At 35.4% G+C, this 121,773-nt stretch overlaps 13 protein-coding genes and 1 long non-coding RNA gene across 15 annotated transcripts; 9 read left to right on the top strand and 5 right to left on the bottom strand.

Moving 5' to 3' along the window:
- Window positions 1-10,887: 10,887 nt before the first annotated feature.
- LOC108209490 (splicing factor-like protein 1) lies at window positions 10,888-15,744 on the bottom strand. 2 transcript variants are annotated; one of them, XM_064086481.1, is made up of 3 exons: window positions 15,441-15,579; window positions 13,521-15,349; window positions 10,888-12,877 (listed from the first exon to the last, which is right to left on the bottom strand). In XM_064086481.1, the coding sequence occupies exon 2, from the start codon at window positions 15,301-15,303 to the stop codon at window positions 13,561-13,563; it is 1,743 nt and encodes a 580-aa protein (XP_063942551.1). In that variant the 5' UTR covers window positions 15,304-15,349; window positions 15,441-15,579; the 3' UTR covers window positions 10,888-12,877; window positions 13,521-13,560. The 2 variants fall into 2 exon arrangements, with proteins under 2 accessions (XP_063942551.1, XP_017235908.1); XM_017380419.2 differs by having other exon boundaries at window positions 13,521-15,744.
- Window positions 15,745-19,064: 3,320 nt separating this feature from the next.
- Window positions 19,065-19,448, bottom strand: LOC135150364 (disease resistance RPP8-like protein 3). Its single transcript, XM_064086634.1, has one exon. The coding sequence runs from the start codon at window positions 19,446-19,448 to the stop codon at window positions 19,065-19,067; it is 384 nt and encodes a 127-aa protein (XP_063942704.1).
- LOC108207093 (probable disease resistance RPP8-like protein 2) lies at window positions 19,447-22,683 on the bottom strand. The gene is made up of 2 exons (XM_064086482.1): window positions 21,162-22,683; window positions 19,447-20,927 (listed from the first exon to the last, which is right to left on the bottom strand). Exons 1-2 carry the CDS (start codon window positions 22,153-22,155, stop codon window positions 19,579-19,581), a joined length of 2,343 nt encoding a protein of 780 aa, XP_063942552.1. The 5' UTR covers window positions 22,156-22,683; the 3' UTR covers window positions 19,447-19,578.
- Window positions 22,684-29,505: 6,822 nt separating this feature from the next.
- LOC108206201 (protein RECOGNITION OF PERONOSPORA PARASITICA 7) lies at window positions 29,506-33,703 on the top strand. Its single transcript, XM_064086483.1, has 2 exons — window positions 29,506-30,838; window positions 31,726-33,703. The coding sequence occupies exons 1-2, from the start codon at window positions 29,845-29,847 to the stop codon at window positions 33,600-33,602; spliced, it is 2,871 nt and encodes a 956-aa protein (XP_063942553.1). The 5' UTR covers window positions 29,506-29,844; the 3' UTR covers window positions 33,603-33,703.
- Window positions 33,704-35,013: 1,310 nt separating this feature from the next.
- Window positions 35,014-35,850, top strand: LOC135150365 (probable disease resistance protein At1g59620). The gene has a single exon (XM_064086635.1). It carries the CDS (start codon window positions 35,014-35,016, stop codon window positions 35,848-35,850), a length of 837 nt encoding a protein of 278 aa, XP_063942705.1.
- Window positions 35,851-36,413: 563 nt separating this feature from the next.
- Window positions 36,414-38,213, top strand: LOC108207094 (probable disease resistance protein RF9). The gene has a single exon (XM_017377560.2). It carries the CDS (start codon window positions 36,414-36,416, stop codon window positions 38,196-38,198), a length of 1,785 nt encoding a protein of 594 aa, XP_017233049.2. The 3' UTR covers window positions 38,199-38,213.
- Window positions 38,214-40,537: 2,324 nt separating this feature from the next.
- Window positions 40,538-41,129, bottom strand: LOC135150366 (secreted RxLR effector protein 161-like). Its single transcript, XM_064086636.1, has 2 exons — window positions 40,883-41,129; window positions 40,538-40,680 (listed from the first exon to the last, which is right to left on the bottom strand). The coding sequence occupies exons 1-2, from the start codon at window positions 41,127-41,129 to the stop codon at window positions 40,538-40,540; spliced, it is 390 nt and encodes a 129-aa protein (XP_063942706.1).
- A 10,696-nt stretch (window positions 41,130-51,825) lies between these two features.
- Window positions 51,826-54,856, top strand: LOC108207095 (probable disease resistance RPP8-like protein 2). Its single transcript, XM_064086638.1, has 2 exons — window positions 51,826-52,495; window positions 53,703-54,856. The coding sequence occupies exons 1-2, from the start codon at window positions 51,826-51,828 to the stop codon at window positions 54,854-54,856; spliced, it is 1,824 nt and encodes a 607-aa protein (XP_063942708.1).
- A 2,471-nt stretch (window positions 54,857-57,327) lies between these two features.
- On the top strand, window positions 57,328-58,374 carry LOC135150268 (uncharacterized). Its single transcript, XR_010288583.1, has 2 exons — window positions 57,328-58,220; window positions 58,298-58,374. It is a non-coding gene; the product is annotated as an uncharacterized LOC135150268 (long non-coding RNA).
- A 4,871-nt stretch (window positions 58,375-63,245) lies between these two features.
- LOC108207097 (uncharacterized mitochondrial protein AtMg00810-like) lies at window positions 63,246-64,100 on the top strand. Its single transcript, XM_017377563.1, has one exon. It carries the CDS (start codon window positions 63,246-63,248, stop codon window positions 64,098-64,100), a length of 855 nt encoding a protein of 284 aa, XP_017233052.1.
- A 4,457-nt stretch (window positions 64,101-68,557) lies between these two features.
- LOC108207098 (probable disease resistance protein At1g59620) lies at window positions 68,558-73,232 on the top strand. The gene is made up of 3 exons (XM_017377564.2): window positions 68,558-69,551; window positions 69,930-71,774; window positions 72,130-73,232. Exons 1-3 carry the CDS (start codon window positions 68,558-68,560, stop codon window positions 73,230-73,232), a joined length of 3,942 nt encoding a protein of 1,313 aa, XP_017233053.2.
- Window positions 73,233-86,119: 12,887 nt separating this feature from the next.
- On the top strand, window positions 86,120-89,714 carry LOC108208587 (probable disease resistance protein RF45). The gene is made up of 2 exons (XM_017379119.2): window positions 86,120-87,280; window positions 87,759-89,714. Exons 1-2 carry the CDS (start codon window positions 86,287-86,289, stop codon window positions 89,603-89,605), a joined length of 2,841 nt encoding a protein of 946 aa, XP_017234608.2. The 5' UTR covers window positions 86,120-86,286; the 3' UTR covers window positions 89,606-89,714.
- A 968-nt stretch (window positions 89,715-90,682) lies between these two features.
- LOC108207100 (hypothetical protein) lies at window positions 90,683-92,375 on the bottom strand. Its single transcript, XM_064086639.1, has 4 exons — window positions 92,352-92,375; window positions 91,875-92,021; window positions 91,656-91,772; window positions 90,683-91,522 (listed from the first exon to the last, which is right to left on the bottom strand). Exons 1-4 carry the CDS (start codon window positions 92,373-92,375, stop codon window positions 90,917-90,919), a joined length of 894 nt encoding a protein of 297 aa, XP_063942709.1. The 3' UTR covers window positions 90,683-90,916.
- An 893-nt stretch (window positions 92,376-93,268) lies between these two features.
- LOC108208588 (protein RECOGNITION OF PERONOSPORA PARASITICA 7) lies at window positions 93,269-113,683 on the top strand. The gene is made up of 3 exons (XM_064086640.1): window positions 93,269-93,411; window positions 93,686-94,679; window positions 111,801-113,683. Exons 2-3 carry the CDS (start codon window positions 93,701-93,703, stop codon window positions 113,681-113,683), a joined length of 2,862 nt encoding a protein of 953 aa, XP_063942710.1. The 5' UTR covers window positions 93,269-93,411; window positions 93,686-93,700.
- Window positions 113,684-121,773: the final 8,090 nt, after the last annotated feature.

The raw sequence follows: 121,773 nt of genomic DNA on the forward strand, positions 1-121,773 counted from the left end.
GTTCCGGGTTAGTTTATGCTTCAGTTTGTTGATTATAAATAACCAACCAAGATATATAGAAATATCTTGCTTCAGGGGTTGCACTGAAATCTTTCGAGTACTTAAACAACATCTTCATTGCTTCCACAATCTTGAATACTTCAATCTTTATTCTTCACTGAGGCATGAACATATTAATGAACTTCTTCCAGTGAACTTATTCCTTCAAGACTGTAGATGGCTTCTTCAACCTTTGTCTTCGTATCTTCCGATTCCGGTGCAGGCGTAGTGTTATTTACTTGTCCTGTTCTATTGTTGAGTTATTATCCCTATGTAACAGATAGGGTTGTCTTTACATTTAGACTTACAATGTGCATTACTTCTGCCATACTAATTTGATAGTGCATGAAAAAAATGTGAGTAACATAGGTGGGGACAAGGACAACTTGTGTGGTACTCAGATGATTATTGAAAGGATATCTTCGATATTGATTTATTTTGGTATTTATAAAATAAATGTAAAATTTAAATCACCTAGATTCTCCCAATAGGACATTTAATTTAAATGATTACTTCTAAGTGAAAGGTTAATTTTAGCAAGTGATTTGAAAAATGATTTCCATGTCAAAAAAAAATATTTTCAGAGATTTCTTGTGCACTAGACATGCTGAGGAATATCGCCATTCTACGATTTTCTCTTTCTTACTATTGCAAAATCAAATTGACATGAAGATGAGAAAAAATATTTTTCACGTGTTGATATTCTTTAAAAACTTCATGTAACATTAATTTTCAAAATCTAGTATTTAAAGTGATTTATTCCCTATATTGTCAATTTCTTATTTTAAGGGATAAATTAACTTTAACTACTCAAAAAATAAATCTTTCTTTCCAAAACATCATTTTCTATCCAAAAGAAAGATTTACTCCTACATCTCATTAATATTTGGACTTACAAATATTAATATCAGTTTTTATAACCATATGAAATATTTTCTCTTCGGTCTCTCAAATTATTCATTTTTCGGAGAAAAATATTTTAATACTTAGGATGCTTTCCAAAATTATCAAAATCATGATTTATCATGATTCTCAATATTCTAAGTATTTTGGTTTCAAAAATTAGTCAAGGGTCTACTCGTTTTGACCAAATACTAATTTTTCCGGTTTTCATATATTTCCTTATTTATCGAAGGAAATTAATTTAAATACTCAAATATACTTCCCAACACTCCAAACTATTTTATCTTTGAGAGAATATATTTATAGTATTTATTCAAGTCAAATTTTTGTCCTAATCCTTTTACAAATCGTCGAAAGAATTTTCGTATTTTATCGTATCTCGAAAAGCGGTTTTTATCGTTTTAATTCCGGATAAAATACTTCCACTTGCTAGAATGACTTGAAACTTTGGGGATGTCATTTTTATATGTATATCCATGTTAGGTAAAAGTTTCGTAATTTTTCGAGAACTTTTGTCGGGGTGTGTTTTTCTGAGCCGTTGACCCGAACTTCGAGTGAGCGTTTGACCTAGCAAACTTTGACCATAAATCACCAAACTTGGCAGGATGCCATTTTCCAATATTTAGAGATTTATCATATTTTTGGTTGAATTTATTGAAGACTTTCGGAAATTTGTCATATTTATTAAACGATACGTGATACGCATTTAATTGCAAAACCGAAGCGTTTCTATTGTTTAATATATATTCAAATCTGATGAGAATAGTGGCACATGCTTAAATTCCCCACCATTCATCAAATTTGGCTCACATTTGGCCACATCACTCTCAATCTCACCATACACTTACATTTAATCTTAACCCTTCATTCTACCTAACCCCTCTTATAAATGAACCCCCACCCCCACCCATTTTTCTCAAGCTAAAAGCCATAGAAGTGCTGAGATTTTTGAAGTATACACTCTCTCTTTCATCTACAAACACTCTCTACAAATACTTCTTCTCTAAAACCTCCATTCGTATATATATATATATATATATATATATATATATATATATATATATATAGACACACACACATATATACACAAGGTTTTAGTTATACACGCTTTGTTCATCCAACCAAGCTTTGTCTCACCACTTTAGCTCATCAACCACTACTATCTTGCCTCTCAAAGGGCTTCCCAAATTCGTCCGTGTGCTTATAGTCCTACCGAACCTCCGGCGAACTTTCCAATCGTTCTCGTAAGTGGTTATATTTTTAGCTTCATTAATCCGTGTCTTAACCGACCATTTTATTTATACAAGAGCTCCTTATTATCATCGATCTACTCTCTACAAAAGCTCTTCATCTTATATCTCTAATAAAAGAGATTTCTTATTTCGAACAAATTAAATACACGAACTAAAGATTCGTGATATTCGAAATATACTAAGACGAACTAAAGTTTCGTGAAATATTCTAACGAACTAAAGATTCGTTATATTTGAGTTTTATTATACAAGAACAACATTTATATCATACGATCTAATATTCTCAAATATATATTATACAAACGAACATCGATTCTTATTATTTTATATACGAACTAAAAGTCGTATATATCTCAAAAAAAGATTTATATTTGACAACGGTCAAATCAATTACATAAAGCTTGATCAAATTCCCTACTAGCACCTTGTGTTCCGTTGGGAAGAAAACGATCTAAACGCTATTTATTTTCTTTAACGTTTATTTAGCACCTTAACTTGCCTAATCTAACTTTCCGCGATTAACTTGTTTCGTTATTTTTCTTACTTGGTTTAAGTCCCGCTAGTACCATTCGAGCTTCGTGGGATTAATAACCGAATAAGCCTACTATACGTATTTATATACTATTTGCACTTTATAGTTGTTACCATTATAAGTGTATAAATATTGTATTGTTGGATTTGCGGAATTTATATTGGCTTGTGTTAAAGTTAAAGAAACTCTCGACTCTCTCTTTACGAACTTCATTGATTTAATTTAGTCTCAAAAGACTACATAAAAGAGAAGATTTATATTAAAAAGAAGCAAGGACTTCTCGATTATATTACTTCAAAAATAGACGTATTTTCATTTAAAGAAGTAATCATATAAGTCTTGTGCCATCGAGCCTAAATAGACTTAAAACTTCGAATATAATTTATTCGATCTACACGGAGTTTATATTACATGTATTCTTTGATTCTTCAAGATCGTATATTTATCAAAGAAAGAATACTTTTACTGCACACATATATTATCTTTTATTTGGAGTAAGATATAACATATACTTCGATTTAATATTTATCACTCGAAAAGTATACAAGTTATAAATATTCTTTGTTGAATATTTTTACACTCGGCCTAGACATTTCTAGTCCAAAACTCTTTTTATAAACCCAAGTTATCTGTCGTAGATATTGTTTTCTGAATTTTGTATTGAGGAAAAGTGAAGTGAGGTGATCTTCGTTTCAAGACCCAAGTCCTAGATGTGCTAACGGGGAGTTCGTCGTCTTTGCACCGTGAGGAAGAGGAAAGACCCAAGATCTAAGACCTTTGTCCAAGACCCGCAAAAGTTTAGAAGTTCAAAGATTACACCCAGGGTACAACGACTTTTGAGGAGGTGGGGAGTTACGCTCCAAGACGAGTCTTGTAAGTTTACATTTATAGTGAGGAGGTAACGTGAAGTTACGCACCAAGATATATATTTGTAAAGGCTTCTCCGCCTACTGTAAAGGAGTATCTTTATAGTAGAGAAAATCTCGAGTTTGGGGAGGAGCTCGGGGACTGGAGTAGGGGTGAGTGGACTCCTTAGGTTGAGTTAGCCACCGCGAACCAGGATAAATCCTTGTGTGTGGTACTTTACTTTTTTGTTCTTTGCTTCCGCACATATATACTGCTCATACTCTCGATACAGGTTTTAAAAAAGGGATAAACTTTTTATTACAACACATAAATTTTTAAATTGATGATTAAGCTATTCAACCCCCCCTTTAGCTTAATTAACCTCATATCGGACCTAACAATTATAGATGGAAAGAATTTAAGTGCAGAAGATGGTGGGGACAACTTGCATGGTACCCTGATGATTGTAGATGAAAGAAATTTATGCGCGAAAGATGGCAAGGAAAAATTTTGTAATACTTAGATGATCGTACATGTAAGGAATTTAGGCGTTGAGTATAACTTATGTGGTACTTAAATGATAGAAGACGAAAATAATTCAAGAATCACAGTGCTAAAAATGCTCAAGTAACAAAGATAATATTGTATTTGCTGATAATGGTAAGGAGGATTTGATTTTTTAAGAGGAAGAGGTGAAAGAATGTTGAGAAAAGAACAGTAACTTTGAAAACATTAGACATGACTACAAAATTAACCACCCTCTGAATTGCCTCAAAACTTGCGAGATTACATTATTAGGTCGAACTTGGAGTCGCCATTGTTGTTTGTTGCACAAAAGGTCTTGCATCCCAGTGAATTTCGTCATAGCCAAAACCGTCTATCTTAGCCGGCAAAACCGTCATAGCTTCATTTTCGATAATTGATGACCTTGTCCATTGCATGAATGAATAAGATTTAGTATATCCATCAGTGTATTTAATTTACTTAAATTCATATGTATACGTATTAAAAAAATTTATTTTATTTTAAGTATTCAATAGATGAAATCATAATATATAATTATAATTCTAAGAATCGTATATATTTTAGAATTTTATATAATACATCTTCATAAATTAGTAAATTATAAAAAAATTATCGATATATTAATATTTCAATTAAGAGTTAATTACACTTTGTAACCCCTAAATTTGCTACAAACGCAATTTAGTACCTGGACTTTAAAATGTGACAATATACACCATATACATAAAATTCCCGTGCAAGTTGTAACCCCGTCACTATTCTGTCTAAATTTGCCGTTAACTTTAACTGTTTGAGAGCTAATAGTGTGTATATTAGTTTATAACAGCTACTTTACACCCCTCAAAATTTATGTATTATATTTTGAAATTATTTCTGAACACACACAACGATGAAAAAAATTTTAATTTTTTTAAAAATATGTATTTAGATTTAGAATCTGAATTTTTTTTAACATAAACGATGTAACTTATTTTAAAATTTTTAAAGTTTTCTGGTTCTTTGAATTCGAACCTTGCGGTGGACGGCACGGGGTACTTTGAGCAGTACTTTTTGATGCCGCGACAAAAGAGGACACAACATTTTCCTTCATACATACATTTGCATAAAAGTAGACAACGTGATCAAGAAATACCCCCACATTACTTCTGAGATGTGTGTTAAGGAGGAAAGATACCTTTGCTTAAAGGAACTCTTGTATTTCTAGAAGACGACAAAATAAAAGGTTGAATGTTCCCCTTGGAACAAACATCTGGCCATAGTTACATATATACGTGGTTTAGTATATTTGTAAAATCGATTCATCGAAACTTTAAAAGCTGTCCAATGACAATGATATATAAAAATTTTGGAAAAAGAAAAACATAAGGACCACCTGAAACAGTATGTAACCCAAAATTCTTGGACTTCAACACAGTTTTGTCTTGCATCATTCCAACTTCGTAGTTAACTAATATAACAAAGGGACGTAGTAGAAGAGTGAGCATGTGAACTGCTTTGTTAAGAAATATTAGAGGCCAAACTTTACATTTACTCACAATACGGAAGACAACAAACATTGTTCCACTTTACTCCTCTTCTGTGGAGAGCAAGGTTTTCTGACATTATCAAAATCATAAAAATATGTAAAAACTCAACAATAACTGCTGACTGAAGTACAGTCAATACATTTTAAATGACCAAAACTTAAATGGAACAACAATTTCAATCACTCACAAATATCCTCTCTTTTCTTAAAATATCACCATATTTCAAAGCTGTAAATTGAATTGAATAAAATAATTAGGCAGCAAATAAATATCGAAGAAATCATTGCGAGAATAATATGGAACAAACTCACGGCTTGTTATACGGTTTGAATTAGTATCAGAAGTTTGCATTTCATCCGCATCTAAATTATATATAGCAAAACTGAGGAAATTACTAGAGCACAGTGCATGAAATAAATACATCTATCTTTCGACGAAGCCAGGACTTAGAGAAAATTACCCAAGTTGGCTGAATAATGAGGCGGCGGCCATCTGAAAGCTGATTTTTCCCGAGAATCCATCTCTAATGTTCAAACCTGCAAGAAAAAGAAGACAGATACAGTGAAGACGGCGAGTTTCAATTGAAATGTAATCTGGAAAAAGTTTGAAGGAGATGAAGTTTAACCTAGATTTGTTGTAATTACTTTTCAAAATCTCGGCTTATAGACAATATGGGAGGGAGTGAACACAGAAATTTCGCCGATGAGCAACACGTGTACTGGCAGATGGTAAGAACGAGTTTGATGTACACGGGCGTATGTGTAGCTTATTTATACGGTGATTATTTTGAAATAAAAAAGAATACGCGAGGGTGTAATGGTCATTTGAAGAGTAAAAAAAGCAACAGACTTTATATGGCCTAAATTCTGTGGAGACCTTTTTTTTCTTGGAGTATTGGAGTCTCCATCCTGACCCTCCAATCTACTTTAATCCTACGGTTGGTGTTTTTTCTTTTTATAACTCTAAAAACCTGTAGTAATATACATTTATATCTCAAAAGATTTTTACGCCGTATAAGATCGCCCTATTCTGTTGTTCACTGAAATTGTTTTCCTCTTTTTCCAATTTGTCCATTTGCTACTACCTTCTAGGTTAGTTCTCTTCTTCTTGTTTTCGAAATGACTATTCTAGAAAAATAGTTTGGTATGTGTTTGTTCTCTTGTTCTTCAGTTTAATTTGTTACTATGTGTCCAGTGAGTCCGAGTTTAGCATTGTGTATCTCCACGAACTGTCACCCTGTTTTGTTGTTCACTGAATTTGTTTTTCTATTTTTCCAATTTGTCCATATGCTACTACCTTCTCGGATAGTTCTCATCTTCTTGTTTTTGAAATGACTATTCTAGAAGAAAAGTTTGGTATGTGTTTGTGTTCTTCAGTTTAATTTGTTAGTATGTGTTGTTCCGTACTCAATTCACGGTGTTGTTGTCATCCAGAAAAATATTGGATTTTGATTTTGGGGTGGGGGAGGGGGGGAGTTAATGAAGGCACTTGGTTGTAACTATCAAGGCACTTGGTTGTAACTATCAAGTGACAGGCTTGCAATCCATTCAAAGACTCCAAATTACGTGGTCTTTGCAGAGCCCATAGATAGATGAAGTAAATATCGGCTTAGTTTTTTGGGACTTGTAATGAAATCATTATGAAATTATACCCAAGGAATAATGGGAATAGAAGGAACACTTAATCACAGCCATCGAGCAAAGCAAAATTTAAGGTTTGTAAACTAGAAATAAAAACCTGAATTTTTTGAATACTAATACGAAGATACACATATATAATAAAATCTGAATCGAAAATTAAAACTGATTAACATTGTTATATGATAAAATAATATTAAAAATTTATAATACACTAAACAAATTAATAACATAAATTTTGTTCATTAATATGTTTTTTCATTTTAAGCACATGCATTATATAAAATTATATAACATAAATATGATATAAAATTATATAATATAAATATGATATACTGATATCTTATATCAAGAAATATCATATTTTGTAAATCTCTTTAAAAAGAAAATATTAAATTGATTCTCTATTTAAAAAATCATCTAATTTAATATAAATCAAGAGTCTATTTAAAATCCAAATATTATTTAGTATATTAGATTTCGATATCATTTTTAGATATTTCCGAATCTAATTTCTAATAATGTTTCCAAAATTATCACTTATAATTTATAAAAATGTTTCATTTTTAGATATTTCTGAATCTAATTTCTAATAATTTTTTCCAAAATTATCACTTATAATTTATAAAAATGTTTTTCTTAAATTTATATTCAAATAACACAAATCCGTTTATAATATCCTTTCACCTTTCTACACTTGCAACATTTAAAATTTATATAATTCTAAAATTATAACAAAAACAAATGATCGATAAAGGGGAAAGTAAAATAAATACCAAAAAAAATTGAGCTCAAAAAATACAAACGTTCATGAAGTTTTTCTATTACAAGTAGGATTTTATATAAGTCTTGTATTAATCCTATAATTTTTCTATTTTTTTTTCTTTCTCTGCTATGACTAGGATATTATAAACCAGAGAGTTCTGCCTATATAATATAGTATGACACATTACCCATTCGGTCATTGTTAGTGATTCTGCAATATAGCCACCGAACAAAGCAAAATTAAGGTTTGTAAATTTAATATCTCTTGTATTTTGTTTAACTTGTTTATTTCATAAATCTGCATGGTCACTTATTGAAATCGCTAAGCAATCTTCTTCTTCACTTAACTCATGCTGATGCCAAGTACACATAACGCAGACAGAGCTACATTCTGTGTCTCGAATACTCCGAATTGAAACTAGTCTTGTACTCACTTTCTTCTATATTTTCTATTTGGAATAGGATTTCAAAAATTAGATTTTCTTCTTGTTTACACCCCACAAAATCTTCTTGTATTATGCATTCAATTTAATAATTCTTTCTGAATTTCACAAAGCGAAGAAACCATTTTAAAAGGTCGAATTTTCTTTACCCACATGAGTTTTTTAATCTCTGTGTATATGCTCTTGCTACTGTATGTATAATTCTGTGATAATATTTATACCCATCTTCTTTAAGTTTGAAGAGTTTTATGTAGTTCGAATTTTGATATTACATGCAACAACAATAGTAACGAAATCCTGGTGGGACCCTTGTCTCAAACTGGGCCCCACTTTTGCTTATAATTTTGGCCTTTTGGGGTTTATGTTTTGCTTTTTTTTTGTCACATTGTTTTTGATTAATGTCTTGAATTAGTAGTCATCTTCATGTTTGCGAATGTTTTCGTAATTTTAGATAATTTGGTTGTGATTATGATGCGGTGTGTGCATGCAGATGGGGTCTATGGACGGGATGATGTTCAAGTTCACTAGGCCTGACACGTGTACAAACTCAAATTCTGCAAATGATGATGATAAACTTAAAGATCATGCTGAATATGTTGCTGAGGCTGATGATGAGAAGAATGTGAATGAAGAGCGTTCAGTAAATCAGTTTGCAAGAGTGACCGATTTGAAACAAGTGTGTAGCTCTATTCATTGCCCGGTGCCAACAAGGCCAAGAACTCCTCGAATTTGTATTGGGATAATCACCACTGATTCTGAGGGTGTTGAGTACTATCGCGGTGCTGGTGAGGTGATCGCGGATGAGAATGGTTTGAGAAAGTCCAGGAAAAGGCCTCGTGATGAGAATTGCGATGATCAGGTGATTGCAGATGGAAATTATTCAAGAAAATCCAGGAAACGGTCTAGTGATGAAAGTTCTGGTGTTTGTGATGATGGTTTTGAGGAGCAGAGCTTAAAGAAGAAAATGCAGCAAGATTGTAGTGTCTCTCAGGAGGAGAAGAGTTCTAAGATGAAGCAGCAAGATTGTGTGGTCTCTGGGGAGAGTTCAAAGAAGAAGCCGCGAGAATATGTTCTCTCTGAGGTAGAGCAAGATCATTTGGGCTCTGATGAAGATTACAGGGAGGAGAATTCTAGGAAGAGAAAGCAGAAGAGGGTGGAGCAAAAGAGAACAAATCCGAGAAAAGTAGTTCAAGTGTATAATTTACAGACTGATTTGCCTCAGAGCTTGAAAGAGTACATTGAAGGGTTGGACTTGGAGGCGCCGCCCTTGTTTGTTGCACAGAAGGTCTTGACTGCCACGGATGTCGACCCTCACCAGAGCCGCCTTCTACTGCCAAAAAGTCTGATCAAGGCTGAATTTTTCAGTCATTTTCTGACAGAAGCCGAGAAGGAAATGCTGACGATGGAGGCTGTGGAAGTGAATGTGGTGGATGACAAGCTGAGGGAGTCTTATGGTCTGCGCTTGGCAAAATGGAAGATGACCTCTTCTCTAGAGTACGCGCTGAGAAGGGGCTGGAACATGGTGGTGGAACAAAATAATCTGGAACCACTCAAGTTATCGGAGGATACTACAGACAGAATTGTGGGGATGAAAGATGGGGAGCTGTGGAAGACTGATGTGGTGGTTCTGGCATGGTGTTTCCGGAGGGAATCAGAAATCTGGTTGGCACTTCATACACAAGCCATGGTCGAACTTGATATACTTGGCGTCGGAGAAAACAGCGAAGGCAAGCGTTATATTACTGGCTAGGCCACAGAATTTTCAGATGGTTAAAATGGTAGTGTTAAGCAGCAATGTAGTTCAGTTGTGATCAAACATTAATTTTCTGTGTATAAATCAGATAGCCTTTTGTGAAGCATTATTCGTTGAGTATACTTGATTCATATGGTCTTAATATATGCATCAAAGCGTTATTCTACTCCTAAAACATAATTTCCTCGATCCACTGAAAATTAAAATGAAGGGTTCATACGAATTTCAGCTACATTGGATCACCACAACAATTTCCGGTAATATACAGATGACGAGAAAGAAAATCACGATCCCACAAGAATTTAGGGAAAACAGCCAACCACTAATTGATGCACAAGATATCTTCAGAGAAACTAGGCAACAAGAAAAAAAGGGCCAAACACACCAGAAAAAAAAAAAAGAAGCTCGATGATGGAACACAAGTGGTCAAGTCATTAACAACTCGCAACACGAACTAAAAAGCTGCTGAAATACACACTGAGCCGGATAAATTAGGTTTCTTGATATATAATAAACAGGCAATATTGTAAAGCAGCACACTACTACTCTGGCAGCACAATGGTATAGAAACAATAGAAACCAATATTGTCTGCAAAAAACCAATTATCATACTATAGGAAAGTCTATTATCCACACCATGCCAACAGGTAACTAGAACACTGGACTAATGACGAGAGCTTATCCTTCAAGAGGAGAAGAGTCCAATATATTTAAAAAGTATATACACCAGATAGGATATGGGAACATTCACAAATAAGATACAAGTGCTGCTACTATTTAGCTACCACAATGAAGAGCAAAGCTGCCTCCTAATTTCCTTCCTACTTCCAAACAGCAAGTGGGAGGTATACGACCAATCTGGCTTGAACTCATCCTTGAGGACCTTGACTGCTAGCTTTACTTCCAAAAATGGGTTGCACAGTCCTTTAATGACTGCTAAAGATTGTATCACTTACCGATCTGATGCCATCTAAAGTTCAAACTAACTGAAATGACCACAATGTAACCTTAAACTGCAGGAAAATACAGGTCATATGTTTTTGGCCAAAAAAATCGGTTACCTACCACAAAATACAGCATGTCAGTAGTGAAAACGCTTCATTACTTTTCAGGCTGTAACTGGCAATAATTAAAAGACTAATGTGAAGGCATGTTTTCACTTCTCAAGTGGGTGAACTATTTTTCGGACAGGTCAAGCCGTCTAAGCATATCAATAAATCCAAATCCTCTGCAATAACTTCTGAAACAGATTCCTAACACCAACCTGCATCTATGCCATGGGACAAAAGAAGCTTCATGGACAGCTCTAGTGGGATGGATTAAAATTTTTAAGTTTCCAAATCTTGTAAAAATCATCTAGGCAGATAAAAGGAATATCCTTCCTATAGATTTAGTAGATGAAGATACTTTTGTTGTCTCCTTTAGCAATTAGTCAAGCATTTGGCAACTAGCAGCATATGTCTATAAACCAACTCAGATTAATTTGATCTAAAATAATCAAAATGACTGTTTTAAAATTCAATACATGTGAAGAGAGAAGAGGGAAGAAGAAATTACAGCACAAAAAGACAAAAATGCCACCCGAACTAAATCTGTTTAAGTGTCTTGAGCTAATAAGCTAGCCCGTTATTATATATAATATTAATCAAGCAATTTATTTATTACGTGTCTACCTTCTTACAAATGATTATTCAATCATAATGTAGATCTTCTACAGGTTGTCAGTGGCATTACCATAACTGGTGACTTGCTGGATAATTTCAAGTCAAATTATAATCTATTAAAGTAATAATTTGACGGGTACAATATGCCATAAAATTGGTATAACACGTTATGCTCTACTTGTCAACTATCAGATTTAGCTTAGTTAGACTTAGGACAACCCTGCAGTTCCATGTTCAGATATTTGACAAATGGAAGTACAAACTTAATTCACAAACCTAATTTTTGTAGCTTCAAACTCTACTATTTCATCAAGGAGATAGAGATTGATTCCTACTAAAAGAACGGTAAGTTCTTTTTAGTTGTCAAAATAAAAAGAAGTCTTCTACTTACCAGAGTTACCAGCTGCGAAATAGTATTTGGGATCTCAACACCCTTGGGAGGCAGATGAGATTCAACACCCTCACAAGGCAGATGAGATGCAACAAAATGATCAATAACTGTACTACCTTGAATGTACATCCACCCCAAAGTGAGGTTCACACTGAATCCTTGCCAAGTATAGCAGTACAAAAAAAGAAACACAGAGAAGAACCAATTTATGTCTTGCGTTAAAAGAAACAAATAAAAGTTTACAAACCAAGATTATTATGAATTGAACAAAACATTTAAAAGCAGTAATCAACGGTTATATCAAAATAAAACAGACAGAAATGTTAGCATCTGTTCCCTGAAATTGAAATATAAGTCTCAAAATAATTCAATGGAGGCAACTGTCAATGAGAAATATTAGCATTTAGCACCATTCAGACTTGAAAAGCCCTCAAAAGACTTCCAGCTGGAGCAAGAAATCAACCGGATTGACTTAAAGATTTCTGCAATAGTAACAATAGCACAGCAAGAGTAAAGATGTGAGTCTGAAACTTCCAACAAGTTGAAGTGAAATGCAACACGAAAGTAATAAGGCTGACAAGAGCTCCAAGAAACCACACCCTGCCAAAGATTACGACCATGAACAAGACAAATAACTTAGATAAAGCAAGAGAACTCCAGAATCACAGTACAAGAGGTGGAAATCATGGATATATAAAGCTCAAAACTCAGACCTGTTTTATATACCAAACGCGCTAGTAGCTCATACTGAAAATTGATAGGGTATTTATTAGCACATACAATCACATATCTTACCACCCAAATTCCTGTTAACTCTTTAAACATATAAAATGAAGTTATTTGTAATACTTCAATCACTATTTCTTGTACAAGAAAAAAGTAAATATATTATTAACTTTTGAGCACTCATTTGTTGAACAGCACTGACCAACTATTACTGAAGAATTAAATTAAAATATAATTGCACAAAACATTCCATAAAAATGTTAACATGTATTAGTTACATATTCACTTTTCAGACAATTTGCATCTTCAATAATCTATTTTCTTTATTTGAACAAAAACCAGAAGCTGAAAGTAATAACAAGCGAATATTGTTTCGTAACAGATCAATTGAGCTGGGTACACCAAAAATTTTACAAGAATACAGATGCCGATAAAAAATTTGTGTAAAATATGGTCCTCAAGAAGATCCCAGCTTCAGAGACTCCATAATATTTACAAAAATAATGTGCATACTTACATTTGAGTTATGATCCATTGATCCTTGCCAACATACTGTTTCATTTCATCTCAGCCATGAACTTCTCGTACTCCGGGTCCGCTCCATATGTAGTCTGCTGATTTTGATCTGCAGATGGGACTGATGGAGGCAATGGCGGATTCACAGCCCATGGAGCACTTGCAAAACTCTGTTGTTCAGCTGAAGATTGCGGTACAGCCGGAGGTGGGGGATTTACTCCATAATAAGAAGCATAACCCCCTGAAGATGGAGGATAAGTTGGTTGCGAGTTTGGGGCCATTCCTGCTGCCGAGTTGCCATATATATTGTTAGATGCAGATGTGTTACTTTGAGATTGCATTCCAGCAGAATAAATTTGCTGTGGTTCAGCATTTGCCAAGTTCTGATCCGGTGTGGCTGTTTGTCCCGGTGGGGGATATTGCATGGCATAAGGGGGCATGGATTGACCCTGGTAAGGGCCATACATGTTTGACCCCGGAGGAGGGGGAGGAGGGTAACCTCCATAAGGAGGTGGTGGAGGCCTCCAAGGAGGAGGAGGACCCATGTAGCTACCTGGTGGTGCAATCCCAAGAGAACCACCTGACTGCATCTGTTGAGATGGGTATCCACCATACCCGTGGTTGGGACCAGGGTACATAGGCGCAGGTGGAGCAGGAGGTCCAGGGGGGACAACAGGCTGGGGTTGTATCCCTGCAACTCGTACTGCAATTGCTCTTCCATTCAGTCGATGACCATTCATGCTAGCAGTTGCCTGATTGGCTTGCTCAACATCCGAAAACTTAACGAAACCATAACCTTTAGTCTGTCCAGTCATTCTATCTTTGATAACCTTGGCCATTACGATATCTCCAAAAGGCTGAAACAATCTTATTAGTTCATCATCTTCCATAGTAGGAGGCAAGTAACCAATATACAAATTTGTATGATCAATTTCTTTTCCAATCTTGGGTACAATACTTCCAAGACCTGGATGTAAACTGCTACCATTACTTCCAGCAGTACTATTATTTGCCCAAGGAGAAGGATTACTTCCAGAATTCTCAGACCCCATAATAGCTAACGGCGTGCTATGCTTAGTATTAGATTCCGGAACACTCCCACCTAATTCTGCCAGAAAGTTCTGATACTCATCATCCATCTTCTTCCCCGCCGTCCCTTTCAGAGGACAATCAATAGTCGGATGCCCCCCATCGCCACAATTCTTACACAACACCTCACTCTTAAAAGTCGACAACCTCGACGGACACGCATACTGCCTATGCCCCGCCTCACCACACAACCTACAAAACTCATCATCCCTAATCGTCCCATTCAATGCCGCCAGCTCCTTCAACTGCTGCCTCTTATGCTCATTCAACCCTTCATCAACCGGCCTCAACAACTTCTCCACCATCCCCGCTGCCGCATCCAGCGACTCCTGATTATCCGCCTCAACCAAAACATGCAAATCCTCATTATCCGACGAATCAAACTTCAAATCCCTCTTCTGCCCAAACCTACCTTCCTTCACACTCCCCTTCCCCCTAATCACAATCTTCGCCCCAGTCTCCTTCTCCATCCTCTTCTGCGTATTCCCTCTCGGCCCAATTATCAACCCTATAAAATTATACCCCGGAAACTCCCTCATCGGGATCCCCAACTTCTTATACAACTTAGGTGGCCTATAATCCGCAGGCGGCTTAAAAGCAGGATTCCTCTTAATAATCAACGCAATTATCTCCTGTCTCTCCCTATTAAGCCTCTCCCTAGCACGAAACTCTCGCGTATTAATCCTAATTCCCATATTATCATACAATGGCTCAGGTGAAGGTGATCTAGCATTATCAGGCCTATCATCTAACTGAACATTAGCTTGTAAAATCTGACTAATTTCGAGTAATCGAGAATTGAGAGCTTGCACAGCAGGGTCAGTGTCCATACCTTGAGTGAAGTCCTTCATGAAGTCAGGCAGCTGGAATGCTTGCTTTGGCTCCTCCTCTGACCACCTTGACTTTTTCTTCTTCTCTGGGTTGTTGGGTTCTGTTACTGGGTCCCATCGGCTCTTTCGTCGTGTTCGTGTCGTGTTTTCGTGTTCTGCAAGAGTGGTGTTGGGGTTGGTGTCTGGTGAGGTGGGAATTGGGGGAGGAATTAGGGTTTCAGTGGAGTCCATGAGAAATGAGATTTAGGGTTTTGGAAAGAGGGGTCAGACAAGAGCTAATGAAGTTTAAGATTAGGATTTTGTGTCTGGATGAAAACGGAGACAACTTTATTTTCTTACCGCCAAATTTCAACCGTCACGGTAATAACAGGAAGTAAGGTTTGGATAAAATCAGATAAAATCATACGCCAATAAAATTCGTTAATATTAGTGTTTGGTGATTACCGGATTGGAATCAGGTTTGCATTCAAAAAGTTAATTCTGAAAAAATATATTTTGAAGAGTTTTTTGGGCTAAAGCTTTTGCTTTGTGTCAAAAAAAACCTTATCATTGAGCTACTTATCAAAGAGTTTTACTCAATGCTGATTAAAATATCTAATTTAACCATGAGCTAGGCAGAACATCTCACTCAATTCACTGACATCTAATCACTAACACCCGATTTCCAAATACGGTCATAATATTAATATTTACTCCCATATGACAGTTATCTATAACTTTTAAAGATTTTTCTTTTGGATTTTTATGTAATCGACTCTTTTTTATCACCGTCTTCACTTAATTTGCTTTTATATATAACATGTGTTAATCAAATATTAAAAAATTAATTTCATGCTATAAAACACATATTATATTTGTTTTCTTTTTACAAAAGAAGATCAATAATCTATAACGTAAAAAAGTTATTCACCTCTTATTAATTTAATGGTTTAAGCAATATTTCGACTTTAATTGACTTATTACACATGGTATACTTTCTTTAATTTAACGTTGAAAATAATTAGATTTTAGTTTTGACTTAAAATTAAAAATGACTTCACATCTATAATTTTAATTCTCGATCAAACAAGTTCTTCTATATAGTAATCTTGGGTGGAAAAATCAATCTAGCGTATTTTAAACATCTTATACTACTTGCTTGGTTAAAATTGTGCGTATCCATCTTGAATCTTTATATTTTGTATTCAACTCCTCATTTTTTTTATATTAACATGAATTAATATTCTTATTACAACCAACTATTATTTCACTAATATATCATGATATCATAAATTTATAACTATTCAATTATTTAAGTTTATTGTTTAATTTATATTATGAGTACATATTCAACACAAAAATACAATACTATGATAATATTTTTGTTTTATGTACAATTATTCATAAATTTATATATATAGTCAACTCATTTAAATTTATATATTAATATATAAAGTTGATCTGCTATAATTACATTAATACATAATTTAAAATATTTATTACTAATTAAAATAAATTTTCACTTGAACGCAGATATTATTTATATATCAAGGAAAAATAGATTTTTTGGCCACTTAATTTACTGTGTTTTTAGAAACTTGCCACCCAGCTAATGTTTTTTCCCTTTGAGTCACTAATGTTAGGTTTGGATTTTGTTTTAGCCACCAACTTAGTTTCAGATAGCATTATGATAATTTCTTTGTAGTAACATTTATACATAGTGATAGCACATATAATATTTTGATGATTTTATGTTTATATCTTTATATATAGAAATAATAATATAAAATGAGCCGATGAAAAATTAAAATTTGGAAAATCATAATTAAAATTCTAAACATTCAATAAATCATGAATATGAAATCAATGATTTCAAATAATTCACGCCCTGATAAGATAAAGTGTAATTCAGTGATATGATGCATCATCTTTCACTATTAAAGTTTCAATCAACTAGCTTATTCTAAGATCTGTCTTAAATTTATCTTCATAAATTTTAATAACTTTATCTTATTACAATTTTCAAGATAAATAAATAGAGATGAAAACTTAGTTTTCGATGATTATCCTCTATAATGCATCATTTTATGTTATTATTACTCTCTGTGTCCCTCTCATTAGTTTACAGTTTTTTCAACTGCTTAGCACGTATATTAATACTATTATAAAACATAGTTTCGTAAATTATTTTTGTGATTTTTTTGTGTATGTAAAAATTCAAATGCTGAAATTTTATTCAGAAGAAAAAAAGTAAAATTATCTATGAACTACATCTTTTAAAAGTCATAATATGCGTGTAAAATTCTTATCACCCAAGGTAAACGACCTTGGGAATATAAAAAGTACTATATATAAAGATATAAAAATATATCAAATCATCGAAATATTACAGACTACCACTATATTTTAATAATGTTACACAAAATTAATGTAATGTTAATAATCAAATCTGAACTTAACTTTAGTGACAAAAAAACTGAAACTAACATTAGTGGGTAAAATAAATAAATAAATATAGTTGAGTGGTTAGTTTCTAAAGACACAATAAGTTTAGTGACAAAAAAATTTATCATAATGCTAGTAATCAAACCAAACCTAAGTTGGCGGCTAAAAAAAAATCCAAACCTAACATTAGTGAGTAAAAGGAAAAAAAGTTTAGTTGAGTGGCAAGTTTCTAAAAACACAATAAGTTAAGTGGCAAAAAAATCTATTTTCCCATATATCAATAGTTAAAGTACTAATTTTATAAAAAATAAATTAATCATATAAAATTAATGATGGAAAATGAAATGTTACATTATAAATTTTTGAAGGCATAAATTAGACTTGTTTTTTTTTTACAAACAAATGATTTTATTAAGACGAAACGCTTAACAAGACCGATACTGAAATTCACCCGGGACAAACCCCCGAACTGTCAACTACAATCTAATTGTGAAACAAAGAACGAACTAAACAAATAATCACTTGGTTTTCAGATCGCTTAACACATAGAATATTCATATTCTTTGATCTAAAAAGTATTACAATGATTTCCCGAGCAATCCAACCTACATCTGTTATGAAACTTGTAGCATCATAATTGACCTTCACATAAGTATCATCTATAGCCCAATGTTCAGAACTATCAGTCAATTCAACCGATCCTGGAGCATCAAACGTCCCTAAAACACATGAACAATTTTTTGTTGTGAAAGATGAGCTCTTGCGATATCCACCATCGTCTCAAAATCGATGCGAGTCTTGCAGATCTCCCAAAATACTGTATAACTACTTTTCAGAATGATAACCGAAAGACATACCAAGACACATAAGAAGAACAAAATATAACATACTGACATCCGAACCGATAGGCACACACTGATATTCTAAAAAGATGGGTCCGACTAAAAACCTTGATAACAAGGTACTCAACAAGATCTAAACAAAAAAAATTAGATTTGGGTTTTATTGAAAAAATGGTAAAATAATAGAGGAGATGAGAGAGCGAAGGAGGTAATGGTGAGGAGATGAAGATCAAGATCGGGGGCGGAGAAGTAACGGCTGAAACCTGATACAGAAGTCGAGTCTCAAAGCTTTTGAAACCCTACCCTAAAACAATCTGTTTTTCATGACCAAACAAAAAACTTTACAACTTACAAGAACATTCAATAGTATTGCTCGCCGTCGATACCAACTCTAGGGACGTGAGAAATTTTGTGAAAGTCAGGTCCTTCTTCACCATCTTCGCTTATAATCCTATCATTGAAATCTTGAGGCATTCCTTTTATGTCTAGTCCTCGAAGTGAATTGAGGAACATTAGACCTTCCGGAAGCTCCTCTAACTTCTCACATCTTTCAATAAACAACTTTGAAAGGACGGGCATGCTTCCTTTCTCCACCCTCCATCTTTCAAGGTTTTCGAGCTTGTCCAAAGAAAGAGAGACGAGTTTAGGAAAACCAGTTGCGGAACACACCATCTCCTTTCCCACAAATGTATCCCTTAACAGATAGAGAAACCCCAACATTGGAAGCATTTCAAGTATTGGCATTGGGTCTTCTTCCAGGTGTGATCTCGATAAAGTTAATTTTGTAATACGAATTGTAGATACATGCAGCGGAAATATTAGACCCACCTCTGGGATGCGCCCATATATTTTCAATTCCTGAAGGTTCAAATTTTCAGCATATATATACCAATTGTTTCAAGATAGTAAGACCATTAATGTTGAGCTCGATATCACAATAACTAATAGTAACACCCAAGTACCTCAGACATGAAGATGTTGAGGAGGCTATATCACCCAAGTTTTTCATCATTTCTTCCAGAATATCAAAGCCATCTGCAACTGTCAGCCTTAGTTTCCGAAGATTGATTAGTTCACGTAGATCCTTAACCTCACACCAACTAGTGTCAAAGTTCTCCAGGGTCTCTAACTTGCTCAACCCATTAAACCGGAATTTCGACTCACTCCCCAAAAACTGAACTTTAAATTTTGGCAAATACAGATGCCGCAAACAATCCAGCTTGACTAGAACATCTCTTGACAGCCATGGTAAAACATATATCTCCTTGTATGTATCCAAGTTGAGGGTTTGTAGTAGCACCAAATTTTTTAGAGATGGGAAAACCAACAAATTAGTGTCCCTTAGACTAAGATATCGCAAGTAAACAAGGGCCCCTAATGCTCTTCCAAAATTAATATGAGTAAACAAACCACAAAAATTGGTATAGTTCTCCAAAGAAAACACTTTTAGGAACCTAAAATTTGCATTATGTGACCCCAGTGCACGTGGCAAACTTTCCGGACCAAAGTCACCCAAGAATAACATTGATCGATAGCGTTTTTTATTACCTTTCTTAGAAAAGTAGGAATTAGCTTTTTTGCTAGAATATTCCTCATCCAAATGAATCACAAGTCGAGTGTAAGCTGACCTTGACTCTGCAGTAGATTTGAGATGAAACTCATTTCCACTTTGGAAATGTGTATCATCAAAAAAATCTTCTGCTTTTGCTTGTATTAAAGACATGTCTCTCATAAGGTCGTGCAGAGAACAAGCTTTAAACTTTGTAAGCGCTGATTCCACATCGTTAAATCTCTCTTGAACCATACTCCTGTGGACTAGTTCTCCCATGTATGATTCAGCCACTTGAATCATAGTTTCTCCTTCCCTTTTGTCACTCGAGAGTACCAGTCCTTCAGCGATCCATAGATGATACAAAGTCTCTGATTTTATCCAATTATCTTCACCAAACTTAGATAAATATAGAAAGCATGGCTTCAGCTGAGAGGGTAAATCATTGTAGCTCCAAACTAAAAAACTTAATATTTCCCTTTGATAGGCTTCTCCCAGTCCTTTCCCCGCCTTCAGGGATGATTTACCATCACGATATACCTTCTCCCACTCTATCAAGGATGGTTTTGTTACAAGAATTCCACCCAAAATGATTATAGCAAGTGGAAGACCGGCACAATACTCAACCATTTCCCTTCCTATTTCTTCCATCCTTTCAACATCTCTAGTATTGTCTACAAAACACACAAGAAATATATTGACTACAAGAAATATATTGACCATAACGAAATGGCATACTGACAAGGTAACTACTAATTGTACTCATCTTCGGTTTAAACTAAACAAAAATTTAATACCAGAGAAATAATAATGATAGAAGTAATATATTGTGTTTTTTTTAATTGCCATACCTTCATAATTTTGCACTAAATTTCTATGAACTATAATAATGCAAGTCAATTGTGTACCTAGACAATCTCCGGTGCGGAGGGCTTTCAACTTGAGTAGCTCCCAACTTTGTTCTGCACTTAGACATTCTGGCTGGTGAATGAATCCTTCTGGATTAACATGCTCAGCAACCTTAACATTACGGCTCGTAAGCATTAATTTGCTTACGGACTTTTCGGATGTAAAAGCCGCTTTTAATGAATCCCAAGCATCAGTTGACCATATGTCATCAAGGACTATCAAGCATTTTTTCCTTTCCTGGATTTGTAGCATATACTCCACTAGCTCGTCAGTGTCCATATCTAGTATAGAATTTCTGTTCTCAGGGGCGAGACATATAAGAATTCTCTGCAACACACGATCTGTTTGCCACTTTTGCGAGATTGATACCCATGCTAAACCAGCAAAGTGAGTCTTGATGGCGGAGTGATTGTATATCTTTTGAGCTAGAGTGGTCTTTCCCAGACCCCCCATTCCACAAATAGATATAAGTGGGTAAGAATCATCAGCTTCATTCACCAAATGTCGCACCAAACACTCAACATCTTCATGAAATCCAACAAATATCTGTGGTTCAGGAGTAGTGAAAGAGTGAAATCGCTTTAGTTTTCCCGATTCTCTGTTGGAGGAAGTTGATGATTCAGGAGTTGGTCTGATGTTATAATCAGAAAATAAATTGAAGAGGATGGACATCTTTTTCTGTATATCTTTCATCTTTCGTGAGAACTTGGCTCTGTTCATCCACTGGAATGGTTTTTTAGTGGATGAGGCTTTAATAACAAAACTTTCGACAGCATGTTCAGCATCATAGGCAAGCTCTCGTACATCCCGGAGCAAAATACTGATTCTTTCTACATCGATTCTTGAATCAGCATCTGGTAAGAATGTCTTCATTCGCATGAGCTCGGTCACAACTCGTTGAATTTCATCTCTCACTTCATGAAGGATTTGAGCTTTTTCAATCAATAAATCAACGAGCCTGCCCACAACAATCGACACAATTGCTTCAGCCATATAAATTTGTTTTACGTATTCTTCTGCAGAAATCAGATAAGTCTAATATGAAGTAGTAGTTAAAAATGGGATGGGGAGTGATAAATTTGATAAGGCTTAAATGTATGGTGTCATCAGCACATTGGATTCTCTAATCCATTTCTAGTGAAAGTTAAATTCCATGTTACTGTACAGTAGCATATATTGTTCTTCATGTGGCTTAACATTTATTGTTCTTCATGTTCGCACTCAATTTTTGTAGCCTTGAGGTTCGGAAACTGTCTGTATATCTAGAGAATGCTATGCGGAAAGTACAGTTGTTCTTCATGTGCCTCAGCATTTGTTGTTCTTCTTACTCGAAGACTTAACGTGCTTAGATTTAGCAAAAAAAAAAAAAAAACTTGACGTGCTTAGAGGCACTCCATTTCTGTAGCCTTGAGGTTCGGAAACTGGCTGTATATCCATGTTACTGTATAGAGAATTTGTTTATGATGTTGCTATGGGTTCTGTGGCACATGGCCATGGGGAGGTCGGTCGAAGATTAGGGAAGTCAGTAGATTTTCTATGTGTTGATATTTTTTTTTTTTTGCTAAATTCTATGTAATGTTATTAAATGAGAGATTATGGGGCCGTTTGGGTTAGCTTAAAAGAAGTGACTTCTTGCTTATAGTAAAGAAGTGGAGTAGAAGTGAGAAGTAAATAAGTTAATAAAGTGTTTGGAAAAGAAGCAGAAGCTGTGAGAGAGAAGCTAGTATTCTCGGCTTCTTAAAAGTGCTTCTACTTCTTTACACAAACGGGTCAAGAGAAGCATTCTGCTTCTCTCAACCAAACAGGCCCTATAACTGCTGCCCCTTTTCTCTTTATTTTAAAAAGAAAAGGGTAGTCGGAAAGTTAGAAGTGATATGTACTTGTTTGTTGCAAAAGTCGCCTGTACTCATTACACAAGTCTCCCACATTAGTTGAGTTCGGAAAAATGTTCTGATATAGGCAAAACTTGAGTTCAGACTTGAAACATAACATATTGAATCTTAACTTCAAATTCCATGACCTTGCAATGTGAAGCTGGTCTTATTTTGTTGTTTTTGTATTTGTTTTCGGTCTTCTATCAGTGTTTTTTGTTGTTGCAATGTGAAGTTGGTTATGTTTCTGTTAAAGAGCATTTGCGTTTGTTCTATTATTGATCTTACAGATTCTAACTGTTATTAACTGAATAAACTTGTGTTAAAAGATTTTGGCTTAGGCCTAGAGTATACTTATGATACATTTAACTAAACTAGTTGAGAAGCCGCGCGTTGCGGCGGCCTATAAAAATTATATTAATGATTCAAAATTAATATTTGTAGAATAAAATCAATTTGCGGCGATTTATAAAAATTATATTAATGATTCAAAATTAATATTTGTAGAATAAAATAAATTTTATATTATAAACATCTCGATGCAATATCAATATTAATATTTAAAATTGCAAAATTGGACTATAATTCAAGAGTGAAAAAATGATAATAAATTTCTACATGTAATTAACGATTTAAAGTACAACAAATCTTAATTTTAATTGTGTTTTTTTAAAAATAATCATGTTCTTGACTAACATTATCATTAACTTTTCTAAACACTACTTTTTAGACATATACACCACTCCCGGCTTATAAAAAGCATACGGCTTTTTAACAGACTGATTGATGACATCTTACCATATACATCGATCGCCCAATAAAACAGACAATAAACTTGCAAACAACAACTAATACGTCCGATGAACAAAAAAATTATTATAAAAAAATAACCAATAAACATATATTAATATTATAAGATCTCGATGCAATATCAATATTAATATTTAAAATTACAGAATTGGACTATAATTCATGAGTGAAAAAATGATAATAAATTTCTACATGTAATTAACGATTTAAAGCATGACGAATCTTAATTTTAATTGTGTGTTTTTTTTTTGAAAAGTAATCATGTTCTTGACTAACATTGTCATTAACTTTTCCAAACATCACTTCTTAGACATATACACCACTCCCTGCATATAAAAAGCATACGGCTCTTTAACAGAACTGATTGATCACATCTAGCCATATACATCGATCACCCTATAAAACAGACAGTAAACTTGCAAATAACAACAAATACGTCTGACGACCAAAACATATATCACTATGATTAGGGGTGTGCATTTGGTTAACCTGCACCGAATATTTAAGTTCACAATCCAAGTTAATAAAAAAATCTTCAGCTAGAAGCTAATAGCTAGTCCTCTGTTCATGCACATGATATCTTCATTTGATAATGTCACCTGCACCTGATATTTTTTTATAAAGTAAATAAAACTTCGATTAACCGTTCGGTTTTCGGTTAACCGCGGTTAAAAAATCGAATAATCGAAAAATGAAAATTTCGTTATCAAAAACTGAACTGAAATATAAATTTCGATTAACCGGACCAAAATTATTTTGGTTATTCGGTTCGTTTTCGGTTAACCGAGCCGAATACCCACCCCTAACTGTGATATTGAGAGAGAGTGTAGGTTATGTTTACATGATTCAAGACCCTACAACCTATAGGGGTATTTATAGGTGCAGAGAGACTTGTGTGCTACTCTTTTCCATAATTAAATAATCTGAAATAGAATCAGATTAAAAAACTTGTGAGCTCCTATATTCCATAAATAATCTGAAACAGAATCAGATTAATACTTGCAATTTATTATATTCCATAAATAATCTGAAACAGAATCAGATTAATTTATGCCAAAATATATACCATATCAATTAATCTGAAACAAATTTTTTTTTGATATCTTTCATCCAAAAATTCCAAAAAATTAGAAAAATAGAACGGAGCTATCTGAGAGGCGCTACCTACACGCCCCTCGCATCTCCTTTATATAAGTATATTGATTGACTTGGTGCAGAGTTTGTAAAAAATGAAATTGATGGTAACTTGGCCAAAACAAAACTATTATCCTTAAGTTCCCTTAGCCCCTTGAAAAAGGGACACGCAACTTCAACTCTGGAAATATCAGACCAGTTGAAGTTTGTCCAAAGCATGGAGCACTACACGTCCAAAACAGCATTAACACATCTGATTACCACAACCCAGCTGGTTTACCAATATGGCAACATTCTAATTCATACTCTCTAGGTCCCCTGACTTGTATATATAATATACTGGGGGACGGGGATACGGCAGACACTTTAATGCTCCGTAAAGGCTTAAAATTTATTTTTAAAATTTTCATTTTTTCAATAAAAATATAATATTTAAATTTTAATTTAGAAAAATAAAATTTTCAAATTAGTTATAGAACTGTACTTTATAGAAACATTAAATTGCGTTGCGAGCAGTAAGTTAAATGTATAAAAATGAGTGGGACGAAGAGAGTAGTGTAGAAGTCGTTATCAAATATTCAAATCCAGTTTACATTAGCAAAAATTATCAAAGTAATAAATTTACTGATTAGGACAAACTATATCAAAGAATGTTAAGCACATCAACTCGAGAGGGTTTAAGTTAACTAATCTTAAGTAAGCTTAAGCACAGACGCATGTAAACATTGTCTCTTAGAAATTGTATTTAGTTTGAAAGGCGGTACTCTCAAAACTGGATGCAAGATGTAATGAATTAATTGCAACACAGAATCAAATTTGTTTAGCTATCCTATGTTAGTTTTATTGTTTGATTGTTTTCAGTTGTTTATATAATTTGTTTTGTCATTGTGAGTGATTGTTTGTGATACAGAATGCACACACTAAAGCTTAGTGGCGACATATATGCATCCATTTTGTTAAATTTATACTTGTGTAATTTGGTAACAAGATTGTAGAATTACTCTATGCTGGAGATCCTAAAGGATAAGGTGACGAGGTTGTCGTTGATTAGCAAAGTGATATATAGAGCTCTCCTTATGCGAGCTATTTTATTGGATTAAAAGGAATATAAAATGTTCTCCTAATGTGACGGGTTGTTAAAGTTGGAGAAGCTTCCAGAAGGTCAGGTGTTCCTCAAGTCGATCCCTTCAAGTATTAAGAATACACCAAATGCCTCAAGATTTTAATTATAGGATTAAAAGGGATGATGGTGAAGAGGGACTCGACTTTCATAAAATTTCTCATGTCGATAGACTTATTATCGACGATCAGGAATACAATTGAATGTTCCCTCTTTTTTTCTGCTAAATCAGTTGTTTGTAAGTAGTATTTAGAGGTAAGATGATTATGTGACTTATCTGCAATTTGTTAAATTGTTGGATTCTGTTACTTAGCGGACCCCTTTTTTTGTATCTCATTTTTATTTTTTAGGCCATTATTTTTGTGTTTTTGCAACTTTTTGATGCCTGTATTTTTTTTTTCCATTCAGCATTTCAAGCTCTTGCTTGCTTCGAACAGATCCTGAAATTCTGATAGCTTTGCTGGAAACTCTCTCATCATTGGTGAAAATTTCTTCAAACTGCATTTAAGTGGAAAATTGGTAGGATTGGGTTCGATAAACTCTTGTTTGCTATCACGAGCACAGGGGTGTGGAAGTAAAGAAGAGGGTTTGGGTCTATATGCATGTGTCATGTAAAATGAGACAACCCAAGAGGGAGGACTAAACTTTTTTCTTCCGGATTTACAAAATGAAACTGACAGATCACAGTACCGGGTAGGATCCACCCTTTATTTTGGATTGCATGGTGTCGATTCTCAAAATGTTAAAGGTTCAAGTGTTATAACATCCCTGATCTCCATTTGCGGATGGAAGATGATCTCTCACTTATTGAACTGTGTATTAAGCAGTACAAAGTTCCTCCTGAGCGCAGAATTTTGTTGTTAGCCAGAATTTGATATGCCCATTCCTCGCGGTACTAGAATATGCTGGCTGTACACCAGGATCTGCCCTTCTTGCCTTTGGTGTGCTTGTCCGGGCAAGTGATTCACACAATGAACTATTGACTATTGTTACTTCTTGCTAATGAGCCTGAATACACAAATGAACTAATCAGGATTTTGAAATCCGCAGATATCTCTACGAATATTAGAACACTGGCAATTTATGCCTTGGCATCTCAGTTAGCTGTATATTCATCATCTCATGAAAGGGCAGCTATTTTGAGCGGATCAAGCATCACTTTTACTGGGGGTAATCGCATGACTCTTCTAACCGTTCTACAGGGAGCTATTTTATCACTGAATAGCTCTAATGACCCATCATCAATTGCTTTTATGAAGCTCTTCTACAATTTTTTTGATTCATCTCATATCTATGTCAAGTTCACGAGTGTCTGTCGTGGGGCAGGACTAGTGCCACATTTTTGCCTCTGTTAAAAGATTCTGATATGTCGCTTATGCACCTCGTGTTTTAGGCCGTGAAGAATCTACAAAAGCTCATGGATTACAGCAATTCTGCATGAGTCTCTTTAAAGACTTAGGGGAGTTGAGCTTCTGATAAACAGATTGTGGACGGCAGTAGACAGAGTGATAGATGCAACTGCAACTTGTGATAAGTGGATGAACAATGTTGAGTCCTCAAGGCATTATTTTGACATGATATATTTACAGAGGAGTCATATGATCAGGATACTGAAAGCACTACGATCTGCTACCTTTGCACCAGCAAACACTTTAAGATCTCAGAACAGTGTCTGTTTACCTTTCGCCCTTTCCCTCATTTCTGAGAATTCAGAAACTTTTGGGGAAGATATATATTCCTCATATGTGGCAGTTATGAGTGAAATTATTCATAAAGACCCAACTTGTTTTCCAGTTCTGGATTATTTGGGTCTTCCTGATGCTTTTCTGTCATCAGTTGTAGTGGGAATACTTCCTTCGTCGGAGGCTCTTATGTTTGTTCCAAAGTGTCTAGAGGACATTAAGCAAAAAATACGCATTTACGTACTTTTCTTCCTGAAATAAGTAATTTATTTCAAATATACAAAATAAGTTAAACACGCAAGATGTCTGGATCAGTGAATTATGCAAGTATTTAAGAATGAGAAATCATGGCATATGTTAGTTATAATACTTAAGTGTTTGTTACACTCAACAATTTCCGAAAAAAGGTTAATTAAATATTTGCAAGAGAATTAATAGCAAAAAACGGAGCAAATGTGTTCCAAATTTTAATTACAATAACGCAAGTAATGCTATTGTATTAGTTCTGGAAACTAAAAGTAATTTTTTCATGATGCAGATGCAGCGAACCAGTGATTCCTAGTGTCTGTTAGCAGAAGGGGAGAGTGAAGAAGAATAGAGAGTATGAAGTGATTTGGTTTGCTATGAGGAGGTCATTCAGGAAGCGGAACCAAGAGCGGTGATGTTTGCAGAAACACAAGAGAAAGACTTCAAATGGCATCTTGAAAAGGAATGAGAGCTGGCAATTGCAGCAAACACAGCATTACAGCAACGACAACAAAAGTAATCAAGGAAGATCAGTAGGATAGTCTTGTGAAACTGAGCTCCTGAATTTCTGTTCTGCTTAGGATTTTCGACATAATAGAGTTATGAATAGTAATTACAAAATTGAAAAAGTTGAACCATAATATCTAACACAGAAGGGAAAAAAATGGTTTTAATATGAACACTAATCGGCTCAATCAATTTGATTACTAAATTGACTAAGTGCTGCTTTAAACGGGTGCCCAAGACATTAGTGATGAAAAAGATTAAAGTCAATAATTAGTGATGAAAAAGATATAAAGAACTTGCTTGGCCAGTACTTAAAGTCCTGGACATTATAATCAAGTGGTGTAATCACATGGTTTAATGAATTATTGTTGAATTTGCAACCAAAGAATCATGAAAATGGTTAAAGACTGTCTCAGAGTCATATACAGTGGCTCCATTATAGTTTAATTAATATACTTTGGCAAAGGGCAATACTGGACAGCAATAGAGAATATAAAGTGATCACTCCTCACTTCCCTATTCTTTGACTGACCTCCAAATTACACTTTGTTATACAAATTTGTCCACTAATTTCACAATGATCGTATCAGGAACGAGTTCAAGTATATCAGAAGTATATTCTAGGTCTAAGCAAAAATCTTTTAACACAAGTTTGTTCAATTAACAACAGTCATAAGCTGTAAGATCAATAATAGACTGAATGCAAATGCTATTTAACAAAAACGTTACCAACATCGCATTGCAACAACAAATAACACCGATAAAAGACCGAAAACAAACACAATCCACCAAAATATGACCAGCTTCGCATCGCAAGGTCATGGAATTTGAACTTAAGATTCTATATGTTATGTTTTAAGTCTGAACTCAAGTTTTGCCTATATCAGATCATATTCCAAACTCAACTAATGTGGGAGACTTGTGTAATGAGTGCAACTGACCTTTTGCAACAAACAAGCACATCACTTCAAACTCTCCGACTAGCTTTTTCTTTTTAAAATAAAAAGAAAACAGCAACAGTTATAATCTCTCCAATAAAGATGACAAGTTCTGCAACTTTCGAAATTATTTAATAACATCACATAGAAAATCTACTCACTTCCCTATTCTTCGACCGACTTCCCCATGTGCCACAGAACCCATAGCAACATCATAAACAAATGCAACTGTACAGTAACATGGAGAATCCAATGTGCTGAAGACACCAATACATTTGAGCCTTATCAAATTTATTACTCCCTCATCCCATTTTTAACTGTACTTTATATAGACTTGTTTGGTTTCTGCTGAAAAAAAAGTTAAACGAATTAATATGGCTGAAGCAATTGTGTCGATTGTTATGGGAAGGCTCGCTGATTTATTGATTGAAAAACCTCAAATCCTTAATGAAGTGAGCGATGAAATTCAACTAGCTGTGACCGAGCTCATGCGGATAAAGACATTCTTACCTGATGCTGACTCAAGGATTGATGTAGAAAGAATCTGCATTTTGGTCCGGGAGGTACGAGAGCTTGCCTATGATGCTGAGCATGCTGTCGAAAGTTTTGTCATTAAAGCCTCATCCACTAAAAAACCATTTCAGTGGATGAACAGAGTCAAGTTTTCAGGAAAGATGAAAGATATACAAAAAAAGATGTCCCTCCTCTTCAATCTATTTTCTGATTATAATATCAGACCAATTTCAGAATCATCAACTTCCTCCAACAGAGGACCGGGAAAGCTAAAGCGATTTTACTCTTTCACTACTCCTGAACCAGAGATATTTGTTGGATTTCACGAGGACGTTGAATGCTTGGTGCGACATTTGGTGAATGAAGCTGATGATTCTTACCCACTGATATCTATTTGTGGAATGGGGGGTCTGGGAAAGACCACTCTAGCTCAAAAGATATACAATCACTCTGCCATCAAGACTCACTTTGCTGGTTTAGCATGGGTATCAATCTCCCGAAAGTGGCAAACAGATCGTGTGTTGCAGAGAATTCTCATATGTCTCGTCCCTGAGAACAAAGATTCTATCCTTAATATGGACACTGACAAGCTAGTGGAGTATATGCTACAAATCCAGGAAAGGAAGAAATGTTTGATAGTTCTCGATGATATATGGTCAACTGATGCTTGGGATGCATTAAAAGGTGCGTTTCCAGCCGGGAAGTCCATAAGCAAATTAATGCTTACAAGCCGTAATGCTGAGGTTGCTGAGCATGTAAATTTAAACGGACTCATTCACCAGCCAGAATGTCTAAGTCCAGAACAAAGTTGGGAGCTACTCAAGTTGAAAGCACTTCACACAGGAAACTGCCTAGGTACATAAGTTTATTGCGTTAATTAGAGTTCATGTATTTTTTTAACCATATGTTTTGATCGGCAACCTTAACGAACAACATTTTTTGTTACTTAGTGTGATAAGTTTGGTTAGAAATTTGTCAGTAACCTTAAAGAACATTGTTATGTTCAATAACATTTTGTTCGTGTTCGCACGTTTGAATTCAGCTCATTTACAAACCTATGTATTAGAATTGTAAACGAATCTTACAGTTCATTAACTGCGGTCTTGAGGTTGAGTTAATGAGGTCGAGTTCGAACCATATATATTTTGTTTAATAACCTTAACGAACTGTATGGGGTTCAATAATTTTTATTTTCTACTAAATTTCGGTTCAGTAAATTTTTCTTGTGTTGACTCGAAGTTTATCCGAGTTAAGTTCGTTTAGGGCTCTAACTTGAACTTGTCTTTTTAACATAGTAGTTTATTTATATATAATTAAAATATATAAATGTTGACATCCATACGGTTGGATCGATGAAAAATATTTTTAAAATTAAATGAGGACTAAATACTAGTTAGTGGTACTAATCAAACTAATGCTTGACTAATAAAATAAAAAACCAAATAAAATTATTTTTTCGTAACTTTGGTTACACCATATTTAGTTAATATTCTCTTTATCGATTTGATATATTATATGTAGAATTTTTGGTTCAACAACATGTATATATTATAAAAAATCTGAAAATATTACATTGTTTGGAGTTATAACGAGCCGAACTCGAGCCGAACGAGTTCGGACTCGGTTGGCTCGAGTTCTTAACGAATCGAGCCAAACCGAGCTTTTATCGAGCCGAGCTCGAGCTTGTTCGTGAACAGCCCTATGTATGTACACTTATGATTCCAGTTTCTTGTGTATTGCAGACATTACCAGAGATGTAAATAGGATGGAAGAACTGGGAAGGGAAATGGTTGAATACTGTGCCGGTCTTCCGCTAGCTATAGTCATTTTGGGTGGAATTCTTGTAACAAAACCGTCGCTGATAGAGTGGGAGAAGGTATATCGTGATAGTAAATCATCCCTGAAGGCGGGGAAAGGATTGGGAGAAGCCTATCAAAGGGAAATATTAAGCTTTTTGGTTTGGAGCTACAATGATTTACCCCCTCAACTGAAGCCATGCTTTCTATATTTATCTAAGTTTGGTGAAGATAAATGTATAAAAGTAAGAACTTTGTATCAGCTATGGATCGCTGAAGGCATGGTACTCTCAAGTGACAAAAGAAAGGGAGAAACAATGACACAAGTGGCCGAATCATACATGGGAGAATTGGTCCAAAGGAGTATGGTTCAAGTGACATTTAACAATGTGGAATCATCACTTACAAAGTTTAAAGATTGTTCTCTGCACGACCTTATGAGAGACATGTCTTTAATACAAGCAAAAGCAGAAGATTTTTTTGAAGTAATACATTTCCAAAGTGGAAATGAGTTTCATCTCAAATCTGCAGATTCAAGGTCAGCTTACACTCGACTTGTGATTCATTTGGATGAGGAATATTCTAGCAAAAAAGCTAATTACTACTTTTCTAAGAAAGGCAATCAAAAAATCTATCGATCAATGTTATTCATTGGAGACTTTGGTCGAAGAAGTTTGCCACGGGCATTGGGGTCACATGTTGGCAATTTTAGGTTCCTGAAAGTGTTCTCTGTGGAGAATTATACCAAATTTTCTGGTGCATCTTCTCATATTAATTTTGGAAGAGCATTAGGGGGCCTTGTTTACTTGCGATATCTTAGTGTAAGGGGCAGTAATTTGTTGGTTTTTCCATCTCTACAAAAGTTAGTGCTATTACAAACTCTCAAATTTGATATGTTGAACAAGATATATGTTTTACCATGGTTGTCAAGAGATGTTTTGCTCAAGCTGGATTGTTTGCGGCATCTGTATTTGCCTAAATTTCAAGTTGACGTTATGGGAAGGAAATCAAAATTTCGGTTTAATGGGTTGAGCAAGTTAGAGACACTTGAGAACTTTCACACTAGTTGGTGTGAGGTTAAGGATCTACGTGAACTGATCCATCTTCGGAAACTAATGCTAACAGTGAGAGGTAGCTTTGATATTCTGGAGGAAATGATGAAAAACTTGGTTTATATAGCCTCCTCACCATCTTCATGTCTGAGGTATTTGGGTGTTTGTATTGTTGATTGTGATATCGAGCTGAACAATGGTCTTACTATCTTGAAACAGTTGGTATATGCTGAAAATTTGAACCTTCGGGAATTGATAATATATGGGAGTATCCCGGAGGTGGGTCTAATATTTCCGCTGCGATATGTTGGGGATAATAATGCTCATGTATCTACAGTTCATATTATAAGTTTAAATTTATGGGAATCATATCTGGAAGAAGACCCAATGCCAATACTGGAAATGCTTCCAATGTTGGGTGCTCTCCGTATATTTACGCATGCATATGTGGGGAAGGAGATGGTATGCTCCGCAACCGGTTTTCCTAAACTCGTCACTCTTATTTTGGACAGCTTCCCGAACCTTGAGAAATGGAGGGTGGAGAAAGGAAGCATGCCCATCCTTTCATGGTTGCGTATTGAAAGATGCAACAAGTTGGAAGAGCTCCCAGAAGGCCTAGTGTTCCTCGAGTCCCTTGAAGTACTAAAAATATTCCGAATGTCTCAAGATTTCAATGTTAGGCTTATAAGAGATGATGGTGAACAAGGACCCGACTTTCACAAGATCTCTCACGTCCCTACAATCATTATCGACGATCAGGAATACAATTGAATGTTTTTGTAGTTTGTAACTTTTTTGTTTTTGTCCTCAAGAACAGATTTTCTTGATATTTGTCACATAAAATATATAAGATATGAGATCATTTTGTGTTCCTCTCTATCTAACAAAACAGCTCATAGAGCTTGAGTGACTCTTATATGGCTATACCACAAGAAGCCTATCACAAGAACTCTGCATCCCATTCTTAATGAGTTGTTTGATATTTAACACTTAGAAAAAATTTCAGTTGAACTGCATGGAGCCAGCTGATTAATACAACTATTAATTCATTATTTAATTCCTAAATAAATAACAATCATCTATCTGTCTACTTATATATTTAAATGATAATCAGGACGACAAAAAGAGTCAGAAATTAGTTCCGGCTAGCTCCAGTAAACTTGGCTCAACTTATCTATTGTGCTAGGAATGCAAACTCAGATCTATAACTAATACTAACTAAAATTACTGCAAGTATAAGCTTTGCTTTGGCAAAGGGGAATAATAATAGTGAACAATTATAGAGAATCTGATGATGTGCAGAAGAAACATGTATAAGCTGCTCGATCTCTTATTCTACTGATATTTTAATACGCAAGTAGAGTTATTAATTGATAATGTTTTGCTTATGCCGAGTCATTTCATGATTGTTTAGTAATTAGTTGTACAACTATGAGCTGGTCGGTTGTCTGCATTATAAGCTTTCATGGAGGCAGGTTGATCCGGGAGACTTGTGCGATGAGAACAGAGGGAACTATCTTATTACACTTTCATTGATCGTATCAGGAAAGAGTTCAAGTATACCAGAAGTATATTCTACGTCTAAGCAAAAATCTTTCAACACAAGTTTATTCAATTAACAACAGTCATAAGCTGTAAGATCAATGATAGACCGCAAGCAAATGCTTTTTAACAAAAACGTTACCAACATCGCATTGCAACAATAAATAACAATGATAGAAGCGACCGAAAGCAAATACAATCCAACAAAATAACATCAGCTTCGCATTGCAAGGTTATGCAATTTGAACTTAAGATCTCTCCATTAAATAACAAGCTCTGTACCTTTTGAAATCATTTAATAATATCACATAGAAAATCTGTAACTTCCCTATTCTTTGACCGACCTCACCATGTGTCACAGAACCCATAGCAACATCATAAACAAATGCTGCTGTACAGTAACATGGAATTTAACTATGACCAGAGAAGCAACAGAGAATCCAATGTGCTGAAGACACATTTAAGCCTATTCAAATTTATATAAACTTGTTTGGTTTCTGCAGAAGAATAAGTTAAACAAATTAATAAGACCGAAGCAATTGTGTCGATTGTTGTGGGAAGGCTCACTGATTTGTTGATTGAAAAAGCTCAAATCCTTCATGTAGTGAGAGATGAAAGTCAACTAGCCGTGACTGAGCTTATGCGGATAAAGACATTCTTACCAGATGCTGACTCAAGGATTGATGTAGAAACAATCCGCATTTTGGTCCGGGAGGTACGAGAGCTTGCCTATGATGCTGAACATGCTGTCGAAAGTTTTGTTATTAAAGCCTCATCCACTAAAAAACCATTTCAGTGGATGAACAGAGTCAAGTTTTCAAGGAAGATGAAAGATATACAAAAAAAGATGTCCATCTTCTTCGATTTATTTTCTGATTATAATATCAGACCAACTTCTGAATCATCAACTTCCTCCAACAGAGAATCGGGAAAACTAAAGCGATTTCACTCTTTCACTACTCCTGAACCAGAGATATTTGTTGGATTTCATGAAGACGTTGAATGCTTGGTGCGGCATTTGCTGAATGAAACTCATAATTCTTACCCACTTCTATCTATTTGTGGAATGGGGGGTCTGGGAAAGACCACTCTAGCTCAAAAGATATACAATCACTCTGCCATCAAGACTCACTTTGCTGGTTTAGCATGGGTATCAATCTCCCGAAAGTGGCAAACAGATCGTGTGTTGCAGAGAATTCTTATATGTCTCGTCCCTGAGAACAGAAACTCTATCCTTAATATGGACACTGACAAGCTAGTGGAGTATATGCTACAAATCCAAGAAAGGAAAAAATGTTTGATAGTTCTCGATGATATATGGTCAAGTCAAGCTTGGGATGCATTAAAAGCTGCATTTCCAGCCGGGAAGTCCATAAGCAAATTAATGCTTACAAGCCGTAATGCTGAGGTTGCTGAGCATGTAAATTTAAACGGATTCATTCACCAGCCAGAATGTCTAGGTCCAGAACAAAGTTGAGAGCTACTAAAGTTGAAAGCACTTCACACAGGGAATTGTCTAGGTAAATAATTTTACTTATGGTTCATATACTTTTTTTTTTATAATATGTTTTGTCCGACAACCTTATAAACAATAGAACCATATTTTTTGTTAATTGAGTTCGATAAGTGTGATTATAGATCTGTCTGACAACCTTAAAGAACACTGTTCTGTTCAATAACATTTTGTTCATGTTCGTTTGAATTCGATAGTTTGTTTACAAACCTATGAAGTAGAATTGTAAACGAATCTAATTAGGTGCCCTCTTGAGGTTGATTTAACGAACTCGAGTTTGAAACCACATATTTTGTTTAACAACCTTAACGAAATTTATGGGGTTCAGTAATTTTTGGTCGTGTTGGCTCAAAGTTTATCTGAGTTAAGTTCTTTTAGGGCTCTAACTTGAACGTGTCGTTTAAACATTTGCATTAGTTGAACGACTAAATTGAATATTATCTTGGCTTATGTGTGTGTGTCTATATATACACACATATGATTCCCGTTTCTTGTGTGTTGCAGACATTACCAGAGATGTAAAAAGGATGGAAGAACTGGGAAGGGAAATGGTTGAACATTGTGCCGGTCTTCCGCTGGCTATAGTCGTTTTGGGTGGAGTTCTTGTAACAAAACCGTCGTTGATAGAGTGGGAGAAAGTTTATCGTGATAGTAAATCATCCCTGAAGGCAGGGAAAGGACCGGGAGAAGCCTATCAAAGAGAAATATTAAGTTTTTTAGTTTGGAGCTACAATGATTTACCCCCTCAACTGAAGCCATGCTTTTTATATTTATCAAAGTTTGGTGAAGATAAATGGATAAAATTGGAGACTTTGTATCAGCTATGGATCGCTGAAGGAATGATACTCTCGAGTGACAAGGGGGAAGGAGAAACAATGATACAAGTGGCTGAATCATACATGGGAGAACTAGTCCACAGGAATATGGTTCAAGTGAGATTTAACGATGTAGAATCATCGCTTACAAAGTTTGAATCTTGTTCTCTGCACGATCTTATGAGAGACATGTCTTTAATACAAGCAAAAGCAGAAGATTTTTTTGAAGTAATACATTTCCAAAGTGGAAATGAGTTTCATCTCAAATCTACTACAGAGTCAAGGTCAGCTTCCACTCGAGTTGTGATTCGTTTGGATGAGGAATATTCTAGCAAAGAAGCTAATTACTACTTTACCAAGAAACGCAATGAAGAATGCTATCGATCAATTTTACTCCTGGGTAAGTTTGGAGCAAGAAGTTTGCCACAGGCGCTGGGTTCACATGTTGCCAATTTTAGGTTCCTAAAAGTCTTTTCTGTGGAGCACTATACCAATTTTTCTGGAGCATTTTCTCATATTAATTTTGGAAGAGCAGTAGGGTCCCTTGTTTACTTGCGATATCTCAGTGTAAGGGACACTAATTTGTTGATTTTTCCATCTCTACAAAAGTTGGTGCTATTACAAACTCTAAAATTGGATACCGACAAGATATATGTTTTACCATGGCTGTCAAGAGATGTTCTGGTGAAGATGGATTGTTTGCGGCATTTGTATTTGCCGAAATTTAAAGTTGACGTTTTGGGAAGGAAATCGAAATTACGGTTTAATGGGTTGAGCAAGTTAGAGACCCTGGAGAACTTTGACACTAGTTGGTGTGAGGTTAAGGATCTACGTGAGCTAATCAATCTTCGGAAACTAACGGTAACAGTGAGGGGTAGCTGTGATATTCTGGAAGAAATGATGAAAAACTTGGATGATGTAGCCTCCTCACCATCTTCATGTCTGAGGTTCTTGGGTGTCACTATTGTTGATTGTGATATTGAGCTGAACAATGATCTTACGATCTTAAAACAATTGGTATATGCTGAAAATTTGAACCTTCGGGATTTGAAAATATATGACCTTATCCCAGAGGTGGGTCTAATATTTCCGCTGCATGTATCCACAATTTGTATTACAACTTTATATTTAAGGGAATCATACCTGGCAGAAGACCCAATGCCAATATTAGAAATGCTTCCAGTGTTGAGTGTTCTCCAAATGCGTGAGGATACATATGTGGGGAAGGAGATGGTGTGCTCCGCAACCGGTTTTCCTAAACTCACCGTTCTTATTTTGTACAAGTTCACAAAACTTGAAAATTGGAGGGTGGAGGAAGGAAGCATGCCCATCCTTTCATACTTGATTATTGGAAGATGTAACAAGTTGGAGGAGCTTCCCGAAGGCCTTGTGTTCCTCAAGTCCCTTCATATAGCTCAAATGCCTCAAGATTTCAATGATAGGCTTAAAAGGCAAGATGGTGAACAACGACCCGACTTTATGCAAATATGGAGTTAGCCAGAAATTTTCTTGTTTTATGCAAATCCAGAAATTTGCTCTCTACTTTTATTCAGTTTATGAAATGAACAGTTTACAAGCTCCGAAAGGTATATCTAGTGATTTTGTCCGCACGTTCTCGACCACTTGCAGACCGTCAAAATCAATACCAGGCCACATTTATTATTTTCACACTAACTTTTAAGTTGTGGAGGGTCGAGAAATCAAAATGCATGTAACCAGGATAAGCCAACAAGGATGCTGTCAACTGTTTTGTTGCAGGACCAGACTCACAACTATTTGTCGGTGTTAACTGGCCACACTGGACCAGTCAAGTGTATTCCATTTCAAGGGTCTTCTGCTCACCAGTGTAGTGTTTACGATATGAAAGTAGACCTGCAAGCATAAAAGCAAGCAAATGCCAGCCTTCCTAGCAAATAATAACTTACATTTTGCAATGACTGTTTCCTAACTTTGTGAGCTCAACTGCATAGTGACTAAGAAAAAATCAAAGAAATCAGTTGATTACAGGTTCTGTTTCACTGGAGTCCATAATTAAGCATAGCTGGTTGATCTGAGGCATTAATCACCATCCCCTGAAATGCATTTTCTTACTGCTCTGTTGGTAATTTATTTTAGTAGCATTTAATACTCGGATTCCTGTTGATTATGGTTGCTACCCCTACAACTATTGTATAATGTTAATGGACATAGAGCATCTCCAATGAGATTTTTAAACAAGTTCTTAACTCTAAATTTATAGAGTAAGTTAAGAATTATTGCTCCAATGAGCTCTAAGAAGCTCTTTAAAAATTTAAGAGCCTACTATCTCCTCACTTTTAAAGAGCATGCAGTAGCTCTTATCTTTTTATTTGTGAATATAATATTAATTTCCCTCCAATCTTCTCTCTCTTTTAATTAACTTTTCTCTCTCATTTATACAAAATAAATATAAAATATGAATAAAGAGCTACGTATAAACAGTAGCATTAAAGTTATCATGTTTTTCAATGTATTAAGTCACTAGGAGCCATAATTTATATTATTGTTGAAGAAATGATTTAGTAGCACCATTGGAGATGTTCTTACTCCTTGTGAACATAGAATAAATTATTTTTTTTGTGCCAATTCAGTTACGTAAAGATTTGTCAGAAACATTTTGTTACTCCACACTATAAATTGTCGTGGACGAATTTTGACCCATGACAAGTTTTCTCTTCATAACATTATCACTTGGAAAGGTCCTTCAGCAAATGACAGGATGTCACCAATTGCCAAATTCATTGCAATTGCGAACTCTTAAAGTTTTGTTAATTCATGTTGGAGTGCATATAAGCCTGAACTGCTATAGCTTTAATATACATGATTTCCCGACCTGAACTGCTATGAGTGTTTCCTAGATTTGATGGTGATCAGTATGTTCATGGACGGGGCATCGCCGTCTCAGAGGAGAAGCGGAAGAGGATGCGACAATAAGATTTATGTGTGTATTGTATACTCCCTCCGTCTCATTCATTTGTATACAGTTTCTTTTTCTGGACATCCCACCAATTGTATACATTCCAAAAATAGTAAACTTTTATAATATAAAACACCATTACACCAACTATTTTCCTCCACTATCTCCATTCTATAATAATATAAACACTATTACACTCATTACTTTCCTCCACTATCTCAAATCTATTATTAAATATAAATGGTCCCACCACTATACCTACTTTTCATCTAACTTTACTCATTTTTTACATTTTTTCTTGGTCTTCGTATCCCAACCAAATGTATACAAATGGTTGGGACGAAGGGAACTAGAGCACACGTGATAGTCATCAATCCAGTCATTTTAATTTGTTCCCCAAGCTTGGGTGGTGTGGATGTTAATATAGTCTGAGAACCATTCATGTTTGAGCAAAGAGTTGTGTGTTAATATTGTCTAAGAACCATTCGTGTTTGAGCAAAGAGTCATTTGAGTAAATACGAATGATCTCCCCTGTAGATGTAGAAACCATTGAAGTTATATAAAACTCAAGCAAATCACAAATGCACACACAGATGAGACAAGCTCGTTTTATTAATCCGATAAATTGCTGCTTACAAAATGAAAGAAACACACTCTGATAAACTCAAGTTCAGAGTGTTGGAAAAAAAGTCCTACTTAAACAACTAGCTAAGATGGTAAGGATAAACAAGAACTGCTGCCTATCGTTAATCCACTCCTACATGCACTCATGAAAAACAGCTACAGCTACGGCCTAATCTTGTGTGCACACTGATCACATAGCAACTTATTTAAAATAACTAAATTAAATAAAAAGCAACTGAAGTATATCAGAATTTAGATCAAACTCCAACAAGCTCCCCTAATCTAAACTCGATTGCAGGTTCTTCACACCCAATAGCTCACACATTCCCTCAAACTTAGCCCTTGACAATGCCTTGGTCAATACATCAGCTCTCTGTTCATTTGTGTTGACATGTACTTTGAGTATAATTTCACCACATTCTACACATTCCCATATAAAGTGGTAGCGAATATCTATGTGTTTACTCCTTCATGAAACACTGGATTCTTTGCCAAATCTATTGCCCACTTGTTATCAATATACAGCACCACAGGACCAGCCTTTATATTCGTCATCCGTCTGAGAAGTTTATAAAGCCATATGCCTTGACACACAGCTGCATTGTTTTTGACATTGCCATACCTCTAGTAGACCTCTTGTCATCCACATTTCCAACTAGGTCGCTGTTTGAATATCCTGAGAGCAAGTAGTTTCCATCCCGTTTAGAATAAACCAACCCATAATCAAGAGTTCCATTCACATAACGAAAAATTCGTTTTGCTGCAGCTAGGTGCATGACTATGGGTCTCTCCATGAACCTGCTTACTATGCCAACTGAATAAGCTATATCAGGTCTTGTAAATACAAGATGCCTGAGTCCTCCAACCATACTTTTAAGGCTTAATGACCTTTTAGCCCTCGAAGTATGAATGGAAGTTCCGATGCGGTCTTGAAGTTTAAAAACGTACAATTCGACCCTCAAAGTATTTTTGTCGTACCTTTTAGCCCTTTTTAAAAATACCGGCATAAATCGGGGGATAACTTGAAAAATAGGCAAGAGCATAACCCATCAGCACACCAAGAATTCCTACTAATTCTCATTTTAAGCCGACCCTTGAACATATATAAACCATGTAGGCAAGTATTCCTTAATTAAAGAATGAATAAAACTTTCTCCATCTGTTATCTAAACTATTGAAGCCACCAGCGAAGTTGCAACCTTGACATGTGCCATTGCTGCAGCAAAAGAAACCTGATTATATCGCATTCCGTATTTTACTTTTTTCAGCTTCTCTAGTTATTCTGTAGGCAATCCCTTAGTTGCAATTTCGCTAACAGTATCCAGCAGCTGGGTAACTATTTCTTTTGAGATGAATATAACATTCCCGACAGATCGGTGGACACGTAGGTAAAGTATTCCATTCATTATTGTTTTTCCATGTCAGACATACCAATCATTGCCATCTGTCAGCAAGGTGGATGTTGTTGAGGTTAAATTTTTCAACTTAACGTTTGCTGTTAGTTTTTTCTAAAAAAGCTAATAGAATGATATATAACTAGGGGTGTAAATGAGTCGGGCCGAGCCGAACTCTAGAGTGCTCGTGTATCGTTTGTTAAAAAATTAGCGAACTCGAACTCGAGCTCGTACTTAGATCGAGCCAAAAATATTGTTTGAGGATCGACTCATTAAGGAATAACTCTGTTCACGAACGGCTCGTGAACTGCTCACAAACATGTCTCACGAGCTTTTGCTCACGAACTGCTCATTAACTTATGCTCACGAACATGTCTCATGAATTTTTGCTCACAACCGCTCATTAATTTTGTTCACGAGCTTGTTTAATAAACTTTGCTAACAAGCTAGCTTATGCTTATAAATTTTTATGAGCTTGTTTGTTATTTAACTTAATTAAAATAAATAAATTAAAATTCTAACAATATTTTAATTTATGCTCTAAGGAAACATAAATTCATAATAAATCATGTTTACGAGCTAGTTCACGAACTACGCTCACGAGCCAAATTCACAAACCATGTTTACGAACTCATTATTCGAACTTGTTCACGAACTATCGAGTCGAACTCTACAGTGCTCAAGTTCAGCTCGTTTATATAACGAAACCTAAAATTGTGCTCAGGATCGACTCGTTTATGAATCGAACCGAGTTCGAACCGAGTTTTTTTCGAACCGAACACCGAGCGGTTATCGAGCGTATCAACTCATTTACAGCCCTTAATATAACAGTATTTTAGTGGGTTATATGAGTCGCCGTGGAGATCGGGTAGCTACTTGATATATTTTGCTGAGTTCGGTGGGCAATCTGATATAAAACCCAAAACCAAACCAAATTAATACTAAATTTGATATTTGATATAATATATGATTTTGGTTCATAAACCCGTCCAAATCCATATTAATCAACTAAAATTGGTCCAAAACCTGAGAGGTCTACTTACTCTCTCGACACAATTGGTATATGATGAAAATTTGAACCTTCGGGAATTGAAAATATATGGGCATATACCAGAGGTGGATCTAATATTTCCGCTGCAATATGTTGGGGATAGTAATGCTCATGTATCTAAAGTTCATATTACAAGATTATATTTATCGATTTCATACCTGGAAGAAGACCCAATGCCAATACAATACTGGAAATGCTTCCAATGTTGGGTGTTCTCTGTTTGTTTACCGATACATATATGGGGAAGGAGATGGTGAGCTCTGCAACCGGTTTTCCTAAACTCACCCACCTTTTTCTGGACAGCTTACCGAATCTTGATAAATGGAGGGTGGAGAAAGGAAGCATGCCCATCCTTTCATACTTGCGTATTCAAAGATGTAACAAGTTGGAGGAGCTTCCAGAAGGCCTGGTGTTCCTCAAGTCTACGGGTGTGCACGGGTCGGTTCGGCTCGGTTTCTACCTAAAACCGTTACCGAACCGTGTATTTCGGTTCGGTTCGGTTTTTGGGTAGAAACCGTAACCGAACCGTTTCAAACGGTTTTTTTCGGTTCGGTTAACCGTGGTCGGTTTCGGTTATAATATTTGTTATTTTATCATATATTCATATATAGTTTTAATTTAATTAATTTTATCGTAAAAATAAAATTATGATAGAATAATGTGGTTAAATAAATTTTTATTTAACAGTTGAATAAATTCTTAATACTTATGACTAATTAAAAATTAGGTCGAACATATATTTTGATGAGAATGTTAAATATATTTATTTACATGTTATAATTTAAGGAGATCTATAAGCCCATATATAAATCAACAACCTCATAATATTTCGTTAGTAATAATTAAAAATATAGTATAAAACATATTAGAAGTCAAAGAGACGCGTAATCCCAAATATCGATCCATTACCTAATTTTTAATGTTTTGATTCGATAGATAATAATAAAATATTATAACATATTATAAATTAATGAGGTCCGTGGGTTGAATACCAATGGTCTCACCAAACTCGATTGATCGACCGACCAACTAACCAATTGAACTTTTCATTTTTCGGCTTTTGGCTTTAACAGTATAATAATATATAGTATAGTATAAATTTATAATATCACTTTTAATGTGAGACCGTTAGAGTATTTAAATATAATGTTAATTAATTTTGGTTGAAAAATATCACCTGTTATTTATTAATAAATATATATAATAATATTATGTTTTTATACATATGTCGCCTGTGTTAATTGTAGAAAAACGATTTTTTAGTTTGAAAAAAATATTTATCTTGAACTTTAAATCTTTAAAATTAAAAAAAAAACATTTTTTTCAACGGAGAAGTTGTGTTTGTTGAATTACATTTAGTTTCAAATTGCAAAAATACTTTCTTAAAAATTTTAAAAAGATTGTATATTATTGAAAAAGAACTCTAAACATGTGTTATATCCTTAAATTCTATACTCTCTGGCGCAGAAAAATAAATTATATTCGAAACAGATTATTAATTTGAACTTAAAGTAGCAGAGAGGTGTTTCGGTGAAAACCCCCGCTTAGTGCACAATAAAATAAATACACAGTGTGTGATATAATAAGAATATAATATCTTAGCCATGTCCTTCTTCACACAGTACTTACCTAAACAGTTCCTAATGCATCTGTGAAGTGAGGACTTACCTAAACAGTTCCTATTATCACGAATGCATCATGAACTGAGCTAACCCTTCCCTTAAAACATAATGCAACGAACCTCGCAATGTCTGTAAGCCACGAGACCTGGTCTCAACTATTCTAATAAGTCGTCCCCAATCATTCTTATCTAATGTCATATCACCCGTTCCCGATCATTCTTATCTAATGTCATATCATCCGTGAGATTCAAGGCTCTCATGTCCAAACTTAATTGATCAGCCCATGTCCGACGAGACTCACTTCTCTTTCTCTAGTCATTCATTATTCTTGAGGTGAACAACATTTAAAAAAATTCAGAGCCGAGGTATTCTTACACAGCAAAATATCGATTTATGATAATGTTGGACAGCAGAAAATGAAAAGGAAGTAATATTTCACTAACCATATGTGATATCCAATCCCAACATTGAAAATTGCTCACTCGAGAGAGACTGTTTTAGTATCTCATTAATTATTCTCGAAATGGACAAGTGTTAAAGGAATCCCGGAGCCACAAATATAACCACCTAACGACAGAATATTAATTTATGATAGTACTGGACAGCAGAAAATCAGAGGAAGTAATTTTTCACTAGCCAATATGTGATATATTTTCATGCCGCCAACACAACAGAGTACATTGTTGCCCAAAGGTTGCAACAACACACAAAACTAGGAAACTTCAAAATCTTGACTCCTGCCCATTGTTCAAACTTTTTCTTTGTGATCTTTTTTTATAATGAAACACTTTTGTTTTTTTTCCTTTATAGTTAAAACTACAATATATACAGCGTTTAGGACTGGGAAACTGCTTTCTTCAAGACGCTGAAGGTGACAAGCATAAGCAGTGATATCATGATCTTCTTTGAAGCAAGTATCCGCAAGTTCACCTTCATGCCATGGTAACTCATGAGCTTCAGTGTTGCTCTAATTACTGACATAAGCCAAGATACAACGGACAAGAACACCACTTTCATTGTGTCTGCAGGTCCATTCACACTTCTTGTGCCTCCCGACACCTCGACACAGGACCAAGCAGCGCCTTGATTATCGGTGGTTCCACTATGATTGAGGCCAAGTTTCTCGTTCAACCAACATGATAAAGTCACAAGCAGCTTTGCAAGCCATGCAATCTCATCACTGGAGACTGGTCGCATCAACCAGTCACCCCTGTATTTCTTACCAGTTTGCTTCTTGTTTCGTATCAAACTGTTAGTATTTTACAGACTCTAAGATGTAATGTCTGAAGAGTTTTCTAGATCCATTTTGAGGATCATACATCTGTACTATAAAAGAAAGATCATGTAATGCATTTCATAAGATGAAATCAGTTCAATAAAATCTTTTTTAGTAATCATATACTTTCAATTACAACAGGTGGTATCAAGAGCACAAGTCTATCCATTTCGGCACAAACATTCTCTACACTATGACAACATTCAGCACTATCTCTGCAGAGTCATAAAAAATATCAAATAGATACTTTCTAATATCTTTTCGAGAAGTAAACTTTGTTTTTCATTGAGTTTCACACATTTTTCTTGGCTGTTAGTATAATCAACTAAAAGGCTATGAATTCTAGTATTTTTTTATAATATATTCAGATTTTAAGAAATTTATTTACTATTTATTTTTAATTTTACAACTATTTTGTTTCATTTATATCAAATAAATAATAAATAAATTTCTTAAAATCTAAATATATTATCATAAATACTACTCCCTCCGTCCCTCCCATTTCTTTACACTTTCCCTTTTGGGATGTCCCATCCATTTCTTTACATTTCAAAACTTATCCAAAATAGTCAATTGGTCCCACCACTTCTTCACTTTTCTTTCCTTTTCACACTACTTTTACTCCACTATCTTCTTTTTATACATTAAAAATCAATGGGTCCCACCACTTCACCCACTTTTCTTTCTCTTTTCCACTACTTTATACATATTTCTTAACCTCCGTGCCCAACCCAAACAATAAGAAATGGGAGGGACGGGAGGAGTATAATTCATAGCCTTTCATTTGATTATACTAACAGCCAAGAAAAATGTGTGGAACTCAATGGAGAATAAAGTTTACTTTTTGAACGGATATTAGAAGTATCTATTTGATATTTCTTATGACTTTAATGATTCAAATGAGACCAAAAATTTCCAAGTGATCCACCTGATATTTTCTAGTGCAAAAAGTGACCTAGTTGATAATTAACCCAAATGAAAACTGCCTTACGAGCTTATGACTTGTGGGATCTTGTCGAGAATGAGTTCCAAAATCTGCAGATCCTCAAGCTTCCCCACAATCATCCAGGTCATCGACAATTTCAGTGAATGAATCGCTCAAAAGGAACGCAGATGCACTAGCAAAAACAACAAGCCGTTGCTGATTATATTTTTCCCAGAATCATGAATACTACTTCTGCAAAACAAGCTTGGGAGACATTACAAGATGAATAAATTCCAAGGCACTGCAAAAGTTTGAACAATCAAACTTCAAAGCCTGCGAAGAGAATTTGAGAATATCCGAATGAAAGACACGAGTTATTGGAGTTGTGAATCAGATGGAAGACCTTTGGCGACAACATTTCAGATCAAAGAGTCATTAAAAAATTGTTAATTTCTCTCACAAATAAGTATGATTCTATTGTTGAAATTATAGGAGAATCAAAAGACATCTCTATACTTTCTATCACTGAACTTGTTGGTTCATTACAAGTAACAAGCTCATGAATAACAAATCTCTCGGCGAATGTCGAAGGTGCTTTACAGTCACAACCTAGGAAGCATGAGTGCAGGTGCGGGTACTGGGGTGCACAATACGGGGATACGGGAATTCGGCAAATTTAAAAATATGGGGATTCGGGTGCGGGGGATTCGGCAATTATTAATATATTAAAAATATATTTTATACATGTATTTGAAGAGTTATATTCATATTTAAACTAAATAAATGAATAAATAAGTTCAATATCCTTAACAATATACAATATAATTATTTAATAACACAATTATTGCATTATAATGTAGTTAAGTGATAGAGTATTCAATTAATCACAGAATTAATCATTAAAAAGAATCCCTAAGAATCACCGAATATCGAAGAATCCCAAAAATCGAGTGTGCGGTGCGGCGAGTGAGTGAAGTATCCCTGCTTTTTAGGTCACAACACAAAAACTGGCCTCCATCCAAAGGTTGAAAATTTAGTAAAGGAAAAAATGTTAGCAACAGCTTCAAGGAAGATGCAAGGAAATCTAAATTCTACTGCAAATTGTACAAGACTGTCGTAGTGCTAGTTAATCCAAAGGCAAAACACCTTAGATCTAGGAAGTACCGGAAGTACGGTACGCAAATACGGGGATTCGGGAAAATGAGGATACAGGTATGGGGATACGACATACATAAAAAATATTTGTATTATATATATTATATATTTATTTATATATAGCAAAACTAAAACTAACATTCAAATTAAATCAAAGTACATAAAAATCAGCCACCAAGTCACCAACTATATACACATAACCTCACACATAAATATTATCTATATTTTAACCATAAACTCATAATTAAGAAAATTATGAGTCAAAGCAGGGAAGAACTTACCAAAGACGTAAAGAGGATGGAAGAACTGGGAAGGGAAATGGTTGAACATTGTGCCGGTCTTCCGCTAGCTATAGTCGTTTTGGGTGGAATTCTTGTAACAAAACCGTCGTTGATAGAGTGGGAGAAGGTATATCGTGATAGTAAATCATCCCTCAAGGCGGGGAGAGGATTGGAAGAAGCCTATCAAAGGGAAATATTAAGTTTTTTAGTTTGGAGCTACAATGATTTACCCCCTCAGTTGAAGCCATGCTTTTTATATTTATCTAAGTTTGGTGATAATAAATATATAGAAGTGGGGACTTTGTATCAGCTGTGGATCGCCGAAGGAATGATACTCTCGAGTGACAAAAGGGAAGGAGAAACAATGATTCAAGTGGCTGAATCATACATGGGAGAACTAGTCCACAGGAGTATGGTTCAAGTGAGATTTAACAATGTGAAATCATCACCTACAAAGTTTGAAGATTGTTCTCTGCATGACCTTATGCGAGATATGTCTTTAATACAAGCAAAAGCAGAAGATTTTTTTGAAGATATACATTCCAAAGTGCAAATGAGTTTCATCTCAAATCTACTGCAGATTCAAGAAACACAACTCGACTTGTGATTAATTTGGATGAGGAATATTCTAGGAAAAAAGTTAATTACTACTTCTCCAAGAAACGCGATAAAAAATGCTATCGATCAATTTTACTCCTCGGTCAGTTTGGAGCGAGAAGTTTGCCACGGTCGCTCGGGTCACATGTTGCCAATTTTAGGTTCCTAAAAGTGTTTTCAGTGGAGAAATATACCAATTTTTCTGGTGCATTTTCCCATATTAATTTTGGAAGAGCATTAGGGGCCCTTGTTTACTTGCGATATCTTAGTGTAAGGGGCACTAATTTGTTGGTTTTTCCTTCTATACAAAAGTTGGTACTGTTACAAACTCTTAGATTGCATACATGCGATGATATGTATGCTTTACCATGGTTGTCAAGAGATGTTCTGGTGAAGCTCGATTGTTTGCGGCACCTGTATTTGCCTAAATTTAAAGTTGACGTTTTGGTAAGGAAATCGAAATTACGGTTTAATGGGTTGAGCAAGTTAGAGACCCTGGAGAACTTTGACACTACTTGGTGTGAGGTTAAGGATCTACGTGAACTAATCAATCTTCGGAAACTAATGGTAACAGTGAGAGGTAGCTGTGATATTCTGGAAGAAATGATGAAAAACTTGGATGATATAGCCTCCTCACCATCTTCATGTCTGAGCTACTTGGGTGTTGCTATTAGTAATTGTCATCTCGAGCTGAACAATGGTCTTACTATCTTAAAACAATTGGTATATGCTGAAAATTTGAACCTTCGGGATTTGAAAATATATGGGCGTATCCCAGAGGTGGGTCTAATATTTCCGCTTCAATATGTATCTACAATTGGTATTACAAGTTTAACTTTAGCGAGTTCATGCCTAGAAGAAGACCCGATGCCAATACTGGAAATGCTTCCAATGTTGGGTGTTCTCTGTTTGTTTAAGGATACATATGTGGGGAAGGAGATGGTGTGCTCCGCAACCTGTTTTCCTAAACTCACCTCTCTTTATTTGCAAGAGTTCCCAAACCTTGAAAAATGGAGGGTGGAGAAAGGAAGCATGCCCATGCTTTCATACTTGCGTATTGAAAGATGTAACAAGTTGGAGGAGCTTCCCGAAGGCCTAGTGTTCCTCAAGTCCCTTCAAGTACTAGATATATTTCATATGCTTCAAGATTTTAATGATAGGCTTAAAAGGCATGATGGTGAAGAGGGACCCGACTTTCACAAAATTTCTCATGTCGATAGACTCATTATTGACGATCAGGAGTTAAATTGAATGTTCTTGCAAGCTTATTATTCCACAAAATTATTAGTTCACTTATAAGGCTATAAGCCATATTTGTCAAAAAAAACAAAAAAAAACTACTCCTTTAGAAAACGGCTCAGCGTTCTCAGGTTCATATTCACACCATATTCTCTTGTTTTCACTTGTAAAGCTATAAGCTATATTTGTCAAAAAAAAAAACTATTCCTTTAGAAAACGGCTCAGCATCCTCAGGTTCATATTCACACCATATTCTCTTGTGAACTAGGGGCACAATTTTCATCATTTTCTTTGTCTTACAAGCATGCAATCTAGTCATTTGAAATTGATCACTTTAAAGACCATCCTTGTGTCTCGTTCATTTTCCTTGAGGTGAACAAGAGTTGAACATATTCGGAAGCAATAAATATAACAGTCTTATAACAGAATATCGATTTATGATAATGTTAGACTGCAGAAAATGAGAGGAAGTAATTTTTCACTGACCAATATGTAATATGTTTTCATGCTATTGCGGCCAACACAACAGAGTACATTGTTTCCCACATGTTGCAACAAAACACCAAAACTAGGAGACTTCTAACTCTTGACTCCACCCATTGTTCAAACTTTTTCTTTGTGATCTTTTTTTATAATGAAACACTTTTGTATTTTTTTCCTTTATAGTTAAAACTACGATATATACAGCGTTTAGGACTGGGAAACTGCTTTCTTCAAGACGCTGAAGGCAACGAGCATAAGCAGTGATATCATGATCTTCTTTGAAGCAAGTATCCGCAAGTTCACCTTCATGCCATGGTCTCTCATGAGCTTTAGTGTTGCCCTAATCACTGACATAAGCCAAGATACAATGGACAAGAACACCACTTTCATTGTGTCTGCAGGTCCACTCACACTTCTTGTGCCTCCCGACACCTCAACGTAGGACCAAGCAGCGCCTTGATTATCGGTGGTTCCACTATGATTGAGGCCAAGTTTCTTGTTCAACCAACATGATAAAGTCACAAGCAGCTTTGCAAGCCATGCAATCTCATCACTGGAGACTGGTCGCTTCAACCAGTCACCCCTGTATTTCGTACCGGTTTGCTTCTTGTTTCGTATCATTCTAGGACTAAATATCTCATCACGTGGATGCTGATTTTCTCTTGTCTCGGGGACTACTTGTGTGTTCCTTGGAGTAGAGTTACCAAATAAGCACCCCATCTGGGCTTTGATAGAATCTAAACAAGCCATATTGTGAGCATGATTATCTCCCAAGACGGTCTGCAGCTCCGACTCAGCACGCAGCACAAAGAGCTGCAATTACAATGTGAGTAGTGAGTGAGACTTGAGATTTAGAATGATGTCAATATGCTTAAGACCTGCACAAGAAATACAAGAAACATATACAAAATAAGTAAACGGAAACTATAACGAATTGATCCTGGGATAAAAATATATACTAATTATAAAAGAAAATTTCCCCACTGTTACCCTGACTCTTCATTTTGCCTCAAGTACACGTGTCGGACACTCAACACTTGAACATCGGACACTCAACACTTGAACATAGGTACAGACACTACAGAACTTATTTTAGGCCAAAAACATGTAAATTTTCAGAATACTACCGAGACACACTCGGACAGGTAACCATGTTGGACACTTTTAGCTGACTCCAGGTAATATAGATTCTTCATATGTAAGCTTACCAGAAGTATCCCATCAGTGCCCATAAATGAAAAGAAGCCGAAAGAAACTATAAAAGAGGAATATAGCAGATTATTATTAATTAGTAGCCTTGCATCAGTTTCCTCTATAATTCAACACAAGTAGCTCACGCGGATAAAGACATTCTTACCAGATGCTGACGCAAGGATTGATGTAGAAAGAATCCGGATTTTGCTCCGGGATGTACGAGAGCTTGCCTATGATGCTGAACATGTTGTCGAAACTTTTGTTATTAAAGCCTCATCCACTAAAAAACCATTTCAGCGGATGAACAGAGTCAAGTTTTCAAGAAAGATGAAAAATATACAGAAAAAGATGTCCCTCCTCTTCAATTTATTTTCTGATTATAATATCATACCAACTTCTGAATCAACTTTCTCAAACAGGGAATCGGGAAAACTTAAGCGATTTCACTCTTTCACTACTCCTGAACCAGAGTTATTTGTTGGATTTCATGAAGACGTTGAATGCTTGGTGCGACATTTGGTGGATGAAACTCGTGATTCTTACCCACTTATATCTATTTGTGGAATGGGGGGCCTGGGAAAGACTACTCTCGCTCAAAAGATATACAATCACTCTGCCATCAAGACTCACTTTGCTGGTTTAGCATGGGTATCAATTTCGCGAAAGTGGCAGACAGATCGTGTGTTGCAGAGAATTCTCATATGTCTCGTACCTGAGAACAAAGAATCTATCCTTAATATGGACAGCAACAAGCTAGTGGAGTATATGCTACATATTAAGGAACGGAAAAAATGCTTGATAGTCCTCGATGACATATGGTCAACTGATGCTTGGGATGCATTAAAAGCTGCATTCCCAGCCGGGAAGTCCATAAGCAAATTAATGCTTACAAGCCGTAATGTTGAGGTTGCTAAGCATGTAAATTTGAACGGATTCATTCACAAGCCAGAATGTCTAAATCCAGAACAAAGTTGGGAGCTACTCAAGTTGAAAGCACTTCACACAGGAAATTGTCTAGGTACATAATTTTACTTGCGTTAATTATAGTTCATATACTTTTTCCGCACCCTATCTTTGGTACGACAGCCTTAATGAGCCATATTTTCTGTTACTTGAGTTGGATAAGTTTGGTTAGAGATCTGCCCAGACAACCTTAAATAACATTGTTCTGTTCAAGTAACATTTTTTTCGTGTTTGTTTGAATTCGTTAGTCGTTTACAAACGTATGTATTAGAATTGTAAACGAATGTAACAGTTCATTAAGTGCCCTCTTGAGGTTGAGTTAACGAACTCGAATTCAAACCACATATTTTGTTTGAGAACCTTAACAAACTTTATGGGGTTCAGTAATTTTTGCTGGTGTTGACTCGAAGTTTATCGGAGTTAAGTTCATTAACCATTTCCCTTCCCAGTTCTTCCATCCTTTTTACATCTCTGGTAATGTCTGCAACACACAAGAAACGGGAATCATATGTGTGTATATATAGACACACAAACGCAAGCCAAGATAATTTCTAATTTAGTCATTTGACTGGTGCAAATATTTAAAAGACACGTTCAAGTTATAGCCCTAATTGAACATTGTGCCGGTCTTCCGCTGGCTATAGTCATTCTGGGTGGAATTCTTGTAACAAAACCGTCGTTAATAGAGTGGGAGAAGGTATATCGTGACAGTAAATCATCCCTGAAGGCGGGGAAAGGACTTGGAGAAGCCTATCAAAGGGAAATATTAAGTTTTTTAGTTTGGAGCTACAATGATTTACCCCCTCAGCTCAAGCCATGCTTTTTATATTTATCTAAGTTTGGTGAAGATAAATGGATCAAATTAGAGACTTTGTATCAGCTATGGATCGCTGAAGGAATGATACTCTCGAATGACAAAAGGAAAGGAGAAACAATGATACAAGTGGCTGAATCATACATGGGAGAACTATTGCATAGGAGTATGGTTCAAGTCAGATTTAACAATGTGGAATCATCACTTACAAAGTTTAAAGATTGTTCTCTGCACGACCTTATGAGAGACATGTCTTTAATACAAGCAAAAGGCGAAGATTTTTTTGAAGAAATACATTTACAAAGTGGACATGAGTTTCATCTCAAATCTACTTCAGATTAAAGGCCAGCTTACACTCGACTTGTGATTCATTTGGATGAGGAATATTCTAGCAAAAAAGCTAATTACTACTTCTCTAAGAAAGGCAATGAAAAATGCTATCGATCAGTGTTATTCTTTGGCGTCTTCGGTCCGAGAAGTTTGCCACGGGCATTGGGGTCACATGTTGCCAATTTTAGGTTCCTAAAAGTGTTTTCTGTGGAAAAATACACAAATTTTTCTGGTGCGTTTTCTCATATTAACTTTGGAAGAGCATTAGGGTCCCTTGTTTACCTGCGATATCTTAGTGTAAGGGGCAGTAATTTGTTGGTTTTTCCATCTATGCAAAAGTTGGTGTTGTTACAAACTCTTAACTTAGATACATTCGAGGGTATGTATGTTTTACCATGGTTGTCAAGAGATGTTCTGGTGAAACTGGATTGTTTGCGGCATCTGTATTTGCCGATATTTAAAGTTAACGTTTTGGGAAGGAAATCAAATTTTCGGTTTAATGGGTTGAGCAAGTTAGAGACCCTGGAGAACTTTGACAGTAGTTGGTGTGAGATTAAGGATCTACGTGAACTAATCAATCTTCGAAAACTAACGGTAACAGTGAGAGGTAGCTGTAATATTCTGGAAGAAATGATGAAAAACTTGGTTGAAATAGCCTCCTCACCATCTTTTTGTTTGAGGTACTTGGGTGTTTGTGTTCTTTATTGTCATCTTCGGCTGAAAAACGGTCTTACTATCTTGAAACAATTGGTGTGTGCTGAAAAATTGAACCTTCGACATTTGAGAATACATGGGCGTATCCCAGAGGTGGGTCTAATATTTCCAGTGCGATATGTTGGGGATAATTATGCACATGTATCTACAATTCATATTACAAGTTTAAATTTATCGAGATCATACTTGGAAGAGGACCCGATGCCAATACTTGAAATGCTTCCAATGTTGGGTGATCTCTTTATGTTTACAGATACATTTGTGGGGAGGAAGATGATGTGCTCCGCAACCGGTTTTCCTAAACTCACCAATCTTTGTTTGTACGAGTTCCCCAATCTTGAAAAATGGAGGGTGGAGAAAGGAAGTATGCCTATCCTTTCATACTTGCTTATTGAAAGTTGTAACAAGTTGAAGGAGCTTCCAAAAGGCCTGGTGTTCCTCAACTCCCTTCAAGTATTAAGAATATACCAAATGCCTCAAGATTTCAATGATAGGCTTACAAGGAATGATGGTGACGAGGGACCTGACTTTCACAAAATATCTCATGTCGATCCGTAGAGTCCGTATAGATAATGATCAGGAATACAACTGAACGTTCTTGTAAGTTCCTAAGTTGTAACGTTTTTGTTTTGGTCTTGAAGAACAGATTGTTTGAGAAACAAATCAGAGATATTATTATAATATATAGTAATAATTTTTTGATGAGAATAAAGGAGGTGAGATCAACCTTATTTAAACTGATTGCTTCCTAAGGTTAAATGACACACATGCATATGCTCGTTAGGTATTGTGTAATCTCTCTATTTTTATTAATAAAATACCTCTATTTACCTGATAATATCTTCACTCCATCTACATACATCAAAAGTAATTCATTTTTTTTGTCTTATGTTGATTCTGGGCCTTGGAATGGAATAACAAACACACGCAGATGAGTATAATTCAAAGTAATCTTCTTTTGAATGTAGTTTATAATTCACTTTAATTTTTTTAGGAAATGAGCAATAATATTGAAGATTGTCAAATTCTGGAAGATTCGCCATCTGAGGATTCATTGTCTACCAATTTACAAGATACCTACACTGCTGAATTGGATATAGAGGATGGTACACGAGCATTTTTCATGTCTCATGAAGATATGTTATTTCAATCACAAGAAGAAGCATATAATTTTTATAACAGCTTTGGTTTGACTAAAGGATGTGCAATAGGTAATTTTTATATATACAAGTCTTATGGTGAGAAGAACGTTTGTATCTGATAGAGAAGGTTTCAAAAACAAAATAAGAGGATGATAGTGAGGACAACATAAAACGACGTCGAGAAACTAGATGTGGTTGCAAAGGTTCAATGGAAATTATCCTAAAGAAATTAGGGACATGGAAAATGAAAAAAAAATTAATAATATCCATTCACATGACTTGCTCAAGAGTCCGAATAAGAAAAGAAAATTAAGGTCTCAGAACAAGTTTCATTAAGATGCAACTTATAAGAAATTGATTGATAAATTTAGTAGTTGCGGAGTTGGGCCAACAAAAATATCAGGCATTATAAATACTGCAAGTGGTAGTGTTACAGATGTCATGACACCCCAACAATATTCTGAAGAGTTAAGAATTAAGAGAAGATATTCAGAATCAAGAGAAAAAATAACATCGGCAAGGAGTGTATAATTAATGTAGTGCAGATTATTTTTAGAGAGGAAAGCAAGATATTCTGAATTTTAGTATGCCATTCAACTTGACGAACATGGCTGTACGTAGAAGTATTTTCTGGTGTTATGCCAGAGCGAGAAAAATTTTATAAGAAAATTTCTAATGTGATAGTATTAATCGGGACTAATACAATTTATTGTAGGAATGGAGTCTTCTCAAAGAAGTGAAAGTACGAATTCGTTTTTTGATGGTTATGTCAATAGCAATACTCCTTTGTCTATATATATTGACACGTATGAAAAAGAAATTACTGGCCATCGTGATAGAAAAGAGATAGCGGATTGGATTAATTAGAACACTGGCAATGCATGCCTTGGCATCTCAGTTAGCTGTATATTCATCATCTCATCACGAAAGGGCAGCTATTTTGAGCGGATGCGGATCAAGCAATATTAGTTTTACTGGGGGTAATCGCATGACTCTCCTAGCCGTTCCACAGGGAGCTATTTTATCACTGAATAGCTCTAATGACCCATCACCAATAGCTTTTGTTTAAGCTCTTCTACCTTTTTTTCTGATTCATCCCATATCTATGTCAAGTTCACGTAGCATCACTCATGGGGCGCACTACAATTCCTTGTTGAAATATTCACGAACAGGAAGTATGTATTAATAGCAATGAGTGATGCTATTGTTCCTCTGGCAAGTGGTATAGAAGAGCTTTTGCGCCATGTTTCTTCACTGAAGAGTTTTGGTGTTCATTTAATAATCAAAATTGTCAATAAGATTTCCTTAATAGGGGACTCTAGGCTTACTGTGCCCTCAGAAAAAGTCGATGGGAGTACTTCAATGAAGAACGCACCTGGTATGCTTGAAAGCTAAAGTTTATAATCTATTATGTCTTATTCTTCATTACAATTAATAAATCATCGATCTTTCATACGCAAGTATGGTAATTTATGGGGGTTCTACTGTATTAGACTATTAGGTGTTGTATTAGATGCTGAATTTCTTATCTCAGTTATTATTTAATAAGCATGTAGGATAAATTATTGTCGATGAAGGTGATGCAAAAAAGATGTATACCGGGTCATTTTATAATTGTTTAGTAATTTACCCTAGAAGTCCACGAGCTACTCGGTTGTTAATTAAACTTTGTTTTTACATGCTCATCGTTTAGTAATTTACCCTAGAAGTCCATGAGCTAATCAGTTTGTTAATTAAACTTTGTTTTTACATGCTCATCGTTTAGTACTTGATGATTGTCATTTATTTGGGAATTGAATAATGAATTAATATTTATATACACAAATAGGTTCATATCTATTAATCGGCTCTAGTTTAACTATCAGGTTTTATAATTGTAAACACTACGCCATAAAAGGCCTATCGCAACGCGACCTTTGTAAATGTTGCTAAAAAATGTTACCTTAGCTACACTACTTTCACCCTTCCGCAACATAATATTTTTCATGTTAGCTTAGCCAAAAAGGGGATGTTGCCTTTGTTAGAAAGTGTTTAAGGGTGCAACATGGAGACAAATATGTTAGCTTAAGCTATTAAAATGTGAAAATAATATTTTAACTTAAAATTAAAGAAAAAAGTAATTACTTGTATTAAAAATAAAAATAGAAGTTATGTAATAATATAAACTAAAAATATAAAAAATTATATAAAATATTAAATAATTTAATAGGTGAATGATTTTATTTTAAATAATAAATATATGTTTATTTATTTAAAAAGTAAAATAAAATGTAAACAAAAAAATAAAATATAAACTAAATATATGTATATATGTTTATTTGAACAAGCGGGCGTGGTTCCCGGTGAAATCAGACAAGCAGCGGGACTTTGTTTCACTAACACCCCGCCCCATTTTTTCACTTCCTTTTCCACTCACACTCAGTCATCTCTCATTTTCCACACAGTCCTCTCTCGCTCTTCACCCCCACATCTCGTCTCTCTCTCTCTCTTTTCACCCCCACAGTCGCCTCTCTCTCTTTTCACCGTGTCTCTCTCGTCGCTCTGGTCTCTCTGGTCTCTCATCAGCACATCTCTCTCATCTCAGGTTTGGATTTCAAGTTAGGGCATGGTTTGAGGGCTCGATGCTTTGATACTCCTAACTAGGGGTTTCTCTCTTTAAATCAGGGCTTCATTTCTTTATTTTCTTCCATTTACAGGTCTTTCTTCTTTTAAACTACATCTAATCGTACTTTATCTTTGATTTCAGGTATTTTCAGCGGAGGCTTTGCATTTGGAATTAGGTATGGTGGCTTTGATTTAATTTTTTTCATTTGTATATAGTGGGGGCTGTTAATCTAACTTTATTTTCTATTTTCAGGGCTTCTTCGGTTGATTTTAAGGATTTCATTTAAAGGATTTAAAATTAGGGTTTCAGTTTAAAGATTTTGCTACAGGTATCTCCCTCTCTGCTTCAACATTTTTGAGTTTTTGGGTTTGTTTTTGTTGTTATTTGTTTTTATTAGGGAAGTTATCTGATTTTTGTTTTTATTAGGGGTTTGGAATTGCATTTTATGAATCTTTGTTGTTTTCATTTTGTGGCATTTGTTATTTGTTGCATTTTGTAGTTAATATTTGTTACTAGTTAACATTTGATTTATATTTTGTGGTAAGTGTATGTGTCCAGGACTTGTTATTAAATATTTATGCTTGAAATAGGTTGTTCTGGTGACCAGTTATGACTCTGTTTTGTGGTTTCTATATGTATGCTCTGTTTATAACTTAAAAAATTTGACAATTAAGAGTAGCTGGTGTTGATTCTCTGTTGAACATTTGTATATTTTTGTGCTCTGCTGCCATACATGTAAGATTCCATTGTAGATATTGTGAGCTAGTTGGTTAGATGCCATAACATATTATCTTGGCTCATAAACTCTATGTATACTCTATATATAACTTAAGGGAATTGCGATAAATTTCTATGTATGACTTACCTGATTAAAAGAATATTGTTGTTAATGATTTGTATGATTAATAATATGCATGTGTTTGGTCTTATATTTGAAAGTGAAACTATAAATTATGACATATATGTAGAATTAAAAGTAGAATTGCAAATTTTTTTGGATAAAATGTTGCAGTAGCCTATTTAAATGTTGCAAAACTTGTATTTCAAAACTGTTGCAGTATAGGAAAAATATGTTGCCAATTTAGCTGCTGCCACCTGGCAACTTGATGGCCCCCACGTGGGCCCCACAGTGGCCCCCACGTGGGCCCCACAATGGCCCCCACGTGGGCCCCACTTTTTTAAAAAAATAAAATTACTCTAAGGTAACATAATTTTTTGTTGGAGTAGGAGAATAAAATGTTAGATTAAACACTCTTTGCTAACATATCTCGGTTGTTGCTGTAGGCAAACGATATGTTGCCTTAGACCCCCTAAGGCAACGGCAAAAATCCTATCATAAAATAAATGTTGCCTTAGCCCTTTTATGGGCCTTTAGCAACATATTGACCCCATTCTGCAACAATTTTTTTATGTTAGATAAGGCCTTTTATGGTGTAGTGAAACTCGATGCGGCTAGCTTGAGTAAACTCGACGCGGCTAGATTAGTAAATTCGACTTGACTTACACAAGAAGTGAGCGGGAGTCGAATAATATATATATTCGAGAAAACAAAGGATAAACACATAACTTGGATTATCTAATAACGCTTAACTCGACTCACACTTATTTATTGTGCTAGCAATGCAAACTTGGACTCTAACTAATAGGGTTAGTTATCACTAGGTCACTTTTTACACCAGATAATATCAAGTGATCACTCGAAAATTTTTGGGCTCATTTCAATCACTAAAGTTATAAAAAATATTAAATATTTACCTCTAATATATTTTCGAGAAGTAAACTTTATTTTTCACTGAATTCCATACATTTTTCTTGTATGTTAGTATAGTCAAATGAAAGGTTATGAATTTCAGTATTTATGATAATATATTCAGATTTTAAAAAATTTATTTTCTATTTATTTTTAATTTTACAATTTTTTTTGTTTAACTTAAATCAAATAAATAAGTACCCCATCCGTGCTTTTACATATAATCAAGCTCTCATGGACCACAGATGGGTTGATGCCATGAATAAAGAGCTTCATGCTCTAGAAACAAACAATACCTGGCAAGTAGTTTCACCTCCCCCAAATAAAAAGGTCGTTGGTTGTAAGTGGGATTATAAGGTAAAATACTTGTTAGATGGCTCTTTAGACAAATTCAAGGCATGCCTCGTTGCTAAGAGATACACATAGATTGAAGGGCAGGATTATCATAATACCTTATCACCTGTAGCTAAGATGGCTACAGTTCAGACTGTCCTGGCATTAGCCACTGTCAAACATTGGGACATACACCAGTTGGAGGTCAATAATGCGTTCCATCATGGTGAATTATCTGAAGAAGTTTATATGGAACTTCCTCAAGGTCACCCTGTTCATGGTTCTGGTCTTGTTTGCCGCTTAATCAAGTCTATATATAGTTTGAAGGAAGCATCACAGTTATGGTTTGAGAAACTTGCTTCAGTTTTGCTTGACCTTGGGTTCACTCAAAATAGTTGCATAATACTTTTTATTTGTCAACAAAACAGATGTTGTTTTTATAGTTGCCCTACTTTATGTCGGTGACACATATACTTCTCACTGGTAACAGTAGTGAGTTTATTTCTCATGTCAAATCTGTTTACCATTCTACTTTCACCATCAAAGATTTGGGCTTAGCCAAGTACTATCTTGGTCATGAGATACACAGAACTACAGAAGGTCTGTATTTTCACCAGCACAAGTTCGTACATGATATTCTTCTCGAAGCAGGTTTGGAACATTGTAATCCCTTGTCTTTGCCTGTTGATCACACCATTAAACTTTCACCCACTGATGGTGAACTTTTATCTGAACCCACCATTTATCAAAAGTTTGTGGGGAAGTTGCTTTACCTAACCGTTCAAGGCCTGACATTACATATGTTGTACATCATTTGAGCCACTTTTTGCAAAATCCTCGTGTACCTCATATGTTGGCAATGCAATGTGTTTTACGTTACTTAAAAGGTACACCCTACCAAGGCTTGTTCTACTCTGCAAATACTACCCTCAAACTTCAGGCGTATTGTGACAGTGACTGGGGGTCTACATTGGATTCTTCTGGTATGCTGACAAGCATCACTAGCATGTGTTTTACTTTGGGATCTTCTTTTGTTAACTGGCTTTCCACCAAGCAGAAGGTCGTTTCTCGATCCACAGCTGTGATTGAACTCGGGGCTGTTGTAGATACTGCATGTGAGGTTTCTTGGTTCAATCTGCTGTAAGGTGAACTCCAAGTACCTCAGTCTTTGCATGTTGTAATTCATAGTGATAACCAGGCCGCATTAGATATTGCTGCCAACCCGGTTTTTCATCCTCGTTATCTTCCTCGTGCATCTCAGCTGGCTAATATTTTCACAAAATGCTTGGGGCGATCAGCTCATTGGCATGTATTATCTAGATTGAATGTTTCACATCCACCTTCAATCTGAGGGGGCTACTACACTGCTTATCACCAGAACTCCACTATCTCTTATCAAGGCTACTTATCATAACCGTTTTATAACAGAATTCTGTATATAGTGCGGATAGCTTGTAGTTGTTTCTCCAATCTTCTCTATAACAAACATTTTTCTCTCTTCAATAATGTGAATATGTTAAAGTCAATACTAGTCCCAAGTAACCCCAAAGTCTAAGATAGAGCTACCAATTTTTTGGTTTCTAGTTATGTAGTCCAGCAGTATAATAAAGGCAACTACAAGTTTCTGGTTGTATAGTTTATGGTTGAACTATTATATGATTATACAATTCAACGGCTTAGATTATGTCTGGTATATATATTGTAAGGTGTATTTGGGCCTGTTAAACAGCCATCAATCGGCGGAATGCGATATATGGTTACATTTATTGTTAAAGCAATGTTTGCTTTAAAGATTTAATCGAAGGAGAGTCGACCCACAAAATCAAGTGCTTACGTATAGACAATGGAGGAGAGTATAGCTCAAAGGAGTTTAGTCAATATCTACGAGCTAATAAAATCCGTCATCAATTTACATGTGCAAACACACCCCAGCAAAACGGTGTTGCAGAGAGGAAAAATCGACATCTTGCTGAAATATGTCGAAGTATGTTACATGCTAATAACGTGCCTGGAAAATATAGGGCTGAAGCTATAACTACGGCATCTCTTGTCATTAACAAGCTTCCTCAACCAAGGCTGGATTTCGTCACGCCTTTTGAAAAATTATGGACAAAGAAACCTGCTGTAAGTTATCTTCGGGTGTTTGGTTGTGTTTGCTATGTATTTGTTCTTGATCATTTACGTAGCAAGATTGATAGGAAAGCAGTCAGATGTATCTTTGTGAAATACGACAATCAACGAAAAGGATGGAAGTGTTGTGATCCAACAACCGGAAGATGTTACACATCACGTAATGTGGTTTTTGATGAAGCATCTTCGTGGTGGACTTCAGAGAAAGAAATAGCGCCTATCACTGAAGAATTTGAGAAAAAGATGGAACAAAAGATGAGTGAGCATATTGTTCAAATTTTTCCAAGTTCAGATGGAGATATACGTAATGATGATGAGCCAAACGTCACAAAAAATCCTTGTAAATCTGGTATGTATTAACAACCAGATGAAAGCTATAATTCTGGTGAAGAATCAGCTCCATAACGAAGGTCAACAACAACTCGGAGGGCAAATGTTAGATATGCTAATGCAGCAATAATCGAAGAAATAGAACCTGAGACGTTCGAAGAAGCATCACAAAAATCAAAATGGATAACATCTATGAAAGATGAGATCAATTCCCTTCAAGAGAATCAAACTTGGGAATTAGTGTCAAAGCCACACGATGTGAAACCTATATTCTGCAAATAGGTTAACAAAATAAAGCGCCGTCCAGATGGGTCGGTTGAGAGACATAAGGCTCGACTAGTAGCTTGTGGCTTCTCTCAGCAGTACGGACTAGACTACGATGAAACGTTTAGTCCGGTGGCAAAACTCACAACTGTAAGAGTCTTGCTTGCATTGGCGGCTAACAAAAATTGGAAGTTGTGGCAAATGGATGTGAAGAATCCCTTTTTAAATGGAGAGTTGGACCGAGTGATTTACATGAATCAACCAAGTGGTTTCGAAAGTGTAACTCATCCTAATTTTGTTTGCAAACTCAGAAAAGCGCTTTACGGATTAAAGTAGGCACCATGTGCGTGGTACGGGAAGATAGATGAGTTTTTAAGCCTACGTGGTTATGTGATGACACAGTCAGATTCTAGTTTATTTGTTAAAATAAGAGAAGGGAAGTTGGCAGTGTTGTTGGTATACGTAGATGATTTAATCATTACAGGAGATGACATCAAAGAAATTTTTCAAATAAAGAAAAATTTATCAGTCCATTTTCAGATGAAAAAACTAGGAGAGCTCAAGCACTTCTTGAGATTAGAGGTTGATCATACTGAAAATGGGTTGTTTCTTTGTCAACAAAAGTATGCTACAGACTTACTAAAAAGGTTTGGCATGCTTGAATGTAAGCCAATATCAACACCCATGGAACCAAATGCGAAATTATGTGCTAATGAAGGAAAAGATTTGCAAGATTCATCAATGTATCGACAAATAGTAGGTAGTCTAATCTACTTGACTATAACCCGACCTGATATATCATATTCAGTTGGTGTGATAAGTCGATACATGCAAAATCGAATGAAGTCTCACTTAGAAGCTGTTCGAAGAGTACTCAGATATATAAAAGGTACTGTAAGTTATGGTCTGATGTACAGGAAGGGTGAAGATTGTAGTGTGCTTGGATATTGTGATGCTGACTACGCAGGAGATCATGATACTTGTAGGTCAACTACAGGGTATATGTTTATGCTTGAATCTAGGGCAGTTTCTTGGTGTAGTAAGAGACAACCAACAGTGTCTCTGTCAACAACAGATGCCGAATATCGGGCAGCTGCAATGGCATCTCAAGAGAGCACATGGCTGATCCAACTAATGCAAGATTTGCATCAGCCAGTAGACGCGGAAATTCCACTCCTTTGTGATAATCAATCAGCAATTCGTTTGGCTGAAAATCCAATGTTTCATGCAAGGACAAAAACATGTTAAAGTACATTATCATTTTCTTCGAGAAGAAGTTTTGCAAGGAGAGATTGCAATGAGACATATTGCGACACGTGAACAAGTTGCAGATATGTTTACCAAAAGCTTAAGTCCAGGAAAGTATGAGAAGTTTCGCTGCCAACTGGGAGTTGTTCAGAGAATGGGAACTAAAACATTGATGGAGAGTGTTAAAGTCAATACTAGTCCCAAGTAACCCAAAAGTCTAAGTTACAGCTACCAATTTTTTGTTTTTTAGTTATGTAGTCCAGCAGTATAATAAAGGCAACTACTAGTTTCTGGTCGGATAGTTTCTGATTGAATTAGTATATGATTATACAATTCAATGGCTTAGATTATGTCTGGTATATATATTGTAAGGTGTAGATGATTTGCTGGAACCTATAAATATCCTTTGTATCTGAGTTTATTAATATAACAAGTAACAGTTTGTTTCTTAAGTCTAGAGAGAAAAGATCAGTTCATACTTGTTAGTGTAACTAGTGCGTTCTTATTCTAAAGAGAGAAGAGTGAATGCAGAGAGTGTTTTCTACAGAATATACCTGTGTTGTGTTAGTGTACTGAAGCTCAGTTTCAAGCTTTAATGGCGTTTATAACAACTTAAGAGTGATAGAATCTAAACAAGCCATTTTATGAGCATGATTATCTCCCAAGACAGTCCGCAGTTGTGATTTAGCACGCAACACAAAGAGATGCAATAACAATATGACTAGTGAGTGAGACTTGAGATTTAGACCTGCAATATCACTTTATACCCAAAGTTGAGACTCATGTCTAACACTAAAATTTTCTGTAAACATATTAATTATTTTGATATAGGGGTTATTAGATTTTAATATTGGTCCCTACTTGATACCCAAATATCTTATGAATTACTCCCTCAATCTCATATTATGTGTCCAATTTTGACTATTAGATGATCAATTTAACTAAACTTTGACCATTAACTAAACAAAATTTATTAATTATTTTAAAATTTTAAAAATTGGATTTTGAAGGGGATTAGATATATTTTTTAATAAAGTAAGTTTTCAATCTTTTGAAGTCGGATAATATCTGTAATTTGTGTTCAAAGTATAGTCAATTTGACTCTTCAATAGTCAAAACAAAACACATAATATGAGATGGAGGGAGTAAAAAAATTTATCACCTTAGAGAATATTAATTTATAGGATTTCACTATATTAGATGTTGAATTTCTTATTTTAGTTATTACTCCCGATGTCCAAGAGAGTCGCTTTAACTCTTTACACGTAATATGAGATGTAAGAAGACATATTTTTCATATTATTTTTCAAAAAAATTTTTTGTGAATAAAAATATAGATGTTAAATTTTTATTTAGAAAATGAAACTTTGAAAAATAATATATAGATATATGATGTGTTTTTTACACCTATGGGATCGATGGAATATTTAGTAAGCAAGTAGGGTTAATAATCGTCGTCGAAGGTGGTGCAAACAATTATGAATGCCGAGTCATTTTGTATTTGTTTAGTAATTTATGGTAGAAGTCCACGGGCTAAGGGGTTGTTAAACTTTAATTTTACATGCTCATCTTTTAGTATACAACTAGTGAAAAAAGCCGCGCTTCACGGCGGCGTGATAAATTTTGATATGAATCCGTATTATAATATTATAAATATTATTTTGAGTCATCTTCCCGTTAAACATATCACAAATAAAAAATGTTATAATTGACGTAAAAATTTGTTTAAGTGGTCATCCTATCAAACATAATACTAATAATAAAATTAGTTCGAACCCCCTTCCGTCAAAGACAATATTAATCCATAATTATTATTTATATGATAAAATTAAATATTATAATTTAGATCGAAATTAGTTTGAGCTTCTCTCTTATCAAACACAATACTAATAACAAAACTTTATAATTTAAATATTAGTTAGAGTCTCTTTACTGTCAAACACAATACTAATAAAAATTATTCTAATTATAATAAAATTAAAGATTATAATTGGATAAAAAATATTTTGAACTGTGACAAAAAAAATATTATAACATAGATAAAAAATTATTTTAGCCACTTTCCCGTCAAAAATAATACTATTAGAAAAAATTATTATTATTTAGATAAAAATTAGTATGGGCCGCCTCCCGTGCCCGTCAAATACAATACTAATCGAGAATCATTTTATATTATCATAAAATCAATATATGATTCCTATTTTTTATATCCTATTTTTCTTTATTTGTTATTTTTATTTTATGATTTCTATTTATTTGTTAAAAATATTATTCGTTTATGGTTCTTTTTTTTTTTTGCTATTAGTTTTTTTTATGATTATTATCTTTATAATCTTTTATTTCTATTCAGAAATTTAAGAAAATCCGCGATCTGAGGGGAAATTGAAAGTGATAATTAATGAAAATGATGAAATTAGACGCATGGAGGTTGTTAATTACATGTTCGTACCTCGCTTCGACATCTTGATCGATCCGTTATCTCTCTCGGGATCTCTCCCTGAGGCGCCGTTGATGAGGGGAGGAGGGGTTTATATGGAGATCGGGCTTGTGTAGGTTTTAAGTGAATATTACTTCGTCAATAAAACGACATCGTCAGGTTCACTTTTTTGGGAGGGAATTTGGTCGCCGCCGGTGCTCAATAAATAAATTAAATTATAAATTTTTTTATTTGAAATTTAAGAAAATTATTAGAATAAATCGGAAATATAAATAGTATTTATTCTATGATTGTTAGTTTGAATGAATATAATCCTATTAATTCCTTTTAGGATACCTAAATAAGAAAAAAACTGAATTATAAATAAATATTCGATAGAGATGAGAAGATTGCAATCACTACTTTTTGAAAAAAAATTACAAAAAAATTATAAATTTATAACTTTTGAGAATAAGAATCGTACTTTTTTAATAATTTTTATATTAATATATAATTAACAATAAGAATTGTATTATCCTTATGATTCCTGAATTGGAAAAAGAATTGTATTACATTTGGAACTCAATAAGAAAAGAATTGTATGACCTTTAGAATTCTTAAACATGATTTTTTGAATTATAACTATATTTTTCTCCGAAATTTAAGAAAAATCAGAAGACTGAATCGAGCTATTTTAGAGACGCCCGCATTCTCCTTTATATACTTTAGAATTCAATACGAAATACTAAATAAGAAAAGAATTGTATCATCTTTAGAATTCAATATGAAAAGAATTGTATTACTTTTAGAATTCTTGAACATGATTTTTTGAATTATAATTAATCAGAAGACTGAATCGAGCTATTTTAGAGACGCCCGCATTCTCCTTTATATACTTTAGAATTCAATACGAAATACTAAATAAGAAAAGAATTGTATCATCTTTAGAATTCAATATGAAAAGAATTGTATTACTTTTAGAATTCTTGAACATGATTTTTTGAATTATAATTATAGTTTCTATCCGAAATTTAAGAAAAATTAGAAGACTGAATCGAGCAATTCTAGAGACGCCTGCATCCTCCTTTATATATATATATTGATGATCGTCATTCATTTGAAAATTATATAATAAATTAATATTTATATACACAAGTAGGCTAGTAGTACTTGTATTAATCTGCTGGCTCCATCAGTTCAGCTATCATTTTCTTAATTGTACGTCAAAGGGGAATAACAGTTAACAATTATAGAGAATCTGATGTGCAAATACGCAAGTCACTTCATCATTATTTAGTACTTAGTTGTACAACTATGAGCTGATTAGGGCTGTTCACGAACCGAGCCGAGTCGAGTTTTGACCGAGTCGAGCCGAGCTTTAAATTTTTTCTTATCGAACCGAGCCCACCCGAGCTTTCTTATCGAACAAAAAAGTGTGTTCGAGCTCGAGCTCGATAACTAACGAGCCGAACACGAGGTTGTTCACGAACAAATACGAGCCGAGTCGAGCCGAGCCGAGTCGAGCTAGAGAAAAATAAGGCCAAACCGCTACTTTACTCTTAAAATAGCAAGCCAAATAAAATTTTTAGTATGTTTTGATGGTACCATATTATAGTTGATATTCTCATGATCGATTTGATATATTATATGTTGAATTCGGCGTTCAATAACATATATATATTACGAAATTATTATGAAAATATTCTTTTTTTTCGAGCTTTAACGAGCCGAGCTCGAGCCGAACATACTAAAAGCTCGGCTTGAGCTCGTTTTCTTAACGAACAATTTTTTGTGTTCGAGCTCGAGCTCGTTAACTTAACGAGCCGAGCCGAACGAGCTCTTAACAAGCCGAGCTCGAGCTTGTTCGCGAACAGCTCGGTTCGTTAAACAGCTCTAGAGCTGATCGGTTGTTGAACTTTGTTTTCACATGCTCCTAAATTAACATATAATGATTGTCATTGTTTAGTAATCTGCAGGCTTCATGCAGCTCAACTCCTTTATGAAGAGTTGTTTGCTTTCTGCAGAAGAGTAACAAATTTCAATGGCTGAAGCAATTGTGTCTATTGTTGTGGGAAGGCTCACTGATTTGTTGATTGAAAAAGCTCATATCCTTCATGAAGTGAGAGATGAAATTGAAGTCGCCGTAGCTGGGCTCATGCGGATGAAAACATTCTTACCAGATGCTGATTCAAGGATCGATGTAGAAAGAATCCGGATTTTGCTCCGCGATGTACGAGAGCTTGCCTATGATGCTGAACATGCTGTCGAAAGTTTTGTTATCAAAGCCTCATCTACTAAAAAATCATTTCAGTGGATGAACAGAGGCATGTTTTCAAGAAAGATAAAAAATTTACAAAAAAAGATGTCCATCTTCTTCGATTTATTTTCTGATTATAATATCAGACCAACTTCTGAATCATCAACTTCCTCCAACAGAGAATCGGGAAAACTAAAGCGATTTCACTCTTTCACTACTCCTGAACCAGAGATATTTGTTGGATATCATAAAGACGTTGAACGCTTGGTGCGACGTTTGGTGAATGAAGCTGATGATTCTTACCCACTTATATCTATTTGTGGAATGGGGGGTCTGGGAAAGACCACTCTCGCTCAAAAGATATACAATCACTCTGCCATCAAGACTCACTTTGCTGGTTTAGCATGGGTAACAATCTCGCAAAAGTGGCAAACAGATCGTGTGTTGCAAAGAATTCTCATATGTCTCGTCCCTGAGAACAAAGAGTCTATCCTTAATATGGACACTGACAAGCTAGTGGAGTATATGCTACAAATCCAGGAAAGGAAGAAATGTTTGATAGTTCTCGATGATATATGGTCAACTCATGCTTGGGATGCATTAAAAGCTGCATTTCCAGCCGGGAAGTCCATGAGCAAATTAATGCTTACAAGCCGTAATGCTGAGGTTGCTGAGCATGTAAATTTAAACGGATTCATTCACAAACCAAAAATTTTAAGTCCGGAACAAAGTTGGGAGCTACTCAAGTTGAAAGCACTTCACACAGGAAACTATCTAGGTTCATATACTTCTTTTGATCATATACTGTTTTTTACCATATGTTTTGTCCGGGAACCTTAACCAACCATATTTTTTGTTACTTGAGTTCGATAAGTTTGGTTAGAGATCTGTCCAAAAATCTTAAAGAACATTGTTCTCTCAAACATTTTGTTCGTGTTCGTTTGAATTCGGCTCGTTTACAAATCTATGTATAAGAATTGTAAACGAATCTAACGGTTCATTAAGCGTGCTCTTGAGGTTGAGTTAGCAAACTCGAGTTCAAACCAAATATTTTAAACATATTAGTTAAACGACTAAATTATAAATTATCTTGGCTTGTCTGTGTGGGTCTATATATATACACACACATATGATTCATGTTTCTTGTGTGCTGCAGACATTACCAGAGATGTAAAAAGGATGGAAGAACTGGGAAGGGAAATGGTTGAACATTGTGCCGGTCTTCCGCTAGCTATAGTCATTTTGGGTGGAATTTTGGTAACAAAACCGTCGTTGATAGAGTGGGAGAAGGTATATCGTGATAGTAAATCATCCCTAAAGGCGGGGAAAGGACTGGGAGAAGCCTATCAAAGGGGAATAGTAAGTGTTTTAGTTTGGAGTTACAATGATTTACCCCCTCAGCTGAAGCCATGCTTTATGTATTTATCTAAGTTTGGTGAAGATAAATGGATAGAATCACAGACTTTGTATCAGCTATGGATCGCTGAAGGAATGGTACTCTCGAGTGACAAAAGAGAAGGAGAAACAATGATTCAAGTTGCCGAATCATACATGGGAGAACTAGTCCACAGGAGTATGGTTCAAGTAAGATTTAACAACGTGGAATCATCTCTTACAAAGTTTGAAGATTTTTCTCTGCACGACCTTATGAGAGACATGTCTTTAATACAAGCAAAAGCAGAAGATTTTATTGAAGATATACATTTCCAAAGTGGAAATGAGCTTCATCTCAAATCTACTGCAGATTCAAGGTCAGCTTCCACTCGACTTGTGATTCATTTGGATGAGGAATATTCTAGCAAAAAAGCTAATTACTACTTTTCTAAGAAAGGCAATGAAAAATGCTATCGATCAATGTTATTCTTTGGTGACTTTGGTCCGAGAAGTCTGCCACGGGCATTAATGGGGTCACAAGTTGCCAATTTTAGGTTCCTAAAAGTGCTTTCTGTGGAGAATTATACCAATTTTTCTGGTGTGTTTTATCATATTAATTTTGGAAGAGCATTAGGGTCCCTTGTTTACTTGCGATATCTTAGTGTAAGAGGCAGTAATTTGTTGGTTCTTCCATCCGTACAAAGGTTGGTGCTGTTACAAACTCTTAAATTAAATACCCATGAGGGTATATATGTTTTACCATGGTTGTCAAGAGATGTTCTGGTGAAGCTGGATTGTTTGCGGCATCTGTTTTTGCCTAAATTTAAAGTTGACGTTTTGAGAAGGAAATCGAAATTTCGGTTGAATGGGTTGTGCAAGTTAGAGACACTGGAGAACTTTGACACAGCTTGGTGCGAGGTTAATGATCTACGTGAACTAATCAATCTTCGGAAACTAAGGCTAACAGTGGCAGGTAGCTGTGATATTCTGGAAGAAGTGATGAAAAACTTGGGTGATATAGCCTCCTCACCATCTTCATGTTTGAGGTACTTGGGTGTTTGTATTGCTTATTGTGATATCGAGCTGAACAATGGTCTTACTATCTTGAAACAATTGGTATATGGTGAAAATTTGAATCTTAGAGAATTGAAAATATATGGTCGTATCCAAGAGGTGGGTCTAATATTTCCGCTGCATGTATCTACATCAATTTGTATTACAAGATTAGATTTATCGAGATCAAACCTGGAAGAAGACCCAATGCCAATACTGGAAATGCTGCCAATGTTGGGTTTTCTCTATATGTTTACGAATACATTTATGGGGAAGGAGATGGTGTGCTCCGCAACCGGTTTTCCTAAACTGACCGATCTTTATTTGGACAGCTTCCCTAACCTTGAAAAATGGAGGGTGGAGAAAGGAAGCATGCCCATTCTTTCATGGTTGCTTATTCAAAGATGTAACAATTTGGAGGAACTTCCACAAGGCCTGGTGTTCATCAAGTCCCTTCAACTGCTACAAATAATCAAAATGCCTCAAGATTTCAATGATAGGCTTATAAGAGATGATGGTGAAGAGGGACCCGATTTTCACAAAATTTCTCATGTCCGTAGACTCAATATCGACGGTCAGGAATACAATTGAATGTTCTTGTGTAAGTTTGTTAGTCATAGAACTTTTTGTTTTGGTCCGGGAGAACATATTGCTTCATAAGCAAATGACCAAAAAAGTCTTGTCCATATTTTAAAAAGTTAATAAAACTTTTAACTTTTTCATTTTAAATCAGTAATTTAATATGATTGATTTATTTTTATCAAAATTAATACTTTAACTATTGTTAAATAATTAATATATGAATTCAAGTGAAATTATATTTTATTTAGTAATCAATTTTATAAACTAGTATGCTAATCTAATTATAACAGAGAATCGGGAAAGCTAAAGCGATTTCCTAAAAGTTGCCAATTTTAGTTTCCTAAAAGTGTTTTCTGTGGAGAATTACAGAAATTTTTCTGGTGCGTTTTCTCTTATTAATTTTGGAAGAGCATTAGGGGCCCTTGTTTACTTGCGATATCTCAGTGTAAGAGAGACTAATTTGTTGGTTTTTCCATTTCTAAGAAAGTTGGTGCTGCTGCAAACTCTTAAATTGGATATTTTCAACGTGAACTATGTTTTACCATGGCTGTCAAGAGATGTTCTGGTGAAGCTGGATTGTTTGAGGCATCTGTATCTGCCTAAATTTAAAGTTTACGTTTTGGGATGGAAATCGAAATTTCGGTTTTATGGGTTGAGCAAGTTAGAGACCCTGGAGAACTTTGAGACTACTTGGTGTGAGGCTAAGGATCTACGTGAACTAATCAATCTAAGGAAACTAACGCTAACAGTGAGAGATAGCTTTGATATTCTGGAAGTAGTGATGAAAAACTTGGCTGATCTGGCCTCCTCGCCATCTTCATGTCTGAGGTACTTGGGTGTCACTATTATTAATTGTGGAATCATGCTGAACAATGGTCTTACTATCTTAAAACAATTGGTACATGCTGAAAATTTGAACCTTCGGGATTTGAAAATATATGGGCGTATCCCAGAGTTGGGTCTAATATTTCCGCTTCAATATGTATCTACAATTGGTATTACAAGTTTAACTTTAGCGAGTTCATGCCTGGAAGAAGACCCAATGCCAATACTGGAAATGCTTCCAATGTTGGGTGTTCTCCACATGTTTGGGAGGAATCCATATGTGGGGAAGGAGATGGTGTGCTCCGCAACCGGTTTTCCTAAACTCACCGTTCTTTATTTCGTCGGCTTGCCTAACCTTGAAAAATGGAGGGTGGAGAAAGGAAGCATGCCCATGCTTTCATATTTGTGTATTGGAAAATGTAAGAAATTGGAGGAGCTTCCACAAGGTCTGATGTTCCTCAGTTCTCTTGTAGGAATATTCCTACAACAAATGCCTCAAGATTTCAATTATAGGATCACAAGAGAGGATGGCGGGGAAGGACCCGACTTTCACAAAATTTCTCACGTCCCTAGAGTTAGTATCAACAATCAAAATTATGATTCTATGTTTTCCGTATTCATGTAAGGTTTTTTCGATATTATGAAAATCAGTTTTTTGTTTCCCATACTTGTTAAGTTATAATTTACTTTTTATTAAAACTAGCTTATAACCCGTGCAGCGGTTATAATATTTGTTATTTTATCATATATAGTTTTAATTTAATTAATTTTATTGTAAAAATAAAATTATGATAGAATAATGTGGTTAAATAAATTTTTATTTAACAGCTGATAAATTCTTAATACTTAAGTCCGTCAAATGACTAATTAAAAATTAGGTCGAACATATATTTTGATGAGAATGTTAAATATATTTATTTACATGTTATAATTTAAGGAGATCTATAAACCCATATATAAATCAACCAATCAACCTCATAATATTTCGTTAGTAATAATTAATAATATAGTATAAAACATATTATAAGTCAAAGAGACGCGTAATCCCAAATATCGATCCATTACCTAATTTTTAATGTTTTGATTCGATAGATAATAAAAAAATATTATAACATATTATAAATTAATGAGGTCTGTGGGTTGAATACCAACAGTCTCACCAAACTCGATTGATCGACCGACCAACTAACCAATTGAACTTTTTATTTTTCGGCTTTCGACTTTAACAGTATAATAATATATAGTATAGTATAAATTTATAATATCACTTTTAATGTGAGACCGTTAGAATATTTAAAAATAATGTTAATTAATTTCGGTTGAAAAATATCACCTGTTATTTATTAATAAATATATATAATAATATTATGTTTTTATACATATGTCGCTTGTGTTAATTGTAGAAAAACGATTTTTTAGTTAGAAAAAAATATTTATCCTGAACTCTAAATCTTTAAAATTAAAAAAAAAACATTTTTTTCAACGGAGAAGTTGTGTTTAGTTTCAAATTGCAAAAATACTTTCTTAAAAATTTTAAAAAGATTGTATATTATCGAAAAAGAACTCTAAACATGTGTTATATCCTTAAATTCTATACTCTCTGGCGCAGAAAAATAAATTATATTCGAAACAGATTATTAATTTCAACTTAAAGTAGAGAGGTGTTTCGGTGAAGACCCCCGCTTAGTGCACAATAAAATAAATATACAGTTTGTGATATAATAAGAATATAATATCTTAGCCATGTCCTTCTTCACACAGGACTTACCTAAATAGTTCCTAATGCATCTGTGAACTGAGGACTTACCTAAACAGTTCCTATTATCACGAATGCATCCATGAACTGAGCTAATCCTTCAAAACATAATGCAACGAACCTCGTAATCTCTGTAAGCAACGAGACCTAGTCTCAATTATTCTAATAAGTCGTCCCCAATCATTCTTATCTAATGTCATATCACCCGTCCCCAATCATTCTTATCTAATATTATATCACCCGTGAGATTCAAAGCTCTCATGTCCAAACTTAATTGATTAGCCCATGTCCGACGAGGCTGACTTCTCTTTCTCTAGTCATTCATTATTCTTGAGGTGAACAACAGTTAAAAAAATTCAGAGCCGAGGTATTCTTACACAGCAAAATATCGATTTATGATAATGTTGGACAGCAGAAAATGAAAAGGAAGTAATATTTCACTAACCATATGTGATATCCAATCCCAACATTGAAAATTGCTCACTCGAGAGAGACTATTTTAGTATCTCATTCATTATTCTCGAAATGGACAAGTGTTAAAGGAATCCCGGAGCCACAAATATAACAGCATAACGACAGAATATTAATTTATGATAGTACTGGACAGCAGAAAATCGGAGGAAGTAATTTTTCACTAGCCAATATGTGATATATTTTCATGCTGCCAACACAACAGAGTACATTGTTGCCCTCAGGTTGCAACAAAACACAAAACTAGGACACTTCTAACCCTCGACTCCACCCATTGTTCAAACTTTTTCTTTGTAATATTTCTCTTTATAATAGAACACTTCTGGTTTTTCTTTTCTTTATAGTTAAACTACAATATATACAGCGGTTAGGACTGGGAAACTGCTTTCTTCAAGATGCTGAAGGCAACGAGCATAAGCAGTGATATCATAATCTTCTTTGAAGCAAGAATCCGCAAGTTCACCTTCATGCCATGGTCTCTCATGAGCTTCACTGTTGCCCTAATTACTGAAATAAGCCAGAATACAACGGACAAGAACACCACTTTCATTGTGTCTGCAGGTCCGTTCACACTTCTTGTGCCTCCCGACACCTCGATGTAGGACTGTTTTTACCAAAATTTGCGGGTTAAAAGCCAAGCCTATTTAATTTCTATAACAATGGAGTATGTGTTTTTATGTATGAATATTTAGTAGATCGTATAGATAAATATCGAAAAGAAAATCAAAGGCAAGAACACAAACAATTTTGGTGACGCGGAAAACCCCTTGTAAAAGGTTAAAAACCGCGGGTGGGAATGTCCCAGCCAAATATCCACTATAATGATGTAACATCAGCTTACAAGTATGAGAAATACATGATACAAGTACATAAATACACAGACGTCGGCTTCAGAAGTAGTTCATGTCCGTCAGCAATATGCACCCGTTGGCAGCAGGTTAACCTTGACGTTGCACCCGTCGGCAGAATGATTTCGGGGAGATGAAGATGTAGAGCTCCCTTGATAGAAGATGAAGAAGCTTAGCTATCATATGTTAATGTATGTATATGTACGTGTACTGATTTGTATGATCTTAAGCTTGGTTGATGCTTTATGAGTGATATGGGGTAGAAGATGAAGTTGTGGGCATGTAGAAGTGTGTAGATGATATGTATCAGTTATGTACCTCTCTTTTTCATGAGTATTTATACCCCCTCAACACTTATGCACGTTCCTAGGTTGTTTCTCCACGTTCTCCACTTACTCCTATAGTTTAGGGATAAAGAATAACCTCCTCCTAACTCTTAGGATCGTTACAAGACTTATTCTTCATGCTGTTACGTTCATGTCGAGTACCTTCACGTCATGTCGAGTATCTTCACGTCATGTCTTAGCCAAGACGTCGAGCATCAGCTTTGTGTGTAGCTTAAATATATCTTTGGAGAATGATTAATTAGCTTGTAATTTGATGATATAATCACTCCCCTAACTCCCATCAAGATGTGGCTATATTGTAGGATTATGATAAGGTAGTTATTATCCTTATCTCCTATTTTCCCTCCATGTGCATGTTGAGTTTCCTAAATTAGTGTCACTTATCCATTCTCCAATTTGAATAATCTCCTAAAAAGGTGGGTAGTTGAGACTTAGTCTCTTGCCCTATCAGCCTGCACACGTCGTGTCGTCGGTACTTCATGTCGTGTCAGTACACTTCCCGTCATGTCCTGACGCCTGTAAAATCTGGGTACAAACAATAGCCCCTAATTTTATTGGGTGGAGGCATGCAGCCAATGAAATTACTTCTTGTACACTCCGTTTTCCTCAAACCATGGCAAATAAGAACACCGATGCTATGTTAAAATACTAACGATTGCAACATGTGATCATGTCATGTCGATTTGTCTTGTTCGCTATTGTCTTGTATCGAGTCTCTATATCGTTTTGTCGTTATAATGTTATCTCGAGTTGTCATCGTTGTCTAAATGATGAAAACATCGACGAGTAGCTGCTTTGTTGTCGTCAGTTTCACGTTCTAAGATGAGAACGCTTTGTATTCGCTATATCGTAGTTACCTGTAGGCTTGGACACAATTACAATCAGTCCCGAAGTATTAACATGTCAAGTCGTGACGTCGCTTTGCGTCATATTCGTAAAGCCCCTTGTAGATGTCTTCTGACATGTGTAAGATGTCGTATATAATCTTATCATTGTTAGCTGCATATTCTCAGGTGTCCGTGACTTGAAATTGGTTCATGTGACCCCTTAATTGGGAGTGATTATGACGTAATGGATAGGAGTACCAACACGTGAAGTGTTTTGTAGTATGTCTTCCGTTCGTAATATATAACTTGTAGACATGATGTGTATCTCGTCATCATGACGTGATATGTAGAAATCGTGCCACGTCAGACGTCAATGCAATCTGTCATGACTCGTGTAAGTGATGACATGTAGAAATGTGTATTGTGATTTATGTGTCCGACCAAGGGTCGTGACTTGCGTGATTTTGTGGAGTTTTCATCGACATGTATGTTAAATACGTCAATGTATTTTAACTTGTAATATCCGTAATTGTAGTCGTTAAATTTATTTTTTATAACGTTGGTGCACGTAGTATATGTATTCGACAAATATATATATATTCAATGAATATATAATTTTCAGACGTTGATGCATGTAGTATATGTATTCGACAAATATTTAATTTTCAAACGTTGATGTATTCGACAAATATGTTTATTTTCAAACGTCGATGCATGCATTCGTAGGCTAGTTAAAAGGCCTTTCCCTCTTGAAACTTAGCTCGTAATTGTAATTGTGATTATGTAATGTTTAAATACATAATATTGAAATGCGTCATTATTCGTGGCGTCGTAAGTTATTTGTGTAATGTGTAGTGTTGTCGTCACCATCATTCGATAATGATCAACCGTAGTAGGATAGGTGATCAGCCCTCCTTGTCTATTAATATGTATCTAAAATATACTCATGCAATATCATGTCACAATAAATATCATGATGAAGACGTCAACTTTAAGCAGTTAAACATGGACAATTTAGAATAACTTGCATAACGTATTTCAACACACATATCTATCAGGTAGAGTAGCAAGTCATGTAAGAAACAAGCACATGTGTCATTATGATTAGATCATCAATTATTCAAGCAAACATTCATTGGAAGCATGAAATATCATTTAAATAGCATCAGCCCAAGTAAAGATCGTAATCAACTTATTATCATATTGCTAAAGACTAAGAGAATAAAGAGGATGAGTTCACTTACATGTGATAAAGTTCCAAAAGTAACATGTTCGAGCCCCTGGGGACTTGTAGTTCGTAATGTCTTGTTGAATCAGGTTGAAGTCGTCGGACACTTCCAAAGGCGTCAATGATTCATGTCCCGTCATGATGTTGATTGTCATGTCAGTTTACGGATATGTGCATAAGTTGATGAGGTTGTACCCCTTTCTGGGTATATGTCTTGTACCTCGTTCGCCTTGTCATCAAGCTGACCTTAATTAAGTTTTTTGGACTTGTCGATAGTCCATTTTTGATTCTTTCTTCTAGTTTATCTTTCGTGGTCATGTCATGTCTTTTTACTTCACATCATGTTGAACCAGTGATGTCGATACCCTTGTGGCGATTTTAGGACAAGTCCCAATCATCTCCTGTTGAGATAGTAGATTTGGACTGAAATCAGCCACAAAATTAGCAAAATATGTGACTCGATCGTTGTTTGTGACTCATAGGTGATAATGTATTCGACATGATCTGTCATGTTTCTAAAGTTCATGTCTAGCTGTCACGTCGATCATCATGTCAAGACTTCATGTCCAACTGTCACGTTGTTATTTTTACACTGTCACCATGTTTGCTAGTCATTCTGGACACTCGACTTCATGTATGATGTCCCTTTTGATTTAGTTGTTTGCTTTTCGTGTGATTATCATAATGCTGTTTGATTTCCATTTGACATGTATGCGGTTTGAGTTGTCATCATTTAACTTGTGTATGTTCATGTCGAGGCTGCTACCCATCGTCTCGTCGTGATCCCAAGCGAAGGTGTTCATTCTTTCTGTCAAAAAATCAATTATGTCGGTCTCTCTTTTTGGTGTCACGTCATGTCCTCTTGTGGTGTTGTTTTTTGTCGTTTAGATGTCATCCATGTCTTGTTGGTCGTGTTGTGTCACGTGTGATTTACTAGTTCCCGTCAGACGTGATGAGATTAGTGTAACTTGTTCATGTCAATCTAGTCGTACATGTCATGGTCGTTTGTGGTCACTTCAATTCAGCCAACCCGTCGGACAGCCCCATGTTTGTAACCAGAAATCTTCTCGCCATGTCAACCAAAGTGATGTGATATAGAAAATCAGTGTATCCATGACGCCTATCTCTTGTAGCCCCTTTTGAACCGATTAATATGCGCGTCGACGTGAACTCCATTGCCATAGAAATCATGTAAGTGCTTCGCTAGTTTCCCACAGACGGCGCCAATTGTTTTTACCAAAATTTGCGGGTTAAAAGCCAAGCCTATTTAATTTCTATAACAATGGAGTATGTGTTTTTATGTATGAATATTTAGTAGATCGTATAGATAAATATCGAAAAGAAAATCAAAGGCAAGAACACAAACAATTTTGGTGACGCGGAAAACCCCTTGTAAAAGGTTAAAAACCGCGGGTGGGAATGTCCCAGCCAAATATCCACTATAATGATGTAACATCAGCTTACAAGTATGAGAAATACATGATACAAGTACATAAATACACAGACGTCGGCTTCAGAAGTAGTTCATGTCCGTCAGCAATATGCACCCGTCGGCAGCAGGTTAACCTTGACGTTGCACCCGTCGGCAGAATGATTTCGGGGAGATGAAGATGTAGAGCTCCCTTGATAGAAGATGAAGAAGCTTAGCTATCATATGTTAATGTATGTATATGTACGTGTACTGATTTGTATGATCTTAAGCTTGGTTGATGCTTTATGAGTGATATGGGGTAGAAGATGAAGTTGTGGGCATGTAGAAGTGTGTAGATGATATGTATCAGTTATGTACCTCTCTTTTTCATGAGTATTTATACCCCCTCAACACTTATGCACGTTCCTAGGTTGTTTCTCCACGTTCTCCACTTACTCCTATAGTTTAGGGATAAAGAATAACCTCCTCCTAACTCTTAGGATCGTTACAAGACTTATTCTTCATGCTGTTACGTTCATGTCGAGTACCTTCACGTCATGTCGAGTATCTTCACGTCATGTCTTAGCCAAGACGTCGAGCATCAGCTTTGTGTGTAGCTTAAATATATCTTTGGAGAATGATTAATTAGCTTGTAATTTGATGATATAATCACTCCCCTAACTCCCATCAAGATGTGGCTATATTGTAGGATTATGATAAGGTAGTTATTATCCTTATCTCCTATTTTCCCTCCATGTGCATGTTGAGTTTCCTAAATTAGTGTCACTTATCCATTCTCCAATTTGAATAATCTCCTAAAAAGGTGGGTAGTTGAGACTTAGTCTCTTGCCCTATCAGCCTGCACACGTCGTGTCGTCGGTACTTCATGTCGTGTCAGTACACTTCCCGTCATGTCCTGACGCCTGTAAAATCTGGGTACAAACAAGGACCAAGCAGCGCCTTGATTATCGGTAGTTCCACTATGATTGAGGCCAAGTTTCTCGTTCAACCAACATGATAAAGTCACAAGCAGCTTTGCAAGCCATGCAATCTCATCATTGGAGACTGGTCGCTTCAACCAGTCACCCCTGTATTTTGTACCAGTTTGCTTCTTGTTTCACAACATTCTAGGACTAAATATCTCATCACGTGGATGCTGATTTTCTCTTGTCTCAGGGACAGCATGCGTGTTCCTTGAAGTAGAGTTACCAAATAAGCAACCCATCTGGGCTTTGATAGAATCTAAACAAGCCATATTGTGAGCATGATTATCTCCCAAGACAGTCTGCAGCTCCGACTCAGCACGCAACACAAAGAGCTGCAATAACAATATAACTAGTGAGTGAGACTTGAAATTAGAATGACACAAATCCATTCCTAGAATTTATATAGTTCATACATATATATTTAAGTACACTATATGCTAAAACTGTTGGAATAATCTTAAATTTAATTATTATTAATATTTGTTTAGTTATATATTTTGAGGATTAGTTTTAGATTGAAGTAGTTGGATGTTTGTTGTAGAGGTACAAGAATTAATACAAATCAGTTTTATATTCTACACTTGGCATTGGAGCCAGGTTCCGCCGCCAGGCGGTGGTGAAGCCGCCGCTAGTGGTGAAGGCGCATAGTGAGTGTTTGACGAGATAGTTTCAGGTAGGCGTTGCAGAAGGATTGTGGCAAAGCTGCATCTGCATGTGTAGTATGGGATGCATGTATAGTATGAGGCTGCCAAGAAAGACGAGGCGATGCCTACTGAAGGCGGAAAATAAGATAGAGTGGAAGAAGGTCATGCAGAACGAGATGGATCTTGCGTTTTTTATCACGGAGTTGAGGGAGAACCTCTCCTTCAAAATTATGGGTGATTATATGTACCTGGAGAGAATTTTAGAATTATGGGTGATTATGTGTATCTGGAGAAAAGTGCTCCAGTGAATTTGGCGTTGATGAGAAGTGCATCAACAAATTGGTGTTGATGAGAAGTGCATCGACAAATCGGTGGTAGTGAGAAGTGCATCACATATAGAGGTGGCAATCGTTTTGTTTCGTATACTTTCGTGTTTCGTGTACTCAAAGGTGAACCCGTATCCGCCCGTTATCAATTTCGTGTACCAAATTTGAAACCCGTATCCGATCCGAAACGTTTCGTGTATTTTTCATGTACTTTTCGTGTACATTATATATAAAATTTTTAATATATTTTTAATCAAAAAATAGCTTTAATATATATTTTTCTATATAATTTACTAAATATGAATGATATATTTATGCTCGCATACAATTATCTACAAATTTGTTAATGTATCTATAATATGTATCTACATATACATATACATATATATTTATTTAACACAGTTATATATATATATATAATATATTATACCATATATATAATGAAATCTATGTATAAATATTTCGTGTACTTTCGTGTACCCAAAATGAAAACCCATATCCGACACGAAATCTATCGTGTAATTTCGTGTTCGTGTACTTTCGTGTTTCGTGTATCAAAAATCAAAACTCATATCCATTTTTTTCGTGTCGTTTCATTTCGTGTTAGCGTGTTACGTGTCAAATTGCCAGGCCTAATCACATATGAAGAGAAGTGCTTCATAAACTCTCTTAAGTAAATTTAAGATTATGGGGTGATTGTTGGAATAATCTTAGAGGGGTGTATTGGATTGAGATTTTAAAGCCTTTTTTTGCATTCATGAAATCCGAGGGTATTGGATTGGGATTGTTTGAAATCAATTAAAATCTTGAGGTATTCAATTGGTATTTTAAATTATACTACAAAATCCGGTGGTATTCAATTGGGAATTAAAATTATGCTTTAAAATCCGATGGTATTCAATTGGGATTGTTTAAAATCCATTAAAATCTGATGGTATTCAAATGTTGATGGATTTTTTTGCATTTCATAAAATGATGGATTTTGTGGCATTCTTCAGTGTATTTTAAGTTTTTTGAAATCCCACCAAAATCAATGGGATTTTGAAGCATATTTGTGCTTAAATCCTATAAACTCTGCGACATATTATCAAAAATCCGCACAAAATCAAAATCCATTAAAATCCATAAACTAAAAACAATCCATTAAAATCCCAATCGAATACATCCCTATTAATTTACTTATTATTATTATTTGTTTAGTTATATATTTTGAGTATTAGTTAGATTGAAGTAGTTGGAAGTTTGTTGGAGTCCTAGAGAATTTGTAAGAGGTATTGAGTCTATTTGAGTCTATCATGTTTTAGGAGATTTATTAGAAGTAGTAGAGTATTTATGAAATCTCTTTTTTAGAGGTACAAGAATTAATACAAATCAATTTTATATTCTTACAAAAAGAAGAGAGGTGGAAATAAACCTATAGCAGCCGTTGTCCGCCATCATCACCATCACTAAATAACTGCAAATCTTTGTTCCAATTCTCATGCAAGAAAGAGCCATCAGCGTCATTTTCACACAATCCATCCTCCCAGTCCTTGTAAAGCAAAAAAGAACAAGGGATTTACATATAAACCTCTGAAAAAGAGTTGAAGAATGCGCACGCGCACACACACAAAAGAGATGTTGAACACTTTTAGCCGAGTCCATGTAATATAGATTCCCCATACGTAAGCTTACCAGATGTATCCCCATGAGCAACCATAAATTAAAAGAAGCTCAAAGAAAATAATTAGCTTTTTGTTGTGGTTCATTCAGATGTATCCATCAAGCATTTTCCAGGACCACTGAAGCAATCTATGCAAAACCATGGTTGAACATCACTAACTACACAAGTAGCCTTCCTCTTGTGTTCTGCTTATCCAGGTAAAAAAGAAAAGACTACATGTCTTTTTTTGCTAGCATGTCTTAAAATGTACTATTATATAATTTTCTTAGTTTTTTAATAATTTCACCCATCTATAAAAGTATAAACAGAGGACAAGAACATATATCACACCTTTTGTGCTTCTTTACACCTCAACAGAGAACCAAGCAGGGCCTTGATTATCGGTGGTTCCACTACGATTCAGGCCAAGTTTCTCATGATAAAGTCAAGGAGCTTTGCTGCTTTGCAAGCCATTCCATCTCCTTAGCGGAGACCGGCCACTATTGTCCGGGCATGTGTGGGTGAACTTAATTTGAAATATAATCATTTATTTTGACAACAATTTCACATTCACATACTATTAAATAATATTAAGTGTTTAGAGGACATTTAGCAGAAAATACACATTTACATACTTTCTCTTCCAGATATAAGTAATTTATTTCAAAATACAAAATAAGTTAAACGCCCAAGATGTTTGAATCAGTGAATTACGCAAATATTTAAGAATGAGAAATCATGGAGTATGTTATAATACTCAAGTGCTTGTTACATTCAACATTTTACGGGAAAAAAGTAAATTAAATATTTGCAAGAGAATTAATAGCAAAAAACGGAGCAAATGTGTTCCAAATTTTAATTTTAATAAAGCAAGTAATGCTATTGTATTAGTTCTGGAAACAAAACGTAATTTTCTCATGATGCAGACGCAGCAAACCGATGATTCCAAGTGTCTGTTAGCAGAAGGGGAGAGTGAAGAAGAATAGAGAGTATAAAGTCATTTGGTTTGCTATGAGGAGGTCATTCAGGAAGCGGAACCAAGAGCGGTGATGTTTGCAGAAACACAAGAGAAAGACTTCAAATGGCATCTTGAAAAGGAATGAGAGCAGGCAATTGCAGCAAACACAGCAACGACAACAAAAGTAATCAAGGAAGATGAGTAGGATAGTCTTGTGAAACTGAGCTCCTGAATTTCTGTTCTGCTTAGGATTTTCGACATAATAAAGGTATGAATAGTAATTACAAAATTGAAATAATTGAACCATAATATCAAACACAGAAGGGAAAAAAATGGTTTTAATATGAACACTAATCGGCTCAATCAATTTGATTACTAAATTGACTAAGTGCTGCTTTAAACGGGTGCCCAAGACAATAGTGATGAAAAAGATTAAAGTCAATAATTAGTGACGAAAAAGATATAAAGAACTTGCTTGGCCAGTACTTAAAGTCCTGGACATTATAATCATGTGGTGTAATCACATGGTTTAATGAATTATTGTTGAATTTGCAACCAAAGAATCATGAAAATGGTTAAAGACTGTCTCAGAGTCATATACAGTGGCTCCATTATAGTTTAATTAATATACTTTGGCAAAGGGCAATACTGGACAGCAATAGAGAATATAAAGTGATCACTCCTCACTTCCCTATTCTTTGACTGACCTCCAAATTACACTTTGTTATACAAATTTGTCCACTAATTTCACAATGATCGTATCAGGAACGAGTTCAAGTATATCAGAAGTATATTCTAGGTCTAAGCAAAAATGTTTTAACACAAGTTTGTTCAATTAACAGTCATAAGCTGTAAGATCAATAATAGGCTGAATGCAAATGCTATTTAACAAAAACGTTACCAACATCGCATTGCAACAACAAATAACACCGATAAAAGACCGAAAACAAATACAATCCACCAAAATAAGACCAGCTTCGCATTGCAAGGTCATGGAATTTGAACTTAAGATTCTATATGTTATGTTTTAAGTCTGAACTCAAGTTTTGCCTATATCAGATCATATTCCAAACTCAACTAATGTGGGAGACTTGTGTAATGAGTGCAACTGACCTTTTGCAACAAACAAGCACATCAGTTCAAACTCTCCGACTAGCGTTTTCTTTTTAAAATAAAAAGAAAACAGCAATAGTTATAATCTCTCCATTAAAGATGACAAGTTCTGCAACTTTCGAAATTATTTAATAACATCACATAGAAAATCTACTCACTTCCCTATTCTTCGACCGACTTCCCCATGTGCCACAGAACCCATAGCATAGGGCTGTAAAATGATCCGGGTGATCCCGGGTACCCCTCTGCTCAAGTACCGGATCATATTATTTTTAGCTTGTCCAGATTTGGGTCCGGGATCGTTTTATTCGGATCTAAACCGATCCCGGGTATTTGAGATTCGGATCTGAACCGGATATGATCCAGTATCGTATTTTCTATTTTTTAACCGGGTAGTTTATGATCCATCGAATATGAGCCGGATATGATCCACTAACACTAAGTATCATTATTATTTCATTTGTTCAAATAACTATCATTAGTCTAAGTAAACATAATATTATAAAGTATAATAATTTTAAATTAAAACTTATAGTTATATATTGATATATATCATTTATTAAATATATATGAAGATAATAAGTATGATCACATTAAATAAATCATATTTTATGAAGATATAAACTTAAATAAGATATTAAAATTTTATAAAATGATAACTATTTACTTGCAAATATGATGGTGTTAAAATATAATATGTATATGAGTTTGAATCGAATATGAACCGCGGATCATATTCGGTTATTCGGGTAGGATAATATTATGAAAAGTTATATGAGCCCGAATCTGAGCGGGTATAGGTGTGCTCGTATCCGGGATCATATATTATACGGGCTTAATTTTTCCGCCAGATTTGGATCGTTTTCAAAACGAATATGAGACATGTATCATATTTTCGAGCCGGATATGAGCCGAGACACCGGATAGTCCGTATCGATTTACAGCCCTACCATAGCAACATCATAAACAAATGCAACTGTACAGTAACATGGAGAATCCAATGTGCTGAAGACACCAATACATTTGAGCCTTATCAAATTTATTACTCCCTCATCCCATTTTTAACTGTACTTTATATAGACTTGTTTGGTTTCTGCTGAAAAAAAAGTTGAACGAATTAATATGGCTGAAGCAATTGTGTCGATTGTTATGGGAAGGCTCGCTGATTTATTGATTGAAAAACCTCAAATCCTTAATGAAGTGAGCGATGAAATTCAACTAGCTGTGACCGAGCTCATGCGGATAAAGACATTCTTACCAGATGCTGATTCAAGGATGGATGTAGAAAGAATCCGGATTTTGCTCCGGGATGTACGAGAGCTTGCCTATGATGCTGAACATGCTGTCGAAACTTTTGTTATTAAAGCCTCATCGACTAAAAAACCATTTCAGTGGATGAACAGAGGCAAGTTTTCAAGGAAGATGAAAGATATACAAAAAAAGATGTCCATCTTCTTCGATTTGTTTTCTGATTATAATATCAGACCAACTTCTGAATCATCAACTTCCTCCAACAGAGAATCGGGAAAACTAAAGCGATTTCACTCTTTCACTACTCCTGAACCAGAGATATTTGTTGGATTTCATGACGACGTTGAATGCTTGGTGCGACATTTGGTGAATGAATCTGATGATTCTTACCCACTTATATCTATTTGTGGAATGGGGGGTCTGGGAAAGACCACTCTAGCTCAAAAGATATACAATCACTCCGCCATCAAGACTCACTTTGCTGGTTTAGCATGGGTATCAATCTCGCGAAAGTGGCAAACAGATCGGGTGTTGCAGAGAATTCTTATATGTCTCGTCCCTGAGAACAAAAACTCTATCCTTAATATGGAGACTGACAAGCTAGTGGAGTATATGCTACAAATCCAGGAAAGGAAAAAATGCTTGATAGTCCTCGATGACATATGGTCAACACATGATTGGAATGCATTAAAAGCTGCATTTCCAGCCGGGAAGTCCATAAGCAGATTAATGCTTACAAGCCGTAATGCTGAGGTTGCTGACTATGTGAATTTAAACGGATACATTCACAAGCCAAAATGTCTAAGTCCAGAACAAAGTTGGGAGCTACTCAAGTTAAAAGCACTTCACACAGGAAATTGTCTAGGTACATAATTTTGGTTGTGTTAATTATATTTCATATGCTTTTTCTTTACCATATCTTTTGTTTGACAACCTTAACTAACTGTATTTTTTGTTACCTAAGTTCCATAAATTTGGGAAGAAATCTGTCCAGCAACCTAAAAGAACATTGTTCTGTTCCATAACATATCGTTCATGTTCGTTTACAAACCTATGTATTAGAATTGTAAACGAATCTAACAGTTCATTAAGTGCCCTCTTGAGGTTTGAGTTAACGAACTTGAGTTCGAACCACATATTTTGTTTAATAACCTTAACAAACATTATGGGGTTCAGTAATTTTAGCTCGTGTTAACTTCAAGTTTATCCGAGTTAAGTTCGTCGATGGCTCTAACTTGAATGTGTCTTTTAAACATTTGCACTAGTTAAAGAATTAGAAATTATCTTGGCTTGTGTGTATACACACAGACACACATATGAATCCCGTTTGTTGTGTGTTGCAGACATTACCAGAGATGTAAAGAGGATGGAAAAACTGGGAAGGGAAATGGTTGAACATTGTGCCGGTCTTCCGCTAGCTATAGTCGTCTTGGGTGGAATTCTTGTAACAAAACCATCGTTGATAGAGTGGGAGAAGGTATATCGTGATAGTAAATCATCCCTGAAGGCGGGGAAAGGACTGGGAGAAGCCTATCAAAGGGAAATATTAAGTTTTTTAATATGGAGCTACAATGATTTACCGCCTCAGCTGAAGCCATGCTTTCTATATTTATCTAAGTTTAGTGAAGATGAATCGATAGACATAGAGACTTTGTATCAGCTATGGATCGCAGAAGGAATGATACTCTCGAGTGACAAAAGGGAAGGAGAAACAATGATACAAGTGGCTGAATCATACATGGGAGAACTAGTCCACAGGAGTATGGTTCAAGTGAGATTTAACGATGTAGAATCATCGCTTACAAAGTTTGAATCTTGTTCTCTGCACGATCTTATGAGAGACATGTCTTTAATACAAGCAAAAGCAGAAGATTTTTTTGAAGTAATACATTTCCAAAGTGGAAATGAGTTTCATCTCAAATCTACTACAGAGTCAAGGTCAGCTTCCACTCGAGTTGTGATTCGTTTGGATGAGGAATATTCTAGCAAAGAAGCTAATTACTACTTTACCAAGAAACGCAATCAAAAATGCTATCGATCAATTTTACTCCTCTGTGAGTTTGGGGCGAGAAGTCTGCCACGGGCCCTGGGGTTACATTTTGCCAATTTTAGGTTCCTAAAAGTCTTTTCTGTGGAGAATTATACCAATTTTTCTGGTGCATTTTCTCATTTTAATGTTGGAAGAGCATTAGGGTCCCTTGTTTACTTGCGATATCTTAGTGTAAGGGGCAGTAATTTGTCGGTTTTTCCATCTCTACAAAAGTTGGTGCTATTACAAACTCTAAAATTGGATATATCCGACAAGATATATGTTTTACCATGGCTGTCAAGAGATGTTCTGGTGAAGATGGATTGTTTGCGGCATCTGTATTTGCCGAAATTTAAAGTTGACGTTTTGGGAAGGAAATCGAAATTACGGTTTAATGGGTTGAGCAAGTTAGAGACCCTGGAGAACTTTGACACTAGTTGGTGTGAGGTTAAGGATCTACGTGAGCTAATCAATCTTCGGAAACTAACGGTAACAGTGAGGGGTAGCTGTGATATTCTGGAAGAAATGATGAAAAACTTGGATGATGTAGCCTCCTCAGCATCTTCATGTCTGAGGTTCTTGGGTGTCACTATTGTTTATTGTGATATTGAGCTGAACAATGATCTTACGATCTTAAAACAATTGGTATATGCCGAAAATTTGAACCTTCGGGAATTGAAAATATATGGGTGTATCCCAGAGGTGGGTCTAATATTTCCGCTGCATGTATCCACAATTTGTATTACAACTTTAAATTTAGGGGAATCATACCTGGAAGAAGACCCAATGCCAATATTAGAAATGCTTCCAGTGTTGAGTGTTCTCCGAATGTATAGGGATACATATGTGGGGAAGGAGATGGTGTGCTCCGCAACCGGTTTTCCTAAACTCACCGTTCTTATTTTGCACGAGTTCACAAACCTTGAAAAATGGAGGGTGGAGGAAGGAAGCATGCCCATCCTTTCATACTTGATTATTGCAAGTTGTAACAAGTTGGAGGAGTTTCCCGGAGGCCTTGTGTTCCTCAAGTCCCTTCAAATAAGTCAAATGCCTCAAGATTTCAATGATAGGCTTAAAAGGCAAGATGGTGAAGAAGGACCCGACTTTCACAAAATTTCTCATGTCGGTAGACTCATTATTGATGATCAGGGCTACATTTGAATGTTCTTGTAAGTTAGGTATAAAGTATTGTTTTGGTCGTGAAGAACATATTGCTTGAGAACTTATTTGATCATTTGCTTCTCATTAATATTATATGATCAATTTATTTTCCATTAAAATTAATACTTTTACTGTTGAAAATAATTTTAATTAATAAGCAAAAATTTAAAACATAAATTACAAAATTATACTTTATAAAAATATTAAAGGGTTTGCCGATTCACGTCCCCAACATATATTATTCAGGACGATGGAGAGCGTAATAATTAAATAAGTTCAATAACCGGATTTTGGACTATATATTTTAGTATCTTAATGTTCGGTTATTTTATGATGGTTATTAATATGAGTAAAGATTTGTATAAATTTATATTTAAAAATTTATGCAACATGAAGTTAAATAAATTATTTTAATAAATAAATATAGATCATCATCATCATCATGATTATTTTTTATATTTTTGGAACAATTATAATAGTAGGATTCTTAAACAATTATTTAAAAATTAAACATTTTATGTTGAACTCTTATCCTTTAAAATAAAAAAAAAATCACTACTTTTTTCAACGAAAAAAATGTATGTGTTGAATTACATTTGGTTGCAAACTCAATCTTTTTTCTTAAGAATTTTACAAAGAAAGTAAATCACCTAAAAGGACTTTAAACATATGACAAAAAAGACTCTAAACATGTGTTTAGAGTTTTATTCAGAACAAACTATTAGTTTCCAATTACGATCATCAGTGATCAGACTACTTAAAAGAACTACTCTTTTCAGACTATTGCAATTACGATCATCATACTACTGAAAGAACTGCTACTTTAGAAAAAGGCTCAGCATCCTCAGGTTCATGTTCACACCATATTCTTTTGTGAACTAGGGGCACAATTTTCATCATTTTCTTTGTCTTACAAGCCATGCAATCTAGTCATTTGAAATTGATCACTTTAAAGACCATCCTTGTGTCTCGTTCATTTTTCTTGAGGTGAACAAGAGTTAAACAAATTCGGAAGCGATAAATATAACAGTCTTCTAACAGAAAATCGATTTATGATAATTTTAGACTGCAGAAAAAGAGAGGAAATAATATTTCACTGACCAATATGTAATATGTTTTCATGCGATTGCGGCCAACACAACAGAGCACATTGTTTCCCACATGTTGCCACAAAACACCAAAACTAGGAGACTTCTAACTCTTGACTCCACCCATTGTTCAAACTTTTTCTTTGTGATCTTCTCTTTTTTATAATAAAACACTTTTGGTTTTTTTTTTTTCTTTATGGTTAAACTACAATATATACAGCGTTTAGGACTGGGAAACTGCTTTCTTCAAGACGCTGAAGGCAACGAGCATAAGCAGTGATATCATAATCTTCTTTGAAGCAAGAATCCGCAAGTTCACCTTCATGCCATGGTCTCTCATGAGCTTCACCGTTGCCCTAATTACTGAAATAAGCCAGAATACAACGGACAAGAACACCACTTTCATTGTGTCTGCAGGTCCATTCACACTTCTTGTGCCTCCCGACACCTCGACATAGGACCAAGCAGCGCCTTGATTATCGGTGGTTCCACTCTGATTGAGGCCAAGTTTCTCGTTCAACCAACATGATAAAGTCACAAGCAGCTTTGCAAGCCATGCAATCTCATCATTGGAGACTGGTCGCTTCAACCAGTCACCCCTGTATTTCATACCGGTTTGCTTCTTGTTGCGTATCACTCTAGGACTAAATATCTCATCACGTGGATGCTGATTTTCTCTCGTCTCGGGGACTGCTTGTGTGTTCCTTGGAGTAGAGTTACCAAATAAGCACCCCATCTGGGCTTTGATAGAATCTAAACAAGCCATATTCTGAGCATGATTATCTCCCAAGACAGTCTGCAGCTCCGACTCAGCACGCAACACAAAGAGCTGCAATAACAATGTGACTAGTGAGTGAGACTTGACATTTAGAATGACACCATTTCAGTTCCTAGAATTTATATGGTTCATACAGATATATTTAAGTACACTATATGCTAAAAGAAGAGAGGGGGAAATAAACCTGTAGCAGCTGTTGTCTGCCATCATCACCATCACTAAATAACTGCAAATCCTTGTTCCAATTCTCGTGCAAGAAAGAGCCATCAGCATCATTTTCACACAATCCATCCTCCCAGTCCTTGTAACGCAAAAAAGAACAAGGGATTTACATATAAACATCTGAAAAAGAGTTGAAGAATGCGCTCGCGCACACAAAAGAGATGCAGTTAGGTCTTCATACCTGCAGTTGTTCTCTGATTGATGGAACAAATCTGTACAAGTTGTTGTGTATGGGTTTGGATGACCCAGAAGGCTTAGAATGGAAGACAGTGTCCACATTGTTTATAAGATTCATCAGCTCACTGGACGATGTCAATATGCTTAAGACCTGCACAAGAAATACAAGAAACATATACAAAATAAGTAAACGGAAACTATAACGAATTGATCCTGGGATAAAAATATATACTAATTATAAAAGAAAATTTCCCCACTGTTACCCTGACTCTTCATTTTGCCTCAAGTACCGGTGTCGGACACTCAACACTTGAACATCGGACACTCAACACTTGAACATAGGTACAGACACTACAGAACTTATTTTAGGCCAAAAACATGTAAATTTTCAGAATACTACCGAGACACACTCGGACAGGTAACCATGTTGGACACTTTTAGCTGACTCCAGGTAATATAGATTCTTCATATGTAAGCTTACCAGAAGTATCCCATCAGCGCCCATAAATGAAAAGAAGCCGAAAGAAACTATAAAAGAGGAATATAGCAGATTATTATTAATTAGTAGCCTTGCATAAGTTTCCTCTATAATTCAACACAAGTAGCTTTCTGTTGTCGTTCATTCAGATGTATCCATCGAGCATTTGCCAGGACTGCTGAAGCAATTTAGGCTTTTATCTATAGTCTATGCATGCAAAACTATGGTTGACCGTCACTAACTACAGACCAATTTAATTTATTTTTTATTTATCCTCTTATGTTCTGCTTATCCAGGTAAAAAAAAAAAATTGATTTGGTCAAAAATATACACAACACAACTATATATGGAGAAACTTGTGAGCAAATCCTAAAAAATGCATAACCAAGGAACTATAGAACAAATAGTTGATCAACACAAAGCCTTGCCAGGAACTAGAATATCCACTTGAAGAAGACTGTACTTCCTTTTTAGTACCATTGCTCGATACCTCAGCATTTACATCTAGACCAGAAAAATCTTCAAAGCTAATGTTCCAAGGTTCTATATAATTAATCCCAAGCCAAAACACCTGAGATCTGGGAAGTACTGGACGCAAATACGGGGAGTCCGGAAAATGAGTATTTGGCATGGGAATACCAAAAATATAAAAAATATTTAAATTATACTCCATTTCACACTCTTATTTCTTAGCACTCACACACATTTTAAAGGTGCGTATCCTTTATTCTATACATCCACCACAATATGCAGTTAACCAATAAGAAAATAAATGGATCTGGATATGGATTTGACTAAATTCGATACAAATCCGACCCGCTGACAAGCCTGCTTGGAAACACATCAAATTATTTATATTCTAATCATAAACTCATAAAAGGAGAAAAACAAAAAAAAAATATGATTTAAAAAGGTCAGAGTCAAAGCAGTGGACTGTATACAGACATATGTGCAACACATATATACAGATCTGGACCAGAGAAGAGATAACAAAACAAGCAGCAGATTGAACTCAGAGAAGAGATAACAGTCGGAAAGCGAAGTCACAAGGAGAGCTAACTGGGTATGTATCTTTGTAATATAAGCTCTGTTTTTTGTTTTAATGAATTATTGCAGAAGATTGATGACTTATTGTTGAACTTTGCAACCAAAGAACCATGAAAATGATTCAAGACTGTCTCAGAGTCATATAGAATAGTTTAATTAATATACAGCAAAGGGGAATAGTGATCAGCAATATAGAATCTAATGTGCTCATGACACCAATACATTTTTACTACTTTATTACTCTCTCGATCCCATTTTTAACTACTTGTTTGGTTCCTGGAGAAGAATAGGTTAAACAAATTTATATGGCTGAAGCAATTGTGTCGATTGTTGTGGGAAGGCTCGCTGATTTGTTGGTTGAAAAACCCCAAACCCTCTATGAAGTGAGAGATGAAATTCAACTAGCGATCACCGAGCTCACGCGGATAAAGACATTCTTACCAGATGCTGACGCAAGGATTGATGTAGAAAGAATCCGGATTTTGCTCCGGGATGTACGAGAGCTTGCCTATGATGTCGAAACTTTTGTTATTAAAGCCTCATCCACTAAAAAACCATTTCAGCGGATGAACAGAGTCAAGTTTTCAAGAAAGATGAAAAATATACAGAAAAAGATGTCCCTCCTCTTCAATTTATTTTCTGATTATAATATCATACCAACTTCTGAATCAACTTCCTCAAACAGAGAATCGGGAAAACTTAAGCGATTTCACTCTTTCACTACTCCTGAACCAGAGTTATTTGTTGGATTTCATGAAGACGTTGAATGCTTGGTGCGACATTTGGTGGATGAAACTCATGATTCTTACCCACTTATATCTATTTGTGGAATGGGGGGCCTGGGAAAGACTACTCTCGCTCAAAAGATATACAATCACTCTGCCATCAAGACTCACTTTGCTGGTTTAGCATGGGTATCAATTTCGCGAAAGTGGCAGACAGATCGTGTGTTGCAGAGAATTCTCATATGTCTCGTACCTGAGAACAAAGAATCTATCCTTAATATGGACAGCGACAAGCTAGTGGAGTATATGCTACATATTAAGGAACGGAAAAAATGCTTGATAGTCCTCGATGACATATGGTCAACTGATGTTTGGGATGCATTAAAAGCTGCATTCCCAGCCGGGAAGTCCATAAGCAAATTAATGCTTACAAGCCGTAATGTTGAGGTTGCTAAGCATGTAAATTTGAACGGATTCATTCACAAGCCAGAATGTCTAAATCCAGAACAAAGTTGGGAGCTACTCAAGTTGAAAGCACTTCACACAGGAAATTGTCTAGGTACATAATTTTACTTGCGTTAATTATGGTTCATATACTTTTTCCGCACCATATCTTTGGTACGACGGCCTTAATGAGCCATATTTTCTGTTACTTGAGTTGGATAAGTTTGGTTAGAGATCTGCCCAGACAACCTTAAATAACATTGTTCTGTTCAAGTAACATTTTTTTCGTGTTTGTTTGAATTCGTTAGTCGTTTACAAACGTATGTATTAGAATTGTAAATGAATGTAACAGTTCATTAAGTGCCCTCTTGAGGTTGAGTTAACGAACTCGAATTCAAACCACATATTTTGTTTGAGAACCTTAACAAACTTTATGGGGTTCAGTAATTTTTGCTGGTGCTGACTCGAAGTTTATCCGAGTTAAGTTCATTTAGGGCTACAACTTGAACGTGTCTTTTAAATATTTGCACAAGTCAAATGACTAAATTAGAAATTATCTTGGCTTGCGTTTGTGTGTCTATATATACACACATATGATTCCCGTTTCTTGTGTGTTGCAGACATTTACAAAGTGGACATGAGTTTCATCTCAAATCTACTTCAGATTCAAGGCCAGCTTACACTCGACTCGTGATTCATTTGGATGAGGAATATTCTAGCAAAAAAGCTAATTACTACTTCTCTAAGAAAGGCAATGAAAAATGCTATCGATCAGTGTTATTCTTTGGTGTCTTCGGTCCGAGAAGTTTGCCACGGGCATTGGGGTCACATGTTGCCAATTTTAGGTTCCTAAAAGTGTTTTCTGTAGAAAAATACACAAATTTTTCTGGTACGTTTTCTCATATTAACTTTGGAAGAGCATTAGGGTCCCTTGTTTACCTGCGATATCTTAGTGTAAGGGGCAGTAATTTGTTGGTTTTTCCATCTATGCAAAAGTTGGTGTTGTTACAAACTCTTAACTTAGATACATTCGAGGGTATGTATGTTTTACCATGGCTGTCAAGAGATGTTCTGGTGAAACTGGATTGTTTGCGGCATCTGTATTTGCCGATATTTAAAGTTAACGTTTTGGGAAGGAAATCAAAATTTCGGTTTAATGGGTTGAGCAAGTTAGAGACCCTGGAGAACTTTGACAGTAGTTGGTGTGAGATTAAGGATCTACGTGAACTAATCAATCTTCGAAAACTAACGGTAACAGTGAGAGGTAGCTGTAATATTCTGGAAGAAATGATGAAAAACTTGGTTGAAATAGCCTCCTCACCATCTTTTCGTTTGAGGTACTTGGGTGTTTGTATTCTTAATTGTCATCTTCGGCTGAAAAACGGTCTTACTATCTTGAAACAATTGGTGTGTGCTGAAAAATTGAACCTTCGACATTTGAGAATACATGGGCGTATCCCAGAGGTGGGTCTAATATTTCCAGTGCGATATGTTGGGGATAATTATGCACATGTATCTACAATTCATATTACAAGTTTAAATTTATCGAGATCATACTTGGAAGAGGACCCGATGCCAATACTTGAAATGCTTCCAATGTTGGGTGATCTCTTTATGTTTACAGATACATTTGTGGGGAGGAAGATGATGTGCTCCGCAACCGGTTTTCCTAAACTCACCAATCTTTGTTTGTACGAGTTCCCCAATCTTGAAAAATGGAGGGTGGAGAAAGGAAGTATGCCTATCCTTTCATACTTGCTTATTGAAAGTTGTAACAAGTTGAAGGAGCTTCCAAAAGGCCTGGTGTTCCTCAACTCCCTTCAAGTATTAAGAATATACCAAATGCCTCAAGATTTCAATGATAGGCTTACAAGGAATGATGGTGACGAGGGACCTGACTTTCACAAAATATCTCATGTCCGTAGAGTCCGTATAGATAATGATCAGGAATACAACTGAACGTTCTTGTAAGTTCCTAAGTTGTAACGTTTTTGTTTTGGTCTTGAAGAACAGATTGTTTGAGAAACAAATCAGAGATATTATTATAATATATAGTAATAATTTTTTGATGAGAAAAAAGGAGGTGAGATCAACCTTATTTAAACTGATTGCTTCCTAAGGTTAAATGACACACATGCATATGTTCGTTAGGTATCGTGTAATCTCTCTATTTTTATTAAAAAATACCTCTATTTACCTGATAATATCTTCACTCCATCTACATACATCAAAAGTAATTCATTTTTTTTGTCTTATGTTGATTCTGGGCCTTGGAATGGAATAGCAAACACACGCAGATGAGTATAATTCAAAGTAATCTTCTTGTGAATGTAGTTTATAATTCACTTTAATTTTTTTAGGAAATGAGTAATAATATTGAAGATTGTCAAATTCTGGAAGATTCGCCATCTGAGGATTCATTGTCTACCAATTTACAGGATACCTACACTGCTGAATTGGATATAGAGGATGGTACACGAGCATTTTTCATGTCTCATGAAGATATGTTATTTCAATCACAAGAAGAAGCATATAATTTTTATAACAGCTTTGGTTTGACTAAAGGATGTGCAATAGGTAAATTTTATATATACAAGTCTTATGGTGAGAAGAACTCTTGTATCTGATAGAGAAGGTTTCAAAAACAAAATAAGAGGATGATAGTGAGGACAACATAAAACGACGTCGAGAAACTAGATGTGGTTGCAAAGGTTCAATGGAAATTATCCTAAAGAAATTAGGGACATGGAAAATGAAAAAAAAATTAATAATATCCATTCACATCACTTGCTCAAGAGTCCGAATAAGAAAAGAAAATTAAGGTCTCAGAACAAGTTTCATTAAGATGCAACTTATAAGAAATTGATTGATAAATTTAGTAGTTGCGGAGTTGGGCCAACAAAAATATCAGGCATTATAAATACTGCTAGTGGTAGTGTTACAGATGTCATGACACCCCAACAATATTCTGAAGAGTTAAGAATTAAGAGAAGATATTCAGAATCAAGAGAAAAAATAACATCGGCAAGGAGTGTATAATTAATGTAGTGCGGATTATTTTTAGAGAGGAAAGCAAGATATTCTGAATTTTAGTATGCCATTCAACTTGACGAACATGGCTGTAGAAGTATTTTCTGGTGTTATGCCAGAGCGAGAAAAATTTTATAAGAAAATTTCTGATGTGATAGTATTAATCGGGACTAATACAATTTATTGTAGGAATGGAGTCTTCTCAAAGAAGTGAAAGTACGAATTCGTTTTTTGATGGTTATGTCAATAGCAATACTCCTTTGTCTATATATATTGACCCGTATGAAAAAGAAATTACTGGCCATCGTGATAGAAAAGAGATAGCAGAATTGGATATCAATGACAACTAACCCTGATTTGACAAATATGCATAGCTTGGAAGCTCATGCTGGAAAAGTTTATTCTCGAAATATATTCAAATTATTTTAGAACGAATTTATGCAGATTTTGCATTGCCAGCATAACAAAAAAGTAGCTGCAGGTGTCTAGATGGTGTAAGATGTAACTTTCAACGATCATAATAGGCCACACATCTGTTAAGGTTTGCAAGTGTTCGTGCTAAATTTGAGACATGGGGTATTGTATGCAAACACATATTGTATATAATGAAATAAAAATTAAGATTAAAGATCATACCTGTTGAATATATTTTGTCAAGATGGACCTTAAAAGGCATACAATTAGTTCAACGGTCAGTGTGAACAATGATGGTGCACCTGGTTTGAATATAGATTGTAACACGCGTAGGTAACATCTCTTGAATCTTTGACATTGTGAGGTGATTTTAACAAACTTCATGGAAAGATAATTACTCGTAGAGATCTCTATGAAGTAATGGAAAGGGAAATAAAGATGTGGTGGAAAGACATTGACATGATTGAAAGTAAATAAGTGCCACCACCGCCAGTGTCCGTAAATGTAGATGATTTTTCAGAGGCAAATATATATAGCGGATAAAAGTCCTTAAGAGATCATGTTAAAGTTCATCATCAGCGATCCTACCAGATGCAAGACGAAACGTAGACCGCGTAATTCATCCAAAATCCCTACCGGAATGTAGCAATTTCAAGATTTGAAGTAGAAAAGAGTTTGTGGAAATTGTGGTCGGAATGGGCACTACAAGAGTACATGTAAAAGTAGTAAATAATGAATTTTTTTAAAAATACTATGTTGCCTTGTTTTTAAACTCAGCAGTTCTTCTCAACTTTTATTTGGTTTCAGATTTTTATTAAAATTAAGTTCAAAAAAAATTCCAACTAATTTAGTCTATATTAATTTTATGAAATTCCTGTCAATTTTTACCAGTATGTTAGCCAATATATTCCTGGTTATAAGTGGCAGCGGTGCTTATAGTCCAGGCACATTTATTGTTGCACGATTCCTGAATGCTAATATGGAGTTAGCCAGAAATTTTCTTGTTTTATGCAAATCCAGAAATTTGCTCTCTACTTTTATTCAGTTTATGAAATGGACAGTTTATAAGCTCCGAAAGGTATATCTAGTGATTTTGTCCGCAAGTTCTCGACCACTTGCAGACCGTCAATATCAATACCAGGCCACATTTATTATTTTCACACTAACTTTTAAGTTGTGGAGGGTCGAGAAATCAAAATGCATGTAATCAGGATAAGCCAACAAGGATGCTGTCAACTGTTTTGTTGCAGGACCAGACTCACAACTATTTGTCGGTGTTAACTGGCCACACTGGACCAGTCAAGTGTATTCCATTTCAAGGGTCTTCTGCTCACCAGTGTAGTGTTTATGATATGAAAGTAGACCTGCAAGCATAAAAGCAAGCAAATGCCAGCCTTCCTAGCAAATAATAACTTACATGTTTGCAATGAGTGTTTCCTAACTTTGTGACTGCATAGTGACTAAGAAAAAATCAAAGAAATCAGTTGATTACAGGTTCTGTTTCACTGGAGTCCATAATTAAGCATAGCTGGGTAATCTGAGGCATTAATCACCATCCCCTGAAATGCATTTTCTTACTGCTCTGTTGGTAATTTTTATTTTAGTAGCATTGAATACTCGGATTCCTGATGATTATGTTTGCTAATCCTACTACTATTGTATAATGTTAATGGACCTAGAGCATCTGCAATGAGATTTTTAAACAAGTTCTTAACTCTAAATTTATAGAGTAAGTTAAGAATTATTGCTCCAATGAGCTCCAAGAAGCTCTTTAAAAATTTAAGAGCCTACTATCTCCTCACTTTTAAAGAGCATCCAGTAGCTCTTATCTTTTTATTTGTGAATATAATATTAATTTCCCTCCAATCTTCTCTCTCTTTTAATTAAGTTTTCTCTCTCATTTATACAAAATAAATATAAAATATGAATAAAGAGCTACGTATAAACAGTAGCATTAAAGTAATCATGTTTTTCAATGTATTAAGTCACTAGGGGCCATAATTTATATTATTGTTTAAGAAATGATTTAGTAGCACCATTGGAGATGTTCTTACTCCTTGTGAACATAGAATAAATTATTTTTTTTGTGCCAATTCAGCTACGTAAAGATTTGTCAGAAACATTTTGTTACTCCACACTATAAATTGTCGTGGACGAATTTTGACCCATGACAAGTTTTCTCTTCATAACATTATCACTTGGAAAGGTCCTTCAGCAAATGACAGGATGTCACCAATTGCCAAATTCATTGCAATTGCGAACTATTAAATTTTTGTTAATTCATGTTGGAGTGCATGAACTGCTATAGCTTTAATATACATGATTTCCCGACCTGAACTGCTATGAGTGTTTCCTAGATTTGATGGTGATCAATATGTTCATGGACGGGGCATCGCCATCTCAGAGGAGAAGCGGAAGAGGATGCGACAAGAAGATTTATGTGTGTATTGTATACTCCCTCCGTCTCATTCATTTGTATACAGTTTCTTTTTTTTGACGTCCCACCAATTGTATATATTCCAAAAATAGTAAACTTTTATAATATAAAACACCATTACACCAACTATTTTCCTCCACTATCTCCATTCTATAACAATATAAACACTATTACACTCATTACTTTCCTCCACTATCTCAAATCTATTATTAAATATAAATGGGTCCCACCACTATACCTACTTTTCATCTAACTTTACTATTTTTTACATTTTTTCTTGGTCTTCGTATCCCAACCAAATGTATACAAATGGTTGGGACGGAGGGAACTAGAGCACACGTGATAGTCATCAATCCAGTCATTTTAATTTGTTCCCAAAGCTTGGGTGGTGTGGATGTTAATATCGTCTGAGAACCATTCATGTTTGAGCAAAGAGTTGCGTGTTAATATCGTCTGAGAACCATTCGTGTTTGAGCAAAGAGTCATTTGAGTAAATATGAAAGATCTCCCCTGTAGATGTAGAAACCATTGAAGTTATATAAAACTCAAGCAAATCACAAATGCACACACAGGTGAGACAAGCTCGTTTTATTAATCCGATAAATTGCTGCTTACAAAATGAAAGAAACACACTCTGATAAACTCAAGTTCAGAGTGTTGGAAAAAAAGTCCTACTTAAACAACTAGCTAAGATGGTAAGGATAAACAAGAACTGCTGCCTATGGTTAATCCACTCCTACATGCACTCATGAAAAACAGCTACTGCTATGGCCTAATCTTGTGTGCACACTGATCACATAGCAACTTATTTAAATTAACTAAATTAAATAAAAGCAACTGAAGTATATCAGAATTTAGATCAAACTCCAACAAGCTCCCCTAATCTAAACTCGATTGCAGGTTCTTCACACCCAATAGCTCACACATTCCCTCAAACTTAGCCCTTGACAATGCCTTGGTCAATACATCAGCTCTCTGTTCATTTGTGTTGACATGTACTTTGAGTATAATTTCACCACATTCTACACATTCCCATATAAAGTGGTAGCGAATATCTATGTGTTTACTCCTTCATGAAACACTGGATTCTTTGCCAAATCTATTGCCCACTTGTTATCAATATACAGCACCACAGGACCAGCCTTTATATTCGTCATCCGTCTGAGAAGTTTATAAAGCCATATGCCTTGACACGCAGCTGCGTTGTTTTTGACATTGCCATACCTCTAGTAGACCTCTTGTCATCCACATTTCCAACTAGGTCGCTGTTTGAATATCCTGAGAGCAAGTAGTTTCCATCCCGTTTAGAATAAACCAACCCATAATCAAGAGTTCCATTCACATAACGTAAAATTCGTTTTGCTGCAGCTAGGTGCATGACTATGGGTCTCTCCATGAACCTGCTTACAATGCCAACTGAATAAGCTATATCAGGTCTTGTAAATACAAGATACCTGAGTCCTCCAACCATACTTTTAAGGCTTAATGACCTTTTAGCCCTCGAAGTATGAATGGAAGTTCCGATGCGGTCTTGAAGTTTAAAAACGTACCTTTCGACCCTCAAAGTATTTTTGTCGTACCTTTTAGCCCTTTTTAAAAATACCGGCATAAATCAGGGGATAACTTGAAAAATAGGCAAGAGCATAACCCATCAGCACACCAAGAATTCCTACTAATTCTCATTTTAAGCCGACCCTTGAACATATATAAACCATGTAGGCAAGTATTCCTTAATTAAAGAATGAATAAAACTTTCTCCATCTGTTATCTAAACTATTGAAGCCCCCAGCGAAGCTGCAACCTTGACATGTGCCATTGCTGCAGCAAAAGAAACCTGATTATATCGCATTCCGTATTTTACTTTTTTCAGCTTCTCTAGTTATTCTGTAGGCAATCCCTTAGTTGCAATTTCGCTAACAGTATCCAGCAGCTGGGTAACTATTTCTTTTGAGATAAATATAACATTCCCGACAGATCGGTGGACACGTAGGTAAAGTATTCCATTCATTATTGTTTTTCCATGTCAGACATACCAATCATTGCCATCTGTCAGCAAGGTGGATGTTGTTGAGGTTAAATTTTTCAACTTAACGTTTGCTGTTAGATTTTTCTAAAAAAGTTAATAGAATGATATATAATATAACAGTATTTTAGTGGGTTATATGAGTCGCCGTGGAGATCGGGTAGCTACTTGATATATTTTGCTGAGTTCGATGGGCAATCTGATATAAAACCCAAAACCAAACCAAATTAATACTAAATTTGATATTTGATATAATATATGATTTTGGTTCATAAACCCGTCCAAATCCATATTAATCAACTAAAATTGGTCCAAAACATGAGAGGTCTACTTACTCTCTTGACACAATTGGTATATGATGAAAATTTGAACCTTCGGGAATTGAAAATATATGGGCATATCACAGAGGTGGATCTAATATTTCCGCTGCAATATGTTGGGGATAGTAATGCTCATGTATCTAAAGTTCGTATTACAAGATTACATTTATCGATTTCATACCTGGAAGAAGACCCAATGCCAATACAATACTGGAAATGCTTCCAATGTTGGGTGTTCTCTGTTTGTTTACCGATACATATATGGGGAAGGAGATGGTGTGCTCTGCAACCGGTTTTCCTAAACTCACCCACCTTTTTCTGGACAGCTTACCGAATCTTGAAAAATGGAGGGTGGAGAAAGGAAGCATGCCCATCCTTTCATACTTGCGTATTCAAAGATGTAACAAGTTGGAGGAGCTTCCAGAAGGCCTGGTGTTCCTCAAGTCTAGGGGTGTGCACGGGTCGGTTCGGCTCGGTTTCTACCTAAAACCGTTACCGAACCGTGTATTTCGGTTCGGTTCGGTTTTTGGGTAGAAACCGTAACCGAACTGTTTCAAACGGTTTTTTTCGGTTCGGTTAACCGTGGTCGGTTGCGGTTTTTTTCCGGTTTTTATATGATTAGAAACTACTATACAAATTTAATACTTTTATTAATTTTAGAAAAATATTTATATACTTATTATATCAATTTTTCTTACTAGAATATATAATTAATATATTGTAGCACATATATATATATATATATATAGGGATATGATCAAATAAAAACTTTTTTAAGTTACAAACTTACAAACTTTTTTTTATTCTCCCATCGTGTTAATCCTTAGTTATATAAAGTATCTATGTTGAAAATTCTTCAAAAAAAATCACAATTTTTAAAAATAACGCATAAATAAATCGCGTTTTCAACACATTTATAACTGGGGTTCAACATCGGGTGTTGAACACTAATTATCATTGTGTTGAATATATCGAAAAAGATGTTTAAACTATACCTCTGGGGTTTGGGTAGGGTCTAGAAACATAAATATTAGTTATATAACATGTTTACCTTAGTTCTTACATTTAAAAATTGGTTTACGTACTTCTCCACCACTATTTTAATCGATGTTCAACAAATTATGTTAAAAAAATGTTGAACTCAAGTTATATATGTGTTGAACAAAAAAAGTTTGTAAGTTTGTAAGTTTGTACCAGAACCCTCCCCTATATATATATATATATATATATATATATAGAGGAAAGTTATTTGGAGTACCATAATTTATTGGAGTCTTGGAGTCCACATCCAGGCCATCCATTCTTTTTTGATCCAAAGGCTGCTATTAAGACTCATTTCTTTTATAAAAATATATAATTTAATATAGCATTTATACATACAGGCGTGCTATTTCAGATAACTGCAACTACTTAAATCAAGCAGTTACAACAAATTGAGAGTTTTCAGGAGTACAACACGCAAACATGTCCTGCAACATCTGTATCTTACACTTCGCCCACTGATTAGTAACTTCGTTAATATCTTTCTTTGTTTTCACATTTCTTTGTTTAAACTTTTCTACGAAATGCTTATAATATCACTCTGTATGATGTTTTAACTTGTACAGTATCATACAAAGGATGATCTTACTATTCTGTGTAATTAAGGAGCATACGATTTACGAAGGGACACATGTATACTCAGCTATAATATTGTAGTAGAGCTTTCCATTCCTTTTACACTACACCAATTTTAACTTCATAAGGATTTGGAACTAATTAATGTTGGGTTGCTTATAACATACCAAAAATCTAAAGCAGGATTTTACAAAACTTCATCAAAAAGAAAATTGCAAACATATTTTCACTAATTAGCTTCAATGCAATAACCTCATTCACATTGTCACCAACCCAAAAGTTCCGAAATAAAAACAACCATTCAAACCGGTCCCAACATATAACGTATCAAATGTTCTAAAAAACCCAATTAAGTAGTAGTGATAACAAGACTGTTTACATAAATCTGCTACATTTCACACAACTTCTTCCTGCTCAACCGCACCATCTTATTCAGCACAAAGTACTTTTTTTTGTTCTCCGACCATGTGAGCATACGACTTGCATATAAAAATAAACTTTTTCTGGATGTATCCCTCATACGTCCTAATCTTCTTCACCTTGTCTACCTTGGTTGGTGTCCCTCGAACTACCACATGACCCCTGCTAGCACTACTTTGAACACCGCGTCTGCGTGTCTGGTACCACAATAAATAAATTAGAATATTATCAGGACTGCTGCACAAATGCCATATACAAAATTAATATTCTTACATTTAGCACATTAATATTACCTTTGTAATTTTTTTCACTACAGAACCTACCCTCGATCGGTCAGGTGTTCTATCGGGTACAATTTCTCCCTTATCACTGGTGCCCTGCAGATTACAATTAACAACACAACTACAGTATAAATAAACTACATAAGGCGTCAACAAAAGTACATTACAAACAACATAACTAACAACTCGCAAACAACATTTCGCATATGCACAACTATGGCAACAAGAAGAAAGTTTCTATGGAAACAAATATATATTACAATAGTGTGACAAATATAGGTGTAAAGTTTTATTGAATTGTGAGGTCCATGGGGATTGTTCTTTTAGTGTGAGCTGTGTTTTTTTTATTTAGGTGATGTGAATATGCAGTACTATGGCAACTTGCTCTTGTAAAGAGAAGTCGCAAGCTGTAACATTTTCACCATACTGGGTTTTTTTTAATTATTAATTATGTTTTTCTTACATTTTTGCTGCTTGCAGAATATCTTCTTTTTGCTGATGTAATATGTCAAAAAAATAATTGCCAACAGGTAAGCATAATGTTTGTGACTCTGGACAAAGTTGCTCCGGCAGATCCCAAATATGCTAATATATTCATTCTAGAGAAGTACACTGCATTTCAGAATAGTACTGTTATCTGCTTCAGTTTTATGTTTATATTCTTTTGTTTCATAGTTTTCTGGGCAGTTGCCTTTATAATTTACAGTATAGTATAATTCAAATAAATTCACTTTAATATGCTGACAAGATCTAATTGAATGTAGTCTATATGATCTAGCTAATGTGGTGCCAACTTTAGCGAAATTTTATCACCAAGCAAGTGAATCTTATGAACAAGACATATCAGTGTGATCATATAATATTTAAGAAATCTTGTTCTGCATCGTTCTTCCTTAAAAGAATCTACCTAAGTTGCATGTGATATAAATGGTTGTATTCTGCACTTCTTTTGATTGAGGACTTAATGTACACGATTACACCAGAAGAGGTTAGTCTCTGGACTTCCTTTTGAGCACAAAAATTATTGGCGTGATATCCATATACGTGGTACTTCTCATTTTACTTGTAATGTCATTGTATATATATCAACATACCCGTTGTAAATTCATCTCATTAGTGCGACGCACGCTCTATAGGACTGAAAACACTAGTAAGGCTATAAAAATAAATACAATTACAGTTTATGCTTCACTCCTAATATAACACATTTGAAACATGTATCTTTGAACACCTACATGCAACTTCCTAGGGGAAACACGACAAAGGCTCTAAAACTGCATAGTTTAATGTTTTCATTCTGTAGGCAATCCCCATGAATACACACATAAATACACATATATATTGCAGTACAGAATTACAAAATTTCAAACCTCAATAATGCAGAACAAAAAAACTATTAGTTCTCTCCATTATTGACATTACCTCTGAAATTTTAGATGCCGTGGAGCCTACTCTCGGCTTGTCATTCTTAGAAACTGCAGCAACATCCCGTCCATCACTTTTGGCCTGCAAGTTGTATACGTCGCCACATACAAATAACAACAAAATCAATGTCCTCCATTGTTGACCATAATACATTCATAGGTCACATTCGGGGAAAGTGATAACTATCGTGTGCTGCAACATAACTTACCCCGCTTCGTACATGTTTCGTACTAGAACCCGTGCGAACCCCATATCCAGCAGAGAATATTTGCAGAACAAACACAATGGTTCCATTGATTATTTAACATACAAAAAAACCCATTCCCCCCCTACGAAACCAAAAAAAACCTATTGCATTACAAGCACTTCCCAAATAGCATAGGACATTTTAAAAGACTCAAAAAAGTTTAATATCATAGCAGTGTCAAGTGCAGAACAAAGAAAGACTTTCACTCAGCAGCTTCGCAACATAAGGGACATATGCAGGACACGTATTCAGCAATTAGAAAGCCTCATCTTCAAAGTCCCAAATTCAGTCAATGTCTTTGCAACATCAAATGCAAAACAAACAGATGGTTCCATTGATTATGTAGCACAAAAAATAAACCCATTTGGCCCCTACTAAACAAAAATAAAACTTTTGCAGTACAAGCACTCCCCAATTAGCATAGGACATTTTTAAAGACCCAAAAAAGTTTAATATAATATCAATTTCAAGTGCAGAACAAACAAAGAGTTTCATTATTTACACAGCAAAAAAATAATTTTCAAAGAGGCACAACGAGAACTGAAGATAATATGCAGGAGTACCCATCGACCAAAGCCACCGTAAAAATCAAATACCGTCAACCCACTCACCAATTATGCGACATACAATTCAATTAAAGCACATAGAAATAAATTGTTGGTCGTGCCTAAGATCATCGTTGCATACAACTGCAGCCTCGCCTCAAAAGATTTATTGAGATTGAAGAGTCCCGCACCGCTGGAGAGTGTGGGGAATACCTGAACTCATAATGCAACAGCCTAGAATCGTCCTGCAGACAACTACTGAGCCGGTGAATTAAGTCTGTAGAGTCCCGCACCTAGGGTTGATCACAGCGAAATTCAAACCCTGTTGATAATGGACGTAGTTTGGAGCGGAAAATGCGGGATATGGCTATAATTTGGAGTTTAAAATTGATTAAAACTGATCCTGCAGCATTTTAATTCATTAAATCTCAACCATAGGATCTTCTTAAAATTTAACGGTAGATCTTAGGGACTCCAATTTCTCAATTAATATAGTACCCCATAGATCTCAACTCTATATATATATATATATATATATATATAATATGTTATATATAATAATATATAATAAATGTTATAATTTTATTATATATTATATAAACGGTTCGGTTTTTCGGTTCGGTTTTAGGGGTAAAACCGTAACCGTTACCAAACCGTTATATCAGTTCGGTTACGGTTTTTGTCGGTTACAGTTTTTTTCGGTTTGGTTTTTCGGCTCGATTTCGGTTTTTCGGTTTTTTTCGCTCACCCCCTGCTCAAGTCCCTTCAAGTATTAAGAATACACCAAATGCCTCAAGATTTCAATTATAGGATTAAAAGGGATGATGGTGAAGAGGGACTCGACTTTCACAAAATTTCTCATGTCCATAGACTCATTATCGACGATCAGGAATACAATCGAATGTTCCCTCTTTTTTTTCTGCTAAATCAGATGTTTGTAAGTAATAATTAGAGGTAAGATTATTATGTGTGACTTACCTGCAATCTGTTATATTATTATTGTGTTTTTACAACTTTTTGATGCCTGTACTTTCTTTTTCTGTTGTTTCCGTGCAGCATTTCAAGCTCTTGCTTGCTTCGACAGATCCTGAACATCAAAACTGCATTTAATTGGAAAACTGGTAGAATTGGGTCATCTAAACTCCTGTTTCCTATTACTAGCAGTCTAGCACAGGGGTGTGGAAGCAAAAAAGAGGGTTTGGGTCTGTATGCATGTGTCATGTTAAATGAGAAAACCCAGGAGGGAGGACTGAGCTTTTTTCCTCCGGATTTACAAACTGAAACTGATAGATCACAGATTCACAATACCGGGTAGGATCCACCCTTTATTTTGAATTGCATGGTATCGATTCTCAAAATGTTATGACATCCCTGATATCTCCATTTGCGGATGGAAGATGATCTCTCACTTATTGAACTGTGTATTAAGCAGTACAAAGTTCCTCCTGAGCGCAGAATTTTGTTGTTAACCAGAATTAGATATGCCCATTCCTTGCGGTCATCTAGAATATGCAAGTTGTTAACCTGATATCTCCATTTGCGGATGGAAGATGATCTCTCACTTCTTGCCTTTGGTATGCAAGAACTAGTGTCACTCTTGCTAATGAGCCTGAATACACAAATGAATTAATCAGGATTGTGAAATCCGAAGATACAATCTCTACGAATATTAGAACACTGGCAATGCATGCCTTGGCATCTCAGTTAGCTGTATATTCATCATCTCATGAAAGGGCAGCTATTTTGAGCAGATCAAGCATTAGTTTTACTGGGGGTAATCGCATGACTCTCCTAGCCATTCCACAGGGAGCTATTTTATCACTGAATAGCTCTAATGACCCATCATCAATTGCTTTTTGTTGAAGCTCTACTACATTTTTTTCTGATTCATCTCACATCTATGTCAAGTTCACATAGCGTTACTCGTGGGGCAGCACTACACAATTCCTTGTTGAAATAGGGGACTCTAAGCTTAAGTGTGCCCTCAGAAAAAGTCGTTAGGAGTACTTCAATGGAGAATGCACCTGGTATGCTTGAAAGCTAAAGTTTATAATCTATTATGTCTTATTCTTTATTACAATTAATAAATCATCTATTCTCTATGCTGAATTTCTTATTTCAGTTAATATTTAATATGCAAGTAGGATGAATTATTGTTGATGGAAGGTGATGCAAAAATGATGTATGCCGGGTCCTTTTATAATTGTTTAGTAATTTACCGTAGAAGTCCACGAGCTAATGAGTTGTTAAACTTTGTTTTTACATGCTCATCGTTTAGTATACAATGATTGTCATTTATTTGGGAATTGAATAGTGAATTAATATTTATATTCCCAAATGGGTTAATAGTTCTATTACTCTGCTGGCTGCCTGGCTCCAGTTCAAGTATCAGTTTTTCTAATGTAAACTCGACCCGGCTAGCTTGAGTAAACTAGACTTGACTTACAAATCAATATTTGTTCTGATAATTCTCGACGTGAGCGAGGGCCGAACAATATGTTCGAAGAAACAGAGAATAAACACATCACTTGGATTATCTAATGACGCTTAACTCGACTCAGACTTATTTATTGTGCTAGCAATGCAAACTCGGACTCTAACGAATACTAACTCGGGTTACAGCAAGGGCCCTGGATGAAAGCATCAGGGTTGCTCTCGCCTAATTAATATGCTTTGGCAAAGGGGAATATAATTATAGAGAATCTGATGTGCAGAAGAAACAAGTATAAGCTGCTTGATTTCTTCTATTACTGATTATTTAATACGCAAGTAGAGTTAATAGTTGTTGATGAAGGTGATGTTAAAATTGATGTTTTGCTTATATATGCTGAGTCATTTCATCATTATTTAGTAATTAGTTGTGAAATTATGAGCTGATCTGTTGTTCAGCTTTGTTTTACATGATCTCAGTTTAGTAATATAATGATTGTATTTGTTTACTAATTTGCCAGCTTCATGCAGTTCAACTCCTTTATATAGAGTTGTTTGGTTTGTGGCGAAGAATAACAAATTAATATGGCTGAAGCAATTGTGTCGATTGTTGTGGGAAGGCTCACTGATTTGTTAACTGAAAAACCTCAAATCCTTCATGAAGTGAGAGATGAAATTGAAGCCGCTGTAGCTGGGTTCATGCAGATGAAATTTTTTTTACCAGATGCTGATTCAAGGATCGATGTAGAAAGAATCGGCATCTTGCTCCGGGATGTACGAGAGCTTGCCTATGATGCTGAACATGCTGTCAAAAGTTTTGTTATTAAAGCCTCATCCACTAAAAAACCATTTCAGTGGATGAACAGAGGCAAGTTTTCAAGGAAGATGAAATATATACAAAAAAAGATGTCCATCTTCTTCGATTTATTTTCTGATTATAATATCAGACCAACTTCTGAATCATCAACTTCCTCCAACAGAGAATCGGGAAAACTAAAGCGATTTCACTCTTTCACTACTCCTGAACCAGAGATATTTGTTGGATTTCATGAAGACGTCGAACATTTGGTGCAACATTTGGTGAATGAAGCTGATGATTCTTACCCACTTATATCTATTTGTGGAATGGGGGGTCTGGGAAAGACCACTCTAGCTCAAAAGATATACAATCACTCCGCCATCAAGACTCACTTTGCCGGTTTAGCATGGGTATCAATCTCGCGAAAGTGGCAAACAGATCGGGTGTTGCAGAGAATTCTTATATGTCTCGTCCCTGAGAACAAAAACTCTATCCTTAATATGGAGACTGACAAGCTAGTGGAGTATTTGCTACAAATCTAGGAAAGGAAAAAATGCTTGATAGTCCTCGATGACATATGGTCAACACATGATTGGAATGCATTAAAAGCTGCATTTCCAGCCGGGAAGTCCATAAGCAAATTAATGCTTACAAGCCGTAATGCTGAAGTTGCTGAGCATGTAAATTTGAACGGATTCATTCACCAGCCAGAATGTCTAAGTCCAGAACAAAGTTGGGAGCTACTCAAGTTGAAAGCACTTCACACTGGGAATTGTCTAGGTACATAATTTTACTTATGGTTCATATACTTCTTTTTATAATGTGTTTTGTCCGACAACCTTATAAACAATAGAACCATATTTTTTGTTAATTGAGTTCGATAAGTGTGGTTATAGATCTGTCTGACAACCTTAAGGAACACTGTTTGAATTCGTTAGTTTGTTTACAAACCTATGTAATAGAATTGTAAACGAATCTAATTAGGTGCCCTCTTGAGGTTAATTTAACGAACTCAAGTTTGAACCACATATTTTGTTTAAGAACCTTAACGAAATTTATGGGGTTCAGTAATTTTTGGTCGTGTTGGCTCAAAGTTTATCCGAGTTAAGTTCGTTTAGGGCTCTAACTTGAAAGTGTCTTTTAAACATTTGCATTAGTTGAACGACTAAATTGAATATTATCTTGGCTTGTGTGTGTGTGTGTCTATATATATACACACATATGATTCCCGTTTCTTGTGTGTTGCAGACATTACCAGAGATGTAAAAAGGATGGAAGAACTGGGAAGGGAAATGGTTGAACATTGTGCCGGTCTTCTACTAGCTATAGTCGTTTTGGGTGGAGTTCTTGTAACAAAACCGTCGTTGATAGAGTGGGAGAAAGTTTATCGTGATAGTAAATCATCCCTGAAGGCAGGGAAAGGACTGGGAGAAGCCTATCAAAGAGAAATATTAAGTTTTTTAGTTTGGAGCTACAATGATTTACCCCCTCAACTGAAGCCATGCTTTTTATATTTATCAAAGTTTGGTGAAGATAAATGGATAAAACTGGAGACTTTGTATCAACTATGGATCGCTGAGGGAATGATACTCTCGAGTGACAAAAGAGAAGGAGAAACAATGATACAAGTGGCTGAATCATACATGGGAGAACTAGTCCACAGGAGTATGGTTCAAGTGAGATTTAACAATGTGGAATCATCACTTACAAAGTTTAAAGATTGTTCTCTGCACGACCTCATGAGAGACATGTCGTTAATACAAGCAAAAGCAGAAGATTTTTTTGAAGAAATACATTTCCAAAGCGGAAATCAGTTTCATCTCAAATCTACTGCAGATTCAAGGTCAGCTTGCACTCGACTTGTGATTCGTTTGGATGAGGAATATTCTAGCAAAAAAGCTAATGACTACTTTTCTAAGAAAGGCAATGAAAAATGCTATCGATCAGTGTTACTCTTTGGTGACTCTGCTCCCACAAGTTTGCCACGGGCATTGGGGTCACATGTATCCAATTTTAGGTTCCTAAAAGTGTTTTCTGTGGAGAATTACAGAAATTTTTCTGGTGCATTTTCTCATATTAATTTTGGAAGAGGATTAGGGGACCTTGTTTACTTGCGATATCTTAGTGTAAGAGAGACTAATTTGTTGGTTTTTCCATCTCTAAAAAAGTTGGTGCTGCTGCAAACTCTTAAATTGGATATTAACAACGTGAACTATGTTTTACCATGGCTGTCAAGAGATGTTCTGGTGAAGCTGGATTGTTTGAGGCATTTGTATCTGCCTAAATATAAAGTTTACGTTTTGGGATGGAAATCGAAATTTCGGTTCAATGGGTTGAGCAAGTTAGAGACTCTAGAGAACTTTAACACTACTTGGTGTGAGGCTAAGGATCTACATGAACTAATCAATCTTCGTAAGCTAACGCTAACGGTGAGAGATAGCTTTGATATTCTGGAAATAGTGATGAAAAACTTGGGTGATATAGCCTCCTCACCATCTTCATGTCTGAGGTACTTGGGTGTCAGTATTATTAATTGTGGAATCATGCTGAACAATGGTCTTACTATCTTAAAACAATTGGTACATGCTGAAAATCTGAACCTTCGGGATTTGAAAATATATGAGCGTATCCCAGAGTTGGGTCTAATATTTCCGCTTCAATATGTATCTACAATTGGTATTACAAGTTTAACTTTAGCGAGTTCATGCCTAGAAGAAGATCCAATGCCAATACTGGAAATGCTTCCAATGTTGGGTGCTCTCCACATGTTTGGGAGGAATCCATATGTGGGGAAGGAGATGGTGTGCTCCGCAACCGGTTTTCCTAAGCTCACCATTCTTTATTTCTACGGCTTCCCGAACCTTGAAAAATGGAGGGTGGAGAAAGGAAGCATGCCCATGCTTTCATATTTGTGTATTGGAAAATGTAAGAAATTGGAGGAGCTTCCACAAGGTATGATGTTCCTCAATTCCCTTGTAGGAATATTCCTACAACAAATGCCTCAAGATTTCAATTATAGGATCACAAGAGAGGATGGTGGAGAAGGACCCGACTTTCACAAAATTTCTCACGTCCCTAGAGTTAGTATCAACAATCAAAATTATGATTCTATGTTTTCCGTATTCATGTAAGGTTTTTTCGATATTATGAAAATCAGTTTTTTGTTTTCCATACTTTAAGTTGTTAAGTTATAATTTACTTTCTATTAAAACTAGCTTATAACCTGTGCAACGCACTAGCGGTTATAATATTTGTTATTTTATCATATATAGTTTTAATTTAATTAATTTTATCGTAAAAATAAAATTATGATAGAATAATGTGGTTAAATAAATTATTATTTAACAGCTGAATAAATTCTTAATACTTAAGTCCGTCAAATGACTAATTAAAAATTAGGTCAAACATATATTTTGATGAGAATGTTAAATATATTTATTTACATGTTATAATTTAAGGAGATCTATAAACCCATATATAAATCAACCAATCAACCTCATAATATTTCGTTAGTAATAATTAATAATATAGTATAAAACATATTATAAGTCAAAGAGACGCGTAATCCCAAATATCGATCCATTACCTAATTTTTAATGTTTTGATTCGATAGATAATAAAAAAATATTATAACATATTATAAATTAATGAGGTCCGTGGGTTGAATACCAACGGTCTCACCAAACTCGATTGATCGACCGACCAACTAACCAATTGAACTTTTCATTTTTCGGTTTTCGGCTTTAACAGTATAATAATATATAGTATAGTATAAATTTATAATATCATTTTTAATGTGAGACCGTTAGAATATTTAAAAATAATGTTAATTAATTTCGGTTGAAAAATATCACCTGTTATTTATTAATAAATATATATAATAATATTATGTTTTTATACATATGTCGCCTGTGTTAATTGTAGAAAAATGATTTTTTAGTTAGAAAAAAATATTTATCCTGAACTCTAAATCTTTAAAATTAAAAAAAAACATTTTTTTCAACGGAGAAGTTGTGTTTGTTGAATTACATTTAGTTTCAAATTGCAAAAATACTTTCTTAAAAATTTTAAAAAGATTGTATATTATCGAAAAAGAACTCTAAACATGTGTTATATCCTTAAATTCTATACTCTCTGACGCAGAAAAATAAATTATATTCGAAACAGATTATTAATTTAAACTTATAGTAGAGAGGTGTTTCGGTGAAGACCCCCGCTTAGTGCACAATAAAATAAATAGATATAATAAGAATATAATATCTTAGCCATGTCCTTCTTCACACAGGACTTACCTAAATAGTTCCTAATGCATCTGTGAACTGAGGACTTACCTAAACAGTTCCTATTATCACGAATGCATCCATGAACTGAGCTAATAATCCTTCAAAACATAATGCAACGAACCTCGTAATCTCTGTAAGCCACGAGACCTAGTCTCAACTATTCTAATAAGTCGTCCCCAATCATTCTTATCTAATGTCATATCACCCGTCCCCAATCATTCTTATCTAATGTCATATCACCCGTGAGATTTAAAGCTCTCATGTCCAAACTTAATTGATCAGCCCATGTCCGACGAGGCTGACTTCTCTTTCTCTAGTCATTCATTATTCTTGAGGTGAACAACAGTTAAAAAAATTCAGAGCCGAGGTATTCTTACACAGCAAAATATCGATTTATGATAATGTTGGACAGCAGAAAATGAAAAGGAAGTAATATTTCACTAACCATATGTGATATCCAATCCCAACATTGAAAATTGCTCACTCGAGAGAGACTATATTAGTATCTCATTCATTATTCTCGAAATGGACAAGTGTTGAAGGAATCCCGGAGCCACAAATATAACAACCTAACGACAGAATATTAATTTATGATAGTACTGGACAGCAGAAAATCAGAGAAAGTAATTTTTCACTAGCCAATATGTGATATATTTTCATGCTGCCAACACAACAGAGTACATTGTTGCCCTCAGGTTGCAACAAAACACAAAACTAGGACACTTTTAACTCTCGACTCCGCCCTTTGTTCAAACTTTTTCTTTGTGATCTTTCTTTTCTTTATAGTTAAACTACAATATATACAGCGTTTAGGACTGGGAAACTGCTCTCTTCAAGACGCTGAAGGCAACGAGCATAAGCAGTGATATCATAATCTTCTTTGAAGCAAGAATCCGCAAGTTCACCTTCATGCCATGGTCTCTCATGAGCTTCACTGTTGCCCTAATTACTGAAATAAGCCAGAATACAACGGACAAGAACACCACTTTCATTGTGTCTGCAGGTCCATTCACACTTCTTGTGCCTCCCGACACCTCGACATAGGACCAAGCAGCGCCTTGATTATCGGTAGTTCCACTCTGATTGAGGCCAAGTTTCTCGTTCAACCAACATGATAAAGTCACAAGCAGCTTTGCAAGCCATGCAATCTCATCATTGGAGACTGGTCGCTTCAACCAGTCACCCCTGTATTTCGTACCGGTTTGCTTCTTGTTGCGTATCATTCTAGGACTAAATATCTCATCACGTGGATGCTGATTTTCTCTTGTCTCGGGGACTGCTTGTGTGTTCCTTGGAGTAGAGTTACCAAATAAGCACCCCATCTGGGCTTTGATAGAATCTAAACAAGCCATATTGTGAGCATGATTATCTCCCATGACAGTCTGCAGCTCCGACTCAGCACGCAACACAAAGAGCTGCAATAACAATATGACTAGTGAGTGAGACTTGAGATTTAGAATGACACAATTCCATTCCTAGAATTTATATAGTTCATACATATATATTTAAGTACACTATATGCTAAAAGTGTTGGAATAACCTTAAATTTAATTATTTTTAATAGAGTTAATTGCAGAGTGTGTACCTCTAGTTTGAGGCTTGTGCACTTGGTGTACCTCAGTTTTGGTGTCTAGCAATGTGTGTACCTCAGCTTTGAAGATGCTTGCACAGTGTGTACTTTCGTGAGTTTGCAGCTTAACGGCGTTAGATTGGAGGGACAGCGGGATAATTTGACAAAGAAAAAGGGAGGGGCAACGGCTATATGTTTGTATGTGTTATATGCACTCTACTATATGGTCTGTAGTCGGGCTAGCTTATGGACCTTGTGTTGAACAAAAGAATGGAGTGCGTCGCGAGAATGTTGATGATTATGCTACTTCAGGACAAGAATTGTTAAAGAGAAAACCGGCTCAAATAACTGATGAAGGCAATATTGTTAAAGAGCCATGAAGAACCAAAGCACTCTCACCGGCTTGATGTACTGTATAGTTTGTGGCCTGATACATGTTGCAAAGGTTCTTAGCACTTTCACTTCTTGATGCATTATATTTCTTGTATTCACCCATGGATAAATGCATAATCAAGACACTGAAAAATTATGTGCCATCACAGAATATTAGATCATAATAGTAATGATAAGCATGGTTTATCCCTTAAGCAAAATTAAGACAGTAAGCCGTTTTGTCAACTCGAAAAAAAGATCTAGAATATAAAATAGTATTTTCTTTCCAGTACCTCTGTACTTGCAATGCTGTATATTTGTAAATAATATGGTATTTAACTGTATTACAGAAGTGGTATAAGAATAAACAGACATAAAGCATTCTCTCTTGTTCACTACTTGTCCATAGATATTTAAAACATTTTAATCCCCTTGTATAGTAAACAGAATTGTAGCAAGTTCTAACTGATCCATTCTTGCTGTCATACTCCCTTTATCAGAATATTCTTCCCCATTTGCGCCACGAGTAAGAGTATTACATAGATTCAGCTGATCAGACAATGCTGCTGTAAATTCAGATGAATCCTCAATGTTTTCTAGTTCATTATCCTTTCCTGAAGGTTAATTCACTTGTAACAACTCTTCTTCTGAAGAAGCAGAACCTTTCTTATCGTCGGGTCTAAAGCCATTCCATTGTTCAACACAAGGACCGTAAGCCCAACTGCAAACAAGATAGTAGAAGAGGTTTACTGAACTCGTGATTGCAAGAAGCCAGTAGTAACTCTCAAAATGTCCCTTGTTGATATTACTTGAAGTCCAGCTCTCTTTTCCTCCTTTACTTGAAACATTGTTTCCGGTACTCAATATAGCACTAGCTAACAAGTTTGCAAATGCCATCCCTAGCCCGAACATGGCTGATGCAATGCTGGACATGCTGTTAGGGAATTCTGAATAGTAAAATTCTGTTTGAGCTATTGAGTTGAAAGCCTCGCCTAATCCACTTAAAACATGTTGTGGTACTAACCAATATGCAGACATGTTAACCACACCGCTTGGATTTTCTCTAAAACCTTGTTCGATTGCTTTGGTTCGTCTTATATGTTCCACAATGGCTGAGACAACCATAGCCAAGAATACTATTATCATGTAAAATAATTGAATATAAGAGCAGTATCAGTCGAAGTTGCTTATGTAGATACTTTAATGACCAAAGTCGATCACTAAAAAAAATCTTTTGATACCTTATCAGTGGGCACAAGTCGTTCTGAATCTTTGAGAGTATGTGTAATAGTAGAATCTGGAGAAGGAAGTGTCATTCTTCTGTTCTTGTAAACAACTGCAATCACTTGCATGAAGCTACTAAACAAGTTTGTTTTGACTTTTGGTTTGATATATAAAGAAGTTGCAATCAAGAAAAGAGCAGTTGAAAGGAACATGAGAAGGGCTGGAACTCCAAAACCCACTTTCCAGTACCCCAGATGATCTTGAATGTAGACAATGCAAGTGAAAGCAAGCACGACTGCAACAGCTGCGGAAGCGTATTACCATCCGAAGAACCGTTCTAGCATCCTTTTATTCATGGGATTGTCCTTGTCATCTATTTGATCAGCCCCAAATGCTAGTGAACAAGGCCTAACACCACCTGCTCCAATTGACATAAGAACAAAGGACGAGAGCAAAACCAAGTACTGCATTGTAGAAGTATATTCAAAGGTCTGGTGTTGCAACACATAAATGAGATTCTAGGTTATAAATGAGGAGACAAAGAATGTCTTCTTGTGCCGCCAAAGATGAGTAGTAAACAAGAAGCCTCCATTGGAAATGTGTGTGTTGCCCTTTGTGAAGTAACGGTGTTAATTCTCAGCTGACGGAAGTACACACATTGCAAGCATCTTTAAACTATAGGTACACAGTTTGCTAGATATGAAAGGAAGGGTACACAAAGTGCACAAGCCTCAAACTAGAGGTACACACTATGCAATTTACTCTTATTAATATTTGTTTAGTTATATATTTTGAGGATTAGTTTTAGATTGAAGTAGTTGGATGTTTGTTGTAGAGGTACAAGAATTAATACAAATCAATTTTATATTCTACACTTGGCATTGGAGCCAGGTTACGCCGCCAGGCGGTGGTGAAGCCGCCGCTAGTGGTGAAGGCACATAGTGAGTGTTTGACGAGATAGTTTCAGGTAGGCGTTGCAGAAGGATTGTGGCAAAGCTGCATGTGTAGTATGGGATGCATGTATAGTATGAGGCTGCCAAGAAAGACGAGGCGATGCCTACTGAAGGTGGAAAATGAGATAGAGTGGAAGAAGGTCATGCAGAACGAGATGGATCTTGCGTTTTTTATGACGGAGTTGAACGAGAACCTCTCCTTCAAAATTATGGGTGATTATGTGTACCTGGAGAGAATTTTAGAATTATGGGTGATTATGTGTACCTGGAGAAAAGTGCTCCAGTGAATTTGGCGTTGATGAGAAGTGCATCAACAAATTGGTGTTGATGAGAAGTGCATTGACAAATCGGTGGTGGTGAGAAGTGCATCACATATAGAGGTGGCAATCGTTTCGTTTCGTATACTTCTGTTTCGTGTATTTTCATGTTTCGTGTACTCAAAGGTGAAACCCGTATCCGCCCGTTATCAATTTCGTGTACCAAATTTGAAACCCGTATCCGATCCGAAACGTTTCGTGTATTTTTCATGTAATCAAAAAATAGCTTTAATATATATTTTTCTATATAATTTACTAAATATGAATGATATATTTATGCTCGCATACAATTATCTACAAATTTGTTAATGTATCTATAATATGTATCTACATATACATATAAATATATATTTATTTAACACAATTATATATATATAATATATTATACCAAATATATAATGAAATCTATGTATAAATATTTCGTGTACTTTCGTGTATTTCGTGTACCCAAAATGAAACCAATATTTGACACGAAATCTATCGTGTAATTTCGTGTTCGTAAACTTTCGTGTTTCGTGTATCAAAAATCAAAACTCATATCCATTTTTTTCGTGTCGTTTCGTTTCGTGTTAGCGTGTTACGTGTCAAATTGCCAGGCCTAATCACATATGAAGAGAAGTGCTTCATAAACTCTCTTAAGTAAATTTAAGATTATGGGGTGATTGTTGGAATAATATTAGAGGGGTGTATTGGATTGAGATTTTAAAGCCTTTTTTTGCATTCATAAAATCCGAGGGTATTGGATTGGGATTGTTTGAAATCAATTAAAATCTTGAGGTATTCAATTGAGATTTTAAATTATACTACAAAATCCGGTGGTATTCACTTGGGAATTTAAATTATGATTTAAAATCCGATGGTATTCAATTGGGATTGTTTCAAATCCATTAAAATCTGATGGTTTTCAAATGCTGATGGATTTTTTTGCATTTCATAAAATGATGGATTTTGTGGCATTCTTCGGTGTATTTTTTTACAATTGCGATATAGACTAAAAAAAAAATATAATAGGATGTTCATAGTGCAACGAATCTTGCCCGTGTTGCGCACACGGGCAATTTTTATTTTCTATATTTTAATAATTGATTGCAATGTCTTTTTAATTGTAACGCGCTCAATAACAAATTCATAGACGAATACTGTACAATAAGATGTATAGAGACATTGAATGTTAATTTATTAGATCAAAGTAAATATAAGCTGTTTTAGATGGTTGGAGCAATAGTTTTCAAACTTGAGGCCAAGAAAGAAAGTAAATACAATGCAGAAAGAAAGTGTACGATAATCATGAAAGAAAATAATTGAAATATAATTATATTTAGATTTTTCAGAAAAAGTAAAATAAAATTCCCGTGTGCGAAGCACGGGCAAAATTTGCTAGTTCTTACAAAAAGAAGAGAGGGGGAAATAAACCTATAGCAGCCGTTGTCCGCCATCATCACCATCACTAAATAACTGCAAATCTTTGTTCCAATTCTCATGCAAGAAAGAGCCATCAGCGTCATTTTCACACAATCCATCCTCCCAGTCCTTGTAAAGCAAAAAAGAACAAGGGATTTACATATAAACCTCTGAAAAAGAGTTGAAGAATGCGCACGCGCGCACACACAAAAGAGATGCAGATATGTCTTTATACCTGCAGCTGTTCTCTGATTGATGGAACAAATCTGTACAAGTTATTGTGTATGGGTTTGGATGACCCAGAAGGCTTAGAATGGAAGACAGTGTCCACATTCTTTATAAGATTTATCAGCTCACTGGACGATGTCAATATGCTTAAGACCTGCGTAAGAAATACAAGAAACATATACAAAAATAAATAAACAGAAACTACAACCAATTGATGATCTTGGGATAAATATATATACGGATTTTAAAATACAAATTCCCCACTATTATCAAAATACTGCCGAGACCGATACTCGGACACGTAACCATGTTGAACACTTTTAGCCGAGTCCATGTAATATAGATTCCCCATACGTAAGCTTACCAGATGTATCCCCATGAGCAACCATAAATTAAAAGAAGCTCAAAGAAAATAATTAGCTTTTTGTTGTGGTTCATTCAGATGTATCCATCAAGCATTTTCCAGGACCACTGAAGCAATCTATGCAAAACCATGGTTGAACATCACTAACTACACAAGTAGCCTTCCTCTTGTGTTCTGCTTATCCAGGTAAAAAAGAAAAGACTACATGTCTTTTTTTGCTAGCATGTCTTAAAATGTACTATTATATAATTTTCTTAGTTTTTTAATAATTTCACCCATCTATAAAAGTATAAACAGAGGACAAGAACATATATCACACCTTTTGTGCTTCTTTACACCTCAACAGAGAACCAAGCAGGGCCTTGATTATCGGTGGTTCCACTACGATTCAGGCCAAGTTTCTCATGATAAAGTCAAGCAGCTTTGCTGCTTTGCAAGCCATTCCATCTCCTTAGCGGAGACCGGCCACTATTGTCCGGGCATGTGTGGGTGAACTTAATTTGAAATAT

The sequence above is a fragment of the Daucus carota genome, chromosome 2, assembly GCF_001625215.2.
Source record: "Daucus carota subsp. sativus chromosome 2, DH1 v3.0, whole genome shotgun sequence".
NCBI lineage: Eukaryota > Viridiplantae > Streptophyta > Magnoliopsida > Apiales > Apiaceae > Daucus > Daucus carota.

Coding starts and splice junctions, on each gene's coding strand:
- LOC108207093 (XM_064086482.1), bottom strand. CDS start 22,155: ATGGCTGAAGCAATTGTGTCGATTGTTGTGGGCAGGCTCGTTGATTTA. Junction 20,928..21,161: donor CCGCACCGGAGATTGTCTAG/GTACACAATTGA, acceptor TGTGTTTTGTAG/ACAATACTAGAGATGTTGAA.
- LOC135150364 (XM_064086634.1), bottom strand. CDS start 19,448: ATGCCAATACTTGAAATGCTTCCAATGTTGGGGTTTCTCTATCTGTTA.
- LOC108207094 (XM_017377560.2), top strand. CDS start 36,414: ATGGAAGAACTGGGAAGGGAAATGGTTGAACATTGTGCCGGTCTTCCG.
- LOC108206201 (XM_064086483.1), top strand. CDS start 29,845: ATGGCTGAAGCAATTGTGTCGATTGTTATGGGAAGGCTCGCTGATTTA. Junction 30,839..31,725: donor TCACACAGGAAACTGCCTAG/GTACATAAGTTT, acceptor TGTGTATTGCAG/ACATTACCAGAGATGTAAAT.
- LOC135150366 (XM_064086636.1), bottom strand. CDS start 41,129: ATGGTTGGAGGACTCAGGCATCTTGTATTTACAAGACCTGATATAGCT. Junction 40,681..40,882: donor TGACAAGAGGTCTACTAGAG/GTATGGCAATGT, acceptor GGGAATGTGTAG/AATGTGGTGAAATTATACTC.
- LOC108207097 (XM_017377563.1), top strand. CDS start 63,246: ATGACACAGTCAGATTCTAGTTTATTTGTTAAAATAAGAGAAGGGAAG.
- LOC108208587 (XM_017379119.2), top strand. CDS start 86,287: ATGGCTGAAGCAATTGTGTCGATTGTTATGGGAAGGCTCGCTGATTTA. Junction 87,281..87,758: donor TCACACAGGAAATTGTCTAG/GTACATAATTTT, acceptor TGTGTGTTGCAG/ACATTACCAGAGATGTAAAG.
- LOC108207095 (XM_064086638.1), top strand. CDS start 51,826: ATGTCCCTCCTCTTCAATTTATTTTCTGATTATAATATCATACCAACT. Junction 52,496..53,702: donor TCACACAGGAAATTGTCTAG/GTACATAATTTT, acceptor GCTATCGATCAG/TGTTATTCTTTGGCGTCTTC.
- LOC108207098 (XM_017377564.2), top strand. CDS start 68,558: ATGGCTGAAGCAATTGTGTCTATTGTTGTGGGAAGGCTCACTGATTTG. Junction 69,552..69,929: donor TCACACAGGAAACTATCTAG/GTTCATATACTT, acceptor TGTGTGCTGCAG/ACATTACCAGAGATGTAAAA. Junction 71,775..72,129: donor CCGTAGACTCAATATCGACG/GTCAGGAATACA, acceptor GTTTCCTAAAAG/TGTTTTCTGTGGAGAATTAC.
- LOC135150365 (XM_064086635.1), top strand. CDS start 35,014: ATGCGGATAAAGACATTCTTACCAGATGCTGACTCAAGGATTGATGTA.
- LOC108209490 (XM_017380419.2), bottom strand. CDS start 15,669: ATGGACTCCACTGAAACCCTAATTCCTCCCCCAATTCCCACCTCACCA.
- LOC108208588 (XM_064086640.1), top strand. CDS start 93,701: ATGGCTGAAGCAATTGTGTCGATTGTTGTGGGAAGGCTCGCTGATTTG. Junction 94,680..111,800: donor TCACACAGGAAATTGTCTAG/GTACATAATTTT, acceptor TGTGTGTTGCAG/ACATTACCAGAGATGTAAAA.
- LOC108207100 (XM_064086639.1), bottom strand. CDS start 92,375: ATGGGCGCTGATGGGATACTTCTG. Junction 92,022..92,351: donor GCGCTGATGGGATACTTCTG/GTAAGCTTACAT, acceptor TTTCTTGTGCAG/GTCTTAAGCATATTGACATC. Junction 91,523..91,655: donor GCAGACAACAGCTGCTACAG/GTTTATTTCCCC, acceptor TTGTTATTGCAG/CTCTTTGTGTTGCGTGCTGA.